The 144179-nt window shown below is 37.6% G+C and overlaps 2 long non-coding RNA genes across 3 annotated transcripts in view; both read right to left on the bottom strand.

The window, feature by feature from the left end:
* LOC127491310 (uncharacterized) overlaps window positions 1-11183 on the bottom strand; it is a 175423-nt gene extending 164240 nt beyond the window's left edge. For both annotated transcript variants that reach the window (XR_011384227.1, XR_007919925.2), the window contains exon 1: window positions 11057-11183. This is a non-coding gene — a long non-coding RNA (uncharacterized lncRNA). The remainder of the gene's footprint in view (window positions 1-11056) is intronic.
* Window positions 11184-58462: 47279 nt separating this feature from the next.
* On the bottom strand, window positions 58463-122496 carry LOC103348475 (uncharacterized). Its single transcript, XR_007919924.2, has 3 exons — window positions 122254-122496; window positions 70639-70757; window positions 58463-58677 (listed from the first exon to the last, which is right to left on the bottom strand). It is a non-coding gene; the product is annotated as an uncharacterized lncRNA (long non-coding RNA).
* Window positions 122497-144179: the final 21683 nt, after the last annotated feature.

Here is a 144179-nt window from a genome sequence, read left to right as displayed (position 1 = left end):
AGGACAGGAATAATACAGATATTTGAAAAATACAAGATACAATGTTGAGATGAGATTTCATTACATTCTTTCAGAACAGGTAAGTTTCTGCTGTTAGTTGAAATTTTGTAATGGTAAGTGTTGCCATTTTTGCCCATCCCTATGTTTTGACAACATTTTCCAGATTGACCTATTTTGGGTATTAATATAATGAAAAATATAAGTTCCACATAAAATGTGTAGCTCACTTGATGGTGAGAGATAAGTCATTAGGTTGAAAATAATCTTTTTTTTATTTAGTTGACAGGTAGAGTTATAGACAGAGAGAGAGAAGAAAGAAAAGGTCTTCCTTCCGTTGGTTCACTCCCCAAGTGGCCGCTACGGCCGGCTCTGTGCCGATCCGAAGCCAGGAGCCAGGTGCTTCCTCCTGGTCTCCCATGCGGGTGCAGGAGCCCAAGCACTTGGGCCATCCTCCACTGCTCTCCTGGGCCACAGCAGAGAGCTGGACTGAAAGAGGAGCAACCAGGACTAGAACCCAGCTCCCATATGGGATGCTGGCGCACCCTGCAGGCGGAGGATTAACCAAGTGAGCCACGGCACCGGACCCTGAAACTAATCTTAAAAAATATAATAACTCAACATTGCATTCAAGCTAGGCCTTACCTTAAAAATCTTCTTTTCAGTGGTGGCCTAATTTCTTATTTTTCTAAGAAGCCTCTCGATTTTTCTTTTAATTTTCATTTTATTTGAAAGGCAGAGAGAAAGAGAGATGGGGGGGGGGGATTTTCCATTTGCTGGTTTACTACCCAAATACCTGCAAATAGCCAAGGCTGAGTTAGCTGAAGCCAGGAGCCTGGGACTCTATCCAGCTGTCCCATGTGGCTTGCAAGGACTCAAGTACTTCATCACCTACTACTTCCCAATATGATTAGCAGGAAACAGGATCAGAAGCAGAGCTGAGACTTGAACCAAGCACTCCAATATGGGACATCTGAAACCCACTGTGCCACATATCCACCTCTCAGCCTTTTTTGTTTATTTCTAAATAATGGGCCACATTTAGAGCCTATGCTACCTTTAACTATTTTTTTAAAAGATTTAGTTATTTGATTGAAAGGCAGAGTTACAGACAGGCAGAGGCAGAAAGAGAGAGAGAGAGAAAGAGAGAGAGAGAGAGAGAGGGCCTTTAATCAGCTGGTTTACTCCCCAAATGGCTGCAATGACTAGAGCTGGGCCAATCAAAAACCAGGAGCCTGGAGCTTCTTCTGGGTCTCCTATGTGGGTGCAGTGGCCCAAGGACTTGGGTCATCTTCTATTGCTTTCCCAGGCCATAGCAGAGAGCTGGATCATAAGCGGAGCAGCTGGGACTCAAACTGTTGCCCATATGGGATACCAGCATAACAGGCAGCAGCTTTACCCACTACACTACAGAGCCAGCCCCTTAAGTACTTTTATTATTATTATTATTATTATATTTATTACGATATGCTTTATTATATATTTCTACCCCCTTGTCTACTCTGCACCAACTTTTTACAGACACTGAGCCTATGAAGAATCTCTTCTAGACACCAATCCCACTCAGCTCCCATCATATATCTGCAATCTCCTACAAACTTCTCTTGTTCTCCAGCATGTTACTTTGACCATATCCCGTTAAAACAAGTGTCACAAGCATTATAATCAAGCATACCACACTCTTTGTGTCCGAGCACTTCATCATTTATTAAGCATTCTTAACTCACGGTCATCTATTGAAGTTGAACTGATGCAAAATAATTCAGAATTAGCAGTGCCAGTACTGAGTACCTAAAATAGATGAGTACTTTTTCTTGATGCCACATGAGGAAAGATATGAATATAAGTCACGTGGACTGCAATGGTCAAAGCACTGCTCATCTCCTGTGCCTTGTGCACATCTCCCAGGATGGTTTTCAAATGACTACAATCCCTATGTCATTCTTAGTTGAATTACTTATAAAACAGCAGTAGTCACTTTTGTTGCATGTGGTTGAGAGGATCATAGGCAATAATCTATCAAATGTTTAACATATGAGTCATCCTCAAAAAGTTCATGGAAATGCATACTATAGAAAACTACATATGGGGGCTGGCACTATGGTGCAGTGGGTTAACACCCTGGCCTGAAGTGCCGGCATCCCACATGGGTGCCGGTTGGAGACCCAGAGGCTTCACTTCCAGTCCAGCTCTCTGCTATTGCCTGGGAAAGCAGTGGAAGATGGCTTAAATCCTTGGGCCCCTGCACCCACATGGGAGACCTGGAAGAAGCTCCTGGCTCCTGGCTTCATATCAGCACAGTTCCAGCCATTGTGGCCATCTGGGGAGTGAACCATCGGATGGAAGACCTCTCTCTCTCTGCCTCTCCTTTCTCTGTGTAACTCTGACTTTCAAATAAATCTTAAAAAAAAAGAAAACTATATATGGATATCAGAAACTTTTTGCAACAAAATAAGCTAATAGTTGTATTCCATATGCCACAAGCTCTCTGAAGTACCCTTAAATTATATTATTTTGCTATACTGTTGCCTCTTTTATTCTGATACTTTTTCATGTATCTGTCATTTTATTGTTTTTTTTTTTTCTCCTCCCCATGAAAAGAGTTTCCCCTGATTACCCACAGAAAACTCCAATAGTCATACTTCCTGTTCATGATCATTTCCTCTCTGCAGAGAGTGGAACTATGGAATCACATTCAGCTTGCTTTCTGTTACAGGATTTCCAGCAACACAGCCTCCTCCCCTCCCCTCGCACATTCAGGGCATACACATGGCAGGTGCCTCAGTTACTGACAACTTCAGGGTTTTGATTTCTTAGCACCCTAAATATTCAATGTTTCCCAGTGGGGAGGGGGAGTATGGTTTGGAATCTGCAATTCCTAAAGAAATCTAGATATAAGGACAGAAAATCAGATATGAACTTTGCAATGTAATAGGCTAACATCTGAGGAAAAAAATGCCCTGAATATGTATGGAGACTGTGTTATGATTCCAAGGAATGATAATACTTCTTCCTACAATACCACTGAGGATTTACCTAAAACACTTTCTCTGGTTTAGCTCGATAATGCCTGTCATCCTTTGCCTTTCTAAAAAATATTTTCCATTTAAGCTACTTAGTAAAATACCTCATGATGTTCAACAGTGAAGGTATTAAAGCCGTTTCTTATTTTAGTTAAGGTCCTTTTTTTCACTTCATTTCTATTCTGAAGGCTCCCCTGTAACATGCCTTAAGCAAATCAAAGGAATATTTTGGATGCAATTTTTCACCCTCAGAAGCTCCATGTCTTTCTGTGACACTTCAAGGGTCACCTGGTGAATAGCACTGATCGTATTCCATGCATGAAAGATCATTCGCTGAACACAATCTTTGTTTCCCAGAAAATATAAAAGATTTGATGCTCCCAAAAATCCTGTACTCTGGGCTGTCAGGGTCAGTATGATAGTCCTAAATTCAGGGAAAATGCCTGTAATTGAATAATCTATTTATAAACATTATCACATATTCTACTTACTGTAGTTTCACCTTCTTATAATTTTCATGGAGCCTAGTAGTCAGATACCACCTGTGTGTCACCACCATGACTCCCAGCACACTGCACTGACTTTCCACCTGTTACTCACTCTGTCCTTCCCCAATGAAAGAGGCAAACACATTTGCAACCAGTAAGCAATACAATGTCAGCTAGTTAGTCAGCCATCTGTAAAATCATTGCAGACACCTCAAGTGCCTGTTATCTTTGAAAGCTGAGATGCCAATGAAAACATATTGTATGTCTCACCCTCAAGTTGCTTGCAGTCTAGTAGGAGATCATTACAGAGCTGTGTGTCAGATGCGAAAAGAGATCGCAAGCTATCATGGGGTCATCTGGAAATGAGCAGATACCTGCTCTTGCTTGGAAAACAGAGAATAAAAATAATAAAATAATAATAAATACCTAGACAGGGTAGGGCAATATGGGGGATATATCATATTTCTGCAGTGCTAAGTATATTAGGCAACTGACACAGAAACACCTCCCAGTGTCTTGAAGCTCTAAGCTTTCCACCTGTCTAGTATGCAAAGTGTTCTTTCCAAAGCTGGGAACTTTACTTAGCACCAGAACCAGGAAGAAACCAAAGAGAATACAGGCTTCACATTTTACTGTTACTTAATGGAACTACAATGAGAATATTTATCTATTGCCAAGGAAAACCTGAATTATAGAATCCATGCTCTGTAATCTTGAGCAAGTTACCAAAGTTATCTGAAACTTAAATTACTCTACAACAACATGCCAAAGTGATGTTTACAGATAAATAGATACCAAAGAAGCAGTGATAGAACAGCCTCCAGAGCTACAAAGACCTGGGTTCAAATCCTTGATTAGCTATCAAGCAGCTGAAAAGCCCAAGTAGCATTCATTTGACAGCTTACTCATCCACAAAAACAAACAAAATAAAAGTTGGGTGGGTAATAAAGCTTGATCAATAGTATAATAACAAGAATGGAATCACTCAGGTAAGCACTCTGAATATTATGTGGTGGGCCCAGCGCCCTGACATAGTAGGTTAAGCCTCTGCCTATGGTGCCAGCATCAGTTAGAGTGTCAGCTGCTCCACTTTCAATCCAGCTCCCTACTAAGGGATTTGGAAAGCAGCAGAAGATGGCCCAATGCTTGGGGCCCTGCACCCATGTGGGAGACCTGGAAACTCCTGGCTCCTGGCCTCAGATCATCCCAGCTCTGGGGTTGCAGCCATTTGGGTAGTGAACCAGCAGATAGAAGATCTCTGTCTCTGTCTCTCTCTCTCTGCCTCTCAAATAAACAAATAAATCTTCAAAAAAGAATACCATGTGATAATGAGTTAGTAACTATTATTACTAGTAGTATCAGCAATAGTAGTAGAAGTGTGTAGCAGTCACACAGTAGAATAAAGAAGAAGAGTAGGAGTAGTAGTCGTGGATGTTAGGAAGAACGAACCCCTTCAACCACCAGAGGGTGAGAGGGACACACTTAGCTCAAAAGCATTTGTCATCAGGATTCTAATTCTAAACCAGAACCCAGTGTTTTCCCCAGTCATCTCACCCAGCAGATCCATGTTTGTTCCGCCAGTGATTGCTTGGTATACCAGGGATATGCTGAAAGATGTCACTTTCTGATTAGGGTGAACATAACTATATCTTAGATAGTGAGGGGAAGAATGCCAGCATTCATAAGTGTCTTAGAAGATCTTCCACCTTTCAGGCAACTAGAAGGCATATCCTGTAAATATACATGAAAGACAGTCTATAGATGGCACACAGATGACAGATGGGGACTGTCACTGCTGACAGTCAGCCAACAGCCTCCAGCAAACAAGCAAGGGATGAAAGATGTGAGACTGGAAAATAAAAATGTTGTCTTGGGCTGATGGAAGTCATGCATTTTCAGTGCAAGGCACGGCATGCTGTAAGCATCAGATTTTTTTTTTTTTTTTTTTGCTACATATATAATCCTTTATTTCTAGGAAAGCTCTGAGTTCAGAGAGATAGCAAAACATTGCAAGTCAATACTCACGCACACCAACCTGTCCATTCTTCCTAGATGTAACTTGTGTTTACAAGACGTCAAACATATATTATGCACCTAACTAAACATTTCAAATGAATTTACTCATTTCATTTTTCTAATATCATAATATTATGGTTAAGTTGGGGCAGCATAATTTAATACCTTGTGTAATTTCAGGTGAGTTCATTCTCTTTTTCAAGTCTCAGTTTTGTCATCTCAAAATTGAGGAAGTAAGACTTGTTTTGCAGCCACTCAAAAAAAAAGAAGAAATATCCTGGTCCATTTTGAATGTCCCTACCAAAGCTCATGTTGAAATTTCTTTCCCATGGGGAACAGGGTAATTAAGCTTACATGTGGCAAAAAAGAGCCATGTTCTAATGCAATGGGACTGTGGCTGTATAAAAAGAGGAGAGGCCTGACTAGGATATTCTGTTTTCCCATATGATATCCTGTGCTTCCTTAGGAATCTGCAGAGTTCTCACAGCCAGATACTGCTACCCTAGTCTTGAGTTTCCCAGCCTTCAGAACCTTCAGCTAAACAACAACAATAAAACCCTTAATATTGTGTAAATTACTCAGTCTGAAGCATTCATTTATAGCAGCAGAAAACAGACTAAGATAAACTTCCATTCAACATGTGGTTCAAATGTGAATTAAGGGCATCACACACACAAACACACACACACACACAGAGAGAGAGAGAGAATTTGAAATGCTCAGAGTAGATTCCCAAGTTGGTCCCCAAATGACTTGAAAGACCAGGAAATGGAAATTGGCTTCAGATTTTTACAACAGTTAAGGAGTGGGGCTGCCATGGTTTACAGTTCTATCCTTGCACCAACCAAAGGAACACTCAGGCTTTCTTATCAGTTTTCCCTGATATGAAAGACACTTAAATATCTACCAGCAAACACAAAAAAATGGAGCCAGTCCTTGTTTGTACTCTCAGGGCTTTCTTACGAAGATTCAATGAAAATGAAAGAATTAAAGTTTAACTTTTCAGGCCGACGCCGTGGCTCACTAGGCTAATCCTCCGCCTTTCGGCGCCAGCACACCGGGTTCTAGTCCCGGTCAGGGTGCCGGATTCTGTCCCGGTTGCTCCTCTTCCAGGCCAGCTCTCTGCTGTGGCCAGGGAGTGCAGTGGAGGATGGCCCAAGTGCTTGGGCCCTGCACCCCATGGGAGACCAGGATAAGTACCTGGCTCCTACCATCGGATCAGCGTGGTGAGCTGGCCGCAGGGTGCCGGCTGCGGGGGCCATTGGAGGGTAAACCAACGGCAAAGGAAGACCTTTTTCTCTGGCTCTCTCTCTCACTGTCCACTCTGCCTGTCAAAAAAAAAAAAAAAAAAAAAAGTTTAACTTTTCACACAATGCCAAGTTTGAGTCACTTGGTCAACTTGTGTTATCCACATATTGGTAGATCCAAAATACCAACCCATTTTACAAATTAGAAAACTGAGATTCAGAAAGTAACATGAGTAAAATTGCACAGCTAACAAATGGAAGAGCATAAAATTGCAGCTAGATCTTAGCAATTCAAAACTCTGGGCTTTTAACTGTGATAAAATTAACACACCCCAATTCAACAGCATTTTCCATGGGTTAGAGAATAAAATACTAAATATAAAACATAAGATATATTTCTAAAAATTGTGCACAATTATTTATGGTATAAGCTTTTAATAGGCAATCCTGGCTTCAGTTTTAGTATTTCCAATTAGAATTGAGTGACTTAGGTGTGTAGTTACTTACTAAACAAAAATATAGGACACTCAGTTAAAAATTAAGTTTCAGATAAAAGAACAAGATTTTTTTTTTTTTTTTTAGTAAAGGGATTCTCCATGCAATATGGGTTCAGCAACATATTGTCTAGTCTGGTAACATCCTAGGCAGAATTGAACATGAATTTCCCAGTCTCTTTCTCTTTATTTTTCTTCTAGTCTTCTTTACGGATTAAGATGTTACGGTTGGGTAATTAGTGCATTAAACCTTACAAATATTAAAATCCACACACATTTAGACATTATTATTTCAGGTTGTTTGCTTTTTAGAGTAGACAACACCTCAATATCCGCATGCACCATAAGGAAACAGATTGCTTTTTATCCAGTAAGCTAGTAACACCCAAGCCTGAGGTAACTGTGGAATCGCACCGCTTTAAGTCTCAAAAGGCAAATGGATGAGTCTTTCTTTCCCCTTCAGGGGCAGAGTGTCTTACATTTTTGCAATAACTAAAAAAGCTCTCCTGGGATGGAGCAAAATGGTAAATTAAATGCAAATGCTCACACTTTGATGAGAATATTCCCTGCTAACATAGTGTGGTTTCTTGGCCTGGAGTCAAAGTCCCCTTTTTGGAGGAATATGCATGACTCTGGGATTCAAGCCAGCTTGGCATCAAAAATCCTTCTGTCTGCTTTTTCTCAGCAGCCAGCAGCTTTGGTTTCTCCAGAGAGGGAGAGAAAGAGAGAGAGAGAGAGAGAGAGAGAGAGAGAGAGAGAGAGAGCCCTCCTTTAACTACTTTCTCCTAATTGCAGAGAAAGCCTTACTTTGCCTTTTCTGACACCCGGCTCTTGCAACTCTGAGGAAAAAAGAATGCAGTGGCAGGGAAGCCTCCAAACGCATTGCTGAGTAAGGAATACTTGCAAGTTCTAATGATAGTTTAGAATATAAGAAGTGGAGATGAGTGCTGCTGTCTCCATCAGCATCTCTACTGAAAGATGCCTGTTCATTGCAACTTGATGTTTAAGTACACTAACGCACCATCCCATCTTTGCACAATCTGATCTCTCTATTATGCCTTATTCCATCCCAAATTTCTTTCCCCTTCTCTGTCTGAATTTTCTTGCCATTTTTATGGGTATCTCTTCATTTTCCAAGATTCATCTCAGGGGTCAGTAACCACTTCATAAAGCCTTCATTATTTGTATATTCCTATATATAACTAGATATTTTCCCATCCTCTCCAAAGCACCATATTCCATTGCTCTCCCTCTCACTTAAGTGAACTTATATCACACTGTTCATTACATGGCGCAATAGAACATGATTCCTTTGAATGTCGCACTTAGTCTTAGATCTTGGTACCTATACCAAATGTATCTAGGTACATTTGTTTAAGTGTACACATGTGTGCAGTTGTTACTCTCTGGAGTAAGGGACTGTACATATGAATTCATAACGCCCACTTTAAAAGACTTGCAATTTTGTTTGGAGAGGTGCCACATGCTATTTTTTTCCCCTTATCCTTTCGCCATCACAGTTCTAGAAATGAATGTTGGGCTGCCTTCAGCTGGAAACATATGCCCTTCTTTGTTATGTATTCACACTGGCAGCTTAAGCCTGCCTTGCCCACGTCAGAGGTTGAAGATAATGTCTTCTGCTCTCCCCACAGCCTTTGTTATAGGTTTAAATTGTGTCCCCTTCAAAAGTCATGTTGAGGGGCCAGTGCTGTGCCATAGCAGGTTGGGCTGCTGCCTGAGGCACTGGCAGCTCATATATGTGTGCTGGTTCTAATTCCAGCTGTTCCACTTGAAATACACTCCCTGCCAATGTGCCTGGGAAAGTAGCAGAGGACAGCCCAAATGCTTGGGCTCCTGCACCCATGTAGGAAGGAACTCCTGGCTCCTGGCTCCTGGCTTCAGACCAGCCCAGCTTCAGCCATTGGGGCCATCAGTGGAGTGAATCAGCAGACAGAAGACCTCTCTGTCTGTCTGTCCTTGTCTCTCTCAGCAACTCTGCCTTTCAAATATTTTTTTTTTAAAGAAGTCATGTTGAAACCCTAACCCCTAGTATTTCAGAACTGATTATGCTTTGGAAAAAGGGCTTTGAAAGTGTGATTAAGTGAAAATGAAGCTTATCCAATCTGAGTGGTGACCTTTCAAGAAAAGAGGCAATGTGAATTCAGGAAGACACCATGATATATGAGCACAAAAGGCCTCATGTGGACTCAGGGAGAAAGAAGGCTGCCATCGACGACCAAGGAGAGGGGTCTCAGGAGAAACCTGTCAACACCTCAATGTTAGTCTCCTAGACTACAGAACTGTGAGAAAATAAATTTCTGTTGTAAAAAAAAAAAGCCATTGAGTCTGTATTTTGTTGGTGCAACCCTAGAAGACTAATACAGCCTTCAACCAGTGACTGTCAGGGGTCAGCCTAATGCCCTGGACTCTCAAACCTTCAGTAGAATAGACTGAGATGTGAATACTACTATATTTCCTCAGGGATTAAGTTTCAATTAATGTGATGAAACTACTATAACTCCTGATAAACAGAAAAGCCTTTATTAAAAGTATAGACCAGCTATGTTTTTCTTTCCTTTTGGGAAACTCTCACAAAACACACTGTTACAGAAAATGATACATCCACTGTCCCACACTCATACAATATTTTCATATGGATTCATAAGATATTTTTTATGACTAGAGAAAAATAGATTTAGAAGTGTTAATTTAGATCACTTTTATTATCACAACAAATGTACTGAACTTGCAAAATGAATGTTTACAGCTATTTCTATGGTCAAAAATGTCAAAGCACATATAACATAGAACAATTAAATATCTGAAAAAAGTATCTGAAACAATGTCATAAGGCAACTTGGCTTTAGTGTCACTGCAATTACACACTTAATTTAGTCTTAAACTTCAAGATAGGCAAAGGCAATTAAGAAAAAAAACATGAACTTGTAAAATTCTTATAGTAAATTTTAGTGATATGAAATCATAAGTGAAATGACTCCTTTTATTCTCTATGAAGTAAAATTACAAAATTGTACATTATGTTGACTCAATGCTTTCCAAATATTTTTCTTGTATGTTATGATATACACACACTGTAGAAAATTACTCAGCCTTAGCAAAGGAGATACTGCCATTTGTAATAATACAGAGTGATTTGTTAGGTTTATGGTGACATAAGTCAGATAAGAAAGAATAATATTGCATGATATATCTGATATATACAATATAACAAAAGTCAAGCACATACTTAAAAAAATACAGAATAGAATGGTGATTCTATAAAACAGAGTTACATTCATTAAATCAGTGTTTCTCAAGTTAGCTTTTTTTCCCCTAAGAACTCTATTGCATTTTTAGAAATTGGGGACTCCAAAGATCCTTTATTCATATGGATTACATCCACAGCTTTTTTTTTTCTTTTTTGACAGGCAGAGTGGACAGTGAGAGAGAGAGATAAAGGTCTTCCTTCCATTGGTTCACTCCCCAAATGGCTGCTGCGGCCAGCGCGCTGCGCTGATCCAAAGCCAGAAGCCAGGTGCTTCTCCTGGTCTCCCATGCGGTTGCAGGGCCCAAGGACCTGGGCCATCCTCCACTGCACTCCAGAGAGCTGGACTGGAAGAGGAGCAAACGGGAAAGAATCTGGTGCCCTGACCAGGACTAGAACCCAGGGTGCCAGCGCCGCAGGCGGAGGATTAGCCTATTGAGCTGGCAACATCTACAGCTTTTAACACATTAGCACATTAGCCATAAAAGCTGAGAGACAGGATAAAAGATTATACAGGTACACCTACCTTTCCTAGTCAGAGTGATGTAGCCACCAGGAATTCGACTATATTCCAATGAGAGAATCACAATGAAAAATGCAAATAATGTCTTCATATTATGAAAACGTTTTTCTTGAAATAGGTTCATGAATTCCTGAAATGGTATTGAGAGCCCTCATGAATCCCTGGATGACACTTTGAAAAATGTTGTATTAAATGAATTTTTCTAGCATTGGTTAACACTAGAGCAATATGAAGTAATAATTGGGGTGATTAAACACAAGGGCTTTGCAATCAGTTTGTCAGGGATTGATGTCCCCATTGTGCCATTCTTTGCTGTGTGATCCTGAGTTTCCAGTTACTCATATATTAACAGGGGGTCTTAACATTGACATTAGCATTAGAGGACTAGAACTTGCTATGCATTGTCACAATTACAAAACATCTCATTAAAGATCAGAAGTACCTGCAAGGGCATAATGATGCCTGAATACTAACAGGCAGGTAGAGTATATACTGTGCATATGCTGAACAAAGGGGTGATTCACATCTCAGGCAGGACAAAGAAAGATGACATGAAGAGGGCACAATTGGCAATTTATGAATTGTTTGTTTCACCTACCTGAGAAATTGAAATCCTGGACAAGGAGAAATTTTTTTTGGAAATCACTAAGGCAATATAGCCAAGGAAGAACCACTTATTCAAGAAAATCTAATAAATCTCAATAAGAAAGAGTTTGTGGCATTTCAGCCCCAAACAACTCCCTTCTCAGGTTCCCACCTCAGGATAACAGGGCTCCTCTTTGGTAGGTGTAACTAACAACATAGGACTCCTCCTCCCTGACCTCTCAGTTGAGAGCAGTATTATATACTTGGGAAGTAGTACAGGCTGACAGTACCTCTGATCTCCCCAGTTCCCTGTTGTAGGACTTCTATTCTACACAAGACTGATCAAGAGGTATTGTACTTCCATTCGGCCTCTTCTCACAGGTGAAAGTTTGATCCAGGTGCAGTGGACTAAGAATAAATTGCTTCTGAGAGCATTCTATCCAGCTTGTTCATGGATGGAGGTTATACATCAGGATAGGAGGCCAAGAAGACTGGAGGATGCCTCTCCAGCTCTCTGTACTCATAAAGCAAGATAGACATTCCTTCAAAAATGGGCCACTCTTGGGACAGCATTGTGGCACAGCAGGTTAAGCTGCTGCCTGCAAAAACAACATCTCTTATGGGTGCTGGATCATGTCCCAGATGCTCCACATCCAAACCAGCTCCCTGCTAATGCACCCGGGAAAGCAGAAGATGGCCAAGTCCTTGGAACACTGCCACCCATGTGGCTGATCCAGGTGAAGCTCCTGGATCCTGGCTTTGACTTGATCCAGTTTGGGACATTGTGACCATTTGGGGAGTGAACCAGTGGACAAAAGATATCTCTCTCTCTCTCTCTCTCTCTCTCTCTCTCTCTCTCTTTCTTAAATAAATAAATAAATAAATATTTTTTAAATAAAAGTCCTCTTTAAAACAAACCTCAATACTGAACTCAAAGACAACCATTGTAGAGTGGACTGATTTATGCCCTCAGAGAATTACTGAAAACAATAAAGCAATCATTGCAATTAGTAGAGGCTGGCAACATTTAATGATAGAAAATGAGGCAGGTAGTTTAACAGAGAAATTAGGAAAAGAGACAGGCAAAGTAAGCTTTGATAAAATTAATATTTCAGGTTCCTGGGCAAAAGCCTCAGGCTTTGCCTCTGTAAAGAACATCATACATTATTCTAGAATAGACTTCATTAAAATAGTCTGCTAACTCTCTAAACAAATAAGGAAATAAACAACAACAATGATTATGAGTAGAAAATCAGTATCCGACATGCCTGTTATATAAAATGTTTTGTTTTAACAAGAAATTTATAAAATATACAAAGAAATGAAACATGCAACTCATAGACATGATGGGAAAACATATACAGATGTCATACTTAGATACAAAAAAAAAACCCAAAACTTTTAAAATAGCTAATATAACTACATTCCAAAAACTAAAGGAAATCTCTCAGAGAATTAAAGGAAAATATGACAGCAATGTCATACCCAACAGAAGATTTAATATATAGAAATTATAATTCAAATGGAAATTCTGTAGTTGAAAGGTACAATAATTGAAATGAAAAATTTCCTGGAGGGATTCAGCAGAATATTTGAGTTGGCAAAACAAATCAATGGATTTGAACACAATAAATATTCAATATGAAGAATACAGCAAAAATTAATTTAGATAAATGAACTGAACTTCAGAGAAACTGCCACCCACTAAGGGTTTGCTAATGTGAATCATGGGAGTATAGATAGGTGAATAAAGAAAGAAATTAGTAGAAAATATATGCAAAGAAATGATGGCTAAAAACTTCTTAAAATGAATGGAGAATATCAATCTAAACTTCCAAGAATCTCAGCAAACTCCTAGCATGACAAACATAAAGAAACCCAAACCCAATACATCATTGCAAAAATATAAAAGACAAGGAGAATCACGAAATGAGTAAGAGGAAATCAAACCATCACTTACTAGGAAACTTCACTAATAATAACAGCTGATTTTTCTTCATAAGCAATGGAGGCAAGAAGGGAATGGAATGATATATTCAAAGTCTTTCAAGAATTATACATTCAGTAGAACTGCTTTTCAAAAATGAAACCAAAATAAAGATATATACAGTAAATTAAAACAAACGTGGAGATTTATTTCCAACTATGCTGCCGTATAAGAAACATTGAAAGAAGTTCTTCAGGCATAAAGCAGATAATGCCAGATGGTATTTTAAATCTGCACCAAAAAACCCATCAGTAAATAGAATTACACAACTAAGAAATATTCATATTTCTTCTTCTCTAATTTAAAAAGAAATTGCATTCAACTATAAGTACATAATTGTTCTGTGGTGCTTATAACACATAGAAAAGTAATCACAAATACATAAATATATAAAGAATTAATGAGGCGCTGGCATTGTGGTGTAACAGATTAAGCCACTGCCTCCAACACCCATATGGGATGCTGGTTTTAGTACTGGCTACTCCACTTCCAATCCAGCTCCCTACTAATGTGCCTGGAAAAAGCAGTGGAAGATGGCCCATGTCCTTGGGCCCCTGCACCCACATGGGAAGAAGATTCTGGCTCCTGGCTTCGGCCTGGCTCAGCCTCAGCTGTTGCAGCCACGTGTGGAGTGAACCATACAATAGAAGACTCTCTCTCTCTCTCTCCTCTCTCTCTCCGTAACTCTTTTTGATTTTTTTTTTTTTTTTTTTTTTTTTTTTGGACAGGCAGAGTTAGACAGTGAGAGAGAGAGAGAGGGAGACAAAGGTCTTCCTTCCGTTGGTTCACTCCCCAAGTGGCCGCTACGGCTGGCCAGCGCTGCGCTGATCCGAAGCCATGAGCCAGGTGCTTCCTCCTGGTCTCCCATGCAGTGCAGGGCCCAAGCACTTGGGCCATCCTCCACTGCCTCCCTGAGCCACAGCAGAGAGCTGGACTGGAAGAGGAGCAACCAGGACAGAATCCGGCTCCCCAATCGGGACTAGAACCCGGGGTGCCAGGACCACAGGCAGAGGATTAGCCTAGTGAGACGCGGCGCCAGCCCCAAATGGGTGTTAATCCTAGTTGCAGCTGCTCCACTTTCTGATAGAGCTCTCTGCTAGTGCACCTGGGAAAGCACTGGAAAAAGGCCCAAGTCCTTGGGCCCCTGCACCCACGTGGGAGACCCTGGGAAAGCTCCTGGCCTCTGGCTTAGGCCTGACTCAGCGCTGGCCAAAGTGACCATTTGGGGAATGAACCAGTGGTTGGAAGATATCTCTCTGCCCCTTACTCTCCCTCTCTCTAACTCTTTCAAATAAATAAATGAATCTTAAAAAAATAAAATGTTATACTGGAAAATACTTAATGGAAAAGAAATAAGTAATCAGGAACAGAGAAATAACCAAAAATAGCTACAGGAAATAAAAAGTTAAGTGGTGTATATTAATCCAACATCAATAGTAGCACTAAAGTTGAATGAGATAAATAGAAATTTTCATATGGGAAAAAATATGATCCAGCTGTATGTTATCTGCAGGAGCCACAATTTAGGTTAAAAGGTACAAATCGACTGAAAGCAAAATATTATAAAAAGATATACTATTCAAACAGCAATCAAAGACAGCTGGATATTAGCTTAAGTAGTATCAGATGAACATATTTTTAAAAATAGTAGTGAGATAAACAAGGATAGTATGTGCACCTAAAACAGAGCCTCAAAATATATGAAGCAGAAACAGTCAGAATTAAGCTAAGGTAGTTAGATACTTAAATAATTCACACTCAACAATTTATAGAACATCTAGGAAGATCAACTTAGAAGAATTGGGCCGGCACCGCAGCTCTCTTGGCTAATCCTCTGCCTGCAATGCCAGCACCCCGGGTTCTAGTCCCGGTTGCTCCTCTCCCAGTCCAGCTCTCTGCCATGGCCCGGGAAGGCAGTGGAAGATGGCTCAAGTATTTGGGCCCTGCACCCATATGGGAGACCAGGAGGAAGCACCTGGCTCCTTGCTTCGGATTGGCGCAACATGACAAAGTTAAAGGAATTAAAATAATACAGAGTATATTCTCCTACTACAATGGAATGAAATTAGAAAATAATGAACTACAGGTGAAAAGATAAGCCACATACTGGGAGAAATATTTGTAAGTCACAAATATTTCAGAAAGAGCTTGTATCTGGAAAATAAAAAGAACACTTATAATTCAAAAAGTCAAATAAATATCCCAATTACAAATAAGCAAAGAAATTGAATAGACAATCCTCCAAAGAAGATATACAAATGGACAAGAGGTAAATAAAAACATATTCAATGTCATTTTTGCACATAAAAATCAGTGAGATACCACTTCATACATACTAGGTTGGATGTGATTTTAAAAACCCACATAATAGCAAATGACAAGGACATGGAAAATTAGGAACTCTTATACATTATTGGTTGAAATATAAAATGGTGCAGTGACTTTGGAATATACCAAATCCAGCTACTCTCAAAAGGTTAGCCACAGAATTACCAGCCAATGCTTTTCCTAGATATATACCCAAAAGAAATCAAAAGATACATTTACACAAAAAGGTGTAAATGAGTGTTCTAACACTACAAAACAGCTAAAATACTCATAAACTGATAAATGAATAAATAAGTATGTACAGAATGGAATACTAATTGGCTACTAGAAGAACTGAACATGCAACAATATGGATGAACACTGAAAACATCATAAGTGAAAGAACACAGTAACAAAGGTCATATGTTGTATAAAAATATTTATATGAACTATCCAGAATAAGCAAGTCTATAGTCTGAAAGCTCATTAGTGGCTGATTGTGGCTTGAGTGTCACTGGAGGTGTGTGAAGAGTGACTCCTACTGGATACAGGATTTCTTTTAGAATAACGAAAATGTTCTAAAACTCTATTTTGGTAATGGTTGTACAACACTGTGAATATACTAAAACTCTTTGGATTTTAGAACTCAAATGGGTAGATGGTATGGTAAAAAATTATATTTCAATGAATTCAAAGAAATAACCGTTTTAGTTGGTTCAACAGATTGAGCAAATGCTCAAAGAAGACTTCAACTTTTTGCAACAGAAATCATTGACAATATCAGAAAATTCTTTGGATGCTTGATAAATATTTGTTGTAGAAAATACAAATGTCTTGATCATTCAGGAAAACCCAATCTACACATCTCTAGCTTCTTTGTATATTTTCCCTATGTATCAGGAACATAAGTGATGGCCAATATGTTTGATGAAATCAAACCTCTAAGTCAAAATCAAAATTTCAACAAAATGAAAAAAAAAAATCTGCTAAATCAAAATCCTTTATATGGAACCATGTCTCCTCTGTACTTCTTTTCTCCTTGTAAATGTTTACTTAAAGACTATTCCCCATTTCTAGAGTCCTGGAATTTTTCTTATTATGGTTGTATAAAATATATATAACATAACACTTACCATTTTACATATTTTTAATGGTATAGTTCACTAGTATAAGTATATTCACATTCTTTTGTCTAGATTGGCTTTTGCAAGGACTTCATAATCAGCATTAGATGCACTGCACTCACAGGAACATACCTAAGTCAACCATGGGTCTCTATTTGCCTGAGGCATATTCAGTTTACATCTGATGTTCTGGTTTAATTGTTAATAGTGCCCTCCTTTCATTCTGTGAAGTGTCCTACATTGGTATGCAAATTATATGATCACCATAAATCCATCCCTATATCTCTTCTACTACCCCCACCACCAGCACCACTGTGCTGTTTCTTCACCGTGGAACAGTATTTTCCACCTGGCAAATCACTACTATTCACGGAAGTCTCGGGTCAGGTCACCTCCCCTTTGCTGCCTCATTTAAACTCTGAAAGATCCATTCCTTCCCATGTCTGAATCTGTTCTCCATTTTGTATGTTAATCTACAACAAGTAGGTATATTCCACCATGCTGGAAAGGTCTCCAGGATTTTCCATTTAGAGTTAAGCCAACAGGCATCATTTTTGCACTCTGTATTTGTTATGCAAGGAACGGCAAACACAAAACACACACATGTTTGCTGAATAAATGTTTAATGGTTTGTGTTTTCCACAACATCTAATTCAAGAAGGATTAGGAGGGTGGTGATTAACTATATTTATCAGAGAAGAGTATACCTGTTCAGCATTTACCTCTTAACCACATGAACACTCACAGAAAGCAAGAAAACCTCCCTTTTCCATGGCTCCTCAATAAATAAATAAATAAAGTAGATCATTGTAAAACTTGAGACAGGGAATAAGAGGGGAAGGAGTAAGTCGGGGGGGGGGGGCGGAGTGTGGGTGGGAAGTATCACTATGTCCCTAAATCTATATATATAAAATACATGAAATTTGTATACCCTAAATAAAAAATAAATCTTAATAAATAAAAATAAATAAATCACACTTATAAGACTTGTCAAAATATACTTCCCACAGGAGAATTTTGCTCTTTTCTCTCACTTATCTAAGGCAAGTGTAGAAGGTTTTGACCCAATTTAGCATAGATAAATGACCCATGATGTGAAATTTCCCAACAGTTTAATGATGCTTTTAACTCAAAGTGACACTTGCTTGTAGCTGCCTTAAAGCATTTTGGAGGCGATATATGTCTCTTTGAAATGATGGATGGTGGGGCGGCAGGCCTGCATGAGAGAGCCCCCACCCATTTCTGCTAGGGAGGAAGTGAAGAAATCCTCTTTAAATTGCCCACAGCTACGTCAGAGCTTGTGAGACTTAATGTAATATGCATTTTCCATTATCATTTACAGTTATGACCACAAAGTTAGCTACAGGATGAAGCTTTTTGCATCCTGTATAATAGTCCTTTTTTCCTGCCATTTATTTAAAATGTTTTATTGATTCTCCCTACAAAACATCCATAAAAGAAATATTTTGCTTATTGATTAAAGTGCTTGTATAATCTAAATGATAACTTAGCTGAAGCAAAATTGCTTTGTGTGACTTTATGTATTGTGGGAGAGAAATATTTATCTTGCTTTTTTAAATTCAATAACCACAAAATCAATAAATCCAAACATGGGTTGTTGATCATTTTTAATATTCTGCTTTAAAAACTAGATGAAAGAGAAAGATTTGCATGTTTTCTGATTTCTCTCTCTACTTTTTCCAAAATCACATTTCCATTTTTACTATAACAATGTATGTTCTCTTGTAGACATTAAGAACAAAGAATTTCACCATTTTAACTGATAGCAAAATTTTTTTGGACATATTTATAACCCTTCGGAGGACACAATAAATAACAGAAAATATTTTGATCTGTCCTATAACTATAAAGCTGTTTAATCTGAGCAGATTCTTTGGTAAATATTTTTGGAGTTACTGATTTTAGCAACCAGTGAAGTATGGTTTAGAGTACTGGCAGTCTCATTTACTGAATTTCAGTGTACTCAAATAATTATATTCATGTAGGACATAGGCACAAAATTTCGTTGTGAATTCAAAATGGGAATTAGCAAGAATCAGATAAGCTATCTTAAAGCTAAAGCTTGCCAAATTGCTGAACTGGACTGCTGGCATATTCCTAGCAGATGGGATATTATCTTACATACTTGGATCTTTTCAACAGTGTTCTGAAAACTTCCATAGATATCGCCTAAATATGTAGATGTGCAAAGACACATACATGTGCACACATACACACACCATTAAAAATAGGAAGTGAAGAATAATGACTGACATTTGGATCCTCAGAGATCATCTCACTGATGCCTCTAAATCTCATCAGGGACTGGCTCCAAATCTGTGTTCTGAATCAATTGCAGCCTCTCTGTCAACAAACCCAGTGTTTATTCCACCTTCACACTTGGTGGTCTTACTTCAAGTTGTGGGTCTCCCTGATGTGCCCACTGTGGTGGTTCTCAATATGTTTCCTATGTTCTTCCTCAACACCTGCCAATTGGTCCAGTAGAAGGAACCTTTTAATCTGTTCTCTGTAGACTGGCAGCTCTTCCTTCCCTCTTATTCCTTATGAACTCTGGTCAGTTTTTGTAATTTTAAATTGTATTTGCTTGAAAAACAGAAATACAGATAAGACTGACACATATAGATAGCTCCCCTCTGCTGGTTTACTCCCCAAAATTCCCTCAATAGCTAGAACCAGGCTGAAGCCAGGAGCCAGGAACTCATTACCAGCCTCCTACATAGATGACTTTCAGGGATCCATCTACTTAAGCCATTACCTGCTGCCTCCAAGGTATGCATTAGCAAGAAGCTAGAATCAGGAGTGGAGGCAGGACTTGAATACAGACACTCAGATATGGGATGTGGGCATCCCAAGAAGCATTTTAACCACTATGCCAACCACCCAATAAATTAGACCTTTTTCAAGTTCTATGTCTATTGATGATTTTTTTGTCTCTTGAACAGATCACAAAGTTACCATGAATAATCTGCTAATCTACTACTTTAATGTTATCCAGTAAGCTCCTATAGTTCTCTGTCATTTTCCCCTCTTAACTTGCCTATTCATTGTATGGAAGTTAGTCTGGAGAGTAAGCACAATTATACAGCCTCCAGGAAGGGAAATTTGGCAGTAGCTAGGGAAATTACACAGAAATGTTCTTTTTGATCCAGTGGTCCCATTTCTAGGACTCTAACTGAACAACATGCTGGTCAAATGAGAAAGAAAGGGAGGAAGGGAGGAAGGGAGGGAGGGAGGGAGGGAGGGAGGGAGGGACGGAGAGAGAGAGAAAGGTATTCAAGGCTGTATAATGAAATTTGGTTTGTAATGACAAGGGGGGTTATACTCAATGACCATTTGCAAGAGACTTCTTAATTTACCCTCCAATTACCTTTGCAATCGATACACCTGGAAAATATGGTAAGTTATATATCCACATATTACTGCAGCATGATTTTTAGAAAACAATAGAGGATAAAAATTAGGTAGGGGCAATATTAAGATAAGGATAATATGCTAAGTATGCATACATGCATGCACACACATACTTGTTAGGTTCTGTTTCTATTTTTAAAACATTTTATAGCAATACATCTATTTTCAAGAAAAAATATATATGCAGATATATCTACATTGGAAGTGAAAGTAGCAAAATTTTAAATTATTAAACCATAAACATAAAAATAGTTTATAATTTAAGATTTTATTTTTATTTATTTGAAAGGCAGACTGCCAGAGATATGGAGACATGAAGATCTTCGATGTGCTGTTCATTCTCCAGTGGTGGCAATGGTGGGGGCTGGGCCAGGCCAAAGCCAGGAGTTTGGAATTCCAAGTTCTTGAGTGCTCAGTGGCTTTCCCAGGTGGATTAGTAGGGATCTGGATTGGAAGCAGAGCAGCCAAGACTCAAACAGGCACACTGATAAGGGATGCCAGCATTTGAGGCAGTGAGTTAACCCACTGTACCACAATGTTGGATCCAGGGCTCTATTTTTTTTAACTATCTTTAAAAAAATACAGCTACGCTAAACAAAAATATTACCTGGAGAGAAAGTAAAGAAAGGAAGAGTATGAGGAAGAAGATAGCTTCTGGAATTTGTTATGTAAACCATGTTTTATAGATTCAACTCTGAAACCACGTAAATATACAGCTCATTAAATGAAATGAAATGAAAATTTTAAAAAGAGATTCTTAAAATTGAAAGCAAAGAATAAATTTGATTCTGTCAATCAGTTAATGCAATCACACTGAGAAGAAACACTCCATGTGATTTTTAAGACATAATAATTAAACTGTACATCCCTAATGAGATACACCTAATGACAGAAACTTTAAAGCACATTTTAAAAAAATCTCTACTATTGATAGTGTTTCTATTACTATCCTGAGAGTATTGAATATGAATCCTGTCAGTGAGTATGTCAAAAGCAAATAAGCAATTTTATAGATTTTTTTTTAGAATTAAGACTTTCATTAACAAGGATAATAGATTTTAAGCTTGATGAAATTATTTAACAAGAACTATTTGAATTGAAATAGAAGCATACATGCTAAATATACTTTTACTTATGTTCTCCTAGTTTTGCTTACCATACACAGGCCTGAAACAGTGACTAGTCCAGTATCAATGCCAATCTTAGCACAGAGATATAAATCTCTAAAGCCCTCTAAAAGGAACTAGGTCTCTGGGAGAGATGACCAACTCACACGGGAAACCAATATATAATAAGCACGGGCCTGGGATATCTTAGGGGAAAAGTAGTCCTACCCTAAAATTATTTGAACCGTAAATGTTGTGATATATTGGATATATTGGAATCACATCTGGAGACATTTTAACCTTTTCTAATTTGTCTATCCCCAAAATGGAACTAATTGGGCTTATAGCCAATGCAATATTAATGTAACATAATTAATTGAAATAGAAAAAAAGTAAAATAGAAAGTCATGGAAGAATATATAGATTTTTAAGAATAACAAATTTGATGGAATAAATGTTGAGCTATATAGGAGCCAAATATAATTCAGATACTGCATGAATCCATTGCACCAACTTAAATAAGTTAATATTCTTTGGTTGTGAACAGTGAAACTAAATAATTTATGAGGAAGTTGAATTAATTGGAATTTAATTTGTTAGATTTTTTAAGTGCTCTCATATATGATCTTTTCAGAAAAAAAATAACACATTCTATTCCATTATAATTCCATTTACTTTCTCTGGTAGAATAATTGTCATGAGGTATATTTGATATATATGTCTTAGAATTTATCAGTATGCTTCCCTTCTACCTATCCCCAGTAGTCTTCCACACCTGTGTGCTGTCTCTGTCCAAGTCTCTAGAATTTTTCTAATGCTGCAAGTGACAACAAAGGTGCCCAAGTAGAGATGAACTAATGAGGGAATATTTACAGTTGATCTAGGAATGATAAATGATAGAACAAAACTAATGAAAATAAGTCTTGCATTCTTTATTTTATGAACTCTATTATTAGAATCTGTAAGTCAGTTCGACAGTAGAACCTACAAATGAGTCATATGATATAGCAGCAAAATGAATGAAGGGGAACCCAATTTAACAGCATGAAGAGAACAAACGGACACTAACCATTTCATCCCAGTAGAAACACTTGCAATATCTTAACTGAAGGAGGGTGTGTAGAGGAAATAGCAGGGCAATTACACTGATTATAGTGGCTGCAAATATGCATGGCTACCTTCATGCTTCAGTGATGCCATAATTATGTTTCTAGGAAATGCTATATGCAGACAACCTCATTCTTATTTTAATCCTGCTGTTTACTTCTTGCCATTTTAACATGCACTGTTACAAGAGGAGTAATATATGTTATACCACATAATAGGGTACTCCTGCTGAACTCCCATTAAAGAACAGACTTTTCAAAAGATCGTTTTATACATTTTATTTCTATTCTGCTAAAATTTCAGTTAGTCTTTATCAAGTCAAGTTGCGCTAACAGGGCACTAACAAATTTAACTTCTTATATATAAATGCACTGTGTGACTTTAAGTCCTAGGGTGAAACTGGGAAATAATTATCAGAGATTGTCTGCACATAATTATGCCATAAGTCTGTGCATTTCACCATCTCTGCATGGGCATATAATTGAAGAATTAGAGGAATTATATGAGTATTTCAATGGTAGGAAGATGTTATACTTTTTAATGATTTTTATCTTGTTTGTTGTTAGTGTTCATGTCCATTAAACATATTAATTTTACTCAAGTGGACATTTGAAATGTGAGAAAACTTTTGAAACAAATACCAAAAATAGTTTATCTCAGAACAGTTTCAAAACAACAATACATATTTCCTTCACCTTTCTAAACCATTTCCTCCCATTCCCCCACTCCTTAGAAATTCATATTTGGGATATGCACTGTACTCCTTTTATTCTAAACTCTTCTTAAAAATACTCTAATGTTCAAACAATGCTTGAAGATCACAGCCTGAGGTTGGGGGCAAGGTCCTGGAAATAGGCAAATACGACTCACAGGGTAATACCACCCACATAGTCGTAAGTCTAAACCAGATAAAATGAGGGTCTGGTTAGGAATTTGGTGATGTGTATGAGGAAACATTGGTAACTGATGGGTGTGGGGCTGAAGGAAGTTGGAGAAATCTGGAATGATTTCTACATTCTTATTTGTTACATGGGAAATGGCAGTGCAATTAATGAGATGGTTCAAAGGAAGATAATGAGTTCAACTCTGAACGTGAATTTTCAGTGGGGGTATTTCTCTCCAAGGTGAATGTAGTTTCCCTCCCAACAAAAGTGGGGAAGGTTAAAGGAAAGATCCAGGGACTTTGCTGAAGGCTAGAAAATGCATCTACAACTTCAATCATCCTTGAAATATTCTGAAAACACATTAAGTATTCTAAGACAATTGCTTCTCTTCAATATACAATTATTTTTCTGAATATTCTTTAATGGAGCATTTGGTTATCTGAAAAAGTATCATATTTGGTGTTTTAATTAACACCAACACATTATTGCTTAGCTAGAAATTTAAACAATTTTTAAATAATTAGATTCAGAATATTGAAGCCTTTCTGACAATTAAAGTCATAATTCATTTCTACTCACTTAGGCACCTGGAGAGAGAGCTGCAAAAAGGTAATTATATCCATTGTAAATTTACATGCTATGCATAGCCTGGTAAGCATTCTGCAAGAAAGTGTTACAGGAAGACACAGGTGCTTAAATTAATAAACATTAGGAAATCAGCAAGAGAATTAAACTACACTAGTTATTGTTTCCAAACTAATTATTTAATAATTGAACATCTCTATACACCTGGTCCCAAATCAAGGGATTCCATGACCTCACAGGGCTTAGGGTTCACATTTGATCATTTAATATCAAATTTGCATAGGGCAGGGCCATGAACTGGGTAGTTGTTGGAGGGCAATTTGAATTTCCCTGAAGTTCTGCAGAAAGTTCACAAATCAAAACATTCATACTTGTAAAACAGGGGTGTAATTAATTGTTAAGAAGCCTTGTTAATACAACAAACCTGAGAACAAATAAGATCTGTTGCAGATCCCAAGTTCCCTGGAAAAACTTTTTTTTTTTTCAATTAAGAAAGAGAGGGAAAGAGAGACAATGATATCACAGTTGTGGATTCACTATCATAAAGTCCTGAACAAAGCAGAGCCTATCCAGGTCTCCCACATTGGGTGACAAAAATCCAATTGCTTGAGCATCACCACTGCTTCTCAGCATCTGCATTAACAGGGAACTGGAGTCAGGAACTGAAGCCAGACATTGAACCAAGGCATTCCAAAGTGCGGTACAGGAATCCTAACCCTAAACACCTGCTCACTCTGGCAGACCTTGTGAAGGAGGCATTAACTGAGTGATTACCACTGGGCTTGACATGGCAGTCATAACAGTCTTACGTTTGAGACAACACTGTTTCTTTGTTTTAGGTTCTATCTGAAGGCTGTACTCCCCAAAACCATCAGAAGCATGTAATTTCTATCCTTAGTATCAGCAGCCTGAAAATTGCAATCACGTTGAGGAATTCTAGGACTCACAAAGTTAATACCATTTATCAGCAGCCAAAGATGTACCAAGAAATCTATATATACTCCTGCTTAAGATAATCAAAAACATAAAAGAAATGTGTAATGTTTCTATTTTGTTTAGCATATAGGATCTTAAGCATTCAGTATATATTTGTTGAAAAATTAAATAGATGAATAACTGGTTGAGAGAATTCATAGATGATTAAAAATTAGTATATTTCCTTGACTCCCCAATAATAGTGACAGTAGAAAAAAGCAATCACTCAGTTCTTCACTCATTCACAACTCTGCAACTATTTTCCACTCATGTGCTAACTTATTTCCATCTCCAATAAGCTTCCATTTGCTGGAGTATACGTAGAAAAACCACACTTTCTCTAGATCATGAAGTTCAATTTCAGGAATGGGTTGAACTCTTAAATGTTTTTTCAGTATTTGTTGAAGGGTAACAAATATGTTACCTACCTCAGATACATCAGATACAAGCTGAATTAAAAAATACAAGGAAATCATAAATAGTTTTAAACCTGTTCATAAATGATTAAAATTATTCTATTAATTTTTGATACAGGGTAGAGAAGAGAAACTATCATTCATAAAACTCTAACATTTGCTAACATTCTTTTGATGTGGTCTTGATAACTTCCTATTACACAGAAAAATTAGATATAGCTCATTTTTATTTAACAGATAAGGCAAGTAAGACACAGACTCATATCTTGCCTCAAACTCCAGTTCATAAACCACAGTGCTGGTTTTAGAGCCCTTGTCAGTGTGACTCCAAACGCCATGCCCTTTCTATAGGATGGGGCCAGCACTATGGTGTAGCAGGTAAAGCCACCACCTGAAGTGCCGGCATCCCATATGGGCTCCTGCTGGAGTCCTGGCTGCTCCACTTCTAATCCAGCTCTCTGCTGTAGCTTGGGAAAGCAGTAGAAGATGGCCCAAATTCTTGGGTCCCTGAACCTGCATGGAAGTCTTGGAAGAAGCTCCTGGCTTGTGGCCATTTCGGGAGTGACCCAGTGGATGGAAGACCTCTCTCTCTCTCTGCCTCTGCCTCTCTGTAACTCTGCATTTCAAATAAATAAATAAATCTTTAAAAAAAAGTATAGGATGTTAGAACTTAACCATAGTCAAAGAGATCAAATTTATTGTTTCTGATTAAGCACTAATCAAATATTAAATGCCTAAGTTGTCCTACAGATGGAGTGCTATTTAATTGTTCTTTATTAATCTAATGTATCACTTTATTTAGCTCTGCACAGGTGTATCTAATTCTGGATATAAATACTTTCAATTTTATATAGTGAAAATATGCTCTCCTATTGAGTGATGTTCATTTTTTAGTAGTGTCTTTTGCAGAGTAGAAGATCTTAAAATGTTTTACTCTTAATTTGGGGGTTTGCTATGAGTGTGCTACAAGGACAAAAAACTCATTTATCTGTATATTATGTGCTTTTCTTGGTATGCATACTGTGTTTCAGTAAAATTTTTAAATAATAATAATAAATTCACATAACATAAAATTCATGTGGTGCTACCACCATCACTGTTATCTACTTTCAAAATATTTTTATCATCACCAAATCAGTCCCATAGCCATTAATTAGTCCATCCCTCTCTTTACTCAGACCTGAGTAACCATTAAACTTCCCTGCCTCCACAAGTTTTCCTATTCTAGACATTTCATATAAATTTTGATATATTCTACTGCATTATATTTTTTCATTGATATATTACTATTTTCCTTATTTATAAAATATTTGCTCATTTTATTCTAGAATTTTCACATTTTACAGCCGGGTCCATGATTCATATTCAATTATTTCTCATATAGTATCAGCGAAAGAAAGGTTACTATTCATTAATATGTGTGTTCATGTCTACTCATTTCAGCTTCATATAGAGAGGATAATCTTTCCCCAGTTGAAATACTGTCATATTTTTTAAATAACATTGAGCCAAAATATCTTTGGGCCTATTTCTATTCTTTGTTATGCTTTATTGTTCTATCTAATGTCAAAAGCATACTGTCTTGATTATTGTTCTTTATAAAAGTTCTCCAAGATACAGTAATTATTCCAACACTGTTACTTTTGTTAAAATTGTAAACTTAATTTTAGCACCTTTATATTTTTCTAAAATAGTAAGAATCACCTTTTCAATTTATATTTAAAAAAAAGTATGGTGTGTTTGGATTTTTTCTGCACTTAGTGCATGGATTAGTTAGAGAGGAATGACAACAATATATCATCTTGAATCCATCTTCATTCTATATATTTCCTTTTACATTAGTCTTTAAAAATTATCTCAGGGGCCAGCATGTTTTGTAGTGAGAAAAGCTGCTACCTGCAACATCAGCCTTAGTAAGGGGCTAACTTGTTCCTCTTGGACATGAGTAAATTCATAAACTTAACCCATGTCTGAGAGGAGAAAGTGAACAGGATGACTCAACTACAGGAAAATTTGTTCCTTGAGGTCTATTGGAATGTTGAATCCATCAGTGTAAGGCTTTAAGCTGGTAGGTATAGAGTCCAATTTGTCTTCTTTTTTTTTTTCGGTTTATTTTTTTAACTTTTATTTAATAAATATAAATTTCCAAACTACAGCTTCACATAACTTTTGTTTATTTGAAGCTTTTGGATTACAGTGGCTTTTCCCCCCTATAACTTCCCTCCCACCCACAACCATCCCATCTCCCACTCCCTCTCCCATCCCATTCACATCAAGATTCATTTTCGGCAGGTGCCGCGGCTCAATAAGCTAATCCTCCGCCTTGCGGCGCCAGCACACCGGGTTCTAGTCCCGGGCAGGGTGCCGGATTCTGTCCCGGTTGCTCCTCTTCCAGGCCAGCTCTCTGCTGTGGCCCGGGAGTGCAGTGGAGGTTGGCCCAAGTGCTTGGGCCCTGTACCCCATGGGAGACCAGGAGAAGCACCTGGCTCCTGCCTTTGGATCAGTGCGGTGCGCCGGCCGCAGCGCACTGGCCGTGGCGGCCATTGGAGGGTGAACCAACGGCAAAAGGAAGACCTTTCTCTCTGTCTCTCTCTCTCTCTCCCTGTCCACTTTGCCTGTAAAAAAAAAAAAAAAAGATTCATTTTCAATTATCTTTATATGCACCCATGAAGGAGACCTGAAAGAAACTTTTGGCTCTTGCCTTCGGATCAGTGCAGCTCCAGCCATTGCAGCCAATTCAGGAGTGAACCAGCGGATGGAAGACCTCTCTCTTTCTCTCTTTCACTCTCTCTCTCTCTCTCTCCTTCTCCTCTCTGTGTGTAACTCTGACTTTCAAATAAATAAAATAAAACCTTAAAAAGAGAGAAAGAGAATCTCTCTTGCTCTCTGTATAAAAAAAAAAAAAAAAAGAGAGAGAGAGAGAGAGATGCCTGGGTCATAAGGGCTCTGTCCTTACGGATGGATTAATCCACTCATAGATTAATGGATTAATGGGTAATCATAAGAATGTCTTTGTTATAAAGGTGAACTCTTTCTGCTGAATTTCTTCTGTCTCACCATCTTATGCTCTCTGCCATGTTACATTGCAGGAAGAAAGCTCTCAACAGATGCCAGGGCCAGGCTCTTGGACTTTTCAGCCTTCAGAACTGTTAGCTAAATAATCCACTAATTTTTATAAATTACCAGTCTCGGGTATTTTGTTGGATCAGGAGTAAATGGACTATGATACCCACTCTACTCAGCTGCTCAATTTCCATTTAGGTTATTCTCACTCACTGAGTTAACTAGTGTTACGATCTGTACACTTACTGTTTCCTCACTCTCACTCTTCCTGCTGGTATTTCAGTGTCTGGCTCCTGCTTGTCTTTCTGTCCTGAGTGTAAGATTTTCTTATTCAAAGCATCTTTACCTCTCCACTCTATTTAAGGAGTATCTCCCACCCATTAGTCCCTATTGCTTCATCCTGAACCTATCACAGTATTTAATACAAATAAAATTATAGTTGTTTACTTCCTTGCCTAGATTTCTTACTAAACTATTCTGCAGGTTCCTTAAGTGTAGAGAATCTGAACTTTTTTTCCCACTTGGTACTGTGCATAGCATGTAATAAGCATCACAATCAAATTTTTTGAATTAATGCATAAACAAATAAATCATAAAATATTTGATGAGGATTTCCAAACACAAAATTGTCAACAAATTGAAATGGAAGGTTTAATTTTTTTTGTAAAAACAGTGGATATTGATAAGTCTGTTTCAAGTCCCTGTACCTTCCCAGGCTATCCTTCTATTTTCTTGAAAATATAAATGGCTCTCTGGGAATGGTACAGAAAAGAAGCTCATGCACAAACTCTTTTTGATCAAAATATCATCAGAGCTGCTGTGTTGATTATGTTTTATTATGTATGTAATGTATATTGTTAGTCAATGTTAGTTTTTTTTTTTTTATTCTTTTGGTTACTATAGCACATGAATTGGGGAAAGTGACTAGTGACCTTAATTCAAAGTAGTTTTACAATAATAAAATATGAACTTATTTAATCTTGCTGTCACTGTTATTCATATTATTAATGTTATACAGTGAGGAGGTCATAAAAGAAAATTGTTTTGAATTAAAACCATATCATTTACCAATGGATGACCCTACGAAAGTTACATAAATTCTCAAAGCCCCAAAATTCTCATTATTAAAATAGAGCTAACAACACCTTTATGTCAAGATGTTTGCAAAGACTGAATTACATAATTTAGATTCTAGTGAATGTGGATCATATAACCAATGTTCAATAAAGTTTTTTTTTCTATGAAGTATTTGTCTGTCTTACTATATTCTTCATCTCTGCTTTCTTGCTACAGCAATGGAATAATCTGGTAGTCTCAGAGTTTGCAATTAACTGTTCGGTTTCTTTGAGGATGGCAATTTCAGTACATATGAACATTCTGGAGTGGCAAGAACAACCCACTCATTAATACAATATTTATCAAGATCCTTCTCATTTCCAGGTACCCTCCCATGTACCAAAAATGCAACAGTGGGGAAAAAACACTTAAATACTATTCCTTCATCAAGTTTGAAATCTAGTGAGATAGGCTGAGAGGATAAAATAATACAAATGTTGACAGCAAATATCATACATTGCTTGGATTCAAAAATAAGTTGGGATAAGACAGTAGAGAGTGACAATGGAGACACAAGGTAGCTATTCTCTTGAGTAGGTACAGAAACTCAAGGGCAGTAAGGATGTGAACCACGGAGATTTCCAAGAGAAGGGCTCTCCAGACGATGCTAAAGCTGAAAAATACTGCTGGTCTGTTCCAGAGGTGTCAGCAAGCGTGGTGTCAACAGAGGAGGATCAAGAGAAAGGAAGGTAGGAGGTGAAACTGGAGAGGAGGACTTGTGCCTGTTTGTATCATTGAGGACCCAGATACACTACAATTGTTTCAAAATCTTTGGAAACTTTCTAGCCAAGGAAGGCCATGATCTCATTTGGGTACATAAGAAATTCATGTGTGACCTGTTTTTTTCTTCCTTCTGTGGTCACTCATCATTAAAAGAGGAAAACCAAGGCTCTCAAGGTAAGACTAAAAATCATTCATAATTTCATATTGTCATTACTTTTTTTCATGTTGTGCACCTAAATATACTTTTAAAGCCCTTATTCAATGACTTATAGGTTACTTCTCTCATGGAGAACGTTCTTCTGCACGTTTTATAAACAGATAGATTAAACTAGTAGGATGTTAGCTATACTTTTAGGCCCTACTTGGTCTGCTTTTTAAACTTGGGATTCTTCTTTAGGTAAGCTTTAATTTTTCTCTCATGGGTCTGATAGCCCTAGGTTAAAATGTGGTCTATCACATACTACCTGGGTTATAATTTGGACCTGTGTTTTTTTACCCGTGGAATATATTAGACAAAGTCATTTTAACTTCATCTCAGTAATGGGACCATTATCTACATTTCTGTTAAGGAACTAACACATTGTAAGTGCTTCAGGACTTGCTGTTGCCATCTGAAACCTATGTTTTACTGAGTCTGGGTGATAGGCTGTTGATTATGAATCTCTATAAAGATCTGTTTGAATTTGGTAATCATAAATGCTGGCCATGGAAAATGATCAAGAATATTGTAATCACTCTTGATTATCTTCTACTTCCAGGAGCAATGTGTGCTCAAGATAGCCAGTACCTGACAAACTATTTTGATCAAAGTCATAGCCAGGAAGATTAGTATCTGCTTGAGAAGTGAATAGTGAACACAACAGGATCAGATGAAGTTAGAGCTTTCTAGTGGAGGTAAACTTTGTGTACCAAGATATAGCTCAGTTCTGATAGATGGTGATGTGAGGAGTGTTTTACTGTTTAAAACATTTTTTGTTTGCAGTTATAGGGTTTAGTTGAGGACATACAGCCTTCTTGTCTCCAGCCCACATGGAAATGTTGCTATCTCTGTATTCTTGGAAAGAACACAGAATATCCAGGAAATGAGTACAGTTCTAATGCCATTTGCTTGTCCTTTATTAAATACTTCTTCCCAAACTGCCCTTGTCTCTACTCCTACAAAACAAAAGGCTTGTCATCCATATTTGTATCTGAGGTTTCTATAATACTATAGAATACCAGTTCTATTACTCTATGCACCTATGAGAATTATTTTAAGTTAATACTTAAGTTAATATTTAAGTTAATACACAAAAATACGCTGGGAGTTTCAACCCTGTAGTGACATTTAGCGTACTAGAAGTTCCTTCTTTAGGCCATGAAATCTAGCGAGAAGAAGATGACAGCTCTGAACAGCAGTTAAAGTGAGAATTTATCAATCTTCCTATTAACTGCACATTTATGAAATGTTTGAAAGTTGCAAAAGGGCTATGTTCACAGAGTGGCCTTTAACTTGAAATAGATCTGTGGCCAAACTGTGTCTTTGAGATTTGATGTTTTAATAAGGTTTCATCCCATTTGAACAAAGTCAAAGGAGGCCATATCTGCTAGACATTTAATAGTTTTTGTCCTGGGGAGAAATGGTTGGGCTATGTTAGAGTTCACACTCTTTAGGTCATTCTTCTGTCCCTTGTAATAGCCAAAGACATTCATGAGCAGATCAACTGTTTCATGTCCTCCAATTGCCCACCTGTACGTAAAGATAAAAAGGAAATAGATATATCCAAACTTACGACACCACATTACCAATTCATTTACTTTCCTGACATTTCAAAGTGGTCTTCTACCTTTGTGACCTTTAGAACAATAGATTATTTATGTAGGTATTTCAGAAGATGTACAGAGCATTAAAATTACTGAAGCATTTTGTGGGCTGGTGGGGACATGGGGAAGACTCAGGTGTAATAGAAATTTTGCTCCTCTTTTAGTTACTTTTGAAATGACTTAAATCATCTCCAGAATAAAGGTTACACTAATAAATGTCTCATTTTCTTTTAAATGCTCTGAAATGTGAACACTTCCATGGAACATATAAAATCATATACAGTAAATGGGCTGTGGTGAGATACTGTGAATTGCTGTAATTCCTTTTTGGAGTTGCTCTTTTATTCTCCTTCCCATTGACCAAACTCTGAAGTGGAGTAGGATAGGAATGAGGAATACATAGTGAAGCAGATATTTGTCTCTTTGAGTTTAAAAATATTACAAAACTGCAATGACTCAGAATGTGTTCTTGTTAGCATAGCATAGAAGGGACACTATAAAGTGGCTGTGCTATTCTCTCCAAAATACCCTTCCATAGTTTCTTCCTCACCTGTTACAAATGAGCAATATCAAACTTTCTATAATTCCCCAAATATGTCATGCCTTTGCTCATGTATTATATAAAGCATCAATTCCACTTTCCATCTTATAATCTCCTATTTATCTCAACTACCCTGAGAAGCACAACAGAGACATCTTAATCAAAACATCTACTACATGAGTAGTCTTCAAAAATCTCATGGTGAGTTTATATTATAAAATAACTATGCATGGATTTCAAAAAATTTTACCACCAAAGTAAACTTTTGATTTTTGATTCCATTCTTCCATGAGCTTTTGATTCCATTCTTCCATGAGCCTTCTGAAACACCCTCCTATTAACAATGCATTAGAAATACATTTGCACACTGTTCATTTATTGTTGAAAGTATGCCCATAGAATGGCAGATGTCCTAAACAACACTCTGGTCTCATAATCAACCCTTAAGGCATGCGGATCCAGCTGAAAAGCCCATGAGAGTATTTCAGGCATGGAAAGCCAAGACACTCTGGGGAAGAAAAAAAACCTAAATGAAAGATCTCTGCGAGTGAGATCCCAGTGGAAAGAATGGGTCATCAAAGAAGGAGGTACCTTTCTCTGAAGGGAGGAGAGAACTTCCACTTTGACCATGGCCTTGTCTAAATATGATCAGAGTCAGTGAACTCAGGGGGCTTCCATAGCCTTGGCAATTCATGACAAGAGCCTAGAGTGATTACTGATGCCATAAACAAGAGTGTCAATTGTTAAGTCAACAACAGGAGTCACTGTGCACTTACTCCTCATGTAGGATCTTTGTCCTTAGTGTGCTGTACATTGAGATTTAATGCTATAACTAGTACTCAAACAGTATTTTTCACTTTATGTTTCTGTGTGGGAGCAAACTGTTGAAATCTTTACTTAATGTATGCTAAACTGATCTTCTGTATATAAAGAGAATCGAAAATGAATCATGATGTGAACAGAAGGGGAGAGGGAGTGGGAAAGGGGAGGGTTGCGGGTGGGAGGGACGTTATGGGGGGGAAGCCATTGTAATCCATAAGCTGTACTTTGGAAATTTATATTCATTAAATAAAAGTTTGAAAGCAAAAAAAAAAAAAGTATGGATTCTGAAGTCAGACTGCTTCATTACATATCTGCTTTGAAGCCCTGAATATATTTCTTAACCTTTGTATGCCTTTAATCCAAGGTTATCTAAAAGTTATCAGTTCTATATGGCTTGTGTAAAGATTATAAGGAGAGATACCAAAAGATGTTAAGACATTGATTGATATAAATAATTCAATAATTGTTAAATAATTTTCATTTTATCACTGTTATTACATACATCACATAACAAAGAAATTATGTGAAAGCTGTTACACTGGAAACATTTCATGCCTTACTTAGTACCTTTCCTGGAATAATAAGTACCCTTCTGTACTTCTCTAATTCTGACCGACCCTTTGGTTTTGCCATTTGCCTCAGTGCTCTCTGCCTTCCAGCCTTCACCAATGTCTCAAGAAATATTGACTTAAATTTCTTGCTACCCCTATGTAAAATTGAATGCAATAAAGGAGGAACTCTGCTGTATCTTTTCCTCCAAACATTAAAAAATGGGGTTTTGATTCTTTAGAATATTTTTATTATTTCACAGATTTTCTTGAAACAAAGAATTCACCATTCCATGAAATTTGTCTCCTCCCCAGTAAAAGTGATTTTTAATAAACTTAGTGTGTAGTATTTCACATGGGTGCATTTGGTCAACACATTTTTTTGGATCAGGTACTGTGCTAAAACAGTGACTCCTCACAGGTGCATAAAGTAAGCCTAGAGTGGCTTGCAGTCTCCTTTGGTATTTAGTGGAGGTACTATTTTAGAAACAAAGACAATAAATCAGCAGAAAAGCAAGCTGAGCTATAAGCTAGAGAGAAAAATAGAGCTCTGTGGATATTATTTGAACACCTGGATCCAGCTACATTACTTCCCATCTTTATGATCTATTAAGTAATAATTTTTATTACTAGTATAAGTGGTTATAGTAGTGGCAGTTTTCTTACGCTAGATACTGTGCAGTTTTGTCAGCTTACATAGAAAGACAAGTTTACTCATTTGTAAAAGGGGACTATGACTATACTGAATTGCTGATGTAAAGTTTTGGTTCCCTCATTCTCCATATATGTACTGGTACACATCATGCTCCTGATGCTATTTAGGTGTTGGGATACAGTCAGGAACAACACAGGTAAGGTTGGTACCCTCATGGGTCTCACATTTTAGATGCAGAGGACAATCCATGAATCTGGCGCTTTTCCTTTTACCCTTCTTTATGTTATCTGGGTGTCCCAAAGCCTCTGTTATGAATCAAAAGGATATATAATCTGACATTTAGGAAAATGGGCACATTTAGCCAAGAAAGTAAGAAATAATTTAGAATGCAATAGCTATCTTCAATTATTTGAGAAAATGACACATAAGAAACTATAATGTCTTATGGAATTAACAAAATTCTAAAACACAAAAAGTAAACAATTAGGAAAAATTAGACTCTCATTGTGGCTTAACATAAGAAATTCTTTCTTATAATTATAAACATGTTTCTCATAAGTTCAGAAACGCAGTTTGTTTTATTTTCCATAAACTTTATGGTATTTCTTGGCCAACATAACTAACGAAGAATTGCCTGAGTGGGTAAATAAATGATATAATGAGATGAGCTGCCTCATGTAGCTATGTCTTTCTGTTCACTTGAGCTTTTCAAAAAGAGTTTGGGCAATCTCCTTCTTAAAATCTCTAGTAACTGGAACAGAGAATCTGATAAGGGCTAAATGACCATTAGAGACCTGTTTACCACTTAATGCTCAGATCTTTTGTCTATGATGCTAACTTTATCATGAATTTTTCTTTTTTTTTCTTTTAATATGCCAACATGGAGCTCCTCTCCATTTACATCCACATTAGTGTGTTCTGCTCTATTAGTCTCTTAATCTTTTTGCTAATTCCCATATGCTACTGCATCATTTAATTAAGGTCTACACTGCTGTGTGACTAAGGCTCAATGATCTTTCCTGCTGTGAGCACACCCAGGCTCTTGGGAAAGTGAGGGACTCATCTGGCTAGAGTTTAGAAAACCTGATCCAGTTCACATTCCTGAAAAATGTGTTGTGAAAGAGATTCATGCCTGTATAAAACAGAATCAAATTCCTGAAACTATTAAAGCTTATTCCATAGGTTTTCAGGGATGGTAGAAGAAAAATATTATCATAAAATATTGATGCTATGTTTCATAAAATACTGCATAGAATAATAGGAAGAGACCACAAATCTAATAATGTTTTCATCAACTACCAATTGCATCAGTGCGGAAATGGCAATAGTCTGAGAATTTAAAATGATGACAGAACAAGCTGTAAATTGGCTTTTTCTTTTTCTTTTACAAATTACTCTACTTGGTATCTTCAAAAATTAAATCTAAGAACAGAGATTGGTGCAGTATTTAAGACACTATTTAGGACTCTCATTTCTCCTACCAGAGAACCTGAATTTGAGTCTCAGCTACCATTGTAATTTGCTTTTTAACATACATGCTGGGAGGCAACAGATGATGTCCAAAGTATTTAGGTCTCTATCATCCATGTGGAAGAACCAAACTGAGTTCCAGGATCCTGGATTCAGCTTGGTCCAGCTCTGATTGTTGGGAAGTGAACCAGTAGATGGAAAATCTCCTTCCATCTGTCTCTGTTTCTGTGTGTGTGTGTGTGTGTTCCTGCTTTTCAAATGAAAAAAATTCTTAAAAATTTTATATTGAACCTAGTCATCCTATAATCCATTAAAGTATGCTAAAGTTGTAGTTGCATTATAATATACAGAATATTGGCTTAATAGATTAGAAAATATATATAATTTTTAAAATTGTAAAATGCTTTGTAAGAATTACCTAATATACTTTTTTTTTTTTTTTACTTTTTTGCCAGGCAGAGTTAGACAGTGAGAGAGAGAGAGAGACAGAGAGAAAGGTCTTCCTTCTGTGGGTTCACTCCCCTAATGGCTGCCATGGCTGGCACACTGTGCCGATCCGAAGCCAGGAGCTGGGTGCTTCCTCCCGGTCTCCCATGCAGGTGCAGGGACCCAAGCATTTGGGCCATGCTCCACTGCACTCCCGGGACACAGCAGAGAGCTGGACTGGAAGAGGAGCAACCGGGACAGAATTTGGCACCCCAACCGGGACTAGAACCCGGGGTGCTGGTGCTGCAGGTCGAGGATTAGCCAAGTGAGGCACGGTGCCAGCCAGAATTACCTAATATACTTTATTACCTCTCCCTCTCTCCCTCTCCCTTTCTCTCTCCCTCTCTTCCTCTCTCTTTCTCTCTCTCCCCTCTTTCTTCTTTCTCACACTCTTTCTCACGCACACACATAATACAAAGTCTGGTGAAATACCTCAGGATTTTGCTACACATATGCAAGAATTTTCTTTGTAAGAGCTCCAACAAATCAGCCAGAAATAAGGTCTATTGAGTGTCTGTGGCATTTCCACCGCTATGGTCAACACTGAGGAAAATGGATCCAAAATACAAAACAGTCTCAAAGAGGCATCTCCAGCTATATGAATAAGGGAGATAGTCTTTCTCTATTTTGCATAAACTACACCTGGGATACTGCAAGCCAGTTGGGTTTCTCCCAAATTAAGAACGTGATCATGGCCGGCGCCGTGGCTCAACAGGCTAATCCTCCACCTTACGGTGCCAGCACACCGGGTTCTAGTCCCGGTCGGGGCACCAGATTCTGTCCCAGCTGCCCCTCTTCCAGGCCAGCTTTCTGCTGTGGCCAGGGAGTGCAGTGGAGGATGGCCCAAGTCCTTGGGCCCTGCACCCACATGGGAGACCAGGATAAGCACCTGGCTCCTGCCTTTGGATCAGCGCGGTGCGCCGGCCGCGGCAGCCATTGGAGGGTGAACCAATGGCAAAAAGGAAGACCTTTCTCTCTGTCTCTCTCTCTCACTATCCACTCTGCCTGTCAAAAAAGAAAAAAAAAAAAAAAGAACGTGATCATGTTCTAAGCCACTCTTCAAATTTTTTAAAGACCTTAAAACCATGGATAATGAAAATACTTGGAAGAACTGGCACTTAACCAGACAAAGTCAAAACAAATCCTCAAAAGGACCTGATGGACACCTAGTTTCAGCACCAACATGAAAAGAACTTGGAAAGTATCACTACCAACCTTAGAAGAAAAGGCTATAAAATTGAAGAATAACCTTATTGGGGCTGCTTGTGAACAGAGTTTGCAGGGCATATTATGAATATGAAGTTTAGGAAGACAGGCAAATCCAGATAATCAAGATGAAATCCCCTTACCTTCAGCAGAAATGGATGGGAACATTAAATGAACATCAATGAAGTGTTAGAGGCTGTGGGTGGATTGCTTTTAGGAAAGTCCCGTACTTTTATGAACTTTCTTTCCATGAACCCTGCTAAGTTCTCACAGTAAATATTCAAAATAGATCCAGGGGCCAGCACTGTGTCATAGTGGGCTAAGCCCCGCCTGCAGCACCAACATTCCATATGGGCACCGGTTCATGTTCTGGCTGCTCTTCTTCAGATCTTGCTGTCTGCTATGGCCTGAGAAAACAGTAGAAGATGGCCCAAGTGCTTGGGCCCTTGCATCCACGTGGGAGACCCAGAAGAATCTCCTGGATCCTGGCTTCAGATCATCCCAACTGGGGAGAAACCAGTGGATTGAAGGCCTCTCTCTCTCTCTTTCTCCCTCTCTCTGTCTATAACTCTGCCTTCTGACTAATAATTAAAAAAATAAAAATATAAAAAAAGATCCAAACATATCTCTGGTGGTGAGATGGAGGGGTTAGCATTGTATATATTTCTAGATCCTTCTCTACAAAACTCTACAAGGGTAAAAAATTTATCAAAGTCTTTCCCTAAGCATTGGAAAAAGTGCATTGCTCTCCATTCAGTTATAGACTCTCTGCGTAGTACCTCAGTGGGGTTGAGAAAGCTACACAAGAGGAAGCTTTTGTTTATTCACAGGAAAGAAGCAGAAACTCGCTAAAAGCCTATTTATTTTAAATATTATATAACATTTCCCTCCTCTACATCTCATCACTACATTTTAAACAACAGATTACAGCTGAAGGAACTACAAAAAACAGACTTTCTTTGATGAGTATTTATGTAAGTCCAAAGTTTTAAGAAGAAAAACAAGTACACTAGAGGGAGTTAAGGCTCTGACCCCAGTAGCCACAGAAAATATCAAAAAGGGCCCAACTCCCAGATAGATTAACATAAGCCTAACACTTGAGGTCTATGTCCTTCAGTTCCTATTTGCCAATGCAATAAAAAAAAATGGCAAGACACGTAGAAAGTTCAAAAAATGAAGAGAATAAGCAAACATGAGAACAAGATTCAGATATGACAGATACTAGAATTATTAAACAAGGACTGAAAGTAACTATGATTAATACAGTAAAGGATCTAATGGAAAAAATTAGATGAGTTACCAGAACTAATGAGTAACAGAAAAGAGACATGGAAATTTTAATAAAAAATCAAAAAGAAATGCTAGAAATAAAACTCACACAAATGAAGGGTGTCTGGAGGGACTCATCCATTAATCAAACCAGACAAGCAAAGAATTTGTCAATTTAAGGATTGATTAGTAGAAATAACCAAAAATAAATACAAAAGATAAAAAAGAAATGAAAAAGAAAAAGAAAATAGTATCCAAGAGCATTAGGGCCATTTCTAAAAAGTGTTATATAAGGGGCGGAGCCAAGATGGCGGAATAGTGAGGGCGCGCACCGATAGTCCGGGAAAATTTAGTTTAACAAAAGGGGAGTTACGGTAGCCGCAGAAAAAAGAACCAGGAAAAAATTGCACGGGAATCGTGAATCGGAGGACCTACTGGGAGAACAAGGTCGCCCACCGCGCGGAAGCCAAGTCGCGGGACGGAGCCGCAGAAGCCCCAGTGCTCCAAGGGGAGTGCATGCCACACAGACAACAGCGGGGAGACTTGGGACGCTCCACACATCGGCGCTGGAAGGGGAGGTGAGCTCAATAACCCGAGACATTGGTGGGGAAACGGGGGTCAGAATCTAGAGGGGGGCCGGAAAGTGCAGCAAACTCACTACCGGAAAGAAGGAAAAAAAAAAGCTTCGGGGTTTCTCTTCCCCCTAACCTTGCAAAGGTTACAAGGCTGCAAGGCTAGAATTCCCAAGAGACAAAGAGCAGGCCTGCGCTCTGGATTTACATATCAATGGGGGAGAGCTAAGGAACTGAGTCACTACAATTCAGTAGCCTAGGCAACCCAGTGGGAGTCCAGAGGAGCCAAAGACTGGAAGCTAAATACCATCAATTCTGCACAGCCCTGCCCTGCGGTGTTACTTACCCCCTGAATAAATAAAATAAATAAATAAATAAAAAGAGAGAGATTTACCACGCATAACCTGAGGGTGTCACCTTTGCACACCCTTAACCTGGAAGAACCAGGCAGAGCTCTCAGGCCGCACCCATCTCAAGCCTCCAAGGCTCCTCCAACAGCAGGCAGTCCACTTAACACGGACACAGTATAAATAAAAAAAAAAAAGAAAAAAAAAAGAAAAAAAAAACGCACAGTGACGCAAGAAGAATTAACTATGCCGAGTAACAAACACAGAAATAGAGGGAGCAAGATCAACGATGACACTATGATGCCTCCAAATAAGCAAAACACCCCAAGCCAAGAGTATGAAGATGATGAGATAGAAGAAATGCAAGATACGGATTTCAAAAAATTTATGATAAGAACATTTAGAAGTTTTCAAAAGCAAATCCTTGAACTACAGAAATCCTTAATGGACAAGATTGAAAATCTCTCTCGTGAAAACGAAATTTTAAGGAAGAGTCAAAATGAAACTCAGAAACTAGTAGAACAGGAAAGTGTTATAGTGAAGAGAAATCAAAATGAAATGAAGAGCTCAATAGATCAAATGACAAACACATTAGAAAGCCTTAAAAACAGAATGGGTGAAGCAGAAGAGAGAATATCGGACTTAGAAGATAGAGCACAGGAAAACATACAGTCAAACCAAAGAAAAGAAGAGGAAATTAGAAACCTAAAAAATATTGTTGGGAATCTACAGGATACTATCAAAAAAACCAACATTCGAGTTCTAGGAGTTCCTGAAGGCATGGAGAGAGAGAAAGGATTGGAAGGCCTTTTTAGTGAGATACTAGCAGAGAACTTTCCAGGTTTGGAGAAGGACAGAGATATCCTAGTACAGGAAGCTCATAGAACCCCCAATAAACATGACCAAAAGAGATCCTCACCACGACACGTGGTAATTAAACTTACCACAGTGAAACATAAAGAAAAGATCCTAAAATGTGCAAGAGAGAAACGTCAGATTACTCTCAGAGGATCTCCAATCAGACTCACAGCTGACTTCTCATCAGAAACCCTACAAGCTAGGAGGGAATGGCGAGACATAGCACAGGTGCTAAGAGAGAAAAATTGCCAGCCCAGAATATTATATCCTGCCAAGCTCTCATTTGTGAATGAAGGTGAAATAAAGACCTTTCATAGCAAACAGAAATTGAAAGACTTTGTGGCCACTCGTCCGGCCCTGCAAAAGATACTTAAAGATGTGCTACACTCAGAAACACAGAAACACGGCCATCAATATGAAAGAAGGGAAGGGAAGAACACCTACCAGTAAAAGAGCATGGGAAGCTCAAAGCATATACTAGAAAATATTTCCGGGAAAATGGCAGGGCAAAGTCACTACGTATCAATAGTCACATTGAACATTAATGGTCTGAATTCTTCAGTTAAAAGACACCGTTTAGCTGACTGGCTCACAGAACACAACCCAACTATTTGTTGCCTACAAGAAACACATCTCTCTAACAAAGAGGCATGCAGACTGAAAGTGAAAGGTTGGAAAAAGATATTCCATGCCAACAGAAACCAAAAAAAAGCAGGTGTAGCCATATTAATATCAGACAAAATAAACTTTAATACAAAAACTGTTAAGAGAGACAAAGAGGGACACTATATAATGATTAAGGGTTCAATTCAACAGGAAGATGTAACTATTATAAATGTATATGCACCTAATTACAGGGCACCGGTCTATTTAAAAGATATGTTAAGGGACTTAAAGGGAGATTTAGATTCCAATACAATAGTACTGGGGGACTTCAATACTCCACTCTCAGAAATAGACAGATCATCCGGACAGAAGATCAACAAGGAAACAGCAGATTTAAATGACACTATAGCCCAAATGGATCTAACAGATATATACAGAACTTTCAACCCTACATCTACAGACTTCACATTCTTCTCAGCAGCGCATGGAACCTTCTCTAGGATTGACCACATACTAGGCCATAAAGCAAGTCTCAGCAAATTTAAAAGAATTAGAATCATACCATGCAGCTTCTCAGACCACAGCGGGATGAAGCTGGAAATTAGCAACTCAGGAAACCCCAGAAAGTATGCAAACACATGGAGACTGAACAACATGCTCCTGAATGAACACTGGGTCATTCAAGAAATCAAAAGAGAAATCAAAAACTTTCTGGAAGTAAATGAAGACAACAACACAACATATCAAAACTTATGGGATACAGCAAAAGCAGTATTGAGAGGCAAATTTATAGCAATAGGTGCCTATACCAAGAAATTGGAAAGGTACCAAATAAATGAGCTTTCAGCGCACCTCAAGGACCTAGAAAAACTGCAGCAAACCAAACCCAAATCTAGTAGGAGAAGAGAAATAATTAAAACCAGAGAAGAAATTAATAGGATTGAATCCAAAAAAACATTACAAAAAATCAGCCAAGCGAGAAGCTGGTTTTTTGAAAAAATAAACAAAATTGACACCCCATTGGCCCAACTAACTAAAAAAAGAAGAGAAAAGACCCAAATCAATAAAATCAGAGATGAAAAAGGAAACATAACAACAGACACCACAGAAATAAAAAGAATCATCAGAAATTACTACAAGGACCTGTACGCCAGCAAACAGGAAAACCTATCAGAAATGGATAGATTCCTGGACACATGCAACCTACCTAAATTGAACCATGAAGACATCGAAAACCTAAATAGACCCATAACTGAAACAGAAATTGAAACAGTAATAAAGGCCCTCCCAACAAAGAAAAGCCCAGGACCAGATGGATTCACCACTGAATTCTACCAGACATTTAAAGAAGAACTAATCCCATTTCTTCTCAAACTATTCAGAACAATCGAAAAAGAGGGAATCCTCCCAAATTCTTTCTATGAAGCCAGCATCACCTTAATCCCTAAGCCAGAGAAAGATGCAGCACTGAAAGAAAATTACAGACCAATATCCCTGATGAACATAGACGCAAAAATCCTCAATAAAATTCTGGCCAATAGAATACAACAACACATCAGGAAAATCATCCACCCAGACCAAGTGGGATTCATCCCTGGTATGCAGGGATGGTTCAACATTCGCAAATCAATCAATGTGATTCACCACATTAACAGACTGCAGAAGAAAAACCATATGATTATCTCAATTGATGCAGAGAAAGCATTTGATAAAATTCAACACCCTTTCATGATGAAAACTCTAAGCAAATTGGGTATAGAAGGAACATTCCTCAATATAATCAAAGCAATTTATAAAAAACCCACAGCCAGCATCCTATTGAATGGGGAAAAGTTGGAAGCATTTCCACTGAAATCTGGCACCAGGCAGGGATGCCCACTCTCACCACTGCTATTTAACATAGTTCTGGAAGTTTTAGCCAGAGCGATCAGAAAAGAAAAAGAAATCAAAGGAATACAAATCAAGAAGGAAGAAGTCAAACTATCCCTCTTTGCAGACGATATGATTCTGTACTTAGAGGATCCAAAGAACTCTACTAAGAGACTATTGGAACTCATAGAGGAGTTTGGCAAAGTGGCAGGATATAAAATCAATGCACAAAAATCAACAGCCTTTGTATACACAAGCAATGCCATGACTGAGAAAGAGCTGCTAAGGTCAATCCCATTCACAATAGCTACAAAAACAATCAAATACCTTGGAATAAACTTAACCAAGGACGTTAAAGATCTCTACGATGAAAATTACAAAACCTTAAAGAAAGAAATAGAAGAGGATACCAAAAAATGGAAAAATCTTCCATGCTCATGGATTGGAAGAATCAACATCATCAAAATGTCCATTCTCCCAAAAGCAATTTATAGATTCAATGCAATCCCAATCAAGATACCAAAGACATTCTTCGCAGATCTAGAAAAAATGATGCTGAAATTCATATGGAGGCCCAAGAGACCTCGAATAGCTAAAACAATCTTGTACAACAAAAACAAAGCCGGAGGCATCACAATACCAGACTTCAGGACATACTACAGGGCAGTTGTAATCAAAACAGCATGGTACTGGTACAGAAACAGATGGATAGACCAATGGAACAGAATTGAAACACCAGAAATCAACCCAAACATCTACAGCCAACTTATATTTGATCAAGGATCTAAAACTAATTCCTGGAGCAAGGACAGTCTATTCAATAAATGGTGCTGGGAAAACTGGATTTCCATGTGCAGAATCATGAAGCAAGACCCCTACCTTACACCTTACACAAAAATCCACTCAACGTGGATTAAAGACCTAAATCTACGTCCTGACACCATTAAGTTATTAGAGAACATTGGAGAAACCCTTCAAGATATTGGCACAGGCAAAGAATTTCTGGAAAAGACCCGGGAGACACAGACAGTCAAAGCCAAAATCAACTATTGGGATTGCATCAAATTGAGAAGTTTCTGTACTGCAAAAGAAACAGTCAGGAGAGTGAAGAGACAACCGACAGAATGGGAAAAAATATTTGCAAACTATGCAACAGATAAAGGGTTAATAACCAGAATCTACAAAGAGATCAAGAAACTCCACAAAAACAAAACCAACAACCCACTTAAGAGATGGGCCAAGGACTTCATTAGACATTTTTCAAAAGAGGAAATCCAAATGGCCAACAGGCACATGAAAAAATGTTCAAGATCACTAGCAATCAGGGAAATGCAAATCAAAACCACAATGAGGTTTCACCTCACCCCGGTTAGAATGGCTCACATACAGAAATCTACCAACAACAGATGCTGGCGAGGATGTGGGGAAAAAGGGACACTAACCCACTGTTGGTGGGAATGCAAACTGGTCAAGCCACTATGGAAATCAGTCTGGAGATTCCTCAGAAACCTGAATATAACCCTACCATTCGACCCAGCCATCCCACTCCTTGGAATTTACCCAAAGGAGTTTAAATTGATAAACAAAAAAGCGGTCTGCACCCTAATGTTTATTGCAGCACAATTCACAATAGCCAAGACCTGGAACCAACCTAAATGCCCATCAACGGTAGACTGGATAAAGAAATTATGGGATATGTATTCTTTAGAGTACTATACCGCAGTAAGAAACAACGAAATCCAGTCATTTGCAACAAAATGGAGGAATCTGGAACACATCATGCTGAGTGAAGTAAGCCAGTCCCAAAGGGACAAATACCATATGTTCTCCCTGATCGGTGACAACTGACTCAACACCAAAAAGGAAACCTCCTGAAGTGAAATGGACACTATGAGAAATGGTGACTTGATCAGCATAGCTCTGACTGCTAATGGACAACTTAATACATTATCCCTCATAGTATTTTTTTTTTGTCTGTTCTACTTAATATGACTGGTTTAATTCTGTAATTATCACACAGTTATTCTTAAGTGTTGAAAATTAACCGAAATGTGATCCCTGTTAAACATAAGAGTGGGAATAAGAGAGGGAAGAGATGTATAATTTGGGACATGCTCGGGCTGACTTGCCCCAATTGGTAGAGTTGGAAACATACCAGGGGATTCCAATTCAATCCCATCAAGGTGGCATGTGCCAATGCCATCTCACTACTCCAAGTGATCAATTTCAGTTCACAATTGATCATAATGAAAGGACTAAGAGTCAAAGGGAGCACATAAACAAGTCTAGTATCTGCTAACACCAACCGATAGAATAAATAAAGGGGAGAGTGATCCAACATGGGAAGTGAGATACTCAGCAGACTCATAGAATGGCGGATGTCCTAAATAGCACTCTGGCCTCAGAATCAGCCCTAAAGGCACTCGGATCTGGCTGAAAAGCCCATGAGAGTATTACAGGCATGGAAAGCCAAGACACTCTGGCAAAAAGATCTCTGTGAGTGAGATCCCAGTGGAAAGAACAGGTCTTCAAAGAGGGAGGTGCCTTTCTCTGAAGGGAGGAGAGAACCTCCACTTTGACTATGACCGTGTCTAAACAAGATAAGAGTCGGAGAACTCAAGGGGCTTCCATAGCCTTGGAAACTCATAACTGGTGCATAGGGAGATTACTGATGCCATAAACAGGAGTGTCAATTGGTAAAGTCAACAACAGGAGTCACTGTGCACTTACTCCTCATGTAGGATCTCGGTCCTTAACGTGCTGTACACTGAGGCTTAATGCTATAACGAGTACTCAAACAGTATATTTCACTTTGTGTTTCTATGGGGGTGCAAACGACTGAAATCTTTACTTAATGTACACTAAACTGATCTTCTGTAAAAAAAAAAAAAAAAAAAAAAAAAAAAAAAAAGAAAGAAATTTTCAATTCCCAACTTGACTCTCACTGGGATTAAACATGACAATAGGTCTGATCTGATTTCATCATCATTTAAAAAAAATCATCTATTATTTTTCACTTTATGTTTCTGTGTGGGAGCAAACTGTTGAAATACTTACTTAAGGTATACTAAGCTGATCTTCTGTATATTAAGATAATCGAAAATGAATCTTGATGTGAATGGAAGGGGAGAGGGAGTGGGAAAGGGGAGGGTTGTTGGTGGGAGGGACGGTATGGGGGGGGAAGCCATTGTAACCCATGAGTCGTACTTTGGAAATTTATATTCATTAAATAAAAGATAAAAAAAAAATTGGAGCAAAACAAAAAAAAAAAAAAGTGTTATATAAGAAGTAGAAGAAATATTAGAGGTAACTAGGGACATGAATCTTCAAAATTAATGAAACTGGAAAAAATGAATGACTCTAAATCACAAACCCAAGAAGCTCAGAAAACATTTAGAAGAGTAACTTCCTCAATCCAAGTAAAGGAAACTTATGTTCAGGTATAGCATATTAAAATGCACAAAACCAACACAAAAAGATGATATTTAAATAAGTGTAAATGGTAAGGCAGAAACAATTATATGTAAGAAAAACAAAGATACCAGTTATAGCGCACTTGGGGTGAGAATTTGCTGCATTAATTAAGGTACCACTTTGGATGACAGCATCCTATATGGGACTGCGTGGGGCGGATTTCAGTCCTGGGTCTAATCTATTCAAGCTTCCTCCGAATATACCTTGGAAATTAGGAGGTGATGGCTCAAGTAGTTTGGTCACCCAAGTGGGAGACTCAGATCGAGTTCTGGATCCTGGCTTTAGTCTGACCCAGTCCAAAATGTTTCAATTTCAAGCATTTAGGAAGTGAACCAGCACATGGGAGACTCTCCCCTCCCATCTTTCCATTCTAAATAAAATTAAAATAAATATCTTTAAAGATTTCTAGCAATATTTTGTCAGAAATCATGCAAACTCAAAAACAGTTGTGTGAAATATTTAAGTATTGAAAGAAACAAACACTAACATAGAATTTTATGTCCAGGCAAATGATGCTTCAAAAGTAAAGATAAACAGAAGACTTTCTCAAAGAAATTAAAACTACCCTTATAAAAATGTTAAAATATTTTCTGCAAATCAGCCCTTAAGGAATTCGGAGCCGGCTAAAAAGCCCATGAGAGTATCTCAGGCATGGAAAGCCAAAACACTCTGGAAAAAAAAATGACCTAAATGAAAGATCTCTGTTAGTGAGATCCCAGCAGAAAGAATGGGCCATCAAAGAAGGAGGTACCTTTCTCTGAAGGGAGGAGAGAACCTCCACTTTGACTATGGCATTGTCAATATAAGATCAGAGTTGGTGAACTCAAAAGGTTTCCATAGCCTTGGCAATTCATGACAAGAGCCTCGGGTGATTACTGATGCCATAAACAAGAGTGTCGATTGTTAAATCAACAACAGGAGTCACTGTGCACTTACTCTCCATGTAGGATCTCTGTCCTTAATGTGTTGTATTATGTGAGTTAACCGTATAACTAGTACTTAAACAGTACTTTACACTTCATGTTTTGTGTGGATGCAAACTGTTGAAATCTTTACTTACTATATACTAAATTGATCTTCTGCATATAAAGATAATTGAAAATGAATCTTGATGTGAATGGAATGGGAGAGGGAGTGGGAGATGGGAGGGTTGCAGGTGGGAGGGAGGTTATGGGGGGAAAAGGCCACTGTAATCCAAGGGCTGTACTTTGGAAATTTATAATTATTAAATAAAAGTTAAAATAAATATTTTCTGCAGGTAGATGAAAATGATATAGACCAAAAATTGTTAAAATTATATATTATAAACTTTAAAGCAACAATTAATCATTTTTTAAAGAATCATGGCTGTACAATTGAGGAAATAAGATGGAATCGTATAAAGTATTCAGATAAAACAGAGAAGGCAGGAGAGAATGCAATGGATAGAAAGTCATTACTAATATATTTGATACTAGTGCAAACAGATCAATATCACTGTAAATGTGAAAGTTTTAGATATACCAATTAAAAGTCAGAGATTAAAAAATTACTTTTAAAAACACAGGATGCAGGCATTGTGCAACAGAAGGTTAAACTACCACTGGGGACACCCTTCTTCCTATAGCAGAGTGCCAGGTTCGAGTCCTGGCTGTTCCCCTTATAATCAAGTTTCCTTTGATGAATCCTGGGAGGCAGCAGTTGATGGCTCAAGGACTTGGGCCCATGCCACCCATGTGGAATACCTGGAAGAGGTTCCAGACTTCTGGCTTTGTCTCAACCCTGGTTGTTGAGTGTATTTGGGGAATGAACCAGCAGATGGAAGATTTCTATCTTTTCCTTTCAATTAGATGAAAAAGCATTCCCCTAAGATCTAGAACCAGACAAGGAAATTCTCACTATTGTCTTCAATATTGTCTTGGAAGTTCTAGCCAGAGCCATTAAGCAAGAAAAAGAAATCGAAGGGATACAAAATGGAAAGGAGGAAATTAAACTATCCCTATTGGCAGATGATACAATTCTATATAAGGGGATCCAAAAGACTCCACTGCGAGACTATTGGAACTCATGAAAGAGTTTTGTAAAGTGGCAGGGTATAAAATTAACACACACACACACAAAAAAAAAACAATAGCTTTTTTATACACAGACAAGGCTATGACTAAGAAAGAACATTTAAAGATCAATCCCACTCACAATAGATACAAAAAGAATGAAATACTTTAGAATAAATTTAACCAAGGATGTCAAATATCTCTACAATGAAAATTACAAAACATCAAAGAAAGAAATAGAAGAAGACATTAAAAACTGGAAAAATTTTCCATATTTATAGATTGGAAGAATCTGTATCTTCAAAATGTCCATACTACTAAAAGCAATTTAGACTCAATGCAATCCCAATCAAAATATCAAAGACATTCTTCTCATTTCTAGACAAAATGATGCTGAAACTCAGATGGAAACACAAGACCTTGAATAGCTAAAGCAATCTTATACAACAAAAACAAAGCAGGAGGTATCACAATACCAAATTTCAAGATATACTACACAGCAGTTATAATCAAAATAGCCTGGTAGTAGCACAAAAATAGACATGTAGACCTATGGAACAGAACAGAAACTCCGTAAATCAATCCAAGCATCTACAACCAACTTATTTTCGAAAAAGGAACTAAAAACCAATCCATCAATCCCCAGAAAAAGGACAGTCTGTTTAGCAATTGGTATTGGGGAAACTGGATCTCTGTGTGCAGAGGTACAAAACTAGAACTATACCTTGGACAAAAATTCACTCAAAATGGATCAAAGACTTAAATCTTCAACCCAATACCATCAAATTACTATAGAACATTGAGGAAACTCTGTAAGACATTGCATATGCAAAGACTTCTTAGAATAGACCCCAGAAGCACAAGCAATAAAAGCCAAAATATATAAATGGGATTCCATCAAGCAGAGAAGCTTCTGCACTGCAAAAGAAACACTCAGCAAAGTGAAGAGGCCAACTGATAGAATAGGAGAAAATATCTGCAAACTACACAACTGATAAAGGGTTAATATCCAGACTCTATAAAGAACTCAAGAAACTCAACAACAATAAAACAAACAACCCAGTTAAGAAATGGGCAAAGGACTTGAACAGGCATTTTTTAGAAGACATGACCAATAGACTCTTGAAAAAATGCTCAGGATGACTAGCCATCAGGGAAATGCAAATCTAAACCACAATGAGGTTCACCTCACCCAAGTCAGAATGACTCTCATACAGAAATCAACAAACAACAAGTGCTGGCAAGGATGTGGGGAAAAAGATACCCTAATCCACTGGTAGGAATGTAAACTGGTGAAGCCACTGTGGAAGACAGTATGGAGATACCTCAGAAATCTGAATATAGATCTACTATATGATCCAGCCATCCCACTCCTGGGAATTTACTCAAATGAAAAGAAGTCAGCATATGAAAGAGTTAACTGCACCAAAATGTTCAGTGCAGCTCAATTTATAATAGATGGAGTCTTACTAAGCATAAAAAAAAAAAAAAAAACTGTCTCTTGCAACAAAATAGATGCAACTGGAAATCATCATACTTAGTGAAATAAGCCAGTCCCCAGAAGACAGATATCACATGTTTTACCCTATCTGGGGTAACTAATATAGTACCTAAAATGTAATGTACTGGAGTGAATTGGACATTCTGAGATTTGATGACTGTTTATAACCCCTGTCTCTTCTGTTGAGGAGCAGCATATTTTCATCATACTATTTGTTGAACATTTTTACTTAGTGTGGGGTTAATCTTATAATCATTAAGCAAACTGAAAGTAGATCTTGTAAAAATTAAGAGTGGGAATGGGAGATGGAGGAGAAAGAAGTGTTGGAGTGTGGGCAGGAGAGAAGGTGGGGTAGGGAGTATAATTATGTTCCTAAATATATAGATATGAATTACAAGAAACTTGTATAACTTAAATAATATTTTTAAAATTTTTTAAAAAGTACAACTTTAGGTTCTCCACAAGAATACTTACTTTAAAAAGAAAGACTAATGAGTTCAACATAAAGGACTTGAGAAATATATACCACATTAACACTATTCAAAAGAAAGCTGAGTAGCTATATTAATTCTAGACACAGCAGGCTCAAAACAAGGAAAATTATCAGTAATGAAAAAGAGCCTTATAAAATGTGAAAGCAGTCAATTCTCCAAAAACAAAAAATAATCATAGATGTTTCTGCACCTTTGGTACTATATGGTTTTTTCTTTGTTAGCAAGGAAATTGAAACATTCTGTTTTTTTCAGTCCTCTGATTACTTTGAGATTGAATAAATTTCATTAATAATGGGAATATACATGTAAAATTAGCTTTAATTCTTTTCTCCTTTTTCTTTCAATTCATTTTTATTTTATTGTTTCAAACAGTGTTTAATTAATTCTATTTTTTGAGTATTTTTTGTGCATATCCTATATTTGATTTATTTTATAGTTTAAAATAATATATGTAATTATAAATTCATATATGAGTGAGAATTCCCTGTATTTTATTTTCTTTCAAAATTATTTTATCTCTATATTAGTACATGGGAGCCTCCTCGAAAATATTGCATATTTCTTTTAGTTTGAAAAACACCAATGTCATTTCTTCAATGTTTTTATTTATCTACTTCTTCGAGGCTAAGGATTGGTTTGTTAGTCTTCAAAAATATTTTTCTATGTCCTGTATGTGTGTCAACAATGTTTGTGACTTTATACAGGTCTGCAATTGTCTTACACAAAATGTGCATATCATATTGCTAATAAGGACGGGAGCTGATTCTCTGGCTTGTACTGTTTCTATTTATGTTTATATTAATTGCCACTACTAAAGATTTATTTTAATATAGAATTCTCTTACTGTTGGTATGTTGAATGTTGAATGTTCTTGTTACTTTTTCATTCATGTTATTTTAAATTGGTAAGTCATTTTATACATTTATGGGGTACAATATACAGTTTAATATTTATATAACAAGGAATGATTAAACAAGGGTAATTAATACAAAAAAACTGTGTGAAGTCCCAAACAGATCAAACTGAAAGGAAAAATGGACAAATCCAACTATTATGGTGGAAGTTTTAACATCCCCTGTCAGTAATGAACAGAAGAAGCAGTGAGAAAATCGATCAGGACATACTTCCCTGCACTCTCCATCAACTTGATATAATTGGTATTTATAAAATATTCCTTCCAATAGCAGCAGAACACATATTATTCTCAGTCTCATATGGAATGTTCACCACATTAAGGCCATATTCCAGCCATAAAAGACATCTTACCTAATATAAAAATCCTACACTCACTTTCTCAGTCTCCAATGGAACTGACCAAGGATTCAATAACAGTAGGATCACTTGGACATTCCCCAGCCATCTGGAAGTTAAGCAATACATTTTTAAATAACGCCTGGGTAAAAAAGTAGTCTTAGGGGAAATCTTTTAATTTTGAAATAAAGCTAATAATAATGCAGCATAATCAATACCTAGAGAAAAATTTGTAGCATGAAAAGTATAAATTAAAAAATAAAAAGTATATTAATCTATAACCTAGACTTTCACATTAAGAAACTAATGAAATAAAAGCAAGGAAAGTCAAAGCAAGCAAAAGAACGAAATAATAAAACATTAGGTGTAATAAATCAAACTGAAAAGAGATAATCAAGTGACTCAAAAGCTGGTTCTTTGAAAAGACTGATTAAAATTGATAATCTCAAGCAAGGATAACCAAGAAAAAAAGAGAGATGGCAAAAATGATCAGAAATGAAATATCAGAAAATAAGGTTATCATTACTGACCCCATGAACATAAATCAAAATAATGAATTACTACAAGCAATTCTATGCCCATAAATCTGTTAATTTAAATGAAATGGGCCAAATCCTGAATAACACAAGCTACAAAGATTCATACAAGGAGAAATACAAATAGATAATTTGATAAATAATTAATAATTTTACAAAAATAAATTACCAGAGCTGGCTGGTTTTAATGGTGAACTTTATAAAACAAGTAAAGAAAATGTGATATTAATGTTATCTACTTCTAGATAACAGAAACAAGAGAATACTTTCTAACTCATTCAGCTAGTCAGTAATTGTTGATAAGGATGTGGAAAAAAGGGAGCCCTGATAGACTGCTGTTTGGGATATAAATTAATATGCCTATTATGAAAAAAATAGTATAAAATTTCCTCAAAAAAGTTAAAAATAGAACAAGTGAATGACCCAGTAACTCTGCTCCTGGGTATATTTCAAAAACAAACAAGGATGTGGCGCCGGCACACCGGGTTCTAGTCCCGGTCACGGCACCGGATTCTGTCCCGATTGCCCCTCTTCCAGGCCAGCTCTCTGCTGTGGCCCGGGAGTGCAGTGGAGGATGGCCCAGGTGCTTGGGCCCTGCACCCCATGGGAGACCAGGAGAAGCACCTGGCTCCTGCCTTCGGATAGGCAAGGTGCACCATTGGAGGGTGAACCAACGGCAAAGGAAGATCTTTCTCTCTGTCTCTCTCACTGTCCACTCTGCCTGTAAAAAAACAACAACAACAACAACAACAACAACAGCAAAAAAAAAAAAAAACGAGGAGATAGTGTTCTGGTGCAATGGGTTAGGTTGCTGCATATGATGTCAGCATCCCATATGAATGTGGGTTGGTGTCCTGGTCACTATACTTCAGATCCAGCACCCTAATAATGGGCCTGGGAAAGTAGCAGAGGGTGGCCCAAGTGTTTGGGCACCAGCACACATATGAGAAACTAAGATGGAGTTCCAGGCTCCTGGTTTTGTCCTGGCTCATCTCCAGCAGTTGTGGCCTTTTGGAGAGTGAACCAGTTGATGGAAAATTCTTGCTCTCTTTCTCTCTCCCTCTCTCTCTCACTTACAAGTAAATAAATAAATAAACATTTAAAAATAAAAAGAAATGAAATCAGTATATTGAAGATATATCTTCACTCCCATGTCCATTGCAATGTTATTCATAATGGCCAAGATATGGACTCAACCTTCGTGTCCATTGACTGAAAAGCAATGTGTTATAAAAACACAACAGAATACTATATATCCCTAAAATTTTGACAACAGTGATGGATCTGGAGGATATCATGTTAAAGGAAATAAGCCAAGGATGGCATTGTGGCAAAGCATGTTGGGCTGCATTACTTTAAATTAAAACATGGTAGAAAATCTATATAATCTTGGATTTGGTGTGAGATTTAAATACAATACCAATAATACAACCTGTGGGATAAAAATTAAACAATTGGATATAATTAAAATTATGATACCTTTTAAAAATGTCTATAAAAATTACTACTAAGAGAAGGAAATGCAAGACACAGACAAGAAGAAAATATTTACAGAACATATCTGTTCTTGTATCTTGTATCTCAGATAGACATAGGATTCTTTTTTTTTTTTTTTTTTTTTTGACAGGCAGAGTTAGAGAGAGAGAGAAATGTCATCCTTTTTCTGTTGTTTCACCCCCCCCCCCCCCCGGCTCAAATGGCCACTACAGCAGGTGCGCTGCGGCCAGCGCACTGCGCAGATCCGAAGCCAAGAGCCAGGTGCTTCTCCTGGTCTCCCATGGGGTGCAGGGCCCAAGCACTTGGGCCATCCTCCACTGCACTCCCTGGCCACAGCAGAGAGCTGGACTGGAAGAGGAGCAACCGGGACAGAACCGGCGCCCCAACCGGGACTAGAACTCGGGGTGCCGGTGCCACAGGCAGAGGATTAACCTAGTGAGCCACGGCTCTGGCCAGTACTCTTGAAACTCTATAAGAAAAAAAAAATTTTAAATGAGCAAAATATCACCACGTCACCAAAGAACACATATAAGTTGCAAATGATAGGAGAAAAAAATGAAGATGTTCAACATCATTTGAGCATACTATACACCTATTAGAATGGCAAAAATCCAAATCCACAAACTTGACAACTGCATCTACTGGTGAAGACAGGAACAAGAATGAAAATGCCATAGGCACTTTGCAAAATGGCTTGGCAGATTTTTACAAACTAAACAGTCTTAGTAAATGGCTGAGTAATTTTATGCCTAGGTATTTATCCAACTTATTTCAAATTTACTTCCACATAAGAACTGGCACACAAATATTTGTAACAGCTTTGATCATAATCATAAAACCAAGAAACAACAAGGCTGTCCAGGCAAGAGAGAATCAGTAAATAAACTATTGTGCATTCCTACAACAAAATAGTATTTTGAGATAAAAAGTGATGAACTAATGAGAAAACGTGGATGATTCTCAAGTTCATATTGCACAAAAAATAAACCAGACTGAGAAAGCTGCATGCCTCATGATTCCAATTATCTGACATTCTACAATGAGTAAAACTATAGAGACCATGAAGAGATCAGTGATTGCCAGGAATACAGTGGTGAGGTGAAAAAAAGGGCTAAGCACTTTAACCACTAAGGATTTGTATGGTAGGAAATCTATGCTGTATGCCACTGCAATAGGGAGAAAAAGACATTTAACATTTGTCAAATTCCATAGAACTTTACAGCACAAAAGAGTAAATCTTGGGGCCAGCACTGTGGCATAGCAGCTTAAAGCCCTGGCCTGAAGTGCTGGCTTCCCATATGGGCGCCAGTTCATATCCTGGCTACTCCTCTTCCAGTCCAGCTCTCTGCTGTGGCCTGGGAAAGCAGTGGCGGATGGCCCAAGTCCTTGGGCCCCTGCACCCATGTGGGAGACCCAGAGGAAGATCCTGGCTCCTGGTCCCGGCTTCAGATCAGCACAGCTCTGGCTGTTGCAGACATCTGGGGAGTGAACCAGCAGATGGAAGACCTCTCTGTCTCTACCTCTCTCTATAATTCTGTCTTTCAAATAAATAAAATAAATCTTAAAAAAAGAGTAAATCTTAAATATATGCTAATTTTCACAAGTCATTGAGGAATCTCAGAATGGAGTACACAGTATGACCCCAAAAATTTCATTTTATATATATAGTATATACAATGAAATATATATATATATGAAACAACATCATTGAAATGGGGAGTGGAATATTGATAATATTGATAAAAAACATGTTGACAGAAGAACTTGAAAAATAAATAGAGTCTAAAACAAAAGTCAAAATGAGCTTTACATAGGTACTACAATCTAGTTGATATATTTTCTCAGATGTGTGTGAGTTAGTGATTCTAAAACCACTGTACAGAGTATTGTATTGAACACTTAAGTATATGGATGGCAGGCATGGGAACCAATTTTTCATGGTTGGGGAGGGGTATTACAGAGAAGCAATGGAAGATGAAAATAATGAGCTATGTAGTAATACAGAAATACTTTATAATTCTAAATATGCTAAGATACACATATAACTCCTTGCTCTGTAAACAAAGAAGTCCTAGTAGCAATGACATCCCAGTATTAATGAACACATTGATAATAATACTTAGAACTTGGTCTCTAACACCATTCACCAGTAAAAAGAATGAAGATTCCTTAGAGAAATGGCTGATTCTAGGATTGGGGCACAAAATATACATGATGAATCTGGAATACATTATAGTGACAGAAGCTAAGGAAGTGATAAATACACACCCATGCACACACACATACACACACAATCACTGAGTTATGTCAGAGGGACACAGGACTTAAGAATAAAGACCTCCCAGTAACCAGAGCTAGAACAATTTGAACATCATAATAAGGTAGCAATGGTTTATAATCCAAAATATAAATTAAATATCTATGAATCATACATTTGTAAATGACTAAGTAAGTAGCAATTAGGGAGATGGATATCACTTTTATAATCCTCTTATGCAGAAGAATTTCAATATGCTTTAAGTTTTCACCTTGAAAGTAGAATATAACTTCCCACTCAAGTACTGTCTGTACCTAAATAATTTCCCCAAAACAAATGTAGAGAGAAAAAATAATAACTTCCCTTACATTGCAAACACTACATCAGCTGATGGTGAATATTAACATCAACCATAATAAGTTAAAAGTATGTGTCCTAAATTTGAAGTGAAATTGTGGTATTTTCTCCATAGTCTTCCACCTACAATCCAAAACCCCAGTCTAGTTATGAGAGAATCATCTGACAACTATAAATTGCTGGACATTGCAAAAAATATCTACACAATAGTGCTCAGGTTGTTGGTCATCATCAACCAGTAATATCTGATAAACTGTTATAAGCAAAAGACCCTAAGAAAATATGACTACTACATGTAATTTGGTCTGCTCGATCAGATCCTAAAATAGAGAAAGGACATTTGGGAAAAAACTGAAAAAAATTGAATAATGTATGGACTTCAGGGAGGAAGGAAATATCATTATATTCTTAGAATTATATCTATGAGCTATATTGAATCTGTCCTCTTTGTACTGATATAACATTAACATTTGAAAATAAAGGGAAAATGATAATAAATCAATATCAGTTAATTAATTGTGACAAATATGTTATACTAATGTAAAATTTTAAAAAGAGGGAAACAGAGTATGGCACAAATGAGAAGCCACTGTATTATCTTCACCATAACTTTAAACCTAAAGCTGTTCTAAATTTAAAAGTTCATCTAAGAATGGGAACATTGAAATATGAGAGGAGGATTTCATATGAAAACAATTGGCTTTTTCAGAGCAGTTTCTGAATCTAGATATAAACTAGTGTACGGTAACTGTTCAGGCACTGACTCAAAGTGAAAAGGCGTAACAACAAAAATAACATCCAGAAATACAACCCAGTCACACACCCCTCCATTTACAAAGGTTTGACCCAAATGGTAGTAAGATATTTGAAGAACTCTAGGGAAGACCAGATGACTAACAATGATGTTACACATAATTCTAACAGCACATGGATAACACACTGTTGTTTACAATAGCCTTGGTCTGGTGACCTATTTTTTTATAAATAAAGTTTTATGGGAACACAAACATCTTCATCTTGTCGCAAACCTCTTTTCTATGGCTGCTTTTACTTTCTAATGGCAGAGTTGAGTAGTGGTAACAAAATGTAGCTTTCAAAGCCTAAAATATTTATTATCTGACTCTTCACAGAAGAAATATTGCCAACTCCAGTAGTAGTCATTACCAGTCTTTTAAGCCTTTAAATGTCATGAATCCACATTCCCATCTTCTCCACAAATCCTAAATAGAATGCTTATGTGCTATAAATTTTGATCCATATCCACTCTATCCAAGGTGCTGCCTAATATGCTATACTCTCCAGCATGTTCTATGCATTTTCCAAAGGGAAAGCAAACATTGCTTTCAAATAAACAATGATTGGTCCCCGAGGACAGCAATAAAGAGTGAATAACCAGATAGAGAGCGAAGCATACAATATTAGTGAATGCAACCTTACCTGCAGCACATTGTTTTAATCCATTTCTCACCTCTCATCCTGGACCTCATCTCCTATCAGTGGTGGAAAGTGATATTAATGCTACAAGACTTTGGTCTCACACTCACAGAAAGAGTAAGTTGTTGATTCCTTGTTTCCAGCTTTCCTGATGGAAAACTGCTTCTTTCTTCTTTCCTTTTTTCCTGTCTTCCGTCTTCCATTCTTTCCTTCCATTATTTTGTTATTCCTCTTCTCTATTCAAGGTTCTTGTAAAAATTTGTGTTCATTCATCATTTGAAAATGTACTGCATATTAGAATGATGTCCAGGGCCAATAAGTCACAACTCTGAAAGGAATTCTTGTTTTAGAAGTCTTAGAACTCCAAAAACATTATGACTGATCAAGTACCATAATAAAAGTATAAATAGGACATCATTATGGAAGATTATTAGAAGAATTGATGTTTGTGTAACAAACATTTTCTTATTACTTATTCATACCAGAACTAGATAAAGAAGATATTTGGCCTTAAAGATTTGACTCAGAGACCTCTCACATATGAGAGGAAATAATCACAGAAAATATGAATATTCCTTACAGTTGTATAATACCTACCAGTTCACAAGTCACTTATAATCTAAAGACAAGCTTATAAAATATAAAAAATATATAACAGTCAAGAGAAGTGTACACAGTGTATGTGCATCCCTTCCACTGTTTTATTCACAAGTCTCTATTTCAGGATGATGTTTCCCACTAATTCTGGTCATCACTCACATTTATTCTAAGTTGGAGACTCAACAGTTGCACAAGATCAAGATCTGACATCCAGGTTGAAAAACGTGTGCAATCCTATCTGCACATCAACTTAAAAGTATGAAAGCTACTAAGCAATAGTGCTTGCTGCTTACGTAGATTCATGAAGAGAGAATGAGGAAGAAAGAGTGAGAATGAGTGAGTTCCATTATTCTGGGGCTCTCTGGAATCCCATTTTCATCAGACTGAGTTTGCCTCAAGGGTAGGAAAACACATTTCACCGAAGCTTTTCCTCCCCACACTTACCACAGTGTTAAGTACCATGGTGTTCAATCAATTGAATGAATTTTACTTTTTCGTAATAATCTATTCTCATTATCCCTTTTGGACATTCCCTGGTGACACCTGATATCCTTTGCAAAGGCTCTTACTGCTTGCCCTTGTATTTGTCAAGGCTAAGTCCTATGGCTAGAACATCCCTAAACTAGATACTACCTAAGTTCTTATGCTGGTTCCACTTATCATTTCTGAAGAAGGGGGATTGCTTTGTCAGGAAGTGTTGATGGATAATTTTTTCAACAATTTTTCTCTTTTCTCATTCTTCCTTTCATTGGAATTGTTCTTTCTACCTGTCATGAGAAAATACCATCTACCCCAGTATTCATATCTTTTGGACGGATCTCAGAGAAAAAGCTTTTTTATTTTTTTTCTTTTAGGACGCTATCCTCAACTTACTGTCATATTAGCTTTGCACTTACCCACACTCATAATTTTTTTTTTTACAGGCAGAGTGTACAGTGAAAGAGAGAGAGACAGAGAGAAAGGTCTTCCTTTTTCCGTTGGTTCACCCTCCAATGGCCAGTATGGCTGGAGCGCTGTGGCTGGCACACCACGCAGATCCGAAGCCAGGAGCCAGGTGCCTCTCCTGGTCTCCCATGCGGGTGCAGGGCCCAAGGACTTGGGCCATCCTCCACTGCCTTCCCGGGCCACAGCAGAGAACTGGACTAGAAGAGGAGCACCCGGGACAGAATCCGGCGCCCCAACTGGGACTAGAACCCAGGGTGCCAGCGCCGCAAGGCAGAGGATTAGCCTAGTGAGCTGCGGTGCCGGCCCCACACTCATAATTTTAATCATTCTTTCCTAAGCACACCTCACAATGTTTTGCTTTGCTTTTGTTAATTCTCTATTAAGGCAAATGTATAACCAATATAAACTTCCAACCCACTTATAATCAGATTTCTTTCTGGAAGCTTTTCATTCCTAGAGTGGGCTGGTATAAATGACTCTGGGTTAGATCTAAAATATCTATCACTGAATGAGATATAGGACCCCAAAATCTCTCTCCATGCTTAAAGGGCATTTTTGATTCATGCTAAAATGGTTTGAATTTGTTGATATAGGGTATCCCAGACTAAGCCAAGTATTTCAGTGATGAGTTATCTGTATAAAGAGAGGACTCTCAAATAGACCAAGCACGACTGACCCTGTTGTTGTGAAGCAGGGTTTCTGAGTCTCAGAAGCAAAGCAAACAATTCTCCAAAATATTGTATTTCCAAGAAAAGTATTATGGAAATATGAACACCACTTTTATATAAGCCCTTCCCCTATATCTCTGATTTAGGTATATCTCAGGTTAGTTCTCAACACTTTTCTTGGATCCTATCTACTCTTCACAATTATAAATGTCAAGATAACAAGCCTGTAGGTGTTCTATTGCACAGTAGGGAAATAATAGTTAACAATAACATACTGTATTTGTCTAAATAGCTAGAAGAAAAACTTCTGAATGTATATACTATAAAGAAACATTGAATATATGAAGCAATGAATACTAATTATCCTAATGTGATCATTAAAATCTATGCATGTATCAAAATATTACATTGTACCCAATTAAAATGTACAATTACTTTTTGTCACTAAAAATTAATTAAAAAAAATCTCTAGGTGACCCAGAAAGTCAATATTGGTTCAAAATTTTCTTATCTGAAGACGTCTTCAATTATCTCTATCTATCTCATTGTGTTGTTTGCAACATTACAAATTCTCTGAATTTTAGGACTTTATTTATAAAATCAGAAGCATTGTGCTCTCAAAGATTATTTAAAAACACAAAAATGCTGTGCAAGAAAAATATCACAATGATTGGCATGCTTTAGAGACTTAATAAATATTAATTGTATTGAAGAGAGTCAGTAAAGGGACAATTTTTTTCTTCACACACACACACACACGGATGAGAAAATGACAATTAACGTTCCCATCATACCACTGTTTATAAACAAATAAAGCCTCCATTTAACTCAGGGAAACATTCTTTTCTAAAAAATCTAATCCAGATCTAGAAGAGGACTAATTAGATTGATTTTGAATCATATTAAGATAGGAAGAACATACATTATAAACGAAACCTGCTTGGAATATGTTAAAATTTCTCAAGTTCTCTCATGTTCTTTCCCTTCCACTTGTCAAAGTTACAAATATCAAGACTCCAAAATATCTTGTGAAATGCAACATTTACTTTATTTCTGCTAAAAGTTGTTAAGTTGAAAATTTTCTTGCTTAAAAGCATGCTTAATTTTTCTGACCACAACTGAGTATCAGGGAACAAGCAAAAAGAGACCAGGATTCCTAAACTCTATATTGCAGTGTGTACACATTGAACTTACTTATTCTTTACTAACAAGGAATCCCTTGGATATTCACTTGAAATTATGTGCATTATCTTGTCACAATCATGATAACAACAGTTATTTGATATCTTAATTTATAAAATACATTTAGTATCAAATTAAAGTGTCAATTACTAGGAATATTCACATGAAAAGATATTAAGAAACTTAAAATGACAGTAAAATAAGTAATAGTTAACACAAAAATTGATCAAAAATTTTAGTATAACAAGTTAAAAGTTCAATGCCATCATCATTATCTGAGGAAGGAATTTGTTGTCTGCAAATACATCCTGGGTAATATCAACAATACAACAGAGTTAGAAGCTGTAGACTCTCTCTCTGCCTACACAGAATAAACAGTGACACGTGAATAAATTATCTCCAAGAGAAATGCAGAAATTAGCTGTGAGTCCCTTGCATACAAAATGATTGAGAAAATATCCACATTGAAAGCAGTACGGAAAAGTGAGACACACTCTTGTCATAAACTCCACCCCCAGCATAGGACCAGACACCTGGGAGGGAATGTCTGACTGCTAGCTTCCTCTTGAGAAGCCAAGAATATAGATTACACATCCAGTAGCACAACTGTCATGGCTGCTACACATGAGACTGGCTCCTAACTCACCTTCCTCTTACAGCTGATGGGGCTCAGTACTCACTAGCCTCCATGGACCACAGAGGATGCGAGAAAGGTTTTTAAACAGATGAACAATCACTCCCTTGTCCCTGCCCCATGGTTCATCACAGATTAAGCAGGCAATAAACCCCAACTCCTAGCTTCTCCCTGGAAAAGTTTAGAATGCACATCTAATGTGCTGACTTTTCCAGCTATTTCTGGACCCCCTGGCTTCTAAGTTTGCTGCCTCTGAGGGCTGTTAAGAGAAGCACTCACTAGTTCTCTGAAAATTGAATGGACAGGGATACTTTATGTAACCAGAGAGGATTGAATAGGCAGTTGGGATATTCCATGACTCCATCCTCCAATTCATTCTAGTGATAAAAGCAAATTCAGGCCCCCAATTTCTCCAGGTACTAACCAGAGACTGACTTCTAACTAGCCCATCTCTGAGAGCTTACAGGATCCATCATTTATGAGATCCATAGGGTAACAGAAAGGAAACCAATGATTTAAAAGAGCATGTGATCTGAAAGAGAATGCAAGCACTCATCAGCTCTACTCTTCCTGAATTGACACAAACAGGTGATAAACTCCATTTCCAAGCTTCTCCCTGAGGAAAGAAGGAAGTGGACAAGATATCTAGCATCCCTACATTCTGGCTGCTACTTGAGGGACTGGCTCATATCTTGCCTGTCTTGAGGCACTGACATGATTTGGTGTACCCCAGTCTCCTGGGAGCCACTAAGAATCAAGACAGTGGTTTGGACAGACATAAAGGTTTGAGAGGCTCCTAGAATCTCTAATTCAGCTGCTGATGAGGTTCATCTTCTATAAAAGATCTGTTTATAAAGATGAATAGATGGGACTGTTTTGTCTAATGTTCAGAACCAGAGAACCAGAAATTCTCTGGTTCTGAACATTAGACAAAACAGTCCCATCTACTCAGGATAAATATGCTCCAAATAAAAGATAAAAGATAAATCTCAGGAACAAATCCTAATAAAATCTTGTGTGATTTTCCTGAAAGGTAATTTTAAAAACTTGCATGAATATACTTACTGAGATCAGGTGAACAGTGCATTAAGAAGCAGAGAATTCAACAAAGATAGGAAATATTTTTAAAGTTGTTTTTATTTATTTGAAAGTCACAGTGAGAGAGAGAGAGAGAGAGAGAGAGAGAGAGAATGAGAATCTTGCATCTGTTAGGTAACTACCCAAATACCTGCAATAGCCAGTGCTGAACCAGGCCAAAGCCAGGAGCCACATGGGTGGCAAGAACCCAAGAACTTGGGTTATCATCTGCTGCCTTACAGGCACATTAGCAGGAAGCTGGATCAAAAGCAGAAGCATGACTTGATTACAGGCACTCCTATATGGGATGCAGTTTTTCTAAGTGGTGGTTTAACCCACTGTAACACAACACCTGCCCCATGGAAATATTTTTAAAGTATTAAAGAGAAAACAGAGCTGAAGACTACAATAACTTTATTTAAAACTCAATAGAGAGGTTCAGCAGCAGACTTGATACAGCAGAAGAAAGAATCAGCAAACTCAAAATCCTCCAGAAGAGCCAAAAGAAAGATATAATGGAAAAGCTTGAAGGCAGCAAAAGGAACTTATGAGACAAACTTAGGTAGATCAACACAAACATGATGCAAGCCACATTAGGAAAGAGAAAGTAAAAGGGGAAGAAGATTCACTCTAAGAAATAATGGCTAAAACTTCCTAAATCTGGGATGGAAACAGACATTCAGATTCAGGAAGCCTAAAGGACAAGAAATAAGATGAATCCAAAGACTGAGACTTCTTATAATCCAATTGTCAAAAATTAAACATGGAAATGGTGAAAGCAGCAACAGAAAAATTATCTATTACATTCAAAGAAATTCTGTAAAACTCACAGAGGATGTTTCATAAAAGAAAAAAGAAAAATTTTAGACCAGAGTTAGTTGAACGCTGTATTCAAAGTGCTGAAACCGTTAAGAGCAGGTGGTATTTATCCCTGGGACATAAAGTTGATTCAACTTAGGTCAGTCAATCATTGCAACATACCACATTAATAAAATGAAAGATAAAATCCTATGACTATCTTAATAGATGTAGATAAAACATTTCACAGATTTCAGCATTCATCATAATAAAAACTTATAAATAAATATATATATAGAAGGAACTTATCATAACACAGTAAAATCCATTGATGAAAAGCCCATAGCTGAGATAATCAGTGGGGCAAAACTAAAATATTTTTCTGTAAGGACAAGCATAAGACAAGGATGCAATCCTAACCACTTTTATTCAACACAGTATGGAAATAATAGTCAAATAATTTAGGTGAGAAAAAAAGCAGATACCCAAATAATAAAGAAAGAAGGAAAATTATCTCTGTTTGCAGATAATATAGTCACATATGTAGAAAACTTAAAAAACTTCATAAGACTTGAAATTAGTAAACAAATTCAGAATATAAAGCAGAATATAAAGCAAAAAAGGGATGGGCATTTGGTGCAGAAGTTAAGTAGCCGTTTGATAGGTCCACATATTTTCCCAGAGTGTCTGGGTTCAAGTTGCAGCCCCATGTCCAGCTATAAGTCCCTGCTAACACACATCCTCAGAAGCAGCAAATGATGCTTCCTGGGGTGCTTACCACCCATGTGAGAGACAAGCACTGAGTTCCAGGCTCCTGGTTTTGGCCGGGCTCAGCCCCAGCTGTTGCAGGCATACAGGGAGTAAATCAATAGATGCAATATCTCTCTATGCTTCTCTTTTTCTCTCTCTTTGTGTGAGAGAATGTTATCATATTTATGATAACATCAAAAGCCATAAACTACTTAGGAATAAATTTAATCAAATAGATGAAATACATGTTGATTAAACAACATAAAACAGTGATGAGAGGAATTAAAAATGACACAAATTAAAAGATATCCAGTGTAAATAGATTAGAAAAAATAATATTGCTAAAATGTCCATACTGCCTAAAGTGATCTGCAGGTTCAATGCAAAAGTTCCAGTGATATTTTTCACAGAAATGGAAAAAAGCCTAAAAATCATGCAGGACCACTAAAAACAACAAATACCTACAGTAATCTTGAGCAAGGGATCAAATCCTGGGATGGTGTTTGGCACAGTGGTTAACAATACCAGGGATTCCCACAAAGATTTATTGCCAGCTCCACTTTAGATTCCAGCTTTTTGCTAATGCACACCGTGGGAGGCAGTATGTGATGGCTCAAATACTAAAAACATTGAATTCTGGGATTCTGATTTTGGTCTGGCCCAGCAACAACTATTGCAGGCATTTGGTGAGTAAACCAGTAGATTAGGATCTGTCTTTCTGTGTCTTTCTTTGTCTCCTTGTATTTCAAATAAATATGTAAATAAAAATTTTAAGGAGATCAGAATAGATGTATCATATTTCTTAGTATATGTGCTTCCGCAGTGAGCAAATTGTGTCATATTTCTTGATTGCCAACTACCATGCAAAGTTATAGTCATCAATGCAGAGTGGCACTGGCATAAAAACATACACATAAACCAGTGAAAAAGAATAGTCTTGAAATAAGTCCATGTATAAATGACAAATCCATATTTCACAAAGGCACCAAGAATACACAGTAAGTACACCAATATTATAAGTCACAGTAATAGGTGTAAGTAAACACAAATATGTAAATGAATGAGACTGGGCAAACTGGATTATCGACAGGCAGAAGAAAAAATGGACCTATGTCATCTACCATACATAAAAGTATTAAAAGGGAACCTTGTACATTATCATGGAGAATATAAACTGGTACAGCCTTTATGAAGCCTCCTTTAAAAATTAAAAATTGAATCACCATATGATCCAGCTGTTCCATCAGGTGAGTATATAGCCCAAGGATACTAAGTCAGTATCTTGCAGGGTTGTCTTCAGTCCTGTGTTTTTTGCTGCATTATTCATAATAGCTAAAATATGGAATCATTCAGAGTATGTCCATGGATGAATGGATAAAGAAACTATATATACATGTAAAACATATATATTATAACATATATGACATGTTGTACTATATAACTTCAACCTTAAACAATAAATTATCCCATTTCTTTTTTTTTTTTTTTTTTTTTTTTTTTTTGACAGGCAGAGTTAGACAGTGAGAGAGAGAGAGACAGAGAGAAAGGTCTTCCTTCCGTTGGTTCACTCCCCTAATGGCTGCTACAGCCGGCACTACACCGATCCAAAGCCAGTAGCCAGGTGCTTTCTCCTGGTATCCCATGCAGGTACCTTCCCAGGCCACAGCAGAGAGCTGGACTGGAAGAGGAGCAACTGGGACTAGAACCTGGGGTGTTGGCGCCACAGGTGAAAGATGAGCCAAGTGAGCCGTGGTGCCGGCCAAATTATCCCATTTCTTTTTTGACAGTCAGAGAGGGCAGGGAGAGAGAGAGACAGAGAGAAAGGTCTTCCTTTTGCCGTTGGTTCACCCTCTAATGGCCGCCGCGGCCGGCGCGCGGAGGCTGGCGCACTGCACTGATCCGAAGGCAGGAGCCAGGTGCTTCTCCTGGTCTCCCATGGGGTGCAGGGCCCAAGCACTTGGGCCATCCTCCACTGCCTTCCCAAGCCACAGCAGAGAGCTGGACTGGAAGAGGAGCAACCGGGACTAGTACCTGGTGCCCATATGGGATGCCGGTGCCACAGGCGGAGGATTAACCTAGTGCACCACGGCGCCGGCCCAAATTGTCCCATTTCTTACAACACTGATGTATTTAGTAGTCGTTATGCTAGATAAAATAAACCAGATGCAGATAAACAACATATAATCTCACTTATGTGTGAGGGAATTTGGAACTACAGAACAAAACAGAATCAGAGTATATTATAAACAATGATTCTATGAACATCCTTTCAAAAATGTTTTTGTTAACTGCAAGACAAAGCATCCGTTGTATTAGTTACTAAAAATGGAATTGCAAATGATATGAGCTTTTAACTTTGATGTATATTGCTAGCTAGTGCTCTAGGAAAATTCGATCATCCGTGAAAAAAAAAATTTCAAATGTATCTTGCATTGATGAATACTCACCTCTGAAATATATTCCAATTGACAAATCATTCTACTAATTCCTAGAAACAAACTAGTATTGATTTAAGACCTAAAGTAATTGCAGTTTAGGCCACAGAATGAGCCAGGTCTAGATTTCTTTTTTAATCATTTTAATCAAGAATAAATGAAAAGCATATAATTAAAAATAACCATTCACTGATTCAAAGGATACACTATACCTATATCATACACTTGAGTATAAAATTATATGCCTAACTTCAAGATTATACAACATGCCATGATTGGATAGACTGTTTGCAATTATAATTCCCACCTCTATATTGGACCCTTTGCAATGTGACTGCAAGTCTCTTCCTATAAAAGGTAGAATTACATCTCGCCACCAAAAATGCAGTGTCCATGTTACTTGTTTTGACAAATAGAAAGCAACAGAGGTGACCGTGTGCCAGCTCTGCATCAGTCCATCAACTCACTCCTGGAAATTTGCTCAGTTACTACAGATAGAGCTAACCTGCTGAATGACAAAAGTACTTGGACTAGTGTTCCAGCCCTCTAAAGCAAAATCACAAATGCATGAGTAAATCAACCCAAGATCAAAAGGCCGCCTAGCTAGCTAGCAAGCTCAGCTTAAACTGCTAAAATACATAACAAAAATTCAACATATAGTAGTTATTTTAAGCAATTAAGTTTTCACATGTATTTTTATGCTAATACATTGAGCATATTTCTCACAAAATTTAATTAACAGGAAAAATAAGAAGAGCTCCTAAATCTAGAAGAATAGGATTTTTTTCCTGTAAGATATAGCTTTTAGTTTGAATCTGAAAGGAGGACCTAAAATCTAATACATGACGTTTACAGAGGAAAATTCCAAGCAGACAGAGGAACTGTCTCAGTTATCAACTTTTAGAGGAATGTTTATAGGCATTGTTAAAAAAAATGAACACTAATACACAACAAGATTGACGTGTTTGTATCATAGAGTATTGTCAGAATTAAACAACTCAAGACAGGTAACACACCTAACACTAGTTTTAGATGCCAACTCAAGAGTCTGATTTGCTCTGCTAACCTTTCCGATTGTTTCTGTGTCATACATATGCACGTGACACATGGAAATGTGCAGGAAACAGCCAAGGCAGGAAAAGAAAATTGCTGGGAGAGGCAGAAGCATCAGTGCACTTGGGTTTATTTAGGCTACGCCCCTAAACAGTAGTTTGTAGCTGACCGAGAATTTCACATTTTTTCATTCACTGTCTACAACCAGCTGAATAATTTCACACATACTTATTGTCTGACTTCTGTGTTTCAGGCATTGTGTAAGATAATGTTTAAGTAATGTAGGAGCAACTACAGATAGTACATTCATGCACCCTGAAAATCTTGCTTCTAACGAAGATTCCATCTCCAGTTTACCAACAGGAAGTTTAAATAAAATATTCAGGCTCATTCCAGCAAGTGTGTCTAAACTTTGTGAATTAATATTATCCCAGTCTGAAATTATTTTCCTACTGCTATCATTTTTCAAATATACCAAATAAGCATATTAGCATTTATTTTGACATTCTAACTTTTAATATAAAAAGTAGTAAAACAAATCCTTTGAAAAATCTATCTTTTCTTAGCCCCTTTGTTTTATAAAGTGAATCAGAAAGCTATATTTGAAAGTAACCTATCATAAACATTAATCAAGATAGTGATTCGACACAGAATTAAGTAGATTTGTTTTCATTTCCCAAGTTTTCCTTTGCATATTTTGTGTGTGCAAGTTATTCCTTACCTTTTTGATATATTGTTTGAAAATTTGCTTTTTTATTTTCATCATTAATTTTGAAAACCCCTGCATTGTTAACATCTTAAGTTGGGTTATGGTAGAGAAACATTCCAACAGGAAGTTTAGCTGCATTTCTGACCTATTATACAAGTAATTTTCTCATTCACTGATTTGTTTATTGAAAATATTGTTTGCAATGGTATGAACTAACCAAAAAGTCTAAGTAACTTCTAACAATCCTAGTGGGTAATGGTAAATGCATGAAATTACAAAGTATGCCAATAACTTTATATTGTAAAACATAGATCCAAATTTTCTACAGAACGACCAAGCTTGAAACAAAAGGAATTTTTTTTCCTTTTACAGCAACATGTACACATTGTTAAGAGAGAAAATATCCTATTTGTTTAGCAAGTAGTAGAAAGAACTGCATGTTTTTGTCAAGGATTCTCCTTTTATTTGTAAATGCCCATTATTCAATTTCACTAGTTTGTTTTAGCATGCAGCATTTCAGTGCACTAAGACCGTTATGTTAATATAATAGATGTCTATCAAACCATCAAACATTTATTACAATTAACTAGAGTGTTTTTAAAATAAGATTAAATTATGATTTATTTTGAATTTTGGTTCAATAAGCCAAAGTTCTTTTTTCAAAGATTGAAAATTGACTGATCATGGTAAATAATGATTACAAAATAGATTTTTTAGAAGAGTATGCTCAGGAAAAATGTGATATTTTGTATGCTATCTTTTAAGTTGGAGCCAGTTCTTCTCATGAAGTGAATTAGGTATTTGCTACATTCATAGTGTAAAGATATCTGTATTAAGCAGAGGCAGAAAAAAAAATCTCATTTTCAAAAGCTTATCAACACTTAGCAAAGGTTCTAAAATCACCTGGTAATCTTTGATAAATTTGTAATAATATATTTTATTAATATTTAGTGTCTGCAGTGAAGAAGATTGCAATCTTTAATTTTTTGATTTCAAGCAGAAAGTTCAAAACAGTAAGACTTCTATGAAATACTTTAATATCCAGGTAGATCAAAGTTTATCTCTTAAGTGTAAAATTCCCTAAAGTGCACTCATATAACACATGTCAATTTGATTTATAATCTTTTGACTTTTATCATGAATGTTTACCATAGTTTAAACAGATATTAAATGTGAGTATATTAAAATCACACAATAAAAAAGGGTATTCCCTATTTCAGGTTTACTTGAGCTCTACTGACCATAAATAATACATTATTCTAAAATTATGGGGATTAAAATTATGTGGTATTTTAAAAAATTCACTAACTTTTGAACCAAGTTTGCTCAGAAAGTCCTGACATACAACTTACCACATGTGGACATGGGCAACTCATTTGATATCTACCTTCATCTAACTTTCCAAAATATAAAATGGAATAATCAAAATAATTCCTACCTGTCATCTGGTTGTCCATTGCTTTATTATATTGAGTATTTTTCTCAGCTCCTCTGGCACTTGGTACATGTTGAATGACTATTAGGTCAATCTCCAAACGGGAAGATCCACCATTTGACCTAAAACACATATTTTTAAAATTTGTAATTAGATTCCTTATATTTTAAAATAACTATTCCAACGAAAAGAGTATATAAGAAATTCTGATAGCCAAATAATGACTTCCCAATGCTGTCCGTGTCTCAAATGCATGAACCTGTGTACAGATTATCTTACACAGTGAAATGGAGTTTTCAGATGTGTTATAGTTAAGAGCCTTTTATTTCAGACCTATTTTTCAGACTATACAAATAATAAAATGAAAATTGTGCTTCTGACATTGATTTCCAAAGTGGATGAACCAGCCAGGTAACATTTCTCTCCGTTAAATTTTTACATTTTCTGACTTCTTTTCTAATAAAATCATTTTGTTGGAAGATATTGGTATTTTTAAATTCCCCTGCAAAGTAAATCTGGTCTTGATGGTACTGAATATATAATTATTCAAGATACTTTTTTTTTTAACAAATCAGCAGAATAATTACCCCCTCCCAAAACCTGCCCAAGCCCTAAAACCTGGTAACATGTTACCTAACATGGCAAAGAAGAATCCCACAGCAGAACATACTGATGTTGTTAATCAGTGAACTTTAAAGTAGGGATATTGCCTAGTATGATCATGGGCACCCAATGTAATTACAAGGATCTTTTAAAAGTGGAGGGAGGAGCCAGAAGACAGAGTCAGAGTGATGTGATGTCCACTGCTGCACTTAGGACAGAAGGGAGGACTAAAGTCAGGGTGGCTGCCTCTAGGACTGAAAAACCAGGGAATGATCTTCTCCCGAAGTGTGCAGAAGGAAACAGGCTGGCTACTCCCTCGCCTTCAGGACAGTGAAACTTGTTTTTGCCTTCTCACCTCTGCAACTATAAAATACTTTTCTTTTGTTTTAAGCCCGGTACTCTGTGACCATTTGCTATCAGCAACAGAAAACTAATACAGACTTTCAGTTATCCTTTATGCTGAAGAGATCTCTTAATTTACCCTTCTTTTGTTCCAATGTATTTCTTGTATCTTTATTTTCTACAAGAAATAAACTCAAGTTTTTGTGTTTATTTGTAATAATTTGACATTCAGTATAATCCAACTCTTGGTCTCAGCCAGACTCTACAATATGATGCCTCAATGTTTCTAAATTCAGGGCTACAAGAGTTCCACACACATGAGGGTGTCATTGGACTGCATTGGCTTTTCTTTTGTTCACAAGATGGAAGTATCTACATAGGATTCTGTTGTTACTGTCACAAGGAGAGAGGAGAGAGGAGACAGGAGAGAGGAGAGAGAAGAGAGGAGAGAGAGAGAGAGAGATAAAGAACAAATTCCTATAAAATATCTTATAAAGGGCATCCCATATAACTGAAAAACCTAATAAAAAATCTCACATTAATCAAAGTTGTATTTAGTCCTTTGAATAATATACTCAGAAGTAGATCTCTATCCTTTATTTGTGCTTTTCTAGTCATTTTATTCTCAGTCAAACTCTGTTTTTAAAGTGAGACTAAGCTTGCATTGTACAATTTTAGCAAATTAGTAGAAATAGTCCTTTCTGAACAGTTCTACCTTTTTTTAAATATTTATTTATTTATTTGAAAGTCAGAGTTACAAAGAGAGAGGAGAGGCAGAGAGAGAGAGAGGTCTTCCATCTGATGGTTCACTCCCCAGTTGGCCGCAATGGCCGGAGCTGCACTGATCCAAAACCAGGAGCCAAGAGCTTCTTTCGGGTCTCCCATGTGGGTACAGGGGCCCAAGGACCTGGGCCATCCCCCACTGCCCTCCTAGTCCACAGTAGAGTGCTGGATCAGAAGTGGAGCAGCCAGGTCTCGAACCAGCGCCCATACGGGATATCGGTGCTTCAGGCCAGGGCGTTAACCTGCTGCGCCACAGCACCGACCACTTTCTGAACAGTTCTAACAAATTTATCAAAGGGGCTCTCATTTGGGCTGGGTTCCCCAGAAAGCTTAGCTTAAAGCAGAGGTTCCGGTGCTAATACTTTCTTTTAAATGTTCACACTAGTATAAGGAAGGTAAAGGGGAAAGATTAAGGAAAACTGTGTGTCTCACCTGCTACGCGAAGCTATACCACACTGTTCTGAACATGCTGCAAATGATGCAGTACCATATGTACTGTGATGCAGTACATAGTGGTGCAGTACTCTATGCTGGCATGTTCACTAGGCACATTAGACTTTCCGGGAAGAACGTATCAAGCTCAGAACAAGAAAAAGAAAGGAAATAAAATTTGCAGGCTGTGGTTGTACATCCATCCTTGAGCCAGAGATAGGTGGGTATTGTCCGCATGAAAAACATGTGGATTCAGACCATGTGCACTGTTATTGTGACACCAGGGGTAAAGTATGCTGGACAAGCTAATTGAATTTCCCTCAGTCATCAATTATATCTTAAAAGTCCTTCAAGATTCAATCCCAAAACTTCCAGCCCTTAACCTACTTGACTTCTCTTGTCAATTCTGGTTCCCCCTTAACATCTGTAGTACCGAATCTCTTACAAATTACTTATCATATGCTGTTTATTTTGCCTTACCTTACAATATCTTATAAACTTATAAAAGTTCTTCAAATGTGATATAAAATTAGTTGAAAAGCCATACATACAGATGTGCATACAGAAAGCATTAACTTATATGTATTTCTTTTTTTTATTTTTAAAGCTATATTTATTTATTTATTTTAACTTTTATTTAATGAATATAAATTTCTGAAGTACAGCTTATGGATTACAATGGCCTCCCACCCATAACGTCCCTCCCACCTGCAACCCTCCCCTTTCCCACTCTCTCTCCCCTTCCATTCACATCATGATTCATTTTTGATTTTCTTTATATACAGAAGATCAGTTTAGCATACATTAATATTTCAACAGTTTGCTCCCACACAGAAACATAAAGTGAAAAATACAGTTTGAGTACTAGTTATAGCATTAAATCTCAATGTACAGCACACTAAGGACAGAGATCCTACATGAGGAGTAAGTGCACAGTGACTCCTGTTGTTGACTTAACAAATTGACACTCTTGTTTATGGCATCAGTAATCACCCTAGGCTCTTGTCATGAGCTGCCAAGGCTATGGAAGCCCCCTGAGTTCACTGACTCTGATCATATTTAGACAAGGCCATGGTCAAAGTGGAAGTTCTCTCCTCCCTTCAGAGAAAGGTACCTCCTTCTTTGATGACCCGTTCTTTCCACTGGGATCTCACTCGCAGAGATCTTTCATTTAGGGTGTTTTTTTTTTTTTTTTTTTTTTTTTTTTTTTTTTTTTTTTTTTTGCCAGAGTGTCTTGGCTTTCCATGCCTGAAATACTCTTATGGGCATTTCAGCCGGATCCACATGCCTTAAGGGCTGATTCTGAGGCCAGAGTGCTATTTAGGACATCTGCCATTCTACGGGTCTGCTGTGTATCTCGCTTCCCATGTTGGACCATTCTCTCCCTTTTTATTCTATCAGCTAGTATTTGCAGACACTAGTCTTGTTTATGTGATCCCTTTGGTTCTTAGTCCTATCATTATGATCAATTGTGAACATAAATTGATCACTGGGACTAGTGAGATGGCATTGGAACATGCCACCTTGATGGGATTGAATTGGAATCCCCTGGTATGTTTCTAACTCTACCATTTGAGGTAAGTCAGCTTGAGCATGTTCCGAATTACACATCTCTTCCCTCTCTTATTCCCACTCTTATATTTAACAGTGATCACTTTTCAGTTAAGTTTCAGCACTTAAGAATAATTGTGTATTGATTACAGTATTCAACCAAAAGCATTAAGTAGAACAAACTAAGAGGGATAACATATTAAGTTGCTCATCAACAGTCAGGGTGAGGGCTGATCAAGTCATCGTTTCTCCTAGTGTTCATATATGTATTTCTAAAAAAAAATTAACTCCACTGTACATCAGACACTTTTGCAAGAGCACAAGAATATTTGACTGTTACAAGATTCTTACCTTAAAACTTTGTTTAAATAGATAATTATAATTTGTTTCATTCAGCTGTAATAAAATTATAAACAGTACATAACTATATGAAGCATTATCAGGAAACAAAGTCCAACCCAAGAAACAACAGGTAGAGAGATTAAATGCACATGTGTGAGCAGGATTAAGACACACTGAGGTACACAGAGACTAGAAAGAGTAGAAGTACACTACTATCCCTAAGATGAAAGAATAAGACAAAGGTTAAGACAAATAGGAAGACACAGATGGAGGAGAAGGAGAAAGATAAAAAGAAGAAATGTAGTTACTGGAATCACGGTATGAATGGGAACCATGGAGGAAAGACTGTCTAACAGAAAAGGAATAATGGAAGAACCAGGACACTCCAAAAATAAAATTTAAAACAGGTAGAGAGCAGGAAAGAAACCACAGATCCCTCTCTCTCTTCCATTTGTAATTTCTTCTGGTGCCTCCCACAGAGTTAGCCCAAATAGATGCCTGTAGTAGGGGTATGAAAACAGCACTTGGAAACATCCTCCTGGGAAGTGGGGAGGGAAAGAAGAGATGGGGCATGGGGCCAGAGTGTGGCACAGTGGGTTAAGCCATGATCTGTGACAAAAACATCCTATCTGAGTGCTGGTTCAAGTCCCAGTTTCTCCACTTCCAATTCAGTTCCCTTCTAATGTACCCAGGAAAGCAGCGGAAGATGGACCAAGTACTTGGACCCCTGCACCCATGTGGAAGACCGATATGGAATTCCTGGTTCGACTTTGACCTGGACCAGCCCTAACCATTGCTGCCATATGGATGCAAGATCTCTCTCACTGTGTGTGTGTGCGTGTGTGTGTCTTTCTGTCTGTCTCTGTAACTCTCTGCCTTTCAAATAAATAAATAAATCTATAAAAAGAAAAAAACTGGGCAGAATAGAGAGGACCCATATCAACTGTGGGAAAACATCCGTGTTTAGATATATTTTAATAGAAGGGAAGGGAGATCTTCAGGGAGGAGGTAAAATGGGAAGACAGCAAAGGCAGTTCAAGTAGAGTCGATTGCAGAAAAAGAAACTTGTAATGGCAAGATCAGTGTGCCTGTAGGAAGCAGATATTGGCTAGAGGAATCTGTCAAAGTAGCTATAACCCATATCATGTTACCTCTATTTTTTAGATAGTGTGGGCAGAGATTCCTTCAAAATTATTGGGTGAATGAAGAACCCAATGAATGGCAGAAAAGATTTGCAAACTACTTATCCAACAAAGCATTAATGTCCAGAATATATCAGAAACACACACAAAAAACAACAACAGCAAAAAAAGACTAATACAGTTTAGAAACAAAGGACCTGAATAGATGCTTCCCAAAAGAATACCAATAGCCAACAAATACACACACACACACACACACACACACAGGAAAATGTAAATCAAAACCACAATGAGATATCACTTCACCTTTGTTGGCTATATCAAGGCCACACAATCTTGACTGTACAGTAGTGGAAGAGGGGTCAGAAACTCCCTGAGTTAAGATGAGTGTTTAATTATTTTACCCTGGGAGAAAGTCATAGAATCTCTGCTTCTATTCAGTGAAGTGTCCCATTTCTGTCTCAGATTCCCTTTGAACTGTGTTCTTCATACCAGACAAAATTTAAAATGCACCTCCTATATTTAAATTCAGTTTTGACCATTTGTATTAGCATACATTGAGAATTTTATGCAAATAGCAGTAGAGATTTGATTTAAAATTTTGCCCAACTGTATATGATAGCATTAGTTGTGTACCTCACCTTCAACAAAGATATCTACATACTAATCCCTAGAACCAGTGACTATGTTACCATAGTGATCAAATGCATTTTGCAGTTAAGTTTAGATTAAATGTTTTTATTTTATTTTATTTAACGTATACAAATTTCATGTATCTCATATACACAGATTTGGGAATATAGTGATACTTTCCACCTACACTCCCTCCAGCCCATGCTTCCATCCTTCCTCCCTCTTCCTCTCTATTCACTCTCTTAATTTTTACAATGATCTACTTTCAGTTTACTTTATACTCATAAGATTAACCCCACACTAAATAGAGAGTTCAACAAACAGTAAGAAGAAAAAAAAAAAAACACTTTTCCTCAGCAGTAGACACAAGGGCTGTTAATCATCAAATCTCAAAATATCAATTTCACTCTATACATTACATTTTGATACTCTATTAGAACAGATCAGGGAAAACATGTTATTTGTCTTTTGGGGACTGGTTCATTTCACTAAGTGTAATGGTTTTCCGTTGCTTGCATTTTGTTGCAAAAGACAGGATTTCTTTTCTTTTTTTTAGAAAACTTTTATTTAATAAATATAAATTTCAAAAGTACAACTTTTGGATTATAGTGGCTTTTCCCCCCATAACCTCCCTCCCACCCACAAACCATTCATCTCCCACTCCCTCTCCCATCCCATTCTTCATCAAGATTCATTCTCAATTATCTTTATATACAGAAGATCAACTTAGTATATACTAAGTAAAGATTTCAACAGTTTGCACCCACACAGATACACAAAGTATAAAGTACTGTTTGAGTAGTAGTTTTACCATTAATTGGCATAGTACAACACATTAAGGACAGAGATCCTACATGGAGAGCAAGTGCACAGTGACTCCAGTTGTTGATTTAACAATTGACACTCTAATTTATGACATCAGTAACCACCCGAGGCTCTTGTCATGAGCTAACAAGGCTATGGAAGCCTCTTGAGTTCACAAACTCCGACCTTATTTAGACAAGGCCATAATCAAAGTGGAAGTTCTCTCCTCCCTTCAGAGAAAGGTACATCCTTTTTTGATGGCCCTTTCTTCCCACTGGGATCTCATTCACAGAGATCTTTCATTTAGGTCATTCTTTGCCAGAGTGTCTTGGCTTTCCATGCCTGAGAAACTCTCAGGGGTTTTTAGCCAGATCCAAATGCCTTTAAGGCCATGAATTCTGGCCATGATTCTGAGGCCACAGTGCTGTTTAGGGCATTTGCCATTCTATGAGTCTGCTGTGTATCCTACTTCCCATTTTGGGTCATTCTCTCCTTTTTAATTCTATCAATTATTATTAGAAGACACTGCTAAAAGACAGGATTTCATTCCTTTTTATGGCCAAGTGGTATTCCACAGTGTACATATACTATAATTTCTTTATCCAGTCTTCAGCTGATGGACATCTGGGTTGATTCCATATTTTGGCTATTGTGAATTGAGCTGCAATAAACATTGGCGTAGAGATCATTCTTTCATATGACTTAATTTCCCTTGGGTAAATTGCCAGAAATTGGATTTCTGGGTCATATGGTCTATGTATTTTCAGCTTTCTGAGGTATCTCCATACTGTGTACCACAATGACTGTATAGTTTATATTCCCACCAACAGTGGATTAGGTTAGCTTTTCCCCCACATCCTCTCCAGCATTTGTTGTTTATTGATTTCTGTATGGCAGCCCTTCTAACTGAGGTGAGGTGAAACCTCACTGTAGTTTGGATTTGAATTTCCCTGATGGCTAGTTAGCCTGAGCATTTTTTTATGTGTCTGTTGGCCATTTGAATTTTTGAGAAATGCCTGTGCAAATCATTTGCCCATTTCTTAACTGGATTGTTTGTTTTGTTGTTATTGAGTTTCTTGAGCTCTTTATAGATTCCAGATATTAATATTTTATTAGTTTCATAGTCTGCAGATATATCTCCCATTCTGTTGGTTGCCTCTTCACTTTGCTGAGTATTTTCTTTGCAGTGCAAAAACTTCTCAGCTTGATGGAATCCCATTTGTCTATTTTGGCTTTGATTGTCTATGTTTCTGGGGTCTTTTCTAAGAAGTCTTTGCCTATGCCAATATCTTGCAGAGTTTCCCCAATATTCTCTTCTAGTAATTTGATGATATCAGGTTGTAAATTTAGATCCTTGATCTATTTTGAGGCGACGTTTTTGTATAAGGCATTAGGTAGGGGTCTTGTTTCATACTTTTGCTTGGAGAAGAGCCAATTTTCCCAGCACCATTTGTTTAAGAGACTGTCCCTTTTCTAGGGATTGATTTTAGCTCCTTAATAAATGATTAGCTATGTAGATATGTGGATTGATTTCTGGGATTTCTATTCTGTTATATTGGTCTACATGTCTATTTTTGTGCCAGTATCAGGCTAAGATTAAATATCTTTAAATGGAGAGATGATCCTCATTATCTACATGGGTCAAATGTAATCAAAAAGACCCTATAATATGGAGATAGATTGGTAAGAGTCAGAAAAAGCAATGTGATGACAGAAGCAGCAGGAGACAAAGATTGTAGGATGTTATACCACTAGAAGAGTATGGGACTGAGAGCCGATGAATGCAAGCAGCCTCTGGGAGCTAGAAAAGCCTGTGGATCAATTCTGTTCTTGGTACTAAAATTTTCAACATCCAGGAGAGTAAATCTATGTTATTCAGAGCCACTGTGTTTGTAGACATTTTTCACAGCAACAATCAAAACCAAATCACTTCATATTGGTAATTATTAGACAAAAAACAAAGATAAAATAAAGATTTTCTTGAGTCTTTATAGTGTATGAATATAATGATGTTCAACTGTACAAAATGATAAAATTCTGTGGAGCTTCCATTGGATGGATTAATTTGATCAATCTCAAATTAAATAAAGCATTGTCATGATCATACAAAAATCTTATAATTAAGTACTCAGCAAAATTTACAATATGTTAATGCAGAGTATCAACTGATTTTTATAATATTTAAAATTATCAGAGGAAGATTCATATCATGATAACTTAAGCAGGTGTGCGTGTGTATATATATAAACATCTGGTTCTTTATTAAGAGCTACAATTAAAATGAGTACATAAAGCTCCTTGAGAAAATTTTAATTGTAATGAGTTAATTCTCATAATTCTTCCAGTCAGCTATATTTTAGAGGTACTAGGATGTTACATTGATGCCAGTTAAAACGATAACTTTGTATAGAGTTGACTTGGTCAAAAAAACTAAGACATGAGGACATGCATGGGGTAAGCGAAATAATTGCCCCTCCAAAACATATTCATGGCAAAAAGAATTTTACAGGTTTGATTACATTAGGAGTCTTGAAATGGTGAGATTATCAGGGAGAATCCAGGAAAGCCTTGAAAACAATTATATATTTTTATACAAAGGGGATTGAACACAGAAGAAAAGAGCAAAGGAATGCTTCCACTGAGAAAGAAATTACAGGTACCAGGTTTCAAGTCAAAGTAGGATAGTAGGCACCAGAAGCAAAGGGAAGAAAGAGATTGTCCTTTGGAACTTGCAGAGGAACAGCAATCATATTGATTCCATAATTTCAACCTAGTTATACTGATTTTTAGACTTTGGACCTCAGATACATGACAGCATTAATATCTGTTGTTTTAAGCCAGCAAGTTTGGATTAACATTTTTATAGCAGACACAGAAAATATGCAAATTTTAGTATTTGATATGATTTGAATGTGGCTTAATTTTCTAAGGAAATGGTACTCAAATGTAGTAGGATCTGTAAGATACAGGTCCCAGTGGAAGAATGGGTTTGGGGATACCACCCTCAGAGGAGGTTAATGCTGATCTCACAGAGTGTCTTGAGTCTCAGAGGAATGAATTAGTTACCCAGAGCATGAGTTGTGGAAGAGCAAGCCTGTCCCTTGTTGGTCTCTTGCTTTCTCTTTTGCCATGCGACCTGTGATACTTCCAGGTGGTGTACTATGTAATACTCTTCACGATGCATCAGAAAAGCTTCACAAGAGGATGACCAGATGGATAAGGCTGCCCAATCTTGAACATTCAACCTCCAAAACTCTGAGCTAAGTAACCCTCTTTTCTGTATACATTACCTGTATTTTGTTGCAGTAAGACAAAATGGACTAGGATAATAAGAAACAAATACCCCAAAACTGGAACAAAAGCCTAAAATGTGAAAGTGGCTTTGTAACTGAGTAACAGGTAGAGATGGAAAGAATGCTGAGATACAGGGTACAAAAGGTTTAGATTACTTTTAAATTAATTGAAGAAATACAAACATTGAATGCACAATCTAAGATGATTGTGTGTGTCTTAGATTTTGTGTGTGTGTGTGTATGAGGTTACTTCAGAAAGTTCATAGAAAATGGATTAAAAGCCAACTTTATTTTACATAAAATATTGAAATTCATGCATAAATGGCTCTTTTCTTAAAAGTTCATGGAAATGTATATTATGAAATAACTTCATGGATGTAATTTTTTTCAAAAAAATAAATTGATCATTTAATTCATTTACCCACAAAGTTTTGAAGTATTACCATAAACTGAATATTGACAGAAATATGAAAGTTAAAACTGCCGCTGAAAATTCCTAAGGGAAATAGGAAGAAAATTTGGAGAACTGGAGGAGAAAGGATCTCATATATACATGCACAGAAGCCCAGCCATGGAAAGCAGGACTTGTAAGCAATGAGCCTGATTATTTACCTAAGAATTCCAAGCCAAATGTTTAAGGTATGTCAATTCGTTTTGCTTCTTATAGTAAATGTTCAAAAGAAAGAGATTAATTGAGGAAGATCGTAAACCTAAAAGGAAAGAGGACTTGATGAGTTGGGAAAATTCTCAGCGTACCCAGTGTGCCAGCAGTGCTAGAACTGAGATTCACCCTTACTGAGATCTGCTCTCAAGGATATGGTTACACACATTAGCCAGTACTTCAAAAAAGTCGAAAGATGATGGTATCCCCTAAGAGGTTTGCTTAAAGTTATTAGCAAGCAACTCATGCATTCCCTCCAGCATCTCAGCAGAAGCCAGGAGGTGAGATTATATAGGAAAACTCTTAAAAATAAACCTGACAATACTTACTGGGTTCCTTTTAAGTTGCATTCCCCAATCTAGTCATTTTAAAATAAAATATTTTGTGAAAAAACAATGATATCATCCTTGTGAGTAAAATGTAATTGTGCCCATTTCATATATACAATATATTCATGTATAATACATCAGTAGCAGTTTCACATGTATGCTACATCAGCGAAAAGTTTTTGGTTGCAATCAGCAGAGATGATTGTAATTAAATTAATAGCAAGGGCTTATGCAGCAGGCATTGTGGTGCACTGGGTTGTGCCACTTTTTGAGCCATGGCACTCCACATTGGAATGCTCCAAAGTTAGAGATCTGCTTCTGATCCAGTGCCGTGCTAATGCACCTGGGAAATCAACAAAGGTAGCACAAGCATCTGGGCACCTACAACTCACATGGGAGACCCAGAGGCTTCTAGATTTGGCCCGACCCAGCACCAGCCATTGTGGCCATTTGGGGAGCGAAACTGTGAATGGAAGGTCTCTTTTCTTTCTATCTCTCCCTCTCCCTTTGACTTGATGCCTTTCAAATAAATAAAATAAATCTTTTTAAAATGGATGTTAGTGAAATTTTGTCAAGAAAAACAGAAAATAAGACATTGGAAGGAGAAAACTAAGGAAGATTATGGAGGTTTGGGTAACCAGGACAAATAGTGTCTCAAGATGACTCTAACACAATAAATCAAGTATAAATCTTTTCCATATTTGTATCATTCTGCTCAGGAGTTCACATCCCCATAGGAAGAGGCTGGTGGACTTTGCTTTTGTAAAGAACTCATACAGTTTGGGCACTAATCATATCATTAATTCAGATTGAACTACACATTAAGGACAGAGATCCTACATGAGGAGTAGTGTTCTGTGTGGGGGCAAACTGATGAAATCTTTACTTAATATATACTAAATTGATCTTCTGTATATAAAGATAATTGAAAATGAATCTTGATGTGAATGGAATGGGAGAGGGAGCGGGAGATGGGAGGGTTGTGGGTAGGAGGGAAGTTATGGGGGGGGAGCCATTGTAATCCATAAACTGTACATTGGAAATTTATATCTACTAAATGATAGTTCAAAAAAAGAACTCATACGGTGTGCTTGTACAGGCAGAATACCCAAAGTCTCATCAAGAGCAAGTGCAGTGGTAAAGAGTAGTTCCTCAAAAAGAAAGAAAGTGCTAAAGGAAGATGGAATGGATGTAGAAAAAGACTAAAAATACACACAGGAAATTAATGTTCTCTATCATAACACCCGGGACTTTCCAGTGACTTGACCACTGGAAATCAGACAACCTGATTTAAACCAAAGAATTCTTGCATTTATGCCAGCGCCGTGGCTCAATAGGCTAATCCTCCACCTAGCGGCGCCAGCACACCAGGTTCTAGTCCCAGGCGGGGCACCGGATTCTGTCCCAGTTGCCCCTCTTCCAAGCCAGCTCTCTGCTATGGCCTGGGAGTGCAGTGGAGGATGGCCCAAGTGCTTGGGCCCCTGCACCCCATGGGAGACCAGAAGCACCTGCCTCCTGCCTTCGGATCAGCACAGTGCGCTGGCCACAGTGCGCCGGCCGCGGCAGCCACTGGAGGGTGAACCAACAGCAAAGGAAGACCTTTCTCTCTGTCTCTCTCTCTTATTGTCCACTCTGCCTGTCAAAAAAAAAAAAAAGAATTCCTGCATTTATGAGTATGATACACCTATGGGGTTTCAGTTCTCCCACTTACACAATGAGGAAATTCGGTATATATGACCTCTAAGGGTTTTCTCAACTTCTTTTTTAGCTTTTATTTAATAAATATAAATTTCCAAAGTACAGCTTATGGACTACCATGGCTCCCCCCGCCCATAACTTCCCTCCCACCCACAACCCTCCCGTCTCCCACTCCCTCTCCCATTCCATTCACATCAAGATTCATTTTCAATTCTCTCTATATACAGAAGATCAATTTAGTATATAGTAAGTAAAGATTTCAACAGTTTGTACCCACACAGAAACACAAAGTGTAAAACACTGTTTGAGTACTAGTTATAGCATTAATTCACATTGTACAACACATTAAGGACAGAAATCCTACATAAGGAGTAAGTGCACAGTGACTCTTGTTGTTGACTTAACAAATTGACACTCCTGTTTATGGCATCAGTAATCACCCTAGGCTCTTGTCATGAGTTGCCAAGGCTATGGAAGCCCTTTTGAGTTCGCTGACTCCGATCTTAGTTAGACAAGGTCATAGTCAAAGTGGAAGTTCTCTCCTCCCTTCAGAGAAAGGTACCTCCTTCTTTGATGGCCCGTTCTTTCCACTGGGATCTCACTCGCAGAGATCTTTCATTTAGGTTTTGTTTGTTTGCTTGCTTATTATTTTTTTTTTTTTTGCCAGAGTGTCATGCCTTTCGATGCCTAAAATATTCTCATGGGGTCTTCGGCCAGATCCAAATGCCTTAAGGACTGATTCTGAGGCCAGGGTGCTATATAGGACATCTGCTATTCTATGAGTCTGCTGTGTATCCTGCTTCCCATGTTGGATCGTTCTCTCCCTTTTTATTCTATCAGTTAGTATTAGCAGACACTAGTCTTGCTTATGTGATCCCTTTGACTCCTAATCTTTTCATTATGATTGATTGTGAACAGAAATTGATCACTTGGACTAGTGAGATGGCATTGGTACATGCCACCTTGATGGGATTGAATTGGAATCTCCTGGCACGTTTCTAACTCTACCATTTGGGGCAAGTCAGATTGAGCATGTCCCAAATTGTACATCTCTTCCCTCTATTATTCCCACTCTTATATTTAACAGGGATCACTTTTTAGTTACATTTCAACACCTAACAATAATTGTGTGTTAATTACAGAGTTCAACCAATATTATTAAGCAGATAAAAAATACTAAAAGGGATAAAGTATTAAGTTGTTAATCTACAGTCAGGACAAGGGCTGATCAAGTCACTGTTTCTCATAGTGTCCATTTCACTTCAACAGGTTTCCTTTTCGGTGCTCGGTTAGTTGTCGCCGATCAGGGAGAATATATGATATTTGTCCCGTTGGGGCTGGCTTATTTCACTCAGCATGATATTTTCCAGATTCTTCCATTTTGTTGCAAATGACCGGGTTTCATTGTTTTTGGCTGCTGTATAGTATTCTATGGACTACACATCCCATAATTTCTTTATCCAGTCTACTGTTGACGGGCATTTAGGTTGATTCCAGGTCTTAGCTATTGTGAATTGAGCTGCAATAAACAGCTTTTTTGTTTGCCAATTTAATTTCCTTTGGGTAAATTCCAAGGAGTGGGATGGCTGTGTTGAATGGTAGGGTTATATTCAGGTTTCTGAGGAATCTCCAGTTGACTTCCATAGTGGCTTTACCAGTTTACATTCCCACCAACAGTGGGTTAGTGTCCCTTTTTCCCCACATCCTTGCCAGCATCTGTTGTTGGTAGATTTCTGTATGTGAACCATTCTAACCGGGGTGAGGTGAAACCTCATTGTGGTTGTGATTTGCATTTTCCTGACTGATAGTGATCCTGAACATTTTTTCATGTGCCTGTTGGCCATTTGGATTACCTCTTTTGAAAAATACCTGTTGAGGTCCTTGACCCATCTCCTAAGTAGGTTGTTTTGTGGTTGTGGAGTTTCTTGATCTCTTTGTAAGATTCTGGTTATCAACCCTTTATCTGTTGCATAGTTTGCAAATATTTTTCCTATTCTGTCGGTTGTCTCTTCACTTTCCTGACTGTTTCTTTTGCTGTACAGAAACTTCTCAATTTGATGTAATCCCAATTGTTAATTTTGGCTTTGACTGCCTGTGCCTCCAGGGTCTTTTCCAAGAAGTCTTTGCCAGTTCCTATATCTTGCAGGGTTTCTCCAATGTTCTCTAATAATTTGATGTTGTTGGGTCATAGATTTAGATCTTTCATTCATGTTGAGTGGATTTTTGTGTAAGGTGTAAGGAAGGGGTTTTGCTTCATGCCTTTGCACGTGAAAATCCAATTTTCCCAGCACCATTTATTGAAAAGACTGTCCTTACTCCAGGAATTGGTTTTAGGTCCTAAATTGTCTTGTACCATTCAGCCTGTTGCATTGAGGCATTGGGTTGTTATCACTGACAACAGATTCGATGCACTTCATTCTTATTTACATAGAGTTACATAGACTGAAGCTATGTAGTGACAAGGTCTCTTCAAGGCTGGAATAGTTCCTTAATAACAGGAACAACATAGCATCTGGTATCAATCTTGTCCCACTGACTTGACTGTAGTGATTTAAAGCTTTCATTCTTTGAATTCAAAATCTAATTTTTAATATACTTTCTGTCAGATGTCTTCATGGATTCTAAATGAGATTCTGTCATCCTTACAGACTCCCAGATAAATTGAAATTTAACTAGAGAAAAAATAAATGTTAAAAAACAATTTGCCTCTGAATAGAATAAATGTGATATGTATTTGTTATTTTCCCCTTAAATTGCCATGGGCTTCTCTGTATTGTTAAGCTGATGAACATGTGTGATAATCAGCTACTTATAAAATTTACTTTCTGACAATAGCTTGTAGGGAAATTGCCAGGCTGACTTTGACTGAACCCATTAAGCATTATTCCTTTGCAAGCACACTGACCTAAAGAGAAGTCTAAATCATTCTTTTCTCAGCATAACCTAAAATTACTGTGCATTTCAACTATTATTTCCTTCGAGTGTTAACTTTAATTGGGTGAGTAATCATTTTACTTGAAGAAAAGCCATTCTGGTGGCCAAAGGTGGGTGAGAAGGCAGTATTGTAGTTCTCTTTCACTGGTACAAAACCAGAAATGGGGAAATTATGCTAGAGAGTAGGTGGGGAGTGAGGGGAGGCAAAAAGAGATGAGAGAAGAAAGGGAGAGAGAGGAAAAGTTGGTTTTAATGAGGTTTGATCCAGGATACAGATGTCCAACTACCCACGGCATTCTGCATGAACCCTCCACAGTGTTCAGTTTTTTCAAAGTACATACATTGATCCACATTCGAAAAATCAATCTACTTCTTAAATGCAATGCTCTTTCTCCCCCCAGAGTCTCATGATACGCTTTTAAGTTCCAAGAGCTCCATTTGTAAGTTGAGAACCAGCGGCTTCACGTGGACAAGTGATTTAATCCATGCCACACAGCTGGATGATGGCAGAGACTGTACAAGAACAGGTCTCTGCCTCCTCAAGCCCAGTGTACTTTCCACACCACCTCATGGCCTTTATCCAGAGTCCCTTCACTGACTTCCACCAGATGTTAATTAAATCCTTCTTTCCATGGAACTGCACTGAACAAGTGTTTGCTGTTACTTTTGAGAAAGTTCTCCACTAAGTAACCTATGACTTTTGAAGACAGCATCAGATTGAGGCACTGACATCTGGGCCTCAAAAAGGAGCCGAACGGCAACCCCAAGATTGTTGATTGAGAAGATAAAACCTCAGTTTCCAAGATAATTCCTCAGTTTCCAAAACAGAAGGGTTGTGAGGGCATTCTCAGTTGGAGTCTTCTTATCTATAATATTTCATTTGGTATTTGTCCTTGGACAAGACACAAACTGCATAGGCCTCATGTCAATAACTTATTATAGTAGGGATAGAAATTATTGTCTTTTAAGAATGAAGTGAAGTAATACATGAAAAAGCTTCTTGCATGTGTAAGATGTTAATGAGTTAACATTTCTCCAATGGGAAGGCCGATATCTACTTCAAATAGCTTGTGTGATGACTGATCATTGTGTAGGAATGGAAAGGATATGCTGCAGAATATTTGCAGCAGACACTTAGAATCTCACCTGTATCTCCCAGGACTCACCAACCCCATGCTTACTGTAGCTGCATAAGGCAAACATTTGCGGGCTTTCTGTAGTATGCTCCACTGGGATGGGAACGCCATGATTGCAGGATTCCATAACCTAAGGTTACAGTCCTCAACAAATAATGGGTAGAGATAAAGAATAAATACCCCAGCTTCTTCTCCCTTCAGGTGGAACAATTCTAAGGAATCCCTTTTTCACTGCAACACTGTACTACAATGGTAGTAATCTTAAAGACATACATTCTTAAGCAGCTGAATAAATCAAAGAAAACATTTTCATGCTTACTCCCTCTCCCCATGCCCTCCCTCTGCAACCGTCTAGCATCATTACCTCCATGCAGACTATGTGAACATGCTAGATAACTAACCATAGCATTTTATGACCCTATGAGAAGAACCTAATGCCAAGAATGTATAAATATTAGAAAATTCTCTTCTATAAATCATAATGCTGAACTTACTATTAGTGGTATAAGTCTTGAAAAGAAAATTGCCTCAGGATATTCTGTTATATTTTTAAAAATCATTGATAGGGGAAAAGGAGAGGGTAGAGTAAAAAGATGAAAATTTATTTCAATTCCAGAAACAATAAAATTTTTGCAAAATGTTTTGTTTATTTTGTCTTTGCTTCAAGCTTGAACTAGTTCATTGCCTGACTCATGAGACATAGTAAATGTCTTATGACCAATAAAATATCATTAAAAATCTTCTGCTCTAGTGATCTACTTCAAATGTCTATCTGAAGTTACCACAGAACACTGAGGTCTCGGAAGCAGAAGGGATGTATCCTAATAGACCTACCTGTATTTGTTCATTTAATTTTACTTGTGGTCTCTTTCTATCTAAACTGTTATAAACTTATTATCCATGCAATAAACAAAAATACATATATACATACACATGCATGCGTTTATATGTGTAATTTATAAAAACTATATTATTAATATGTGTAATAAATATTATGTGCAATATGTACTCATTTTGTGTTTGAATCATAGTTTTGCTACTGTATGGCAATGAGAAAGATATTTAACCACTCTGTGCCTCCATTTCCTGATTTGTAAAAAAGTGACAATAACAGTACGTACCCTACTCTGCAGTGTTATGATGAGGATTAAATGTGTTAATACAAATAAAACTTGGCACAGAGTAAGGACTATATTAGCATCAGGATTACCTTAGCACATATTGTACCAACCTGCATAATATATACGTCATCCCTTTCACACCCAGACACACACACACACAGATAAAATATATCACTTTGTATTTCTGAATACTATACAGGTATGGTATAATTACTATGTGCATGTAACGTGAGGACTTGACAATGTGACTGGTGATAATGTTGACTAATCCCATTAAAAGGCAATATCTCTCCTGTAGGGAGTTAAACAAGGTCTCTCTGGGAGCTCCATGATAGATATAACCTTGAATAATTAAAAACTTTTTAGCACCACTTGACATACATCTTCTAAAATCAGTTTTTCAGTTCTCCCCACCCATGTTAAATTTATTTGCTTCCAGTATCAAATGAAGTTATCAATCCCCTTAAAAGAAGTAAAAAACAAAAATAATAACAAAAATAATCATAAGCTATCACATTAATTGGAGTCATTTTCCTCATGAGCATCTCTAGATATTCCTTCCCTGATCAGCCTACTGATCTGAGATTAATATTCTGTGCACCCCTGCTCTGCTCTTTCCTGAGTTGCCAATGTGGAGCACCAAACAGAGGAACAAAGATAAAACTCCACTCTTTGCATTGTGACCACTGGAGAGCTCCATGACATATTACCTCAAGTGAGGACCAAGGGAATTATCTCAAAACATAATTAAATCACTTGTCTGTTGGGATGAAAATAGTAAGAATGAAAAATAAAGAACAGAGATCTTGATTTAAACTCTATCCATGGTTATGTCTTCAGAATTATCTTTTCTCCCCTCCTACTGGAAGTTTGTTCTCCAGACCCATAAAACTATTGTCACCATACCAAATTTTATCACATCTTCTTTCCCTTTTCCTATAACCTGCCATGAATTCCTTTTCTATTCTAGTAAGTGCAAACATTGTCTCCATACTGGATGACTTTTATCCTAGATATGTTTATGGTAAGATAACTGCCACCCCTATTGGGAAGGAGAAAAGCCAAAAGAAATCAATATTTAGTGTTCACTATGTTTCAGGTATTTTATTTTGTATATATTATTTTATTTATTTAATCATCACCTCAATTATTTGAGATGTTATTATCTCCAGGGTATAATTGAGTCATGCAAGGCTTTGATGTGTTGAATAATTCACCCAGTGGCACATACTGATGTATCACACATCCAGGATTTGCACCTGGCCTATCTTATTTAAAAATCCATGCTGTTCTACATTAATAGCACTGTGGACATATCAGAAATTTAGAGAATAAAAAAGTATTTGAATCAGAAGTACAGAATCGTGTCCATGAGCATTTCACAGAAAGTCATTGTATTCACAAGAACCATCACATGTAGAAATTTGATGTGGCATTTCAAACCATGGCTTCAAAATTATTTGTTACTCCTCCAATCTCTCACCAGAGGAAGGGTCTATTTGCCCTTACCCTGGATATGGGCAGGGTTGTGACTGCGTCTACCCACAGAATGGTACAGAACTGACCACTTAGTAGTTTCTGAGCAGGGTCATAAAAGGCACTGGGACTCTCTACATTTGCTAGAACACCTGTACTTACAGCCCTAAAGTTCAGTGAGTCTGTCTTCCCTAAGCCATGATGCAGTAAGAAGTCTGGATGGCAGTTCTTATCTCTCAGTCAGCCCAGTGTGGATGTCAACATCTTACTGAAAGGATCCCCCAGCCCCTTGTCTTCTCAGATGAGCACCCTGACATTGTCAAACACAGATGGGCTCACCCTGGGCCCTGCATGAATTCCTGGCTCCAGAATCTTTGGGCATAATAAATTAATTTCTTTCAGTGACTAAACTGAAGCATTGTTGTTAGGCAGCAAAAATAATGAAGACATGCAAATTTGTTATTGACCTCTAAAATACATTAGACAAATTCTAAATACCATGAAGAAATCAAAGCTGAAAATTATGTGGTTCCTGTATACAAACCTACAAAGAAAAAGACATCCATACTATTATTTCTGAATCTGAAAGCAATCATAAAAGAAGGAGGCTTCTTTCAAGTTAGGTCTTAAAAATTAAAAAAAACGCATATTATTACTGTTACCATTTTATAAGATAACATATAATGAAAGTCTCAAAAATACTAATTTGAGGAATGTGATAGTAGGAGTGGTAGCCTAAACTTTTAAACAAGAAAATATTACAATTAAAAATGGTTTTACATATGTCTCTGGGATGACAAAAATTGTCAAAAGGGCATGGAAATATAATGAGGAATGGTGAGGATTTTTTTTATTTTTTATTTTTTTATTTTTTTGCCAGGCAGAGTTAGACAGTGAGAGAGAGAGAGTTATAGACAGTGAGAGAGAGACAGAGAGAAAGGTCTTCTAAATGGCTGCTATGGCTGGCGCACTATGCCAATCCGAAGCCAGGAGCAGGGTACTTCCTCCCAGTCTCCCATGTGGGTGCAGGGACCCCAGCACTTGGGCCATCCTCCACTGCACTCCCGGGCCATAGCAGAGAGCTGGACTGGAAGAGGAGCAACCAGGACTAGTACCCGGTGCCCTAACCGGGACTAGAACCTGGGGTGCCAGTGCCACAGGCGGAGGATTAGCCAAGTGAGCCACGGCGCTGGCCCAGAATGGTGATGATTAACAGCAGTGCACTGACCTACCTTCATTTCCTGCCTAGAACAATTCTGGTCATCATACCCAAAGCCTTTCAATTCAATGTGCCATAGAAAGTACCACTTTCAATAATAAAATTATTTTCATCCCTACTAATTCTGTTTATTATCATAATAAAGCCTGAGGCACAACATTCTTCTCAGATAGTTGAAAGAAAGTAATCATTTAACTCATTTTACATTATGAAAATATGTCATTTTATCAACATTTGACCTTAATTTGAAGCCCAAATATTTGGAGCTTGCCACTTCTATTCAAACTAATACCAATCTGGAAACTTATTTGACATTGGGAAATTTTCATAATTCAACCTTAACATTAAGGTTTTTTTTGTTTGTCTTATCTTGTTTTGGTCTCACCCTTCTAAAATTGCAAGCTCCTAACTACTTCTTTGCATCTTACATTCAAAGTCTGATGATGAATGGAATGTAGTCAAAGGGAGTATTATCCAAAATTGAGGTAATGGCCAGAGACACCCGGGGATCTCACAAAGACCAAGTGTTCTCATCCCACCAATTCCACTGTTTGCAGGAATTCTAACAACTAGATGAGTGTTTAAAAATATTTTGAGAATTACCATATTTCCAGAGCTTATTTTGTTTTAATGTACATTCCTCTGTCTTTTTTTTTTTTTTTGAACTTAGGTATATCTCTTGTTTTTCTACTTTATGCCTCTACAATTGAAATCAAATAATATCATATTTTTGTTAAAAAAGAAAACAAAACTCTTTGGGGCTTTCTGTAGTTTGAATGTGTTCCCTAACCATTCATATATTGGAAACCCAACCTCCAAATTCATGTGTCAACAGTATTTGGAAATGGGGTTCTTGGGTTAGAAGAGGGCATGAGGATGAGGTCCCAGTGATGGGATGAGAGGATCCAGAAGAAGAAGAAGAGAGACCTGAGTCAGCACACTCCTGGTTCCTCAAGATGTGACACCCTCCGCCACGTTATCGTGCAACAAGAAGCCCATCACCAGAGGTGGCTCTTCATTATTGAACTTCTTAGCTTGTATAATTGTAAGAAATAAATTTCTTTTATTCATGTTTTATCTACTCTCAGTTATTCTATCACAGTAGCAAAAAAAGACTATGATAGGGCTCCTCATTACCTGTAAGACTGATCTCTCAGCTGGCGCCGCAGCTCACTTGGATAATCCTCCGCCTGCGGCACTGGCACCCCGGGTTCTAGTCCTGGTTGGGGCACCACATTCTGTCCCAGTTTCTCCTCTTCCAGTCCAGCTCTCTGCTGTGGCCCGGGAACGCAGTGGAGGATGGCCCAAGTGCTTGGGTCCTGCACCAGTATGGGAGACCAGGAGGAAGCACCTGGCTCCTGGCTTCAGATCAGCACGGCACGCCGGCTGTGGCGGCCATTTGCGGGGTGAACCAACAGAAGGAAGACCTTTCTCTCTGTCTCTCCCTCTCACTGTCTAACTCTGCCTGTTAAAAAAAATAAAAATTAAAAAAAAATAAAAAAACCCTGATCTCTCAACACTGTCTGTGAGACATCATGATGTGTCAACACATAAACCTGTTTCTTGAACACAAGGTGTTTTTAATACCCTGTTCCATCAGTACAGAGAGAATATTGACAAGTAAAAAATAGTTTTGCTGTTTTTGACTGCTCTATAGTATTCTATAGAGTACATGTCCCATAATTTCGTTATCCAGTCTACTGTTGATGGGCATTTGGGTTGGTTCCAGGTCTTAGCTATTGTGAATTGAGCTGCAATAAACATTAGGCTGCAGACCGCTTTTTTGTTTGCCAATTTCGTTTCCTTTGGGTAAATTCCAAGGAGTGGAATGGCTGGGTTGAATGGTAGGGTTATATTCAGGTTTCTGAGGAATCTCCAGACTGACTTTCATAGTGGCTTAACCAATTTGCATTCCCACCAACAGTGGGTTAGTGTCCCTTTTTCCCCACATCCTCTCCAGCATCTATTGTTGGTAGATTTCTGAATGTGAGCCATTCTAACCGGGGTGAGGTGAAACCTCATTGTGGTTTTGATTTGCATTTCCCTGATTGCTAGTGATCTTGAACAATTTTTCATGTGCCTGTTGGCCATTTGGATTTCCTCTTGAAAAATACCTGTTGAGGTCCTTGGCCCATCTCTTAAGTGGTTTGTTTGTCTTGTTTTTGTGGAGTTTCTTGATTTCTTTGTAGATTCTGGCTATGAACCCTTTATCTGTTGCATAGTTTGCGAATATTTTTTCCCATTCTGTTGGTTGCCTCTTCACTTTCCTGACTGTTTCAGTTAGTTGTCGCCAATCAGGGAGAACATATGATATTTGTCCCTTTGGGACTGGCTGTGCCTATCCGAAGCCAGGAGCCAGGCGCTTCCTCCTGGTCTCCCATGTGGGTGCAGGGCCCAAGGACCTGGGCCATCCTCCACTGCCTTCCCAGGCCACAGCGAGAGCTGGACTGGAAGAGGAGCAACCGGGACAGAATCCAGCGCCCTGACCAGGACTAGCACCCGGGGTGCTGGCACCGCAGGCAGAGGATTAGCCTAGTGAGCTGCGGCGCTGACCCCTAAAGTATAATATTGCAGAATAACTCTTTGATCTATGTGGAATACAATCACCAGGGAGTGACTGTTTCAATAATAATCTAATGGTTTAATTTTATAGATGCACAGGGTCTATTTTCTAGAGAAGCCTAAATTTGGAAGCAGCCTGGGCATTTTATAAACATGGAATTCCTGTTTCACATCCTTTTCTGTAGTGTCAAGATGTGCAGAAGATGGCAGTTGGTTTTCTCACTTTTTTCTTGACTAAGGATCCCATAAATTGTGATGCTGAGACTCATTGGGACTGTTTTGGAAGTAGACAAAAGTTCTTGTCAAGTGAGCTGTGTCTGTTCTGCCTTGTGGTCCTGTTTACAAACCTGGAACAGATGTGCAGGCAGATTCAATTTACCTTAATTCATCCCAGTTTAATTAGCATCTGGGTTACTCCTGACTCCAGGAACACAAGAAAGTGACAGTTTGTGTAACAGGGTGTCTCTCCTCTGAAAACAACTTTCCTCTTTGGAATGCTACTTGATAGAGAAATTTTTCCACGCTGACACCACAAGGGACACACTTCTAGCACCAGTTAATTCTAAAGAAAAACTTATATCTTTTACAATTTTTTATTATTTATTTTCATTTTTTTTAGAGAGAGGGAGAGAGAGAGAGAGAGAGATTTCCCATATGTTTCATTCCCTAAATGAACACGATAACCAAGCTTGGGCTAGTTGAAACCAGGGGTCAGAAATTCATAGCAGATCTCTCATGTGGTGGTAGAGACTTAAGTATCTGACCCATCACAAGCTGCCTCTTAGTGTATGCATTAGTAAGAAGCTGGAGTTGGAAGAAGTAGGACTCTAACCCAGGCACTCTGATATGAAATGTGAGCATTCTAAGTGTCATCTTAGCTACTGGGCCAGACATCCACTCAAAACTTGTGCCTTATGTAAATATATGCTGTGTTATCGAGGGAAAAAATGACAAATTGCTTCCAAATTTAGGTTGCTCTAGTTAAAATATGGTTCAAAACTTATCATGAAAGTTAAGCTCACATTTGAAAATTCTCTATCATTTAGGAAAGTTTTCAGGAGCAAGAACTCTTACAGAAAATAAGGTAAACTAAATGAGGAACAAACCCATTATCTTAGCTAAATATACAAATGCAGAAAACTCCCAAGACAAGACTAGTCAAATTCCTCAAGTTTTATAAAACATCACTCTATTCTTTTTACACCACATTGTGGCCCGGAGTCAAAAATTTTATCAATGTAGTATAAATTGAGGATAACATGACTCCTCAGCAAACAAGGCTGCCTTTGATTTTTGTTTGGTTTCACTGTTCCATTATCCAAATGTTTCATGCATTTATTGATTATGTGAAGCATTTAGAAATTGCATTTGTTTAAGGTTTACTTTTTGTTTTTTGAAAGAGTTACAGAGAGAGATGGAAAGACAAGAGATCTTCCATCTGCTAGTTCACTGGCCCAGTTGGCTGCAAGGGCCAGGGCTGGGCCAAGCCAAGGCCAGGATCCAAGAGGTACTTTCAAGTTTCCCACGTGGGTAGTAGTGGACCAAGCATTTGGACCATCTTCTGCTGCTTTTCCTGGGCCATTAACAGGGAACTAGTTGGGAAGTAGAACAATCAGGGCACAAACTGGTGCCCATATGGAATGACAGTATTGCAGGTGGCTAGGCCTTACCCACTACACCGCAACATCAGAAATTTTAACTGCTATTTCCAATTCCCTCCTCCCCAGTTTCCTCTTCTATTCTGAGACATGTGCTGGATGTGTTCTTTCCATACACATCACAAGACTTTAAGTCTACTGTACTCATCTTCTCATTCAGTACACAATTAGGTTCATGTATATGGAAACTGACTTCTTCGGATTACTAAGAAGGTATATAGAAATACACTGACATAAAACACCTTTTTTATGAAGGAGAATATCTGATGTGAATGTGTTAATATTTCAAAAGCATGAAATATTTTGAAATGGGCTAACCAATGAGATAAGGCTTCTTAAAATTTCTGACAGCTTTTCCTCTCTAGATTTGTTTTCATAATATAGGAGCTATTATCAGAAGCCATGTTGGTTTAAAAATTGAGTGAGGAACACCAAGTAACAAGACAACCAAAATTAGTAGTTACTAGATGAAAAGTGCTCCAAGATCAACAGCCAACCAGTATATAATCCATAGTGGTGTGGCTACAAGTGAGCACATTGGATGCATGTATTTTTCATCTATTTACTGATGAGTACTATATTGGTCACAACATGATATATATATATATATACATATATGCATAAAAATTGTAAAGTAGCTATCATTATCTTCATTCATATAATTTTTTTTATTTAGAAAGGTTGGGGGAGGCTCAGAGAAAATAGCTTGCTATGATCACATTGAAAAAGTGGTAAATATGAACCAGTTTGATTCATTTTTACACACAGTATACTGTAAGTTCCTCAGAATAGTAATAGCATAAGGGAACAATACTAGAGTGTGAAGTCAGTGTTAAAGTGTGGGGGAGAGAGAAGCAAGACAGAAAACTGCATGAAGAGGAAACTTGAGTGGACTGGGTGCTGTTCATTTATGAATGGTTTTCCTGTTGCCAGATGTCAGATGTGTTTCACAGGTGAGAGTTATCATTTACGTAAGAACTAATGGAAGTCATTCACTTGCAGTAACAACAGCACAGCACAATTTCTGTGATGTTACTAAGGCTACAGAAGGCCACAGTTCTCTGAGCAGCTAGCATCACAGAGAAGATGAATTTCACACACACACAGAAAAAAAGGAAACAAAATTATTACCTATAACAAGGTCAGTTCTCAAAGCAACTAGAGGAGGAAGACTGGATTGTGAAAGGTCTGGAGAGTACAGTTCGTGTGGAAATTCTGAGAACTGTGAAAAACAGAACAGTTGCTAGTCACAGTGTAGTAAGATGCTTAGAAAATGTGTTCTGATGTCTGACAGACTCAGTTTCCATCTTGACTCCCCCCATCAATCAACTTCTGATCTTCGATGATTTAAGATCTCCTTACTAACTGGATGGACTTAGAATTCTGCATTTCCTCCTGAAATGTAGTTTGATATCCATGGTACTCTGAGTGGTTATAGCTAATAAGACATTCTCTTAAACCAATCAGTTATAACCATTCCATTTCTGTCTCTCCCACCGTCCAGTTCAGTATTTCAAAAGATCTAGAACCAGGTATCTCTCTTTTCCTTCATAAATGCAATTATGACAATTGTGCTTGCTATTCAACTTATGAAATTTAACTAAATATTCTTTAGATACTGACTTTGAGTATGGAGAGAAAAGTTTTCATCTCTCCATGTATAATGTTTTAGAAAAAATATAATTTTGAATTCTCCAGACTTTCTGGGGTCAACCCAATGACCATTTCTTGTGCTCAATATTTAACTCTAAATTAGATAGAAATGCAGTCAATACATCATGTGTAGTATCCATTTTCCTATTTTGTCACATCTTGCTACAAAATGGATAGAATTTTTCTGCATGAAAATCTTATATCTGAAACTATTTTTTTTTTTTTTTTTTGACAGGCAGAGTGGACAGTGAGAGAGAGGGAGACAGACAGAAAGGTCTTCCTTTGCCGTTGGTTCACCCTCCAATGGCCGCCGCAGCCGGTGCGCTGCAACCGGCGCACCACGCTGATCTGAAGGCAGGAGCCAGGTACTTCTCCTGGTCTCCCATGGGGTGCAGGGCCCAAGCACTTGGGCCATCCTCCACTCCACTCCCGGGCCATAGCAGAGAGCTGGCCTAGAAGAGGGGCAACCGGGACAGAATCCGGTGCCCCGACCGGGACTAGAACCTGGTGTGCCGGCACTGCTAGGCGGAGGATTAGCCTATTGAGCCACGGCGTCGGCCCTGAAACTATTTTTTAATTTGAAGGTGTTAAAATGCATGCCTGCATATTCATTTTTTTGGACAGGCAGAGTTAGACAGTGAGAGAGAGAGAGACAGAGAGAAAGGTCTTCCTTCCATTGGTTCACCCCCCAAATGGCCGCTACGGCCTACGCGCTGCGCCAATCCAGAGCCAGGAGCCAGGTGCTTCCTCCTGGTCTCCCATGCGGGTGCAGGGCCCAAGCACTTGGGCCATCCTCCACTGCCTTCCCAGGCCACAGCAAAAATCTGGATTGGAAGAGGAGCAACCAGGACAGAACCCAGCACTCCAACTGGGACTAGAACCCCGGGGTACCAGCTTCTCAGGTGGAGGATTAACCAAGTGAGCCGCGGTGCTGGCCGCCTGCATATTCATTTTAATAAAATTTGAAGAGCACTGATGATATCCCAGGTGATCTGCATAGATGAGTAAACAAATCAGAAAAAATCCCCCAATCTCATAGAACTTGTGATCTAGCAGAAAAAGGTTTATATTAGCCGAGGAATCAAAATATTCTTTCTTCTTTTTTAAACTGCTTGGTTACTAGTTTCATAACAGTAGGGATGATATCATTTTGTTCACATTTGTGTCAAAGGAACTGATATATAATACCTGCAAAGTAAATGTTAGTAATAGACAAAAACTATTTCTGGGAATGTATAATGGAGTAGGGCTATAGTCAGATAGCTCTGATAGTCTGTGACTTCCTAAAATATTTATTATTTCACAAGCCAGAATATTTCACAAAAATCAAGTTGCTGAATGATTTGAAAGAAATGTACCACTTGTTCCTCTCTGTCATTTTCTCCTCCCAGGGGCAGGCTTTCTTTGGGTACAAAGAGAGGTTATTTGTACTCATCTTTCTCTAGTTAACACTATAGTGACATCACTTCTGATGTAAACACAGAACCTTGGAGAAACATGTAAAGTTCTTCCGCATTGCTACTCCAGCATCCATCCAGAAACAGGTTGCGTCATGTTTTTGGTGGGCATTCCTTGTATGCTATGCTCTTTTTTCCTATTGAGATTCCCTTGTTTTTGTTTTGTTTGGTTTGGTTGGTTGATTCTTGACAACACTGAGCACTCTAATGTCATCTGTGCTTTCTCAGGCTGTTCTCTCATGAGCACCTGTCCCTCCCTACTACCCTAAAGGCAGGTATGCATGTGCAAACATGTATGTGAAGAAAAGTCAAGCACAATGTGTATGTAAAGACAAAATAAATGTATAGATAGTTCACATACGTAATAATAAACAGCAAAAATGCTACCAACACCTACTTGTAATAGGCACTGCTAATTATTTCACACTACTGTAACCTTCATATTACTAGAGTATAGATAGGTGGCCCAAATCACATTCTTACACTACTACTACATTTTGTCTTATTTATACACCCAGTACTTTGGAATCTCTATTGGAGAGCCAACAGTCTAGATTGAATGGATTTTCTTTTATTAATAATAATTATAGATAAGGTCTCAATTATTAGTCACTCCTTATATTTTTACTGGATATCTCTTCAACAAATTTTGATGGAAAGAGTCAACTAAACCAGCAATTATTATATTCCACAAATTTTTGCTTTATTAAAATATTAATAGGAATTTTTAAAGAGGAAAGTTCTAAAACCTATAGCAAGGAAACTTGCTTAAGTTTGCTTGGTCATGAAATAATTGCTGATAAAGTTTATTTGTGTGCTTACTGGGTATTAATACCACCTTAATACTATTCCTCTTTTCTGTCATGCTGATCACTATGAATGTACTGATTATGCCTTTTTAATTCCTTCCAGCCACTGTATTTGTCAACACAGACATTCCCACAGAGGGCTGTGTGGCAAATTTGCCCACAAAACTCTTGGCTGGAAATTTGAAACCACTTTTCTTGAATGATTTTTGATTCATGAATGGTTTATAAAAATTCTATACTGCATTCACCAAATTTCTAATACTCATACATCTGTAAGTTCACTTAGGACTTACTTTAAACCCACTTCAAATCTAATAACATTTTGCAATAATCTAAGCAATAATATTTATAATATAACACTGAGGTACTATTTTCTTTTTTAAAAAATATTTATTTATTTATTTATTTATTTATTTGAAAGTCAGAGTTACACAGAGAGAGGAGAGGCAGAGAGAAACAGAGAAAGAGAGAGAGAGAGAGAGAGAGAATCTTCCATCCGCTGGTTCATTCCCCAATTGGATGCAACAGACGGAGCTGTGCCAATCCGAAGCCAGGAGCCAGGAGCTTCTTCCAGGTCTCCTACACAGGTGCAGGGGCCCAACCAGCACTTAGGCCATCTTCTACTGCTTTCCCAGGCCATAGCAGAGAGCTGGATCAGAAGAGGAGCAGCCAGGACTAGAACCAGCGCCCATATTGGATCGGCGCCCCAGGACAAGGCGTTAACCTGCTGTGCCACAGCGCTGGCCCCATTGAGGTACTATTTTCAGTTCACTAATACATTTCAAATGAATCCATATTTTGAAAAAAAATGTTATGCACTATCTAAAATCATCTCTTATTTCACAAGCAGTTTAATTCCAAAGAAGAGCACTTTGAAAAGCAATGAATTAACAACAGAATCTTTCTGTGGTCACATTTATAGGTCCAGAATATCAAAATTACTTGAAATAAGAGTCAGAATTCTTAGCTGAACAAAAATATGAAGTTTAAGTGAGCTTATGAAATCATTCTTCCTAGACAATTTACACAGATTAATAAAGGATACTATTAACTAACTTAACAATATATTTATTTATGTAAGATTCCATAAAAAGAAAACCAGTAAGGACTAGCGTTGTGGCGCAGTGGGTTAAGCCTTCATCTGCAACACTGGAATACCGTAGGAGCTCTGGTTCCAGTACTGGTTGCTCCACTTCCTATCCAGCTCTCTTCTAATGTGCCTGAAAAAACAGCAATTTATTCCCTGAGAACTTGGGACCCTGCTCCTTCATGGGAGATCCAGATGGAATTCCAGGCTCCTGGCTTCAGTATGGCCCACTGCAGCTGTGGGGGACCTTTGGGGAGTGAGTCAGTGGGTGGAAGGTCTCATTCTCTCTCCCTCTCTCTCTCATTGTCTGTAACTCTTTTGAATAAATAGATAAATCTTTAAATTATCCTGATTTGATGATAACCTTAATAAGAAAATAAAAGCTCTAAAATTAAGACTATAATGAAAGAGTGAAAACAATGATAAATATACAAATAAAATATTTAGAATATTCAGGCCATGTAATTGTGGCTGAAAATAAAGAAACATATTTCCAATGATTTACAAACAAAAATCCTTCTTGCTTTCTAATTTCAGCTTGAGATAACTGACTAAAGCACTAATGGGTGGCCCTTAATTTTTTTTAACTTTTATTTAATGAATATAAATTTCCAAAGTACAGCTTATGGATTACAATGGCTTCCCCCCCCCCCATAACTTCCCTTCCACCCACAACCCTCCCCTTTCCCTCTCCCTCCCTCTTCCATTCACATCAAGATTCATTTTCAATTCTCTTTATATACAGAAGATCAGTTTAGCATATATTAAGTAAATGGGTGGCCCTTATATTTGAAACTGAGGATAGATGTCTATTATCACCAGTTCAATTTGATAAATGTCCCCCTTTTTAAAGTTTTTGTTAAATGACACATAAAATTATATTTATTTATGGCATATCATGTGATGTCTCTATATATGCATATAATGTTTAATGGTAAAACATGATAAATATTTGTTTCCTCAAACATTTTTATCTTTATGGTTATAACACTCACAATACTTTATTCTATCTTTTTATTTATAAAAATATATTGTACATGAATATATTCTATAGTTATCATACTGTGTGCTCATTGCAACAAGGTGCATTAGAAGCTCAACATTTATCAGGTCAGAATCTCCATATATTTATGTCATTTTCAGTTTAGGTACACTATTACAGAATATTTTGATTTTTTTTTTTTTTGACAGGCAGAGTGGACAGTGAGAGAGAGAGACAGAAAGAAAGGTCTTCCTTTTGCCGTTGGTTCACCCTCCAATGGCCACCGCGGCAGGCGAGCCGCGGCCGGCGTACCGTGCTGATCCGAAGCCAGGATCCAGGTGCTTCTCCTGGTCTCCCATGGGATGCAGGGCCCAAGCACTTGGGCTATCCTCCACTGCACTCCCTGGACACAGCAGAGAGCTGGCCTGGAAGAGGGGCAACCAGGACAGAATCTGGCGCCCCGACCAGGACTAGAACCCGGTGTGCCGGCACCACAAGGCGGAGGATTAGCCTAGTGAGCCATGGCACCGGCCCTATTTTTATTCTTTAAGACACATTGCTGAAAGTGGTTCATTTGAGTTTTCATGGAAATATCTGAAACTCTAAATGGTAAAACCATGATTGTGCAGGGATGGTATTTCAGGATGAGAGAACTGTTAATAAGACAACACAGCTCCATTACAGGTTAAATAGATTTTGTGGGTCTTCCTGAACATCTAATCAACAACATCATCAGACAAAAAAGACATTAAAATGAAATACACATTTTAGGTATATATATTATTAGAAATGTTAGAAACATTTGGGGAGCATGAATTATTCATAAGCTGAAAATTTCTGCCTCTTCCCTTTACCACCATCACCACCGTGACTACAACTACAGTTAATTAACTTTTATTGAATGTTTACTATCTGTAGGATATTTTGCTAAGATCTTTAAATGATCTCATTAAACCTCAAAGTAATCTTAAAATTAAGTGACATTATTATGCTCATTTTCAGAGGAAGATAGTGAAACTTGCAGAAGGACTGAATATATATTTTTTATGTTTATATGAACAAGATTCTATACAACATATGAGCAAATACTAATTCATTCTTTCTTTGAAGCAACCTTAATGGCAACATTCTTAAATAAATGAAATACCAAGTACAGTCCTTGTCACAGATGAAGTGCTTCACACGTTTTAGAACTTTCATCTTTTATGAGATAAACTTAGTGTAGTAACACAAATGGTGGCTCTATCTCTAAGCATTATTCTCAGTGGATTCATTGACTTATTGACAATTATTTGAAGTGGATGATACTGATAAATCAAAGGAGTTGAAGTGATTTGCCCAAGTCTTAGAGCTTATAAGTGACAGGATCAAAATGTAACCCAGTCTATGATTTGTTCCATTTGCCTACAACACAAAGGGCTGTCTCTTTTGCTCCTCTTAGAAATTGGGATGAATTTTACTATCCTATAAGCAATAAAAATTATGTTTCAAGACACTCCTAGGACCATCTGAAATGGGAACAGATAAAGAAATTACAAGTAAAATAAATGAAGGGAATGATAAGACAATTTCAGGCATGTCAACCTGCTTGGAAAGCCCCCAGTTTCAGAAAGAGTGAATGGAGAATCTATTCTGCAGTAGCAGCCTTGAAAGTGAAAAATGGATTGTGAAAGTGTCTTACATTTCAACTAAATGTTCAACATATATAAAATGGGGTACTTGCAGGAGTTTAACAGGATTAAACCAAGGATCATACCAAAATGACAGCTCCACTTAAAGGATGAATTGTAAAGTCACGAAAGTTACAGAGAGAGGTCAAGCTGCAGCAGGAGTTTATTGCTAAAGGATTGATAAAGTGACATTTTCCAATAAAGGGAGATGAAGATCATTTTGAAAAAAATAAAATCAGAATTATATTCTGGTCTCCTAGGAAAGAGTATAGTAGCAATATCAGAATGACTTTAAAAAGCACAAAAATATTTTATGTCATGTAAGACCAAGCGGCTCTCAAAGTATTCCTGTTCAAATTCAAAAATACAACCCTGTATTAGGAAAAACATCACCTTCATTTTAGCCTGCTAACTGGGTTAGCTGTTAATTAGTTCCATGTGCCTAAATGAATAATATCTGAAAAACTGTCTAATTAGTATGTGCACAAAGTGAAGCAAAGGATTTTGTTTTCACATTTAAAACACAAGATGAAGAAACTGCAAAAGATGTTACTTATTAATTCCTGACACATTTTACTGCATTTGTGTCTGAAGACTACATCATTACCTCTGATTTTAGTATTTTTACTATTTTTGAGAGCCTGAGGAAAACTCTGCATAATTCATTATAAAAATTATTTGAGAGGCAGAGAGAGAGAAGAGAGAGAAACAGAGCTAACATCTGCTGATTCACTCCCTCAAAGCATCCAACAGCTGGGAGCTGGGGACTCAATCCAGATCTCCCAGTAAACGGCAGGGACCCAAATATTTCAGCCATCATTACGGCTTCCCCAGGTCTGCATTAGCAGGAAGTTGGAGCCTGAAGCTGGGCTGGATATTGAAGCTAAATACTCCAATATGGGTCATGGGCATCTCAACCACTAGGTCAAACGTCTACTTTCACTTAATTTTTCTAGTGACAGCTTTTGTTTGGGCTGTTCAATCCTAATTTCTGTTGGCAATGCCGAAATGAAGATGAGAGGGAATAGATGAACATGCCACAGAGTTTACAGCAGGTAACAGAGTCAGATAAATCCATAGAAAAAAATGAAATAGCTTACTCAAGTTCCAATTATTCCTTAGGAATACAGTTTCCATTCCCTGTGTCCTTTGAAAAGTAAATCATAACTCTGAATGAATCCAAAGGATTCCCTTGCTGACTTATTTTGTCCTATTTAATTATTAGCTGGCAAATATTTCCTGTGTGCATGAACTTTGTTTTGATTTTAAACTATGTAAGACTAGAACTGTAATGAATTTGTATATTCCCTATTTTCTTAATTCATATTGTATTTTCTTTTCTCAGTGATATTGCTTATTTATCTCTGGATGGTGGGAGCATGGAGATGAGGGGAGAGACTGTAGAACAGTGTGCATCATGCACATATTTGGAAAGGACTATCATACCAATATTGCAGGGAGAATTTCAGGAACAAGAGCAGGGCAGAGAGCCAAATAAGGCAGGTCTCCTATGAACGTCAGTAAGTTCACAAGTCTCAGGTCAAGATTCTGTCACATGTGCCAGATTGTTAAGGCTAAATTGGCACTTTTCTTAATGATAATAAGCATTTAATCTAGAGATGACAGTGAGGTGAGCAGAAGCTTGTGACTGGACTCACTTGGGCATGCTGTGTCTCTATCACATCCTTTATGTGTGATGGGAAGGCCTTTCATGGACAGGTTTCACCCTAGCTGCTGACATGGGCACCATCGTTTCTTTGTCAAACACTGCTTTCTGGAGAATCAACCTGATCCGTATGTATGACCTTGGCAAAGTCCTCAAACCTCAGTTTTCTCATTTCCTAAAGAAGATACGTGATCTCTAAGCTTCCTTTTAGTTCTGACATTTTGCCACTCAAGGAATAATGTTTGATCCGTGGGGTATATATAAAAACATTTTTCAAGGTCAAAATACATATCTAAATATTCCGATGCTCAGAGTCACTAGCCTTAAAGGGTCTCTTCCTTATCCTCAAACTTCCTCTTATCTCATTCAATGAATGTCCCACTGTCAGGGATATTAACTGACACTCTCAAATATTCTCTTATTAAAACTTCAAACTTGGTTGTCATAACCATTTTTCTAGATTGTAACATGAGTTTCAAAGCTGAAGTATAAAAAAGGCAAATAAATTAAGAATGTGATTCACTCTTAGCAGATTAGCAAAAAATATAGATGAAACTTTAAAACAAAAATTGTTACAGCTTTTGGAAAATGGAGATGGAGAATGAAAATCAAATTAAATGTGTTCAGACAGAATCAGTTATTTTTATTCATAATGTTCAAATAGCTGATAAAATGTTTGTGCTGTGTCCAAGAATAGCAGGTATCTTGTGGAGCAAAAATATCAACTGCAAGAGGATGGGTAATAACAATTCATATTTTCAAAAATGTAAAAAACACCTTTCATAATTGGTATCAAAAGGACACTTGATTTTCAGATTCCACCTTTTCTTCTTCCTTGGATTCACTATACTTTTGATGATTAAAAAAAAAAAAAACCTGAAGCTAATGATTAGTTATAGCCACAACCTGAAAGTATTCAATAACACAAAAAAGCTTTTTAGATTAAAAATATTTTAAAAACCTTTTTCAACTTAAAAAGCAGCTTTTTAGAATACAGAAAATGTAACATTTGAAAAGAAATTATAAAGGAAAATTTGAGGGACATGTAGATAGAAATAACTCTTATGTATTCTTCCTGGTGATACTATTTTTAATAGAATATTTTGTCCACTAGGATGTGACTGCATAATGTTCTTGGAGTCCCAGTTTAAAGGCCCCTTTGAGAGCCCGTGCAGTCCTACAGATGGCTCAGTGAGCTGGCAGAATTCTCAGCCACGTCTGTAATTCCGGAGCCTCTCTGCTGTCATCTCATCGACAGCTTTGTTGCCAAATGCCCCCCTTTTCCTCCTGGATCATTTAATTTTCTCTCTCCACAGTAACGTTTCATCAGTTTATGAAGACAGTGACAGTTTCCATCTTTAAAAATAGCCAAACCAAAGGAACCACCTTCTCTTTCAGCTTTCTAATAACCTGATGTTCACTTTTATAATCCAACATTCATGAAGAATGTGCTACATTCTTTATCTCCACTTCTGTCTTCTTCATTCTTGTCTGTACTCCCTTTCTACTTTGAGCCTGTCTCCATGGACACTGCTTCTCAGATGTATTTATATTTTTCTTCTAATCTTTTTAACCTTAGAAACCTCTCCACTCTTGTCTTCTGCCTTCCTCTCTCTACTTTCACAAACCCTCCAAACTGACTCCCCATGCAGTGGTGGCATTCAGTCCCCTGACAGGGTATAATAAGGAACGGATGTGTGATGGTTCATTCATGTTAACTCCAGTAAGCTGAGGGATGTCCATGTAGTAAATAAAATATTAGTTTGCTGTGTGACTATGAGGGTGTTTTCAGAAGATACGAGTGTTTCAGCTGTAAACTGAGTAAGGATTTCCCTCACCAGTGTGGGTGGGCTTCATCCAATTATATAAGGAACCATTTGAATAAAAGGTAGAGGCAAGAGAATTCCCTCTCCCTTCTTGAGCTTGGATGTCAATCTTCTCCCGCCCTCAGATATCAGAGTCCCTGGTTTGCAGGACTTCAAATCATGGGACTTACATCAGCACTCACTCTAGTTCTCAAGCACTTGGAGGTGTACTAAATTACTCCACCACTTTCTCTGGGTCTCCAGCCAATGAAGAGCAGACCAAGGGACTTTACAGCTTCTACAACTGATTCTCATACTCATACTTCCTATTATTATTATTATTATTATTTGGACAGGCAGAGTGGACAGTGAGAGAGAGAGAGAAGAGAGAAAGGTCTTCCTTTGCCATTGGGTCACCCTCCAATGGCCGTCGCAGGCGGTGCGCTGCAGCCGGCGCACTGCACTGATCTGAAGCCAGGAGCTAGGTGCTTCTCCTGGTCTCCCATGCGGGTGCAGGGCCCAAGCACTTGGGCCATCCTCCACTGCACTCCCGGGCCATAGCAGAGAGCTGGCCTGGAAGAGGGGCAACCAGGACAGAATCCAGTGCCCCGACTGAGACCAGAACCTGGTGTGCCCACACCGCAAGGTGGAGGATTAGCCTAGTGAGCTGCGGCGCCGGCCTCCTATTAGTTCTACTTCTCTGGAGAACCCTGACTAATGCCTCTAAGAACACCTCCATTTTTAAGATGCATTCATCCTGATGTTATAATCAAATCAGGATGGGTACATCTTTCTAAATGAAAATAGAATGCATTGTCTGACAATCATGACGTATGTTAGTGAGTATAATAGGACAGCTATTAAAAATGGAGTTGACTTAAAAAACCTAGATTCCATATTGGCTATATAAAATATGTAATTTCAGCTTGCTTCATGGAATGCTTTCTCACTGATATGTCAAAAGACATTTTGCTTTTTATAATTGTATTCAGTCTGTTATATAGCTTTGCAGCATGATAGTACCTGTCAAGTCATGTTGACGAAATGGAAATGTACTAACAGAGATATAAGTTCTCTTTGTAATTACAAAAGCAACAAAAATTCAAAATAAATTGTATTTTCCATATAAGAACTTAAAAATGCACACCCAAATGTTTAACAAATCATCTAAGAGAACTGTTGGAAATAAAACTCAGAAGGGCTAAAACGAGAAAGAAATGATTTAAGAGCATCCTAGGGGTTGCTTTTTTGTCCCAATAAATGAATATTTTCTAGCATAGGAATAAAATAATTTGGCCCAAGAGTAGCAATTTCATTTTCTAGTTCTTGATTCTTTAAACTTATTTAATAAATAGCAAACATATATATTTATGGGAGATAAGTAATATTTTGATATGTTTACATTATGAAATTATTAAATAAAGTTAAACAATACATTCATCACCTAGCCTACTTATCACTTTTTGTGATGAAAAACTTTTAAAATCTACTTCAGAAATGTTGAAGTATACAATATAAATTTTTAAAGATTTATCAGCATGCAGTCCTCCTCTTTTCTCTTGATTCCTGCTCCATTCTTATAGAATTGTACCACTGTTCTACTCCATGAAGCTGTTTCTTGTGTTCATTCCTCACAACAGTTATTAGAATACAAAATTATGGGAGTGGAATTTATTTTGAATTAGTATTTGCATCTGTGTTACAATAATTACTATTTTCGTCTGGAGAAATTAAGACTTTGTAGTTGCATCAGTTAGTTTTTGCTGCATAACAAAACATCCCAAAACATAGTGGTATATTTAAAATATAAATTCAGCTCATTATTTGGTGGGTTGGGATTTTGGTTTTCTTAAGCTAGGTAGTCCTTCTGGTACAAGCTGCATTCAGTCAGGCAGCTGAGTCAGCTGCTAGGCCATCTATGCCAATTTTGGTTGAGCTTGCTTCCACTGCTGAGAATAATTATTGTATGATCCATATGGCCATTCATCCATGCCAGAGCCTAGCCTTGTTCTTAGGATTCAAAAATAGAACAGAAGTTTTCCAAGCCTCTTTGGGTTTCAACTTCCCACTAGTATAACACTGCTTCTTCTTAATTTGGCTCCACAGAGGAAGTCACACAGGCAGACCATTTCAAGAGATTGGAACATAGACACAATCTTTTCAACTAGGTTCTAGGAAGGCACACTGCAAAGGCATTACTACAGATAGGACAAGAATTTATTGTTACTTCTGCAACCTGCCATAATTATTTTGGCCTTTTTCAAATGGCATTGATGGTCTATTATTCCATATATTATTCTCAAAATAGATAGCTTTTAAATGTGAGTTTCCCACTATAGCTTTTACTAAACCTTCAATCTGATAATTGTCGACTCATGCACTGAAAGAGCTGGACAGGAATTGTAATATTTTACTAAATGCTAATTTTACAATGAAAATTTAGGCTAGGAAAGCTCTCATGATTTTCTTATGAACAATGATTGAATCAATCCCTAGAAAGAAGCCTCACTTTTCAGCACTCCTTACCACATAGCAAATTCCTGATATCAGTACATTTATTTTCAGGTAGAAATATTTGAAAATATTATTTTAAATATATGCATATTCATCATCCTCACCATAGTTGGAATTTATTTATAATTGACATATTTAATAGTCTTTTAAAAATTTTTATTCCCAAAGAGGCTTACTTTAAACACTCGCTTTGAAACTAGACTTCTGTTATCTTTATTCAAATTTCTCAAGTATCTGGATTAAACATTCAGACACAAGCTGTGAAACAGATACATCAGTGCTCTTTAATTTAAATCACCCTAATGAATCCATTGAAAAACGTTAATAAGCTATATATTGAAATATTATAGAATCAAAGCATGTGGAAACTATAAATTTCATCTATAAAAAATATTAATTGCTTCACTTATTCACCACATATAATGAGTCTTTCAGTGATCTCTTTTCTATTAATTCTGTCAAAAATGAAAGTCATAATTATGCCAATAAAAAAAGAAAAACAAGAAATTTCTAAGCTAATCTACATAGCTGCATGGGCAACTCTCCAAGGAGCACAGCATTTTAAGTGATGTATCTAATATAAGAGTCAGTTACTTCAGTAAGTTCAATTACACACAAGAAAACAAGGATAGCACTAGATCAGTATGAATGAAATTTCTTATTAGGAATGTTCTGGAAATATGAAAGTAGCAAAAAAATCAAGAAATTTGACACTACTTCTAAATTACCAGGAGGGACTCTTTGGCCAATTTACGCTCTTTATTATTTATATTCCACTTATCTTATCCCCAGCCAACAACCTAGAATTTTATATAGTAAAGCTTATGTATAAAGCATTTGAATGTCAATTACTAAGAAATAAATGAGACATTCAATACAAATTCATATTAAAGACTAGAGGACATATATAACTATCTGGATGACAATTATACAGCTCTTTTACTAATGAAGAGGTTGCTAAGGTTTAGAACTTTAAGAGTAGAAGTTGTTACTATCTTCTCCACATTGAATTATAAGTGCTAGAGAACAACAGGTAGATTTTAGCTTATACCAGAAACTAAAGAAACAGTTACTAAATAAATGAGCAATATCCTTTAAACTAAGTTAGCACCATTCAGAATTACAACATGTTTCCTGACTCTTAGCTTAAAATTGATTAAATCAATGGCTTACATATTTTTGCATTACTCAAAAACTAAAATATTTTTTGTTTTTAGTCAAAAATCATAAAACTTAAAAGATGAAAAGATACATAAAAACAAAATTCCTGACTTGAGTTGCTGTTGCAAGTAAAAATTAATTACCAGATCTAATATTAGCATAAGTGTATATTCCATTCTACAAATAGTAATTTACTCTTTATTTTATTTTTCCTTACAATGATCTGAATGAGCATTTTATTTTGATCACTTTAATTGTGAGAACAAGTGAACCCAAACAATTCAGTTGTGTGACTCAAGTCTTAGGATCAGATATTTTATTTGTACTAGCTTTCCTCGCTACGACAAGGGTTTATGTATCTCATGTACTGAACAAGCAGCGACCTTGGTTTGTTTGCCTCTCTTTAGTAATGAAATCTAGGTTAGGCATTTGGCCTTAGAGTCTAATATGCCTGCATTCCATACCAGATGACTGGATTTGAGTTCCAGTTCTGCTACCTATTCCAGCTTCCTGTTGGAATAGTGCACTCTGGAAGGCAGCAGGCGATGGTTCAAGTGGCTGGGTCCCTGTTACCATGAAGGAAACCTGAACTGAGTTCCCTCACCTTGCCTAACCCAGTCCTGGCCATTGTAGGTATCTGGGGAGTGAACCAGAGATGGTTAATCTCTCTCTCTCTCTCTCTCCCTCCTTCCCTCCCTCCCTCCCTCCCTCCTCCTCCCAACCCTCTTTGCCTTTCAAATCAATGAATAAATAAGTTTATAGTGTCTTTTCCATATGAACTATTTTCCACTTTCTCCAAAAGCTTATTCCAAATTTTAAAAAGTAGATTTTAGACAGCTTCCAAACACACTTGAATAAAAGGACAAATACACTAAAGATATTGGAAAGAAAAAAAAAATATTCCAAGCCTAAATCTCTAGAGAAATTACCAAAGAAATGTAGCATACCCAAACAGGTGAGAATGTGAAAATAAATATTATAACTTCAATTAAAAATAGAGTATTTAATGGACTGTAAAGGGAGGTGGGATTTCAAACTTCTGAGTTAATTCCATAATATCTGTTTGCCTTGCTATAATTTAGAGTCTACAATTGCCTGGAGGTCACCTTTGAGGAAGCAGAGAAAAAAATCAATACATTTCACTATAAGTTAAGTAGTATCATTTACCTCTATTTAAAAAGGCCTTCACGACTTGAGGGAAGAAACACAACACAGAACAACTAAGACCAGCAGAGGATTTTCTGGTTTGTGGATGGATATTCCTTGTAGTTCTTCCTAGCTATCAAGATTTTTCTGACATTCTCTGAAGTGTTGTATGGGTAAACCTAGTAGGGCTTCTGGTCATGGTACTAACATTAGGGTGAGATTTCCAGGGGCAGAAATGGTCATCTAAAGTCTAGGACTCTGGGTCAGCGTTGTGGCATAACTGGTTAAGCCACCACCTGTGTTGTCAGCATTCCATATGGACACAGGCTCAAGTCCTGGCTGCTCCACTTCTGATCCAGCTCCCTGAGAAAGCACAGGAGATGGCCCTAGTGCCTGGGCCCCTGCCACCCATGTGGGGGTCTCAGATGGAGTTGCTGGCTTCAGCATGGGCCTGTCCTGGCCATTGTTGGGCATCTGGGGAGTGAATCACCAAATGGAAGGTCAGTGTGTCTCTCCTTCCCTCTCTCTTTAACTTTGCCTTTCAAATCAATAAGTATATCTTTAAAACAAAAATAAAAGTAAAGTCTAGGACTAGAAAGCCTCAAAAGATTAAGCAAAAGTTTTGTCCTATGACGTTCTGAGGCTCAGAACAGAGGAAATTGAACAGGTACATTAATACAGCCCAAAGAACAGGTTTTTAAAACGTGACAATATCAGTAATAATAAATCATTTAATTCCTTGGGCTCAACTGAGCACTTCTAACAAAACAGCTATTGTGCAAAACATTGGATATGAAATAGTGAACAAAAGACATGTTACTTCTTCAAAAGTGCACATGATTGTATTAGTGAAATTTGTGTAATTTCCTGTGAAATTTTGATTACCAATTAACCTGATATTGAAAAGCTGAATTAACACTTCTCAACCTTTTGGCTAAAATTAAGTGAAATGTTGAATTAGCCTGTGTTGTGGTACAGCAGATTAAGCCACCACTTGTAGCACTTGCATCCCATATGGGCCCCTGCCACCCACTGGGATACCTGGATGTAGTTCCTGGCTCCTGGTTTGGACTTTGAACAGCCCAGCCCTCTCAGACCTTTGCAGAGTGAGCCAGCAGATTCATTATCTGTCCTGTCTCTCTCTAAGCCTTTCAAATAAATAAATAAATAGTTTTAAAAAGAAAAAGGAACACTGAATTAAACTTAAAAACTAGTAAAAAAATACCAATTTTACATTGAAACTTTTTGAGACCAAAATTTGATGACACTCTTTAAATCTACAAAGGAACCCAACCCCCAATTCCTTTTTCTTACTTATTGCAGAATTAATTTTAGGATGTACATTACCTTTGTGCTTTTTTATCAATATTATCAGAATAAAAATTAAAACCAGTTTTGCCAACTACAAAATCAAAAATTAACTAGGAGTAAGTTTTGGACTCAGTGGTTAAGCCACCACTTGGATACTCACACCCCATATCAGAGTCTTTAGAACAAGTCTTGACTACACTAACGATTCTAGTTCCTGACTCATGCACACTCTGGAAGGCAGCAGGTGATGGCTCAAGTACTTGGGTCTCTGCCACCCATGTGGGACACCCAGATTGGGTTCCAGGCTCCTGGCTTTGGTCTGGCTCAATCCTGGCTGTTTCAGGCATTTGTGAAATGAATCAGAAGATGAAATATATCTTCCCCCTCCCCCTTCTAAGGAAAAAAGACGATTTTAAAAATGTCTAAGATAGTGAATGTCCCTTTGCATTTTCCTGTTGACGCATATTAAACCATATACTAAAACAAGAATGTTTATTTGCCTGTCTCTCAAACAAAATTGCAGGTTCTCTTACTTAGATGGTAGCATAGATAGGGGGTTGAGAAGTTTATGTTGTTCAAGTGTGTATAAGTATTTTATTTGGAAACAATTAATGATGCAAGTATTTCAATAGTTTTATAAAATATTTTTATAGAAGGTAACTATGTGTATATTTGTCTATAAGTAGTAAATTAATAGTGCTTTCATACTGTACATACTTAATTCCAAATGCAAAAATTTACTTGCAAAGGAAAAACAAAATTTGAAACATGGTGCCCTGAGAGTATGACATTACAAAGATAATTAACAAAAAATAAACCCAGTCAAGAGAGAATAAAATATAGAGGATGATGCTTTGCTCAGAATTAGTTGCATCACTTCCTCCCCAAAGGTGACACATACAGACTCTGTTAAGCCTTGTTCAGCAGCATGAGCCTCCTAGATAGTAATCTTTCACATGACATCACATCTGTCTTTATGGCAAAATTATTGGTTGTAGCTTCAAAACAACAGTACATTCTTCGGAAAGACTGAATAACTTGCAGCAAACCCTTAAATGGTCAGATGCCAATCATGGAATGGAAAACCAGAGAAGATAGTGTAAACTTTTTTAAAAATTAAGTCTATAGAAACACAGTGACTGAAGTGGAAAGCAATCAGTAAACCTCAGCTCATTTCTACTGAAAATGGACACAAAGCAACCAGAATCCATGTGCATAATGGTATTCAGGAAGGAACTGTAAAAAATTCTTAAACAAGCCCCAAGAAATTAAGATACCAGTTTTATTAGAGAAAATAAATCAATTTTAATGAGATGCCTGATCAATTTGATTAATTAAAATGTAATGAGACAAGCAAAGTAAAAAAAAGACAAAGTGAACAAAACTAGCATTTATATCACAAGGGATTGATATTTCATATATGTAAGCAGCACCTTACAAATAAAAAGGAATGGATGGGTTTGGCACCATGGTTAAACACAGATTAGGACTCAAATCTCATATTGGAATGGCAGGGTTACGTCCCATTTCTGCTCTCCATTTCATATTCCCACTAAAGTGCATCTTAGAAGGCAGTAGGTAATAGCTCAAGAATTTGTATTCCTGCCACTCCAGTAGGAGATAAGAATTGAGTTCCTGGCTCCTAGATTTAACTTGGCCCAGCCCTGTCTATGTGGGCATTTGCAGAGCGAACCAATGGACAGAAGTGTGCTTGTTCTCATTCATTTTCTCTCTCTCTTTCTCTCTCTCTCCATCTCTCTTCCTTGTTTTCCCTCTCTTTCTAGTTTTCAATTAAATATAAATAAATAAATACAAATTTTTAAAAACAATAGAGAGAAAAAGTATAAAACACTTCACAGAAAAGTTGGACAGTGCAAATAAAAAACCACAAATGCCTCTCAATCATTTGAAAAGATGCTCAACTGTACACATGGAGAAAGAAATGCAAATTAACACTTTGCTAGAATAACTTTTCTCACCTATCAGATTGGCAAAGTTCCAGAAGCTTGACAACATACTCTGTGACAAAGCTGTGGGGAAATAGATTTCTCATACATTGCTGATGGGAATGCAAATGCTAGAACTCTAGGGGAAGGAAATTTGGCAATACCTAGACAAAATTACATATTCATTTACTATTTGATGAAACAATTATATTTCTAGGAATCTATCCCAAAGATACAGTGGTGACATATTAAAAAGACATATAAACAAGGCTATTAGTTGCAGCAAATAAATAAATAGGAGACTGGAATATAGTATACTATGCACCTGTAGACAGAAATTAAGACTATGACTCTAAGCAACAATGGGATATTCTGTAAGATTCATTGTTAAGTGAAACACCAATCATAAAAGAGAGTGTATGTTTAGTATGCTACAACCTCACACATACATTTTATTTCATCTCAAGAAAAAAAAGCAATGGAAGAATAAACTGTAAAATAAATCTTTAAGCAAAGGAGGGGAGAGGATGGAGGACACAGGATTAGAAGCCAGACTTTTATGTATATAACTTGCTTAGTAGATTTAAATTTGGACCAAAATACAGATTTTATATAATTATTTTACAAAAATCAAAAGCAACTTCTAATAATTAAAAGTGGCATGAAATTATCTTATTATGTATGGAGATTTCAGTATAACTGCATAGATAGGGCTTGTTCCAAATAATGTCAAAGTAGTAACTTTTCTTCATATCCCCTTTGGATATAAAGAACAGATTGTAAATAATGGTTAAAAGAACTATACTACTCTTTTCGGTAATCATATTTCTCATGATATTATTGGTATTGTTATATAAGACACAGTATAAAGAAAATCAGTAACTTGGTTGTTAATTCAGTTTTCATTATGATTGAGCAGCCATGTGATAGAAGGTGAATGAATCTAAGTGTAACTGATTTGGAAGTATCAATGTGAGCTCATACATTTTACCTAAAAATTCTAAAATATACACTTTGTAACTGAAAAGCCTATGACCAACCTAAAATACCAGTGACAATCAAAAGACTTCTTGCCCAAGCCTGGCCCAGTCATTTATGATCTGGAGACTCTTAAGCAGGTTATTTCCACTTTATGGACATCATTACAGAAAAAAATAATTATAATCTCACAAACTTGTTTGAAAGATTCCAGTGAAATAGTATAGGATAGATTAAGTACTTTTTTTAAGTTCTTTTTTTATTTGAAGGGGAGCGTTACAGAGAAAGAGAGACAGAGACAGAGACAGAGATTTCCATCTGCTGTTTCATTCAACAGATAGCTGCAACAAGCAAAGCTATGTGGCCAGTCTTAAGCCAGGAGCCAAGAGCTTCTTCTGGATATCCCACATGGATTCCAGGCTCAAGGATTTGCATCATCTTCCACTACTTTCCCACGTGCTTTAGCAGGGAGCAGAATCAGAAGTGGAGCAGCTGAAACTCAAATTGGCTGCGCATGTGGGATGCTGGCACCGCAGATGGCATTTTACCTGTTATGCCCCAGCTCTGGCCCTGAGATTAAGCACTTAATTTGATGACTGGCAAACAGTACTCATGATAATGATGTCTTGCATAGGCTTCCAATAATAATTTGCTAAATTTTAAATACATTTTATGTGATGTCTCATGTTCTTTTTTTCAGTTAACATCAGGGCAGTAAAACTGACTGTACTATCAGGAATACTTCATAAACTTTTTGATCAATAAAAGGACAACACTGACAGGCGACTATGGACTCAAGAAGTCTACTTTCTGATAGAGAGACATTGCTCCTGCATCTTCATGAGCAATATTTCCTAGGTGGTAGGTGGTGTCCTGTTCATTATTTTGTCAAACTTTTTTAAGGATTGAAGTTGTACAGCCATAGCCAAACGTCTATCTTAATTTAATGTCACTTAATTTTGCTAAATGCAGCATGCCTTTCCTGTGTGTGGTTATGTTCACTGGAAAAGCTTTTGTGTCCTTGAACATTATTGTCCATCAAGAAATGATTTTGATTTTTGGCTATTTTGTTTGTTTTGCTTTTTTAACAACAAGGGTAGATATGCTCCTGAGTGACAGTTAAATTTGTTGAAGGTATTAAATTGCTAATGCTAATGCATTTTACAATCTTCTGAACTGATTTAATATATTAGGCTGCCACTCAAAGTTATAATAAACAATACTGCATTCTTTGTTGGAAATCATTCTGTCAGATTTGGAGGCTTTCAAAAATGTCCACCTATGTTCAGAGTTTACAAACACATTCTTTTTTCTCTGTGGGCTGCCCTGCAAACCAATGACATAAATACTTCAATTTGCATCTCTTGTCTCAGGGTTGGAACTAGCATGGAGCTGTAATAAACACCTGGCAGGAAATCTTCAAGGCTGAGAAATAATTCTCCACATAAAGAGGTAAGGATGCTATTTCACATAAGGGATTCACACTTAAAACTTATTATCAGCCGATTGCATGGGCTTGTCATGACTTCATATGTATTTCTCAGGTTTGAAGGGTACACAATAGGCACATACTAGGAGAAAAAAAGCTTATTGATTAACTTTGGAGGTCCTGGATTATATATAACTAAGATAAAGGGACTACATAATGTCCTTTAAGACAAATCTTAGCTGTCAAGTGTTTAATCCAGTTTAGTTCAAAAATAGTGATGATAATATACAAGTAACATTGTATTTTAAAACCCTGAAAGTGTTTTATAGATGCTACTGCATTTTATTTTTCACAATGAATCTGGGAATCAGGAAGAAAAAGTGAGAAAACTAGAAATTCTAGAGTGGAAAAATGGCACACCCAGATGTATACAGGAATATTCTATAAAACATTGCAAATTATTGTGTAAGATTTATACATGAAAATAGAGTGAAGGTGTCTGCCTCATAGTTCAGACTTCTTTTTTTAAATTTTTTTATTTTTATTTTTTACAGGCAGAGTGGACAGTGAGAGAGAGTGACAGAGAGAAAGGTCTTCCTTTTCTGCTGGTTCACCCCCCAATGGCTGCTGCGGCCGGTGCACCACGCCGATCCGAAGCCAGGAGCCAGGTGCTTCTCCTGGTCTCCCATGCGGGTGTAGGGCCCAAGGACTTGGGCCATCCTCCACTGCCTTTCCGGGCCACAGCAGAGAGCTGGATTGGAAGAGGAGCAACGGGGACAGAATCCGGCCCCCCGACCGGGACTAGAACCTGGTGTGCCTGCTCCGCAGGTGGAGGATTAGCCTATTGAGCCGCGGCCCCGGCCCAGACTTCTTATTGTACTCAGTGCTTTCAGAGAAGAAATGTACAATTTCCTTTTAGTAATTTAGATGGAAATCTTTATAAAAATGGGTAAGTTGGGGCTGGTACTGTAGCATAGTAGGCTAAGCCTCCACCTGCAGTGCAAGCATCCCTTATAGACTCAGGTTGGTGTCCTGGCTGTTCCTCTTCCAATCCAGCTCTCTCCTATGGCCTGGGAAAGCAGTTGAAGATGGCCCAAATGTTTGGGCCCTGAACCTGCTTGGGAGACTCAGAAGAAGCTCCTGGATCCTGGCTTCAGATCAGCTCAGTTGCAGCTATTGCAGCCACTTGGGGAGTGAACCAGCAGATGGACAACCTCTCTCTGTCTCTCCTTCTCCCTTTTGTAACTCTACCTCTCAAATAAATAAACATTTCTTAAAAATGGGTAAATTGGAAATTTGATTCAGGTAATATAACTCTAAATTAACCTGAATAACCAAAATAAGCAGTTCCAAAATATGACTGTACACACTGGGGTTTGAAACATAAACTAATAAATATCCATGTGCTGAAAGGGCTTACTTTCTCAGAGAAGAAACAGAAAAGAAATAACTATTATTTTCAAGCATTATGTTGTATAAGCATTATAAAGAAAAGTAAGACAGGATGAGGTGATAAAACATGTTGAAAGGTGCTGTGTTAGAGAGACAGGAATGGATTCTCTGAGAATGAAAACACTGAACAGAACTGAAATCTTGGTGGAAGAGTCAATGAGGTGAACATCAGGAAGAAGAACTTCTAAGACAAACTTCTACAAAGGTGATTGATAGAGTGGAATCTATACAGATCATCTCTTGGATGCTTTTCAGAACTTACTTTGAAGAAAAAGAAATAGCAAGGAAGAATCAAAATAAAATGCCAGATATTATAGGATTTGAAGCTACTAGGAACTGTCCTGACAGCAACATATTTTCAATGAAATTTACCATCCTGTTTTATCCAATCTCTAATTTGTGAAAAACCGTAAAACTTCCATGAGAAAGATATTGTTTGATGCAGAGGAGGGTCACCAGGAAAGGCCAGCTGGCTTCCTTCCAACAGCCTTCACTAGGATTACATTTATTCCCACAGCTCATGGTCAAATCTGGTCTTGCAGGCTCAGCAATGCCTTTGTCAACTCATAAAACAGCAATTCGATGTCTGTGTGTGTTGAGAGGGTAGCAGGAAGTTGAAATGGCAGCTCATAGTCATCAAGCTCATGATCAATGAATAAATAATCAGCACAATTTTTTCATGCACAATGAGACATTTAATTGTCCATTGCAATAGAATATTCTTAAACAAATACGGTAATATAATTTCTTCTCAAATAGTGCCTGACACTTTGGGTGAATTTAATTAAATTCTAGTTGAGTTGGATTTTTCCCTGTTGGAGGATAGACTATGTTATTAGCCAGATGAGAATCAGAAGAAGGTACTCTGATCCAGAGCAAAGAGAATTTTCCTTTGGAAAATTTGGATAGACCTACTCATTTACTACACTTAGGCACTGCTGTCAATTCACCCTCTACCATTACTGGAGCTTAACCAGATAATATTGAACAATACTAACTGCTTTTTAACTCACTCTCCTTTTCCAAAACTCTCATTGCTAACCAAACTGCTGTAGATTCTCCATATCCTTTCTTCAAATAGGTTAATACTCTCAGTCAAGTCTCTCTCAGGTCCAGGAGCCAAGCAGCCTCTTAACGGGGAATTACACATTTCTGCTGTAATAAATTTTGTATTAATTGAGACCTTGTCTCTCAGAGGATTATCTTTGCATGGAAGCAATGGAAGGTTTTAACAAATCTCAAAAATTCTCATTTGGGTAGAAAATACATTACCATAAGTCATTATCCCCACACAGTTCTTTTCATGGAAACATGACTAATCATTTACTAAACAGTCCAGAAAAGTCTATAACACATTTCCAAACAGTCTTTCTCACTCTCAGGACCCCTGTCTCACAGGAGGGCCTTTCTTTGATTGTTCAGTTTTGTTGAAGTATCTGTTTAAAATATTGCCATAGGAAGAGAAGTTGGATGGAAGTTCACATCCTCTGAATACCAGATAGCTTTCAGGTATGGTGTTAAGCAAAAATGTTAAAAGAAAAGCTTTGCCATCAGGGCATATTTACCTGTTTTGTTTTTTTGTTTGCTCGTTTCCTTTAAAAATGCTCTCTATGGGGCTGGCACTGTAGTGTAGTAAGTTAAGCCTCCGCCTGTGGCACCAGCATCCCGCACAGGTTTGAGTCCTGGCTGCTCCACTTCCAATCCAGTTCTCTGCTAATAGTCTGGGAAAGCAGTGGGAGATGGTCCCAGTCCCTGGGCCCCCACGGCCACGTGGGAGACCCAGAAGAAGCTCCTGACTCTTCACTTTGGGTTGGCCCAGCTCTGGCCATTCTGGCCATCTGGTGAGTGAACCAGTGGATGCAAGACTGTGTCTCTCTGTGTCTCTCTGTGTCTCTCCCTCTCTCTGTCTGTAACTCTGCCACTCAAATTAATAAGTCCTTTAAAAATGCTCCCTATGACAAATATTTGAAATAGCAGGCACAATGGTTAGCAGCTCCCATTGCCCTGAAAGCAACTGCAAATTTCTTAGCACTTACTCAGCAAATGTTTATTGATTAATTTTATGCTCCAAGCCTTGTATCAGCCTCAAAGATGATGAAAACACGGTCTTTTGTGAGCTGGTCCTGGGATACCTCTCTACTCTACCACCATTCCCACTAAGCATTTTTAGCCATACTGAGCAATTAGTATGTGCAAACTCACCCAGCTGTACAAGCCTTGGATCTTTTGTAAACATTTCCTTCTGTATGCTATGCCCTTAATGCCTCTTCTGCCTGACAAACACCTTCTCTTCCTTCAAGTCCCAAACCTTCTGACTCACTTAATTACTTCATTGTTTTAGCTCTTCTTATCTAGTACTTGCTACTATTATCACATCCATTACCCTGTAGCATAATTATTTGTGCATTTGTCAGCCTCATTTTAGATTCTAAATGATTTGAGGTCAAAGACAACACTGTCCTCATTTCTGAATCCTCAGCTTCTTTCTTATTCATGTGCCTAATATTCAGTATATACCAAGCAAATGTTGGCTGAAAGAATTAATGAATATGTTATGCCAAAAATAAATGCTGTGAAGGTTAATAAAAGGATCACAGCAGGATGTGGCCAGCAATGTGCTTGTAAATATTTAACTCTCTCCCCAGAATATCAAAAGGACATGATTTATAGCATTTGCTGGTTTTCATGCTATAAATTTCCCAACATGTCTTACTGTAATGTGATATCACTGAACATGGAGTTGGGAAGTAGTAAAAGACCACTATATAGTGTTTCCACCATTCTCATACAATCTGCGAAAGTAAAGTAAGTAAAGCTCAGAGCATAGATGAGACAGCAATGTAATGAAATAATTAAGAAGTAATAATTTTAGTATATTTGTGTTATAATAAATTTAGTTCTTGATTTATATGTATATTAAATAATTACTACTTTTAAAAATTGACTTGCAAAATTCCTGAAATTTTTATAATTGGATCTTATGAGCTAATATGAGTCAATTCCAGAACACCACTAAATGAGGCACTGTGAGATGAGGCAAGTAAAATATGAATATTTTTACAGAGAATATAGTATTTAATATTTTCATTATGAAGCAATTATTTTAATATGACAACTAAACTGGGTAGAGAATATGTGATCCATGGGGATTTTTCTATTTTTTTAAAGATTTATTTGTTTTACTTGAAAGAGCTACACAGAGAGAGGAGAGGCAGAGAGAGAGAGAAGAGAGAGAGGTCTTCCATCCGATGGTTCACTCCCTAGTTGGCCACAACTGCCGGAGCTGTGCCAATCTGAAGCCAGGAGCCAGGAGCCAGGAGCCTCCTCTGGGTCTCCCAAGTGGGTTCAGGGGCCCAAGGACCTGGGCCATCTTCTACTGCTATCCCAGGTTTTAATTATTTTTCAAATTTGAAAGGTGGAGACATACATTGAGAAATAGAGAGACACAAAAACAGAGAGCTCCTATTCACTACCCAAATGGACTAAACTGCTGGGGGTGGGGCAAGCTCCAGCCAGGAGCTAGGAATGTAATCCAGGTCTCCCATGTGAGTGACAGGGACCTAATTACCCAAGCCATCATCTGCTGCCTCCCAAGATCTGCAGCGTCAGGAGGCTGGAGTCAAGGACTGGAGCTGGAAATTGAAGGCAAGCACTCCAATACAGGATGCAGGCATCTCAGCTGCTAAACAGCCTCTCCTTCCAGGAGGCTTTTTGGCTGGAATTTTTCTATTGAATTCACAGGCTTATTTCTGGTATCAATACAGATGATAGTCATGCAGTTATTACTCATTAGATATTTCTTCAATAAATAGGTAATTTAATAAGGAACATACCATATAGGCCTCTTGAACACAAGGCTAAGTCAACTTAAAGAGGTGTCCATTGTGGAGATCTAGAGTAAAGGGAAGTTCGCTGAATCCCAGTCATACAACGTTGATACCTTGCTTGTATCTAACAATGAAGGAGTGATGAGAGTCTTGCCTGACCAGAGACCCCAACCATCAGGAAGTTGTTGCTAGAGAAAAATAACTGTCCAGTCAATCTCAAGTTCTCACTAGAGAGGGATCTCACTGATGACCTTGTACATTCTTTAGACTCATCCTTTTGGAGCTTCTAGCAAGATTCTAGAACTGTGCAAGGGTGGGTATGAAGGAATAGGAAGAAGAGAAGAATGTCACAAGCTCCAAACACAGCAATATTGATGGTCTATAATTTTACAATATAGATATTGACCTGTGCTGCACAGTGGCATCTTTTATAGAGCTTGAACTTCAGGTTTTGTGGAAATGCCACTGAATGTACTCTTTGCAGGAAATACTCCCGTGCCTTGAAACCTCACAGAGAGCAAAGGTAAATTATTGAACCTAGGGATTATCTCTGTCAGTGAAAAGCACTAAGAGGGTAAAAAAGCACAGGTGTAGAACTGGATTCCTGTGAGTCCATTACACACTTTACCTGAGTAGGACCTGAAAGCTATTCAATGATAGCCACTTCTTTGAATAATTTAGCCCTGGGAAGGAGAGAACATTGCAGGTAGAAACAAGAAGAGTTAAAAAATGAGTGTCATAGCCAGGCTGTCTATGCTTTGAGTTACGTAGTGGCTGTGGGCTGTAGTCTTCTCATCTGGAATATGGAGACGCTAATATTCACCTCATACTTTGCTGAGAGGATAAAATGAGAATTAATGGAAAGTGTTTAACACAAGTGCTTATAATATAGAAAAGTAAATGAAAACTACTGCTATAAATTTTTATCATACATTATTATTTGTTCTACACTAAGAACAAAAAAATTTGTTTGAACCACAACAAAATATGCCTAAAATTATAAGGCAAAAAGAGTCATACCAGAAATGCACAGGTGTGCTACGATGAACCATTTTTCTTTGATTGGCTTTTAATTGCTATCATTAACAAGAGCTTTGAATTCTGTGACAAAGTTGAGTTTTTCATATATTTCCATATATTGATCTATGCCAATAATGTTGAATAGTTTTACACAGGGAGAAAGTAAAAACTCAGTTTTAAAGCACATTAAATTGGGATGCTTAGTAGACTAGATCAAACGGAGGTAGGAATGTAGGATAGTTGTTTTGGAAGACTGTAATATAAAAATAAAATGACTACACTAGGCCGGCACCGCAGCTCACTTGGCTAATCCTCCACCTGCGGCGCTGGCACACCGGGTTCTAGTCCCAGTCGGGGTGCCAGATTCTGTCCCGGTTTCTCCTCTTCCAGTCCAGCTCTCTGCTGTGGCCTGGGAAGGCAGTGGAGGATGGCCCAAGTGCTTGGGCCCTGCACCTGCATGGGAGACCAGGAGGAGGCGCCTGCCTCCTGGCTTCGGATTGGCGCAGCATGCCAGCCGCAGTGGCCACTTGGGGGTGAACCAACAGAAAAAGGAAGACCTTTCTCTCTCTTTCTCTCTCTCTCTCTGTCTAACTCCGCCTGTAAAAAAAAATGACTACACTAGAGTCTATTAATTTTCTGAAAAGTAGACATTATGGCAACCTCATTTTTCTTGTTCACTCATTGGCCTAAAGATGGGAATGTATTGTTTTTCCTGGCTAATGAGGCATTTAGGGAAGTCTTTGTGGGAGTGTTTTCCTCTCCCACCCTTCTTGTATAGACACAATCTTAAAAGTAAAATCCCACTGCCTTGTCATCCCCCTCTTTCTAACATGGTATCTGAGAGCAACGTGGCCATTCTACACCCATAAAGAACAAAGCCAATGTTCTAACCTAGTATCATTAAACTCATCTATAAGCAGGTGAACCAACAACAGAAATTGTCTACTCAGATTTCTTTTGATGTAAGAAAAATAAATCATCATTTGTTTAAGCCTGTCTAGGTTGAATTTTGAGTTGCTTGTGGCCAATATGTTTTTCAGCTATTGTATCCAACACAGTATGATGGAGAGCTGTTTTTCTGAGCATTTGTAAAGAGAAAATGGTTAAACTGATAGCAGAGGTGGTCTGCAGTCAAAAATACCAGGGACTTCTGAGAAAGCACAGACTTTTTTGTCCTGGCTCAGGGCCAGTTTATCATGCAAGAGAGGGGAAGCTATGCATGTGGGGAGTTAGAGTATGAGAAGCACATAGCAAACTGCCTATAATAATGGAAGACTGTCATCAAAGATATTTGACATTCCCTGTGCCGTTTGAGAAACTGATAAAATCATAATTGTAAAAAAGACATGCCGTATTGCCAATCCATTGCTGTTTCTCGCGTGCAGTCTGGCACATATGTCTTACTGCTCAGCACAAGCAGCAGAAGGAATGAACAAAAAGAAAAGAGCAATTTCCTCACCGTAAATTGGAAAGTCTGCCAACCAGCTAAGTGATCTGCCATCAATCAGTGTTAAATTCTCCTTAGCTGCAGAAAATTCAAGGGCTAACTATTACTGAGAGATTTCACACAGTGACTAATGATATATGACAAACACATTTAAAATCTGCATAGACCAGCACCGGTTTAAGATGTAATATGAATAATAAATAATTTTAAAGAAATCTTAGCATGCAAAATAAGATATAATCTTTTCCGACATAAATTACACAGAGAACATTATAGCTCTAGAAAGGCGTTTGCAAACTGACCAAAACAAAGTCAAAAGTGTAATTCATTCAGAAAACAACTATATTTGATGAATTTTCACATAAACAGATTTTGAAAGGGTTAGGCAGAAAAGCTGTCAAACAGCAGTCACAGAGGTACAACCAGGAAACACCCCAGGTGTTTCTGATCAGTTATAAATGGCCATCCATGAGGGCTCTGGACAGACACAAATGCATTAAGACATGTGTTCAGTTTTCCAAGAAACACATACTCATGGTTCTTTGTCAGAATAATTAGAAAGCATTCCCCCCTTTTTAAACTCAAGCTGAAGTACAAACCCCGAAAAAATAAGTCTGGGTAGAAGAAGGTGGGCGCTAGAAGAACAGAAGATTTAAACATAAAATTCTGTTAAGTTTATGAGAATTTGGTATTCAGGAAATGAAAAATTGCACTGAATTCTAAAGCCTGGACTTGAGACTCTATTCCCAAATATACTATGTCTGTTTCCTTGTCAATTTCATGTAAATAACAGGACTAATCTCCTAAGACAGTTATGACAGGCAAATGAGGCATGATGTAGAAAATTCATTACAAATGATAAAGGATTATCCACATACTTGCTATGATTGTTCTATTGTTTGTTTTAAACCTGAGACTAAGTGAGTGTTTAGGTGTCAAAAGAAAAAAAATCATTGTAATAGAAAGCAAATAGCATGTTCTTTGCCCTCTTTTGTAAAAAAATAAAAATTAAAAAATTACCAGTTTTTATAAAGTATTTAGGTAATAAAAACAAGCTTGGTGAAATTAAGCTCCTGGAGGTTTTGAAAACATTGGGAGCTATATAAACAAGCAAACAGGTAAAGGTAATTTTTAATCATGAAAACTGAATTTTGTGAATTCATTTCCCAAATATCAACATATTTATGCTTTAATTAAGTCCCATTTTTCACAGGTGTGCCAAGATGAACTATTTTTCCTTGATTGGATTTTAATTGTTATTATCAACAAGAGCTGAAATTTTTTTGACAAAGTTGAAATTTCCATATATTAGTTTTATGAATAGTTAATATTCAACTCCCTCATTCTCAACTGGTATAAAGGAGTACACAATGTCACTGAGATTATAGTTTTTATGTAAATGAAATTGAAGACTTCTAGTAATTGTATCTAAATAATAAAAAAATTATTAATTGAGAATTTTTTAAATATTTACTTATTCATTTGAAAGAGCAACAAAGAGAGAGGGAGAGACAGAGAGATCTTTAATCTACTGTTTGACAACCCAAGTAACTGCAACAGCTAGGGCTGCACCAGGTTGAAGCCAGGAGCCAGGAATTCCATTGCGGTCTCACACATGGGTGGAAAGGGCCAAAGTACTCAAGCCACCTTCGCTGCCTTCCCAGGCACATGAGCAGGAATCAGAAACTGAGCAACCAGGATTCAAATCAGCACTCATGAGATATCCGTGTTACAAATGGAGGCTTACTTAACACATTGTACCACATGCTGGCCCCTTCAGAAATCTAAGAAGACCATACAAAATTTTTATTATACTTCATCCTCATTTGTCCCTCACAATTGGACTCTGATGTAGGATAGGTCATCACTACCATCTACTTTTTAAAGATAAGAAAAAAAAAACTGACATGCTTTGTAAAACTTCCCAGAAAGCTGATGGTATTTGTGGAATAACATATTTTTTCCATGTGTTCGTTTTTTTGTTGTTGTTGTTTTAAATTTTGAGAGGCAGACAGACAAAGACACACAGAATTCCAACCCACTGATTCACTCCCCTAAATGCACACAATGGCCAGGGCTAGGCCAGAACTGGTCTAGATCTAATCTAGAAGCTAGGAACATGATTCAGTTCTCCCAAGTGTGGGCAGGAGACCAAGTACTTGAGCCAATACCACTGCTTCCCAGGGCCTGTCTTAGCAGAAAGCTGGATTCAGGAGCTGGAGTTGTATGTCTATCTCAACTGATGTCTTACCAGCTAAGTGTACCCTGCACACTCTTCTGAGCTATATTTTAATATGACATCAGTAACATTCAAGACAACTCCCCTAATTTACTATCTGAACAAAAATAACATGAATTGGTGAACTTTACATTTTTCAATGCTTTTTAAGATTCAGTTTCCTGGAAACTGCACTGATAAGGTTCTTTAAAAACTCACTGTGGTTTTATGTAAATTACAATTTGTTTCATGAATTTTCTTTTCAAGAATGGTACAAATTTCAAAATAATATAAAATCAAGATTTCTAAATTTATTATTTTAGGAGAAAGACACATATGTATGTTGAATGTTTTATTAAGAAGTAGAGTATGTGATGCTGTGGTGAAAACTTCCAGAAAAGCAACGCCCCTTTCTTAATACAGAGAAACTCATTCTGTGGTCATGCCAACCCATGGAGCCTAGTCAGTCCTGCAGGAAGCACTATCCATGCCCTGGCTCAGCAATTCACATTGCTTCTATCTTGCTACTCCACAACCTCCAGAGCAGGAATAGAGTGGGCTAGCGATCCAAGTCCTGACAATTAGAAGCTTCTATACACACTTTACTAATCAAAGGCATTGATAGGTTTCACCTCAAAGGGGTTGATACGGACTAAAGTGTGTTTCTTCTAAAGTCATATTTTGCAGCCCTAACTCCCAATGTGGTGAAATTTGGAGATGGAGCCTTTGGAAAATAATAATGTCTTCAAGAAGTCATGAAAGTGTAGCTCTCAAGATGGAACTAGTGCCCTTATAATAAGAATCCCCAAAGAGCTTGTAAGCTCTCCCAAACCCTTCCAAAATTCCCTGCCTCCTCCCAAACCATGTTGAGAATGCAGCAAGAAGGCAACTATGTGCAAGCTAGGAAGGGAGCCCTCACCAGAACCCAATCATGCTAGCACCCTGGCCTTGGACTTCTAGCCTCTAGAGCTAAGAGTAACAGATTTTTGTTGCTGAAGCCACACAGTCTATGATATTTTGTTATGGCAGCCCAAGGTGACTAACACAGGGTGAAGTACAATCCTACAGGATGTGAAACAGTAGTGGAGAGTCAGTGAAATACTGCTGAAACACTGCTACTTCCTGTCACAAGGCGATAGTCCATGCCAAAGTTACATAAAATGGAACTTCAAAAAGGCTGTGGAAAATGGAATCAAAAGATAAGTTTACTTTGGAGGAAAGAAGATACAAAAACCAGAAGTAATATAAAAGGAAATTTACAGGCACACATACATGTATGTGCAAGTATGTTAGACATGGATATAGATCCATACCTAAGCATATATATATATACACACACACAAAATGTTTCCTTTTTATATATATTTTCACCTTTTTTCACATGTATCTTGTAGTTTGTTTTCTTGTATCCCAAGAATAATATGATCTTAAGACAACAGAAATGCAGTATCTCATATACTTTGGGATTTTAAAAAAACTAAAATTTTTCAAAGCACAAGGTTTGCCTGATTCAGCTGGCCACTATAAAATCAGAAAGTATGAGAAAGTAGCAAACTACTCCACTACATTAAGAATTCCATGTCTGGAATTAGCAGATGGCAGCCTCTGTAACTTTCTCTTCAGCAACTCCATCTGCAGCAGACACAAGTGTTATACTAGCATATTTCTGTTAGGGAACAGGACAGGAGCAATGTATTGGTTTGCTGTAATTGTTCCATGATTCAGCAGTTGAGCCACTTAATGACTCCCACGCATATACCAAGTCATATAATTTTAAGAAGAGTCTAGTGTGTGGGCCATCTGTTACAATAAATCCACAGTGCCTTGAGAGATCAGTGGGCAATACTTGTGATGTCCGTTCTTGAATAACTAGGCTGTACTTTACTGAAGGTGAGAAACAGAAAAACTATGTTGGACTATATCTGATGAGGACTGTACATAATGAATTCCAAATTGCAACATGCTTACAGCAAAAAATAGAACTCTACTACCAACCAACAAACAGTGTTAAGATTTTTAATCTATCAGGAATGTGAAGTCACATTTGGAAAAAAATTTGCTATTTAAGATATACAGTTCTGGCAGCAGACATGGATGTACCAGGTCAGAACCATCACAGGTTCTATGCTAAACAGTAAAGTAAAGAAAACACAATCTCCTTGGTATGCATTTTATTTTTATTTATTTATTTTTATTTGAAAAGCACAGAAACACAGTGAGATAAACAGAGAAACAGAGATAGACAAAAAGAGATCTCTGCTGATCCACACTTCAAATGCTCATAACAGCCAGGGCTGGACAAGGACAAAGCCAGGAGCTGAGAACTGAATGCATATGTCCCTCATAGATGGCAGGAAACCAAGTACTTGAGCTATCACCACTACCTCCCAGAGTGTGCATTAGCAGGAAGCTAGAATGAGATGCAGAATAAGGATTCAAATCCAGGTACTACAATATGGGATGCAAATGTCCCAAATGATGTCCACCCTCTTAGTCAGCATTTAAAAGACATGTATATTATGATATAATAATCTAAAGGAAAACTCAAAAGACCAATGGAAACCACTGGCTAATAATGTGTTAACTTCCTACAATTTGTATTACACAATACGAGGTGTTGACATTGTATGATGTGCATGTCATGGCCCATGCCATCAAATACTTGTACTGTAGAATCCATATGCTATGGCAGAACTAAGTACATGTTTCTACTGAAATATAAGAGAATCACACATCTATACTATGGCTAGAAATAGAGGAAGCTGGATAGCAGCAGCTTTAATGAAGTTTTGAAGGATATAGGCCTTTGCAGAGCATATAGGACATGCATTTTTTATTTCTCCAGGCAATGTATAGTCCACCTACTCTTCAGATACATACTGAAGAGTTTAGCTGCAAAATAGTCACCAAGTAACTGTGAAAAAAATCCCAATTAAATTCTCATTCATTGACAGTGGAATCAAACTATTTAAAGCCATTTGAGAGGAATTTGACAATATCTAACAAAATGAAAATGCATTAACTCTGATCTAGAACTGCCATTGCTGGAAATTTACTGAAAGTTATACAAGCAAAATGATTACAAAAGCACACAGAAGATCATTTACTTTAGCAATATATGTAGCATCAAAAAAGTGGGAGGAAAAAACCCATCAATATGGGGCCAGCATTGTGGTATAGTGAGTTAAGCCACCACCTGTGACCCTGGCATCCCATATGAACACCAGTTCAAGTCCCAGCTGCTCCACTTCTGATACAACTCCCTGCTAAAGCACCTGAGAAAGCAATAGAAAATGGACAAGTGTTTGGGTCCCTGCTACCCACAAGAGAGAATTAGGTGGAGTTCCTGGCTTCTGGCTTTGGCTTGCCCCAGCACCAACTGTTGCAGCCAACTGAGGAGTGAACCAGCAGATGAAAGATATCTCTTGTTCAATGGCTTGCTATTACTCTCTCTGGCTCTCTCTCTCTCTAACTATGCATTTCAAATACATACATACATATATACATACATACATAAATCTTTTTCAAAAAATTCCATCAATGGGGGCATGCTCTATAAACCACTGCACATTTACACATGGTAAAACTGAATGAAGTAATGCAGAATATTTCTATAAATTTTTGTGGAGTAGTCTCTGTAAAATATTGTGAAATGAAAAGAACAAAGATCTATGAAAAGGAGAATAACATGATGCAATGAATTAATAAGATTGTTCACATACAGACACACATACACACCCCTTCTTTTTTTTTCTTTTCATTTTTTTTTTTTTGACAGGCAGAGTTAGACAGAGAGAGAGGGAGAGAGAGAGAGAGAGAGAGAGAGATACAGAGAGAAAGGTCTTCCTTTTTCCGTTGCTTCACTCCCCAAGCGGCCGCTATGGCCCAGTGCGTTGCGGTCAGTGTGCTGCACCGATCCCAAGCCAGGAGCCAGGTGCTTCCTCCTGATCTCCCATGCAGGTGCAGGGCCCAAGCACTTGGGCCATCCTCCACTGCACTCCCAGGCCACAGCAGAGAGCTGGACTGGAAGAGGAGCAACCGGGACTAGAACCCAGGGTGTCAGCCCCGCAGCCGGAGGATTAGCCTAGTGAGCCGCGGCACCAACCACCCCTTCTTTTTAATGGATGTGATGAAATACAGATTTCCTGTGGAAGGCAGAGAACAAATATTTATTTTGTCAAGATGGACTAGTCTAGAATATTTTGAATTAACTTTATTCAGCAGATCTTACTGTGAAACCATATAAATATTTTACATAACTTTAAAACAATTTAAAAATTAAAATCCTGTATAAAGATTAGAAATAAAAGACAATCAGTGAACATATAACTGCATCCTATTTTCAACAACTGATAAGAATCCTTTCAAGGGTCTATAAAACACAGGATTTCTACAATACTTTTCAAGTATTGTAGACTAAAAACTAAAACCTCTTGTAAGCAGCAGAATAAGCACTGCCATTCTAACATTATTGTGTGTGTGTGTGTGTGTGTGTGTTACAGGATCAATAAAATGCATATCTATGTTAATGTCATTGAAAAGTAGGGTTTCCCATTAGGAGAAAAGAGAAGCAAATAAAATATCAAAGTAATTTAAAAAAATCCTATGGTCCTGACACGGAATAGAAAATATCAATATGAACTCATAATGTATTTTACTCTAAAATCAAAATAAAACATATATGCTAACTCTGCCTATTATAAAGGTTGGGAAACAGTGAACAATTCTTGAACTATGAGCATATCTTAAATCATAGAGTTTGCTTTATAAATACCATTTCTTAATATAAGGAATCAGTATTCCCTAAAGAAGTAGCTTGCTCCAACTCTGAAGTAAGAAATCTACTACAAGATGATGGAGGAATAGAGCACAGAAGTTTTCAAAGAATGTCCGTTTATGTGGACTCAACTTTCATATGGCCAAACATCTAAAAAATGACAATTCAAGGGCCAGTGCTGTGACGCAGAGGGTGAAGTTGCCATCTGCCATGCTGGCATCCCATATGATCACCAGTTCAAGTCCTGGCTACTCCACTTCTGATGCAGCTCCCAGCTAATGCACACTGGGAAAGCAGTGGAAAATCACCCAAGTACTTGGACCCCTGCACCCATGTGGGAGACCAAGAGGAAGCTCCTGGTTCTTAGCTTTAGATCAGCCCAGCTTGGGCCATTGCAGCCATCTGGGGAGTGAACTAGCAGATGGAAGATAGACCTCTCTTTCTCTCTCTCTCTCTCTCTCTCTCTCTGTGTGTGTGTGTGTATGTGTGTGTAACCCTGCCTTTCAAATAAATAAATCTTTTCTTAAAAAAATCAATATAAGTTTCAATAAGTTAACAATTTCAATGAACTGAAACTCCTAAGTGTTTTCATTCATGAATTCATACTAATTCTATAAGACTTCATTTATTATTTCTTGAAGGATAATAGGTAGTCAATACTGTTTTGAAAATTAATCCATGGAACGTGCCAGGGGATTCCAATACAATCTCATCAAGGTGGCACATACCAATGCCATCTCACCACTCCAAGTGATCAACTTCAGTTCACAATTGATCACACTGATAGGTCTAAGAGTCAAAGGGATCACACAAACAAGACTAGTGTCTGCTAATACTAATGGATAGAATCAAAAAGGGAGAGAACGATCCATCATGGGAAGCAGCATACACAGCAGACTCATAGAATGGCAGATGTCCTAAATAGCACTCTGGCCTCAGAATCAGCCCTTAAGGCATTCAGATCTGGCTGAAGAGCCCCTGAGAGTATTTTAGGCATGGAAAGCCAAGACACTCTGGGGGAAAAAAAAGAAGACCTAAATGAAAGATCTCTGCAAGTGAGATCCCAGTGGAAAGAACAGGGCCATCAAAGAAGGAGGTACCTTTCTCTGAAGAGAGGAGAGAACTTCCACTTTGACTATGACCCTGTTGGAATAAGATCGAAGTAGGCGAATTCAACAGGCTTCCATAGCCTTGGCAACTCATGACTAGAGCCTAGGGAGATTACTGACGCCATAAACAAGAGTGTCAAATTGTTAAGTCAACAACAGGAGTCACTGTGTACTTACTTCTCATGTGGGATCTGTCCTTAGTGTGTTGTCCAATGTAAAGTAATGCTATAACTAGTACTGAAACAGTATTTTTATACTTTGTGTTTCTGTGTGGGTGCAAACTGATGAAATCTTTACTTAATATATATTGAGTCGATCTTCTGTATATAAAGATAATTGAAAATGAATCTTGATGTGAATGGAATGGGAGAGGGAGCGGGAGATGGGAGGGGTGCGAGTTGGAGGGAAATTATGGGGTGGGGGGTAAGCCAATGTAATCCATAAACTGTACTTTGGAAATTTATATTTACTAAATAAAAAAAAAAGAAAACTAATCCATGGAAAAATTCAACCACTTATCTTTCTTTTAAAAAAGTAAAAGCCAACAGCATATAGATGTGCAGTAGGATAAAGCTAATGGTTTATAAATGATTAGTATAATGGTTAATAAAATGGTTAACTCTTTAATCCAAAGGTTTTTAAGTCCCAAGACTATACAGGTCATCAATTACAAAAGTAAATGTAAGAACTACATTGTGCTGCCTCCTCACATATTTCCAATAGAATTGCAAGTAAACAGCTCTAAGTCAAACTCAAAGCTCCTCTCAGTGAGAATAAATGTATCTGGAGCCTCTTCAGATGTTTTGTAAAATTATTCTCAAAGAAATAGATTTTTAAAAACATTACTCAGTATTCTATACAAAAATAAAACAGGTGCAAATTCATCTAGGAGTGCAGGATAAAAAATAATAGTGTCTCTGTCCTGATGGTTGGGCATCATTTAATGATTGATTAATTAGGCCGTCGCGGCGGCTCCCTAGGCTAATCCTGGCACACCGGGTTCTAGTCCCGGTCGGGGTGCCGGATTCTGTCCCGGTTGCCCCTCTTCCAGGCCAGCTCTCTGCTGTGGCCCGGGAGTGCAGTGGAGGATGGCCCAAGTGCTTGGGTCCTGCACCCCATGGGAGACCAGGAGAAGCACCTGGCTCCTGCCTTCGGATCAGCGTGGTGCGCTTGCCGCAGCAGCCATTGGAGGGTGAACCAATGGCAAAAGGAAGACCTTTCTCTCTGTCTCTCTCTCTCTCACTGTCTGTCCACTCTGCCTGTCAAAAAAAAAAAAAAAAAAAAAAAAAAAAAAAAAAAAAAAAAGATTGATTAATTAAATTAGTTGGATGCCAAAAAAAAAAATAAATAAAGAGAACGTATAGAAACAGAAAAATAAATCTAATCTACAGAGAAAGAACAATTTAACAGCTACACAGATCACAGAGGTTATGGCTGAGTATCTGATTCTAAGCTTCCTGGTAGCCAAGAGGAAAAACTGGGATATGAATGTTGACATTAATTTTCATTACCAAAATAGAAGGATAACAGAGTTTCTTAACATTTCACCTACAAATGAATCCTAGAGGACATTTCTTAAGCGGAACTTTTAAGGCAACACTAAAAGTATTTTTAAAAAGTATATTCCCTCTGAACTGGCTATAATCATTAACTATTTCTGAGGTTTAACTTATATAATGCTCCAGATCACCTTACACACACACACACACACACACACACACACACACACCACCTCTAAGTAAAAGCAGAGAAAGTGATTCTACCCATCGTCATAAAAGGAAATATGGAACACAAAGTTTGTAGCCTTTTCTACCTTGCTTTTCCTTGTATGGTTTTCCTTCCTTGTCCCTTTTATTACCTCATTTTGATTTACAACCTGTGCACCTGGCTTATGAATATGTTGTTCTCTTGATATAAGTTGTCTTAAAAACATCTTCAGAAATAGGCAAGGTTAAAAGACAAACAGGGACATTAGCACCATCCTATAGGAGGGAAGATCTTACCTTTTGCTTTAGAATGAACAAGGGAAAAAAATCAGAAAATTAATGAAATGAAAATGAAACCCAAAAAGAAATGCCTGGAGCCTTAGGAAGTGCAAAGAACAAAGGGACAGCAAGAGCCATGAATAGTAATGAGATTCCAACTACACTGATATCAGGAATTATTCTTTCCTGTCCATTTAACCAAGGCCTCAAGTCACCTCCTCTCCCCTGGTGAAAGAAACTCAATCTATTAAGCCTTTTCCAGAGCTGAAATGCTCAGTGACATTGCAAATTGTGTTAGCAGCAATTTAAATGTGGCTTTTTTGTTTTATGGTAGATGAATGTCCATTTTGAATAAATATGCACCCAAAAATGCTAAGATGAAAAAATGCTCCTGCTCTAGGATCTGAGAAAAATTTTGCTAAACTAATTCCTATATATTTGTCCTGATCATAAAGACTGGTTTCTTTTTATAATAACAACCATTATTTCTATTATTAATTACTTTGCCTACAACAAACAGCCCAACATTTAGAAAGGTTTAAAAAGGAATATTTATGTATAAATATATGAATTATGAATATTATGAATAAAAGTTATAAATAAATATTATTTCCACTTTACACTTAAGCAAGTAGTAGTACAATGAGGCTTGGAAACCTGGATTGTTTAACATCATGCAGATGATTACAGTGCAGGTGCTAGGAGTTGGGCCTTTCTGTTCAGCTACAGAGGCTCATCTCTTAACCAATAGATTTTCTCAACTCTTAGAGCCCTCAGAATTTTAGAAAGAAGTATGGTATAAATTGATATCTAGGTTTCTCAAATACTGACTACAACCACCATAGAGCAGGCACAGGAATTACAGGGAAAATAGCTAAAACATTAATGGCAATAACAATGTCCATAAGTTATTATTTTAAAATTGACTCATAACTATCATATATAAGGTACTTTGAAAAATTAATGGGAATAGAACTAAAAATAAGTTTATTTTTATGTAAAAATTCTGAAAGTCTCACATCATTTTTCATGATATACATGTCCACAAACTTTTTGAAGGCTCCTTTTACATACATTGTCATTTATGGATATAGAACATTATTGTCATCTATGAGTATTTTGAAAATAAGCACAGAGCAGTGAAGTAGAAGGACCAAGATTGTAGAGTTAACAAGTGACAGGGCCAGAATAATTAAGATACCCTTAACCAAAATGTTCTGTAGCAAAGATAATGCCCTTGGGTTAAACTCCACCTTCTCTTGGAACTGGGTATATACTCTTAGTAAGTTGTTCAGGGTCAGTGACATTCTGTTTGTTTCTATGTGACATGAATGCAATAACAGCAACCACCCTACAGTTTTTACAATGTCTCTTTTATGCTGAAATCTATCATAACTGTATTATAATTAAAAATATAACAGGAAGATACATCTAAACAGTATTTCAAGGTAGTTAGAACTGTAAATATGGGTTGGGAGATGACAGGTATGCAAAAATATCCTTGGCTTGTGTTTTTGCTCTGGTTATCAGTCTTTTGTAGATCAAAGTTACAAATTTTAATCAAAGATCTAAAATGGCATCCAAACAAGGAATTAGACAGGTTGCTTTAAGATTCTTTTTATATTTGAGGTGGAATGACAGATAAGAAAAAACACGAGCAGCCCTAGAGAAGAAGGTGTTCATCAGGGTACACACTTCCTTTGTGCACTCTATTTTCTGTGTCTGGACATCCCTCCATTAGAACATGTCCAACCATGTGGATTTTCAGCAACTATATATCAAGTGCCTAATATTCTAGACCATAGTAGATAATGACAGAGACCTAGTTCTTGCCTAAAGAGATATCTATAATTGAAAATTGAATTAAAAATATGAAATGATTATCAAGGAGGCTCTTCTAAAGGTAAGAGAGATATAGATTTTGCGAAATCATAAAGGAGAAACTTTCTAAATTCAGGGAGGTCAAGGTAGGTTTCCCTGAGGAAATCTTTGTGGGAAAAGACAAGAAAGTTAACTCTTCAAGAAAATGTTTGTTAAGAAAAGAAAAGCATGTGCACTTCACAGGGAGTAAATGCTCCCAGATCAGGTACTCTGGGGAAGCAAGACATACTTGAGGGGTTGAAAGAAGATTTATGTGACTGGAGCAGAGAACAAGTTGAGTGATCTAATATGAGGTAACCTAGATACATACACACCCTAAATGATCATATTGTTGACCAAAATAAGAATTTACATTTTGATGCTAAGAGCAATGGAAGCCATGGGTTAGTTCTAAACAAGCAGTTGACATCATCAGATTTGGCTTCTAGAGTATTTCCTTTGGTGTGGAAAGTCATCTGAAAGCAAGAGTAGAAGCAGCAAGAATAGGCAGAGGTAGTTGCAGAAATAGAGGGGCTCAGAATTGGGTGTGAAAGACTTAAGAAAAGGAGCCATACCTTTTGCTTTCATTCTCAGCAACCTGCACAGGCTTGAAACTGAAATATTAACAGCAATAACTGAAACACAATTTGATGCATGCAGCAATGGAAGCATGTGTTGGATACTGTACAAGGGATGGCGAACATCTGGCCCACCCACCACATACAGTCTGCAAAATCATTTGGTCTGGTCCTACCATGCAAGCAAAACCAGGATTCAAAATTCAATAAATCTGTAACAGGCTAAATTTTAAATTGATAATTTTGCTTGGCCAGTGAATAATATTACAAAATATCCAAATGGCCCTTGGAAAAAAAAGTTCCCAACCCCTACTAAAGGAAGGACAACACTGAGAGTAATCAGCTCTTACATATGGCATTCTAGTTAAGAACTTGTGTATAAGTTACATGGGTGGGGGCTGGCACTGCGGTGTAGCAGGTAAGGTTGCCACCTACAGTGCCAGCATCCCATATGGGTACCAGTTCAAGCCCCGGCTGCCCCACTTCCCATCCCGCTCTCTGCTATGGCCTGGGAAAGCAATAGAACATGGCCCAAGTTCTTGGGCCCCTGCAACTCTGTGGGAGACCCAGAGCTCCTGGATCCTGGCTTCAGATCGGCACAGCTCCAGCTGTTGCAGCCAACTGGGGAGTGAACCAGCAGATGGAAGCTCTCTCTCTCTCTCTCTGCCTCTCCTTCTCTCTCTGTGTAACTCTGATTTTCAAATAAATAAATAAATAAATATTTTTAAAAAAAAAAGTTAGATTGGTGGATCAGCATTTTAATGTTGGCACCCATAACTGACACCTGTAACTGTTAGCTTTGGTTAAGTTCTTGATTTTTTTGAGTAGCCCTATATTCTACATGATAAAATTGAGTATCTACTTCATAAGGTTGTTTTGGAAATTGAGTTACACAAGTAGTTGACCAAGCATATGAGGAATATTTTAGAATCACTGAATGGTATTTGTTGTTTTATTTTGTCTTATTTTATTATTATTGTCTTATTTTATTATTATCCATAAGGGTGAAATAACTGTCACAAATAAGGAGGAATTCAACAAATAGACAGTAGGAAACTTGTGTCTACAAAAACAGCAGAAAGCATCATTTGGTTTTTTTTTCTGCTACATAGTTTTTTTTTTAAACTTTTATTTAATGAATATAAATTTCCAAAGTACGGCTTATGGATTACAATGAGAAAGCATCATTTGTAAATGACTATTTATTTTAGTATTTACCTATTTTCACCTTCTTGAAAAAAAAAGTGACAGAGCAAGTGAGCAAGAGAAATAGAAACACACACAGAGAGAAAGAGATATCTTTCTCCCAGTGAAGCACTCCCCAAATGCCTGCAATAGCCAGGGCTGAGCCAGACCGAAGCCAAGAGGCGGGAACTCCTTACAGGCTTCCCACATGGGTGGCAGAGGCTCAAGCACCTGAGCCATTCGTTCTCTACTTCCTCCCAGGATGCGTTATCAGGAAGCTAGATCAGAAGCAGAGCAGCTGGGACTGGAATTGGCATTCTAATATGGAATGCAGGTGTCACAGGTAGTGATTTAGCAGGCTTCATCACAATGTCCTATTCTTTAAAACCAAAGAATGAGTATGTTGTTACACAATAAACCCATCATAAGTTGAAAATACCAAAAGGGATCACATAAACAAGAATAATGTCTGCAAATGCTAGCTGATAGAATAAAAAAGGGAGAGAACGATCCAACATGGGAAGTGAGATACACAGCAGACCCATAGAATGGCAGATGTCCTAAACAGCACTCTGGCCTCAGAATCAGCCCTTAAGGTATGCGGTCTGGCTGAAATGCCCATGAGACTATTTCAGGCATGGAAAGCCAAGACACTCTAGGGAAAAAAAATAAAAAATAAAAAAATAAAAAAAAACCTAAATGAAAGATCTCTGCGAGTGAGATCCCAGTGGAAAGAACAGGCCATCAAAGAAGGCGGTACCTTTCTCTGAAGGGAGGAGAGAACTTCCACTTTGACCATGGCCTTGTCTAAATATGATCAAAGTCAGTGAACTCAGGGGGCTTCCATAGCCTTGGCAGCTCATGATAAGAGCCTAGGGTGATTACTGATGCCATAAACAAGAGTGTCAATTTGTTAAGTCAACAACAGGAGTCACTGTGCACTTACTCCTCATGTAGGATCTTTGTCCTTCGTGTGCTGTACATTGAGATTTAATGCTATAACTAGTACTCAAACAGTATTTTTCACTTTATGTTTCTGTGTGGCAGCAAACTGTTGAAATCTTTACTTAATGTATGCTAAACCGATCATCTGTATATAAAGAGAATCGAAAATGAATCTTGATGTGAATGGAAGGGGAGAGGGAGTGGGAAAGGGGAGGGTTGCGGGTGGGAGGGACGTTATGGGGGGGAAGCCATTGTAATCCATAAGCTGTACTTTGGAAATTTATATTCATTAAATAAAAGTTAAAAAAAAGAAAATGCATTTAATACACCTACCTACCGAACACCATAGCTTAGCCTAACCTTCCATACACATTCTCAGAACACTTGTGCAAAGTCATCTACCACATACACTATTTTATAATTAAGCATTCAGTATCTCATGTAATTTATTGACTATCTGTGTCCACAAAACTCTGGCAACACAGCACACCACAGAATATTGCTCATTTCCCCTTATGATTGCATGGCTCCCTGGGAATTGTGACTTCATAATGTTAACCTAGGAAAAGATCAAAATTCAGAATTTGAACAATTTCTACCTAGGGTTTTTTCACCATCATAAAGTGGAAAAATCAAGTCAAATCTTGTAAGTTGGTGATTATACATACTGCATTCAAGAAATCAAGAAACCAAAACAATTGGGTATAATGCGCCAATCAATTTTAAGGGTCATAACAATGTTTCGAATTGTAAAAATAATAAGTGCACAGAAAAGGCAAACAATTGGCTAAATAAAAAACAAATCTGAGACCAGTTTTGACACCTGCCACAAGGATTCAGACCCTACAGTCTGCTATTTCTTATTCTTCCACCTGTTTCTACCTGGTGCCTCAAGGATTTTAGTAGCAATGATTGTCTTTAACATTGTCTGAGTTCTTCCTTCACTATTCTGACTCTGCCCTTTGCCCCAGGTAGTGGGACTTGGAACAGTAATTCTTACAGACCACTTTGCATTTTGACCTTCCATGCTTCAGCTCAACTGTCTTTTTGGCAAATGCTCTTTTACATGGAAATGGTGTCACAGTCTGAATTAAAGACACACCAGTTCCCTAAGTGTAACTCCCCAAACTTAAGGAGCTACCATTAATGTCCCCAGGGCTGACTTGTGAAAAAACTCAGGGAGCCCTGATGTTAAGCAGAGGGCATGGAAATGCCAACTCAGACTCTGCTTTGGAGTTCGGGATCTAATTAGACAGTTTCCAGTCGGGTTGAGAGGTGAGAGAGGAGGAAGAGTTTATTCCACAAAGCTACCTTTCTAGCACTCTAAAAAGAAATAGAAGTGCTTTAAAATAAGGAGTGCTACTTAGTTCTAGGTTATATTTAGTGACAATTATAAATGTTACAACATTAGTTTAGAATTCTATAACCGTACTCAAAACCAAATCAACCAAATAAAAAAAAAAAGGTTGTTTTTTTTTAAAAAAAAGGATTTGTGTTATTTCCCAAGAACCTAAACAGTTATTTATTGCAGATATAACAACTCAAAGTTGGAATTTGTTTCTTAATTCTCCCCACAGTTGCTGTAGTTAAGACTTCTGCTTTTTATTTGGAAGTGTGACTTCGCTTGTAGTTTTGTCTATTTTTTTCTCATAAAGACTTCATAAAAGCTTAAGGGGCTAATATTTTTTGGTATGTGTGTGTATGTGTTAAATATTAATGGCAGTTTGTTCTGAGATTCTGCCTTCCCTACAGAGTCTTTAAAAGCTGAATTATACCAAAAGTTATGACATTACACAAGAGGAGCAGCAATCTTCTCTATAATGAAGTCATTTTTTTTATCAGCCTTAAAATATTCAGTGGCTGGGCTATGCCTCCCCTTCCTCCTAATTCCTTCCTTTTAAGGCAGAAAAGTATTAGAAATGCAAAGGACACACCTGGCCATTACTTAGCATCCATTTTAGTTTACCATCCCCTCATCCCCTCGCCACTCTTGACGGTTGACTATTGAGCATAATTATATTAAGAAAAAAACTGAAGCCCTTTTCTCTAAGAATAAGAATGCATTTCAACACTCAGTAGCAATTGGTGAAAGGAGCTCCTTTATTTTAGTATTGGAACAAGCCAATAAGATGCTGGGTACTTATTATGCATTGGGCATTGTTGCGGCTGGACATGCAGAGGGTGGAGTATGAGCAGAAAATGTTGGTGGTGCCTACATAGCAAGTACTTGAACTTTCAGGATCACCTGCTTTCTCCCCTGAAGAAGTCGTTATCTATAAGTATCACAATAAAAATCTTTCAGAGTTTTAGGTATTTACTGAGAGTCTACAATGTTCCTTGGACTGTGCTCTGTGCTGATACCTAAGTATGAATGAACCATCGATATTCTTCTCCGGAAACTATCCTCTATGGAGGAGACAGCTATGTGCAAAGTGCCAGAGACATGAAAGGAATAGGACTAAATTATGTATACTATGGAAGTAATTTGACTTATAGAACTGGGAACTCCAAGGTCCACCTTTAAAAAAATAACAATTCTTTTCATAGCTCTGTTGAAACCTTGACTTGAGATTAGGAGGGGCTATGGCAGCAGCTCATATAGTCAGGCTTAGAATGCTTGCCCATCTTTGATGCCCACTTGTCATCCAGAGATTGCAATCCCAAAAATTAATCATTTCAAAGGAAAAAAAAATGGAGTGCTATAAGCTAAAGAAGGGAGGAATCCTGTGCATATTTCTGAACTATAACACTCCCTTTAAGCATGTCTAATCTTCCCAACGTTGCTCAGAGAAAAACATTTTCTTAAAGCAGAAGAATTGGAAGAGTCAATATCCACTATGAAATAATACATAGGTATAATGCTTTGTATTTTGCAAAGCACACATGCATGCAGTATTGCAGCCAATGTTTGGGAAACTTGGACATTTGTATTTAACACAGAAGGTGGGAAAGTCGTATCTCTGAACAAGAGTTCAATGTTCAGGATTCCAACCTCCACTTTCCTACTGTGAGCCTGGTTCAAGAAGAAAAAAAAAAAAACTGACAGATACAATTCACTTAACTTTTCTGGGTTTTACTCTCTACCTTTATAATGCGGCATCACACAATGATATCTAAATTTAGTGTGTGAAGTTAGACACTAAGGTATAGTCAATGTGTAATACAGATGATGTAGATTTCTCAGTAAAATGATTTACGATCATTTAATACAAAAATAGGATATCCTACTCAGCAAAAGGCTTTACAGTCATTTAATAGACACACAGAAGATCCTACTCTAGTACAGTCTAAGTGAGCTGGAATCCTCACAGTCCTACAGTTACCTCTTTAACTGTCAGACACACACCTTCCCAAAATGCCCTTGTGTCTATCTGGGACCGAGAAGGGATAGAAGCCATGGGAATATACAGTTATTAAGCATCACATGACATTTGTAGAGGTGTCAAAAAAACTTACTAGATGCCTACACACATGGTAAAACACCACCCCCTACCTCATAAAAGAGACTAGAAACAGGAGAGAGCCCTTTATTTCACCATGGACCACATTTAGGGTGCTACTCAGGCCCTCTCCACTCTCCCTCTCCCTCTCTCCCTTTCTCTCTCTCTCCCTCTCTCCTTTCTTTCTCCCTCCCCTCTTCCCCTCCCACCTCCCCGCCTTCGGGCAACCTTCTGGCCCACTCAGGATGGATTATTTTTCACGTGTAAATGCATGCTTTTTCACATTGTGACATAAATCCTGTACCTATTTGTTTACACTATGTCTTCACTTGGAATTCTTATCTCTGTGAGAAGATAGAGATTTAGATACCCATGTCCACAACACCATGACCAAGTAGGATTTATCCCATAACTGCAAGTTTGCTTCAGTATTTCAAACACAATTTTTGTAGTCACCACCATAAAAGTATATAAAGAAAAAGTTATGTTATCATATTAAAAAGTGAAGATTTGCATTTGAAGAAATTCAACACCTATTCCTTAAAAGTATTTTTATGACTAAAGAATAGCTTTCCTTATTCAAGAATGTTACCTTTTTTAAATTTTATTTGTTTATTTCAAGAGCAGAGTTACAGAGAGAGAGAGAGAGAGAGAGAGAGAGAGAATTTTCCATCTGCTGGTTTACTCCTCAAAATGGCCATAATGGCCAGAACTGGGCTAAACCAAAGCCAAGAGCGGGAGCTTCTTCCCAATCTTCCACGTGGGTGCAAGGGCCCAAGCACTTGGATCAACTTCCACTGCTTTCCCAGGTCATTAGCAGAGAGCTGGATCAGAAGTGGAGCAGCCAGGACATGAACTGCTATCCATATGGGATGTCAGTGCTGCAGGCTGTGGCTTAACTCACTTCAACGCAGCTCTGACTCCAAGATTCAATACTATTAAGATCCCCATTTTCCCTTACATTAATCTATGAACCCAATATAATCACAATAAAAATCCCAGCAAGCATTTTCATAGAAATTTCAAGACAGTCTAAAAATATCTATATAGAATATATGAAGTAATTTAAAAATTCAAATATTTTGGGGGGAAAAAGTTTGGAGAATTTACACTCCCTAATTCCACTCGATATTGCAAAGCTGCAGCAACCACAACAGTATAACATTACTATAAAGACAGTCATTCCTTTTTTCTCTCCCAAGTCCTCCCCTAGGCCCTCAGCAACCATAAATCCTGGACGTTTTATATAAACAGAATCACGTGACATAGAGTCTTTTGTGTCTGGCTTCTTTCACTTTGTATGATGTTTTCAAGGTTTCCCCATCTTACAGCATCAATGAGTATTTAATTCCTTTTGGGAGCTAAACA

The sequence above is a fragment of the Oryctolagus cuniculus genome, chromosome 18 (assembly GCF_964237555.1).
Source record: "Oryctolagus cuniculus chromosome 18, mOryCun1.1, whole genome shotgun sequence".
NCBI lineage: Eukaryota > Metazoa > Chordata > Mammalia > Lagomorpha > Leporidae > Oryctolagus > Oryctolagus cuniculus.
Note: the sequence above shows the minus strand (reverse complement) of the source record. Positions and strands in the feature narration are given on the sequence as shown.